The sequence below is a fragment of the Prionailurus viverrinus genome, chromosome B3 (genome assembly GCF_022837055.1).
Source record: "Prionailurus viverrinus isolate Anna chromosome B3, UM_Priviv_1.0, whole genome shotgun sequence".
Lineage (NCBI taxonomy): Eukaryota > Metazoa > Chordata > Mammalia > Carnivora > Felidae > Prionailurus > Prionailurus viverrinus.
The window spans coordinates 40,312,714-40,456,892 of NC_062566.1; the positions used below are offsets into that span (position 1 = coordinate 40,312,714).

At 40.9% G+C, this 144,179-nt stretch overlaps 1 long non-coding RNA gene across 1 annotated transcript; it reads left to right on the forward strand.

The window, feature by feature from the left end:
* Window positions 1-39,115: 39,115 nt before the first annotated feature.
* Window positions 39,116-110,022, forward strand: LOC125168858 (uncharacterized). The gene is made up of 4 exons (XR_007153325.1): window positions 39,116-39,239; window positions 39,338-39,465; window positions 55,578-55,878; window positions 109,863-110,022. It is a non-coding gene; the product is annotated as an uncharacterized LOC125168858 (long non-coding RNA).
* The last annotated feature ends 34,157 nt before the right edge of the window (window positions 110,023-144,179 follow it).

Sequence of the window (144,179 nt, forward strand, 5' to 3'; positions counted from 1 at the left end):
AGGCGCCCATAAATGACATTTCATCTGTGGAGTGCCCTGCCATGGGGGTTTTGGACGAAGGCAGTTCTAAGAGAATTGGCGGTAACCTGGCTGCCACTTGTTACTTACCTTGTGTTAAGGGGAAATTCAGTTTGGAAAATTGTGTCACATGTTCCCTCATCCTGGCTCACGGATGCTGCCAAGTGAAACGTGAGATGGTTCTACCAAAAGGAAGAGTCTTGTTTGACACGAGGAATGACATAACCGTTTCCTCCACAGACTGGCAGGGCACACCAATGGGAACTCATGGCAACCTGCTCCAGGTAGACTTTTGCTTATTTTAAGGCTAACACAGGGTGAAAAGAACATAGAAGGAAAAGTATTAAAAGTATATTATTCCAGAGTAGCAGAAATACTGATGGTGACCGATGAGTATGGTTTTATCAATTAATTATATGAGACCTATTAGTTGGCTTACACATTAGCCCTACAAAATTTCAAAAGCAAAAAAAGCCCTACCAATTTTAAAAACCAAAATATCTTCACCCAGAGCTAGGTCAAGTATGCTTTCAAATCAGTTACAGTGTTTTCCTGCTTTTAAAAACAACAACAACATTTAAACTAAAGAGGTGTATTGTGTTCCTGGTGGAGGGGGGGACGTGTCTTCTTTGCAGGGCTGGGGATGGGGGAGCTGATACATTTGCAGACTTCATTATACTGAGTACTCTGTTCAGAGGATGGTTCCATCTCTACTCCCCTGCCCCCAGTGCATGCCTTCCCGTGGTACATTACTTCCTGTAACATATACACTTCTTAATTTAATGGGTTCATTAGTCTATTATAGCTTTTCCATAGCTGGAACAGGCCAGAGCAGTGATGAATGGTTTATCAGGAAAGCAGCTCAAGGGTAGGACTCCATAGATATTGTGGCAGCACCTTAATCAGGAAATCCAAAAGAATGTTGGTGAGAGGGGAGAGGGAAGGACATTTGGATCACCAGAGAATTTCTTCCCCTGGGTCTCCTGACTCAGAAACATTAAAAAATCTAATGCAGCTTTATTCTCCATCCTCCTTTAAGCCTTAAATGTCTGCCTTTTGGGCATGGACTGTAATAGACTAGGGCTTTAGGACCAGTTTCTCTGAGAAGCAGCCGGTGTTCAAGAAGGGCCCTTGACACCATTCTGACTTAATGCTAGACACATCTGCAGCTACTTGGACAAAATTGACATTGTCTGGAGTGCAAAGCAATCGCCTAGTGCAGCATTAGGGAGCATTTACTCTTGAGCCGTGCTACCAGACAGCAAATCTTGACCTTTAGGAGTTCAGAGATTAGATTTCGTTGCTGCAGGCGTTGAAGATATTGTTAGGAATTTGTTGCTATTCAAAGCAGATTTCAGGGGTTACCTACGGGTTTAATTCATCGCATCAATCATTTTTTGGAAGGTTCTTTAAAGCCAAGATAGCTTCAAATAAAAACTAGGATTACTTTTACATTGATTGTCAGTAGTTGGTGAGGAGCAAAGGGGGAACACTCTTGAGATGCTGTTCAAGTTTTTGTATTTGTTCCTTCTCTTGCAGGTGTTCTGTGGTGTTGGAGAGAAAAGGCATGTTTCTTCAATAGGTGTGTGAGGCAGTGGCTGCGGGAATAGGCAGGAAATGAGAATAAGGATTTGACTCCCTCTGGTGTAGATTTCTCAAGCCCTTTAACACATTCACAGCACAGATCTCCTCCAGGTTATCTCAAAGTGCATCGTTTAAAAAAAGACCTGTTTAAGCCAACAGGGGTTAAATGGGGCTTATTTCGTTGAGCTAGCCTGTATAGGGACCCAATCTCCTCCTCCATTTGTGTATGCGTGTGTATCTGTGTATGCACATATGAGGAGTGTGTGTGTGTGTGTGTGTGTGTGTGTGTGTGAGTGTGTGCATATAGGCAGCTCTCTTATCTGGAGGTCAGTTTCCCAGCTCCCTCAGCCCTCTTGATCCCAGGGCTGTATAGAAAAGATTTCTGAGGGTCTCGGGAAAGGAAGTGCCACACAGTGGCTGGACTCAAGCCATATACTTTCTTGCGTTGAGCAGACTTTTATTTTATCCTTATTGATTTTTATTTGCCATCCAAGTCCTATTAAGCTCTTTTACTCAGCTCCCCAATCCATAGTCTATTAAACACCTTGAAGAAAACTTATCTCCACTGTTTTTCTTCACCTCTCCAAATATGCTTATTTCTCCAAGAGGCAGTTTGCATTGGATAATTGTATAGCCCAGATATTTTTTACAACAGGAAAGGGCTAATGATTGTTTTTCAAGGCAGGTACAATAGCAGCAAAAGAAACAAGAACTAGCACCAAGGAAGGGAGAGGATACACGTACATAGTAATGCAGGAAGAGAGCTGTCATCCCACAGCCTAATAACGGGGACCCGAGATATCAATGAAAGTTTACATGTAGGTCAGTATATTCAGTTTAAGAAGCCAGGATAATGGATAGTTACTGTAAAATATATTTTAGAAAGATCTTTATTTAACATTGTCAACATATAAAAGTTCCATCGCTGGAAAGAGGAAGCTTTATTATCAAGATAAAGCACATCTTTGGAGCAGGCTCTTTCTTGATGCTCCTGAAGCATGAGACCCTTTTGTTTCAGGTGCATCTCAGGTGAGCAGTGTGCCTTGTTGCTGATCCTCAACGTTGTGTACGTGTGCCACGCTGCAGAACTTCAATGGTGAAATACAAAGGAACCCAACTCTCATCTCTTCCTTTTAAGTGGGAGGTAGAGTTGCCAGGTCATTCTCTCTATCGTTTGCAGAAGAGTTCCTGTGTGCCAGGCATAACACCCCACAAGGAAGGCATTATTGCCCACTGGGCAGAGAGAAAAACGGAGGCTCCCAAAGTTAAATAAACAACCATCAAAGCAAATCCCTGGGGCTCAGACTCAGCTTTGTCTATTTAAAGGTGGGTGCTGCTACCGCGAGACCAGCTTGTGGCTCCCACACAAAAGAGTACGTTGAGGCACATGCGGCAGAATGGTCTCGAACAAGTTGCAGGAGATGACCAGAATAAACATTTCATTCTCAGTACCCTGGTCTTCTACTAAACCATACTTTCATCTCTCTCTGTGACATATATATTAATTCATACTTTGCCAGGTATACGTATACCTGCATGCACAACACATGCGTTGTCAAGAATGATTGCTAGTTGCCTTTGCTCTCATGGAAGCATATCTGTGTATGCATTATACAATATGGCTGAGCATTCCTACCAGGCTTCAAAAACAGCCCGGTGTAGATTCATTAATTCACCTGTATGCAAACTGTCTGCGGACAGTGATTTCCAGGGTAGCCAGAGGAGCGATTTACTTCTCAGCCAATGCTGAGATAGGGCTGAGTCTCCTAGAATTCAGGGACAAAGATGCAGTTTATTTACAAGAAATACATCCACACAGCTGCTGGAGAAGTCATTGGACCAAGCACTATAGTCAGGACATGAGAAGTGAATGAATGGATCAGTTTGGACTTGTTTGAGTCTGTTTGTTTAAAAAAAATCTTTTATTGCAAAGGCAATGAATCTTTATTGCAGAAAAGTGAGGTACCAGTAAGCAAAGAGAAATCATAAAATTCACCCACAGTTCTACTAATTAGAGATAACAAAAGCAAACATGTTGGGGTATGTTCTCCCCTTTGTAAACTGTATGTTTATGGAAAGCTCATAATGTATATTCTGTTTTGCAGCCAGCTTATTTCACTTAAAAATACTGCAGCCATATCATTGAATATTCTCCAATGTGATTTTCTTTGGCTGTGTGATAACTTAACTGAATGGGTGTCTCATCTGCGATGTTTATTTAATTTAATAACTTACCTAATGTGCCTCTGTTGAAACCACACCCAGATGATTGGGGTCTTTATATATGACTGCCTGAAACAATGTCCTCAGCCCTGTCCTCCCTCCTGTTATTGCTAACTGGTAAGTGAAATTTCCAGGCCACATTCCTTCAGGTTCTACCACCATATGAGATGATACTCAATAACGCGTGCAGACCTCTGGAACAAGCCCAGGGCCGTGGTCAGTGCTGTGACTGGGCATTCCCACTCCCCTCCATCATGCAGCAAGCAGCCCTCATGGTGTATGGCATTTCATGCAGAATATACATTTCTGCATGCTTCCTCCTGGAGTGTAACTGTCCCCACTAAATGTGAGTCATTCTAGTTCTCCGAACAGAAGTAAGGCACCACATGAGGCCCCAGAAGCTTCCGTGACTTGCCAAAGGGCACCCCAGCAGTGAGGCTCAAGGCCAGATTCTGAACCCTGACTTTTAGATTCTCAGTTCACTGGGATTTCTATTGTAATGTGATGCTGTGAGGAGAAAAAGGAAGGGAAGGAACAAAAGAGGAAGGAAGAGCAAAAGAGAAAAGCTTAAAAAAAAACAGAGGCTAAAAAAGATAGGCCCCGGTGTTCTGAGGGCATCCCCAGTCCATCCTGCATGCACCTCTCTTCCTGTCTCCCACCAGGATAACAGGAACAGAGATGAGCAGCTTTCTTGACATGGACTTCAGACTCAAGGTCTCAAAAGACAAAGCCGTTTCTCCGCGTGCTTTTCCGGTCACCAAATAATCAACTGCAGCTGCTCATGGCGTCCTCCTTTGGCCTCCCTGCCCTGTCCTCATCCTGTAGGGCAGGGAAGCGCCCTCTACAGGGGGATACCTGGCTCTGGGATAACAGCTGAAGACATTTGGCCTGAGGAGGGTGGACCCGAGCCCTGTCTTCACACATCAGAGGGGCCTGGCCTGAGCAAGAGCTGTTACACCTGAGCTCCGAGGCCTCCTAGGGCGGACACATGGCCACAGGTGAAAGGTGTAAGGGCAGCAATTTCACCCATACTCTGGAGCCATTAGACTCGGCCCCTTGGCAAGCAGAAAGCGGGAAGCGCTCTGAGTTGGGAGTTCGTTTTCTTTTCTTTTCTTTTTTTTAATGCTTATTTATTTTTGAGAAGAAGAGAGAGAGAGAGACAAAGCATGAGTGGGGGAAGGACAGAGAGAGAAGGAGACACAGAATCTGAAGCAGGCTCCAGGCTCTGAGCTGTCAGGACAGAGTCTGACACCCAGCTCAGGAACCATGAGATACGACCTGAGCTGAAGTCGGATGCTTAACAGACTGAGCCACCCAGGCACCCCTGACTAGGGAGTTCGTACCCTCACTCTCTTGTTAGCTGTGGGGCCTGTGAAAGTCACATGTGGTGTCTGACTTGTTTCCTCATCTGTAGAAAGGAGAGGGAAACCGAGGTAAGTCGTTACAGGGATACAAAATAATATGAACAGTGTGTATAGATGCATAAAATGCCAGGCGTTTATCAGAAAGTCCATAAATGTTGGCTTTCGTGTTCCCTGCAACTGGAGGTTCCATCAGAACGGGTGGTCTGTTCACCTAAAACTGAGAGTCTGAGATACTGTGATTTTGTCTGCGATGACATTGCTTACGTGTGTGGGGTGGGGGAGATATGGTAATAAGGTAAACAGAGTCCCGAGGAAAATGCAGATACTTGGGATGATTTCTCTAAATCTCTTTGGCATGTGACTGTGGTAGATTGCGTGTCCCTAAAGCAGTGGCCACATGTTGGCTGGGAAGGCCTTACCGGCCCCTCCAGAGTCCCTTCAGTGTCTGCCAAGACAACCCAGATAAATATACGGTCTAAGCGCGAATTGTTTGCTTGTGGTGGAAATTCAGCATCAACACAAGTCACTTACCTGCCCCTCACCTCAACCTCTCAGCTGCTCTCTGCTGGAAAAGTGGGAGCTGTTTTGCCCTATAATGTGGTGAATTCGTTTCATGTGGTAATACCTTAAAGATAAAAATGCGTGCTCTGTTCTTGTCTTGCCACTGGTTAATGATTCCTTGGCTAAGAGTCACAGGTTAAAAAACTATATAGAATCAGCTCACCTGCCACATCTCCTAATGTTGGATGTCCACAAGGAGAAGCAGGTACTTAGAACACATATCGTGGAGTAGCATGAGGAGAACCCAAAGCAAAGCATCCTTCCCATGAAATAATTTTTTGAAATGTTTATTTATTTATTTAGAGAGAGACAGAGCAGGAGCAGGGGAGGGGCAGGGAGAAAGAGGGAGACAGAGAATCCCAAGCAGGCTTCACATTGTCAGCACAGAGCCCAATGCAGGGCTTGAATTCACGAACTGTGAGATCAGGACCTGAACTGAAACTAAGAGTCAGATGCTTAACCGACTGAGCCACCCGGGCGCCCCTCCACCCCATGAAATTATTTTTGACCCTAGCGCAAGGGTTGGTAGTCCCTGCAAAACAGTGAACTGTCAGACTACTTTTGTTTGGCATTTAACAAAATTTTATTTGCTCTCAAATGTTCTTAAATCCGTTTGCTCTTAAATCCGTTCAATTAATTGATATGCATTTGTTGAGCAGCTTGCTAGGCCCTGGAAATACAACATTGATTCACAAGGTTCCTGCCCTTAAGAAGTTTGGAGTTTAGTTAAAGAGTTGCTCTGAAGTTCAGGGACACAGGCTGTGGTCTGCCCAGCCATGGTGGGCTGTCACATCACTGTCACCAGACTGAGGTAAAAGTCTGGCTCTCTTGGGCATGGTGCTGTAGCACCCTGGACCCCTGCTGAGCCAGGGTCCCGCTGAGAAGGTAGAAAGATAGGGTCACTCACACAGTGCATCAAAGATTAGAGAAGAGCAGGTGGTAAATCATTTCCAAGGCTTTATAAACTTCTGTAGGGTAATTCTGAAATAAGCCAAATGATACAGAACTTACTGATGACCTGAAACATTCATTTTTCTACTGCCTGTGCTTTCGTGCTAGTTTTGAAGCGTATACTCCCTACCCATTACCCTGAGTTAAAATATTTTGATCTTCTCTCGCCACTCCATCCTGAACAGTTTCTCATTTAAATTTTCCATTGTATCCTGTTTTCTTTCAGTTATCTCACTCTCCTCTAAGCTCCGTCTATCCCCACGTTTGGTCCAAAACTTCAGGGTCTCTCTTGGGAGAGACTGTTACAGTCCTCAGGAATAAGACAGTGGGGAAAGAAGGGAGACAAGTTACAATCACGAAAGCGTCTATAACGTCAAGGGCAAGGTCATGATGACTGTGATGGCAAAATCACCACAACCCCAAATCTCTATTCCTAAAAAATTCAAAAGTCTGACAAACCAAGATGTTTCTGAAATTTGTAGCAAACTCCCTGGGTGGTAAAACTGTGCCTGAACTGACATGAGTCTATTTATAGCCTTGTATTTATCTTACTTAGTATGAATATTCATACATTTCATTAAAGAAATATTAATGTGTTTAATTATGAGATGCTGCCACACACCCTGTTGGGGGTGTTATGTAATTTATGGAAAATGCCCCATATTACCTTTCTAAAATTCAAAAGATTCTGAATTCTTAAACACATTGATCTCATGGATTTCTTTTAAGGCGTTGTAGAACTATATATTTTCTTCAGTCTGCCTTATGATCTACTTTTTATCTTTTGAGACAAATTTTCTGTTATTTTCTTGAGAGTACAAAGCAGAATCTTTTCTAAAACACTTTTTGCTTCCTAGTCACATATACTTTCTCCTTGCCCCCCCCCCCCATTAGGTTAGCACCTTGGGCTTTTTTTGTAATTAAAGGAAATTAAATCCCTATGTATTTTTGTATCGTCTTAAAAAAAAACAGATTTATTGAGGCATAATTTACATATTACAAAATTCACTTGTTTTGAACCTACAATTCAATGACTTTTAGTCAATTTATAGGGTGGTTGGATCATCACAGTCCAGTCCTGGAACATTTCCATCACCCCCAAAAGAAACCTCCCGTCCATGTGTAGTCCCTTCCATTCTGACCCACAGGCAAATACTAATCTACTTTCTGTTTGTGTTGGGAGACCATGCTATACTCCAGCCACAGTGCAAACAGTCTTTTTGAGGAAACTGAGGCTCAAGTAACTAGTAAAGGATGAAGTTAGGATTTGATGCAGATCCTCCCGACTCTAGAATCCATGATCTTTCCCAGGGCTGTCAGAGGACGTGAAGAGTGACCGTTTGGTGGACAGGATCAGAAACAATGGTGGCCCAGGCATGGATGTTGGAGAGAGAAGTGACCACCAGCAGGTGGTGAACTGGATGACCTTTGGGTTCCAGCCAGTCCTGAGCTTCTGTGATCCTATAAATCCATAAAATGCTTCCAACTAAGCCAGGGACTTATTTTAATGAATAGATAAGAATGATGTGTCATGAACAGACTAATTGCATATAAAAGGAACGCTTCTGAAGTGCACAGTGTGTTCCCTTAAGCACTTTAAACGCCCCCCGGAGATGCTGTTTGCAGTGACAATTTGCATTATCAATGAAGAGGCAGTTTGTCAAGCAAAGGGGAGCATCAGCCTCACCATGATTCAAGTCACCACACATTCCAACATATTGATGTCCAAATTAATGAAAGCTTTTGATTGATTTATTTTCCCAGCTTTTAAAATTTAAAAGTGGTACTTCTGATGTAATTGTAGTGGCATGGTGCTGTTGGAGGTCCATAAGACGAGTTGATACATGAAATACTTGGTAGTGTAATTGAGGAAACATCTATCACGTTGTTGTTGTTGTTGTTACCACTACTATTATTATTAAGAGTTAACTTCCTCTTTCCATTAATAGAAGTCCATTCTCAAAGCCAGCCAGCTCCAGCCCTCCTGGCCCTCCTTTCCACACCATACCCCCTCTGTGATCCAGACTGTTACCTGCTCCTCCCACATCCCCCAGATTTCAGAGACTATGTGTTCTTTCTATACCTTCTACCTGATCAAAGCCTATGCCTAGGAAAACACTGATGATCCATTACGTATGCCTTGGTATGATATTTGGATCATTAAAATCTCCAAATAGAGATTCCAGGCCCATTGGTTTTAAACCCTGTGGCAGTTTTGGAGTAAAAGATAATTTGATCTCTGATAAAGATATTTCAGTGCACAGACAAGAATTTTGTAATCCATCAACTTTTCTGGGTACTTCTGAAATGTTACTGCACATTGTTGAAAGATACACTTGTGGCATATTGAAATTGTTAAGGGTTTATTTGAGTAAAAATCAATTGGAATGGGACAGCATCCAATCTAGAAGATAGAAAAGAAGCTCTAAGGAACTATACTAAAAGACGCTTTGAGGCAGAAGGGAGTAGGAATAAGAAAGTATTAATGGGCCAAAAAAGCAGGTTGGTTATTGGAACCTTTGCTTTAGGGGATGGCAGAGGTCTATCAGATAGATGACCTCACTAGTATTCAGTGATGGACTGGTTTAAGATTTCATTTCCGGGAGAGCTGAAACTGTAATTAAGTCAAGTCTTGGTTTGGTGACATGGGGCTTAGCATAAGCAACTCCACTCTGGGCCTGTTGTCTTGTTTTTAACAATGCTCTCTTTTGATTAGATTTTTAGCCTGAGAGATGTGATCAAAATTTAAGGCATTAGCACTACTCCCTGTTACCTCCCTGGAGCTCTTGCAGTGTTTTGCTTAATATCTGTGTGATATTCACAGGACATGATGTCTTTTTGCTGAATCTCTTTGCAGCATTCACAGATCACGGCACCATGTTCATGTTCTTTAAGTTGGCCATTCTCCTTGTTCCTTTTCTGATGTTCTAGTCTTAGGAAGACCATTTGCTTGGTGGTTAGTGGCTGCAAACATGCATTTGAAGCTTTTGAAGAGAATATAGTGTGCCAAGGAGACTACTATAATTATTATAAGCAGGATAATTCCCAATGTTTGGAGAGCACTTCAGAACCATGGCTCCCAAGACTCAATACAATCAGAATCAAATAAGTCAAAGAAAGACCCCATTGACAGAGTCACTTTCTTAAGCCAACTGGCTTATTTAGTGATCTAATATAAGTGGAGTCTCAACTTCCCCAGAAGTGTCAATCCAAGTGCAGCAAATGGTGTTGGCCATAGCGCATGCGCGCACACACACACACACACACACACACACACCACTCCGCTTAGGTAAAAAGTTGTCAAAGACTATATTATTATCAAAAACAACTCTGCCCCGAGAGTCAGGATTTTCGTCGGGCAGCTGTTACTTTAGCAGCAGCTTCTGCAATACCTTCAAGAGTTAAGAAGAGGTTCCTGATCACAGCCTCATTTGTACATATTCCTATCCAGAGCAGTCGGGGTCTGCCAAGGGAAGCAGATTTTGAATCATGAATGACTCCTGGTAATTCCCATTTGAGTCTGTGGCTCAGGAATGGAAAGGTGATAGGCAGGGAGGCCAGTAAAATTCAAGGATCTTTAGACTGCATAGGTGGTTTTTATTCTGGTTATCCTTGCATTATGTCCCTTTCTTTGTGCAGAGTCTAGATACAAGGTTGTTAACCAGAGACAGGGTTTTGAGTCCTCACACAATAGAAGGCTGAGTTTGGTCCAGAGACACTGCGGTATTAGAAATCAGGGAGAAGTTTATGAAAGGAATAACTACAGGTTACCTAGCATGATAGCAAATCCAACAGTTGTTTGTAGGTTGGATTACTATGCCCCTTGCCATGGACTGAGATATGTGAACATTGGCATTATCTGTCCAGGCCAGAGCAAGACAAAAGATGAACAAAAGAATCATAAAGACTTTCATGGTATAAGAATGAAAAGGATGATCAGAGAGGGAAGGAGGAATGGAAAGAAATGTTCTTAATCTGACATTTTTGGAGGAAGCAGTCTACCTTGGTGTCAGATACATTTGTTCCTAGTCAATTTGGTTTTAAGATCTCTCAAGCATTTGCATGGGACAGATGTTAAGTGGAGTCTTCTTTAGTAGTGAAATATACACCCAAGTTTTAGTGCCTTGTGATTTGACCACTATGTCAGTGGTCAGGAGTACTTAGTAGCATCCCTTCCATAAATCTCACCTTTGGCAAAAGCATTAGAGTAAAACAGTAACTGTCTGCAAAATGGCAAAGAGTTTTAAAAATGCCGGTAAAGACCTGCTGAGAGTTCATTATAATAGAATTGACAAGGAAATTTGGTTATTCCTATGGCATACAACATTTTAAGATAATAAGAGGAATTATGACTGATAACATTATACCAAGACAGATTTTTAATAATTTCATGCAATTTTTAGAACACTAATATTAGTAACATGCATTCATACAAACCTAAGAAGGTTTATCATCACTTATTCACTATGCTTCTCATAGAATTTAACATGCCAAATACACCTAATTAGTTTAATATCAGTCTTTTACAAGGTGAGAGACAAATCCTTTGCGATTTTCCAGGGACCCTCTGAGAAATCTCAGAGTTAGTTTGCAGTCAAAGAAACTCCATTGAGAATGTGTGGAGAAAATGTCAGAAGGTTTGAACATTTGACAGATGGGATCACAGATCATTATGAAATAATACTTTTATCTATTTAACCAAGGTGACAATAGAAGATGTTAAAGGCAGATGCAGAAAATTACAGAGTTGTGAGCAAAAGTTGACTCTTAAGATTGAGAAGACCAGGTTTTCTTGAGTAATGAAAGACCTGATAAAAACAACATGAAGAACAGTAAAGGGGCACCTGGATGGCTCCGTCGGTTAAGCATCCAACTTCAGCTCGGGCATGATCTCAGGGCTTGTGAGTTTGAGCCCTGCATCGGGCTCTGGGGTGATATCTCAGAGCCTGGAGCCTGTTTCGGATTCTGTGTCTCCCTCTCTCTGCCCCTCACCTGTTCACACTCTGTCTGTCTCTCTCTCAAAAATAAATGAACATTAAAAAAATTAAAAAAAACCCAGTAAATTATTTTGGTAAGTTTTGGACACAAAATCTTTGCTGTCCAACCAAAGAAAAACTTTTGGTTACAATTTTGTATTAAGAGCAGACCAATAACTTAAACTTTGTCTTTTTAATAGAAAACAAAATTCTAATTTTCTATCAGTGTACTTCTGATATTAAACTCATTTTTTAAAATGTAAATAAATTCATTCCGATCTTAGCCTGACCACACAAAATACTCTTTGCCCGAGATTCCTTTTCCACAAATATTCTATAACTTTTTAACCTTCATTCAGATTTTGTCCTATGTTTTCTTCTTTCTCATTCTGGAACAAGGAATCGTTTTACTGTTCTTATCTACTTTTCATACATAACTCTTTCCCTTCACTATTATTATCTCTAGGTGGTTTAATTACATATATTGATTATAATTTTTTGCCATTAGATTCTTTAATTTCTAGTGAAAACTAAGAAGTAATGGGGGACTGTTACATTAGCATTCTGTGGATTGGCAAATTTATAAAATGAGTTTATAATTTCTAGAAGCATATTCTTCCTCATAGTAAATTTTACAGTGTGGTATAAATATGTTTATTAATAGGCCCAAGTACCTTTATTTCCTCTGTAAAAGAAAGCCAAAAGTGGATAGACCTATGTTCAGTAACTAATGTTCCAATATTTTATATTATTTGGAAATGACCTAGATACTCAATGAATATCCATCATTGAACTTATATCAGTATAACTTTAAGATTCAAGTTACCAAAAAGATTTTGGAAACTATTTGTCTGTAGACATCAAGTATAATTATTGTTGAAATGTTTACTTAGAAACCTTTATCTTACATCTGTTTAAATCATTTTTTCTTAACAATTATTTTTACATGAACATTTCTTAAGATATTAAACAAATCATCATCTCAAGTTATCTTTTTTTGATGACAGATTCTATAACAGAGGTAACATGAGCTTATTTGAATTTTAGTAAACCTAGGTAGAATAAAAATAAATTTATATTTAATGCTGATAATTCTAAAGATGTATGTTTTAATTAAACTAACAAACTTAAACTTGCTTTTATTTACCAAAGATTATCCTAAATGATGTGAACTTGAAAAACATTTGGATTAGTTTCTATATTTCGGAGAGTATACTTTATATAAACACTTGTTTGTCTTTAAATAGAGCTCTTTACAAATTAATTTTGACAATACTGACCAGTGTTAGAAAAATTCCACATTTATAACCTACATATGTAGACATATATAAACATATGGACAGTTACAGATATAAAGAGAGATCTTACAGCTTTCATTTAAAATTTTAAGCTGCAAGACGGGCATTATAATGCAAAACTCACTGGTTTCTAAAGAACAGTTGTATTCATATGCGGCAGATGGCATAAATTAAGGGGTTACCTTTTTAAACTTTTTACCTGTATTTGTGGAAGAAACTTTTAAGATTTTTTGTAGGCTGAGTTTTTAAATAGCCTTTCCTCCCCCACCCCTCCCCAATAACAATTACTTGTTTCCTCGGGAAGACCAAGTAGAATACTTAACATCTCAAAAGGCACAAAGGAGGAATGCAAATTTCCAAGAAGGACTTTTGTTTCCTAAATTCAGATATTTTGCAGTATCTGCAAGCCTTTTGAGATGAATAGAGAAGGTTGGGGATTGGTTAAAAGGATAGGTGGGCTTTGAATTATTTCTAGAGCCACATTTCTATTCTTATAAAGACTAAATTTGCAAGACAAGTACAATTGTCTTTAATTCCTCAAAGAGTTGGGTTGCAACCTGAATGGTATCAAGAGGCTGTCACAACCATCCAATTACATTATCTTCAATTTCCTTTTTATATCAGAGGGGATATCTTTAATCAGAAGTTTGCTGTGTTCTAGATTTAAGGTTGTGTTTCTTTGGGGTGTTTCGCAAATCCCTCCACTAAAGGCTTCAGATGTTTTTCTTTCCTGCTAGATACATAGCTTAATTTTAGCTTAGGGGAGAAGGACTGAAAAAAAAAGTTCCTATCAGGCTCCTAATAACAGCTTCAAATTTGACCAACTTTGGACCATAGAGCTACTTAAAAAATAATAATAATCCTTTCAAATATCATCTCAGGTTAAAAAAGCAAAACTAAACAAACATCTTGTCAGGTTACAGCCAGTACAAATAGTAAATAGTCCTGGCAGTAGTGAATGAACTTGTGGATTGAAGAGGTGTCCCCAAATAGGGTACAAAAGATACTGTCCTCCCAAGATCCAGAGTGACTCCCTAAGGCAGCCAAAAGAAAGACTTGGATAATTTCCCTGACAGCTGGCAAAAGTCAGTAGAACCCCAGCTGCAAGTGGAGTACAACCCACATTTCTCCCCCGCCATATTTTGGGGGCCCCAACCTGACACTTGCCAAACCAAGTTCTCAGGACACAAGAAGAGATGAACAAGAAAGCAATAACTGTCCCTAGGAGAGAAAGGATCAACCCGATGGGTAAAATGGCTTTTTAAATGACTTTTTTCCGATGGCATTTTTTAAAAAATTTAAATTCCAATTAGTTAATATACAGTGTAGTATTAGTTTCAGGTGTACAATATGGTGATTCAGTACTTCCATACATTACTTAGTGCTCATTACAAGTGCTCTCCTTAAGCCACATCATCTATTTCACCCATCCCCCACCCACCTCCCTTCTGGTAGCCATCATTGTGTTCTCTATAGTTAAGAGTTGGTCTCTTGGTTTGCCTTTTCCTTTTTTTCCCTTTTGCTCATTTGCTTTGTTTCTTCAGTTCCACCTAGGAGTGAAATCATACTGTATTTGTTTTTCTGTCAGTAACTTATTACACTTAGCATTATACTCTCTAGCTCCATCCATGTTGTTGCAAATGGCAAGATTTCATTATTTTTTATGGCTGAATAATATTCCACATCTTCTTTACCTGTTAAACAATGGATGCTTGGGCTGCTTCTGTATCTTGGCTGTGGTAAATAATGCTGCTATAAACATAGGGATGGATGTATCCCTTTGAATTGGTGTTGTTGTATTTATTTGGGCAGATACCCAGTAGTGCTATTGCTGGATCTTAAGGTGGTTCTATTTTTAACTTTTTGAGAAACCTCCATACTGTTCTTCAGAGTCACTGCACCAGTTTGCATTCCCACCAACAGTGCAAAAGAGTTCCCCTTTCTCCCCATCCTCATCAACACTTGTTATTTCTTGTCTTTCTGATTTTAGCCATTCTGACAGGTGTGAGATGATATGTCATTGTAGTTTTGATTTTCATTTCTCTGATGATAAGTAATGTTGAGTATTCAAAGATCTAATTCTTACAGGCATTTTTGCCTGCCAGTCTGAATTTGGAAAGGAAGAGATAGCATGAAATTTTATCTTTCTCTCTCAACCAAGCACTACAGATAGAGATCTGAGAGAACTGACTTTGGTAAGAATTCTTACCCTTTGCTGGCTCCTGCCAGTTTTCCCAGGATTTTGTCTGCAGGCTCTGGATCAAGTGGGGTATCCCAGTGGGTCTCTTCCTGGTCACCAGAAACTATAGAGGAGGAAGAATAGTTCTTCCTGTATCCTTTATGGTGAGTGGCTGGCTGAGACCCCTTTTTCTCTAGGATACCTCATAAATGGGTAACTATATTTAGGTTAAAAGTTCTCCATTGTGGCCAGAGTTTTTCAACATTATCTTTGGCTAAGGTTAACCTGTTTGTTCAGCCTTAAAATAACATTTTATTCACCTGAGGCCTCACAATGGACTCCAGCTTAAGCCAGACCCATTCCAACTCCAGACCTGGTTCAGTTTCTTAGTCAGAACCAGTCTAACCCTGGAGCTAATCCTACTCCAGCTGGTTTCTGGACCCAGTATGGAAAAAGAAATGCTCAAGTAAAGTCCGAAAGCTCATACTGCAAAAGCTGTGAAGCTAGGATCCTAGAGGGACTTGCAGGTGACCTCCAGAGACAGCAGAAAACAGTGGGCTCAAGGATCCCATGTCTGTTGATTGTTGTGCCTAGGGACCCCTAACAGTTTCCTTTGGTTCCCTTTTCTGATACTAGAACTGTTAAAAGATAAACTGAGTCATGTTAAAAATTTTAAGTTTATTTGAGCAAAAACTGATTGGAATCAGGCAGCATCCAATCTCGCAGATGAAAGGGGCCCCAAAGGAGCTATACAAAATGCAAGAGTTTTATAGGGAGATGGGAGTGGGAATGAGGAAGTTATACTAGGCCAAAGAGCAGGTTGGTTATTGCAGAATTCCTTTAGAGGATGGCAAGAGTCTGTTGGACAGATTACGTCACTCGTGCAGATATCAGGCGATTCCAGATTAAGATTTCATTTCTGGGAGAGCTGAAACTGTGATTAAGTCTCCATTTGGTGACATGGGGCTGGGCTTAGCATAAGTGACTCCATTTGCGGGTTTATTGTACTTCTTTTTGACAATATGCTATAATTAAATTTTTTTAATGTTTATTTATTTTTGAAGGAGAGAGAGACAGAGTGTGAGTGGGGGAGGGGCAGAGAGGGAGAGAGACAGAATCCAAAGCAGACTCCAGGCTCTGAGCTGGCAACACAGAGCACGATGTGGGGCTTAAAGTCACAAACTGCGAGATCATGACGTGAGCCAAAGTTGGATGCTCAACCGATGAGCCACCCAGGCGCCCCAACAATATGCTATAATTAACATCTATGTATATCTTCTTGGTTGGCAAAGAGCTTTAGCCTATACTCTATCACTTAATCTTGATGCTCCTGTGAAGATGGCATTGTCAGTTATTAATTAACTTTGCAAATTATCAATGTTATCATTAATAGTTAATGTAGATAAAATAGATAAAATAGATAATAAGTGAGATGAGGTTTATAACATATTTGATATTGAGCTTTCTGACTTAGCACATTGAATAAGTTGGCTTACAGTGATCTTTAACGTCTTCACCCTTACTTATAGAGACAAGGAAAATGAGGCCAAGAGATATTAAGGAACTTGTTAAGGTTCACCCAGTTAGTTAAGAGTGGGGTGGGGATTGAAATTTTATGTCAGTTTTCTCTGGGACACACCCTCCATAACAGTTTAAGTAGCATAGTCTTGCCCAAGATAAGCTGTGTTATCCAACTATGGCACTACCAGTGAAATCCCAGACCTCAGAATCAAGGACCTGAGCTGAAGGCTTGGACTTGATAACAAATTTCCCAGACCATTGAATTCTTCGCCTCTTCCTGGTGAACCAGGAAGAAGACAGAGCTTCCTTTCACAAATGGTGGTAGAGTGGTTTCATTTAGTGGGTAGAGTGGGTATTTTACTGCTAGAATTTAATTTGTTGTATGGTAGTACCCAAAGATATTTAAATTATTAACAGCAGGGGGCACCTGGATGGCTCAGTTGGTTAAGTGTCCAACTCTTGATTTTGGCTCATATCATGATCTCATGGTTGGTGGGATCAAGCCCTGCATCAGGCTTTGTGCTGACCCCGCAGAGCCTGCTTGGGATTCTCTCTCTCCCTCACTCTCTCTGCCCCTCCCCGTGCACTCTCTCAAAAATAAACCTTTAAAACAAATAAATAAAACATTAATGACAAACTAGTAACATAGGATTTTCCCAAATGTTAACTTACATGTGTGATCTCATTGCAATTCATCCCCTCCAGTTCTCCACACAGCACTATGAGATGTCCCTACATCTGTATGTCTATGTAAGCAAAAAGTGCATTCAAACACTTCCATCTGGGCATATTTTTGTATAAGAGTGTTCATCCTGCTGGATAGTAGGGTTGTCTGAAGATGCACTTTGGGGTGCCTGAGCCATAATCCAGTGGTCAGGAGCACCAGATTGTTTCCCTTTCAACTCCCTCATTTGCAAGAGGAAGATTTTAGTAATAAAAGGCAGCTGAAATTGGTCTATGTCGGAATCAGTACCCTGAGAAACCAGGTGGTGATGAGGTGGAAAGGAAAGAGGTAGGGGAAAGGATGTGTGGTGGAAATGTGCTCCCTCTGAAAAACACAGTTTTCCAGGAAACCCTGTGATGAGTGTCTTGTTGGCAGTTGGAATGCGACTCCTGTTAAGCATTTCTTTGATGTGTCCTTTGTTTCTAGTTTTTCTGTTTTGCTAAACTGTAAAATCCTTCTCACCTCTTGCCCATTTTATTGACCATTGGTTTTGAAATTTATACATATTGTACAGAGAATTTGTGATGATTGTTTCCTTTTTCCAAATAATAATGTTAAAATGACAAACACTGCCTAAAATGAACAATGCATTCCTTCCCTGTGTGGTGGAAGCAGTTAAGCTGAGTCCGTTACCTGTGTCAGGCCTGCCCTGAAATCCCTCGTATCTTATCATCTGTAGCACAGGTATATTATCTAGACCACAAGGTGCAAAGCAAAGGCAAGACCAGATAGATATGTTTTATTTGGTTCATACAACTGAAAAAAAAATTGTTTTAAATAGTTGCCAGTTTTAAAACAAATTGGGGGCGCCTAGGTGACTCAGTCGGTTGAGCGTTCAACTTCAGCTCAGGTCATCATCTCAGACTCTGTGAGTTAGAGCCCCGCGTGAGGCTTCGTGCTGACAGTTCAGAGCCTGGAGCCCGCTTTAAATTCTGTGACTCCCCGTCTCTCTGCTCCTCCCCTGCTCATGCTCTGTCTCTCTCTGTCTCAAAAATAAATAAAAACATTTAAAAACAATCGGGATTGCTCACATAAAAATCCTTATTTCTGGCATTTTTAGAAAAACTCAGAGCTCTACATACTAGGTCCACAATTGCCCGTAGTAAAATGAGGTACTGGTCATGTAGCTCTGTCCTTTTAGAAGATACATACGCCTTCTAGGGGGCTGTGGTCCTCATCTCTTCCTGATGTCTTAAAAAAAAAAAAAGCTTGGCCCCTGTAGGCATTTGAAATTAGAATCCTAGAAAATTGGTCAATGGCTGCCACCCCCAACCCCCCCCTGAAAACCAACCACCAAACATGACCAGTTTCTAATATTTGCTATAAGAGCAAACAATGATATGTTGATATTTGGAAGAAGGCGTGCACGGTCAGCCCACATTTGCACCTGTGCATATTAATTTCTGTGCTGTGTATCCACATTGTGCTATGGGGCCGTGCATTCTCCCGTCACCCTGCCCCCACAAATCCAGGGCGGGCAGAGCATAAGCTCTGATGTGAGGCCGACCAACCTTCGGATTCTGGTTGTGCCATTCACTCTTCACATGATGCTGGACAAATGATTTGACCTGTTCTAGTCCCAGGATCATCTTCTATAAGATAAGGATACTGTGAGGGTAAAATGAACCAATGTCTATTTGCACAGACCTGACCCACTTTAACACCAAACACACGTTCCGTGTTTCTGTTCTCCCCCTTAGAGCCAATCACTAGATTGTTGGCAAGCTCACTCACTGAATCGGCAGCCAAATGGGTCAAAACAATTGCTAGAAAACACAGAACCCTCCGTGTGGGCAAATGGTGTGATGTGGGATGCCATGTAATAGAGAAAGTCTCTTCTGGAGAAGCCTGGGCATTCTGAAGGTTCAGGTACCCCCAAGTCTGGAGGATATCTCAAGGTTGTATCTTCCGTCAGAATGGACTAGAAGAGTCCTTTGTCATAGTTGTTGATGAACTGCAACTGCTTCAAAAGGAAGTATGGTGAATTTGAGATCAGATTTTAGAGTGGAGCCCAAAGGCTTCCGGTTAAGTGTGAAGGCGTATGAGAAAGAACAAAAGGGAGTGAGATATGCCAAAAGTGTGATTCATGAATTTGCATTCAATAAAAAACCCTTCCAGCCATAATTATCACATTTTTGCTAATATTGAGTTTCTAGATGTCAGACTTAATATTTGAGTAAACTAATTAAAGAATTTTTTTTTCAAGCCTTGACAAACAATCATTTTTATTGAAAGTTTTCAAATGTACTCCCCCCCCCCCAAACTGACTGATCTACAGGACCAGCACTTGGAGATAGAACCCCAGGAACCTGTCACCTCTGCTTTTCCTTTTCCCCATCCCTCCCCCCCACCCCCATTCCCATCTCTGTTTTGTGTTCTTTTGTTAAGGGCACTGTTTTTCAAGACAGTGTTAATGTGACTTTTTTATGCATTTGCCAAATAGTTCTAGGTGGAATTGCCTCTTAAGATTTCCTCTTTGGCTGTGGCACATTCACACTCAAATTGTTGTACTCAATAGGGCCATTGTCACATTATAACAGGGAAAATGCTTCATCATGTGTTATAGAGCAAGATGGAATCTTTGCTAAGGAGCTCAGGGATCAAAGCGGAGGGAAAAGATTAATTTTTATGCATCAAGTCATTATAGAGGGAGAAGGAGACATTAAGATTGCCAGAGAGGAGATTTTCTCATCTAATATCGACATAGAGAATGTGTTGGGAGGACCATTGGCTCTGTTCTCAGATTTGTTTTTACTTTTAAAGTGCTCAGATCTAGGTCATAAGCTTGTTTACACATATTTCAGCTTTTATAAAGGGCCTCCATTAAAAATAGAGATCATTTTCCCAGGATTTAGGTACATCTAAAAATATGGTGATTGTTTTTACCCCATTAAAATGCATAGCTACATTTCAGACAATTTTGAAAATAAAAGACAGGGGAAAAAAAAGACAAAGAAATCACTCTTTACCCTACTATCCTAATCTGGCAACTCCGGCAAAGTGTTTCGTGTTCGTCTTGTAAACGATGCTACTGTTTAACATGCTTGCAGACACACACGCGTGATTTTACATTGTTTCTTTTGTTCTCCTAATATTCTCGTATACATGACTTTCCACATCCTCACAGGGATTCGCTCAAGCACAAGTGCCCAGCCTGTTAGGCTCTTCTTTTATTAGACAGTTGGGTAACCTCCTTTCTTGGTTCTACTCCAAACAAATACATATTTGCACACCAGGATATTGTCATACTTTGATTTATATTCTTAGAGTGAATTCTCAAAGTGGAATATCTCAAAGTGGAATCTTAATAAATATTAAGATTTTGATGCCAACTGCAAAATTGCTTTTAAAAGAATGATGCCAGTGGAGTGCCCTTTTACCACATCAAATGTACCTTTTGAACTTTCAGAAAAAGATTCTTGTTTTTATTTTTTGCTTAAATTTTTTGGTAAATCACAAAGCATCATATATGGTAGCAGTAGTTATTGTTACTAATAATTACTCTCAATGAAGAAACACTGCAACATTTAGTGACAAAACATTGCTATGGCAGCGTGTTTAAGAGCAGTACAGAGTGGTGAAGAGTATGGGCTGGGGGATCAGGACACCTGGGCTCAAAGCTGGACTCTGCCTTACTAGCTAAGTGATCTTGGTCAGGATTTCTCAGCCCTCAGCAGTATTGACATTTGGGGCTGATGGTTTTTGGCTGTGGGTGCTGTCTTGTGCAACGTAGGATGTTTAACAACATCCTTGACCTCTGCCTCCCCCGTCCCCAGGGTGACAACCAAAAATGTCTCACAACATTGCCAAATGTTCTGGGGGTCCTTGCCTTCCCCACTTAAGAATCATTGCTTTAGGTGGATTACCAAACCTCTCAGTGCTCCATTTCTGTGAGTGTAAATAATACCTCAAGAGATTATTGGGAGGGTTAAGCAGACTTGCTCCTGGAAAACATGAAGAGGGGCTGTCACATGCCAGGTGTATAGCCAATGCTAGCCGTTACTGATATCAAATACCTGATGACTATACTTCAGCAAAACTTGTTGCTTGTTATTTTTACTATAAAAATTATATAATTTGAAAATTTTAGAAGAGTATTAGAAACTAATAAGGATTTCCTAGAACTCTAGCAGCCAGGGGCTGCTATTTCCTTTTTTTTAGTGTATTTCCTTTTTTTAATGCAGGTAGAAGAGTTCGTGGCACATTATAGTTGCTCATTAAGTATGTTCAGTGTCTATAAAAAGTGAGATCAAGCCATATACCACATATAAAGTCTTGCCTCCTGTCTATCTCCCTTACTACTGCATTGGAACTATTTGCCTATGTGTTTAGAAATTCTTTGAAAAGGTATTTGATAAGTGTATAATATCAACCGTATGGATGTACCCTAATTTCATTAACATCATAATTTTGAGTTGTATGATGAGTCCTGTAGCTCAGTTTTGAGTTGTATGATAATATGCAATTTTGAGTTGTATATGATGCCATTTTTTACGATGCTTTTTCTAATTTTTTGTTACGAAAATTTTCAAACATATATAAAAGTAGAAAGAATAGTACAATGCATACCCATATTTTAAATGGTTTTTAAATATTGTGCCATATTTTCTGTGTGTGTCTGTGTGTGTGTATGTGTGTCTGTCTACATGATACAGATATATGTATGGAATTGTTTTAATTATTTGTGGGACTGCTTAAAAATAAATTGCAAAAACCATAGGATTGCATTCTTAAAGACAAGAATGCCTCTCCTGAAAAGAGGGACCTTGTCCTACATGATCACAGTACACTCGTCACACCTAAGAAAATTAGCAGTAGTTCCCTCATATGATGTAATATCTAGTCCGTATTCAGATTTTCCCAATTGTCCCTGATGTGTTTGCATAGCTCCCTTTTTCCTGCCAGAATCCCATGAAGGATTCCACACTGCATTTGGTTTTGATTCTTTAGTCTCTTTTAGTCTAGAATAGGGCACCCACTTTTTTTTTTTAGTTTTATTTTATTAATGACTTTTTGAAGATACCAGACCAGTTGTTTTATAGAACATTCTGCCTTCTGAATTTGTCGGACTGTTTCCTTGTAATGTCATTTAACGTGTTCTCCCAGCCTCTAGGTTTCCTGTAAACTGGAAGTTAGGACTAAAGTCTTAATTAGATTTGGGTAAACAGTTTTGGCAAAGATGCTTCACAGGTGACTTCATCATCAGAAGGATACAACATAAGGTTGTCCCATGATCAATGGAGTGACGTTTGACTGCTTGATTAAGGTGATGAACACTAGATTTCTTTGCTTAGAGGTGTGTTTTTCCCTTTGCAATTAGTCCATAGTCTATGGGGTGCTTCTTTGGTATCATGACTATACTATTCCCTAACAATTCTTCACCTAATAGTTTTTTGCATCCTTAGTGATTCTTGCCCAGACTAGTTATTTTAGTGGGAGCTTCACATGGTGATTTTTCTAATTCTTCTCTTTCACCTACATTTAATAGCTGCTGGTCTTCTGGAAAGAAGAGTTTTCCCTCTTCAAAGGCAGGATGAATACTTCTCATGTTCTAAGTTTTAATTTAATGAGTAAGATAAAGGAGTTGTGTTTTTCTCTCTCTGTTTTATTTTACTATTCTTTTAGTATTGCCATGGACTCATGGATTTGTCTTGGTGTTTTGCAGTCAACTATAATAATGTTCTGATACTCAAATTTGAAAGACACCCCTTCAAGCTGACTTCCCTGTCTTTTGGCATCTCTCCATTAGTTTGTGTGTTTCCTTGCTTTTTGGCTCAGTGTGTTCCAGGCTTACGTCTACATTTTCTGCCTGTGCTCTGGAACCAGGTCTTTCTCCAAGGAGCCTTGGTTCCTTTTAGTCATGAGCAATATAAATAATCTGTTGATGAATACCTTTGTATATAAGATTGTCACCAAAATTGCTAGATTTGAAATTATTTTGACAAAGATTGTGAACTTTTTCATGCCTTTAATATACTTGCCGAATTGCTGTACAGAACGGTGGTAATAATAATATACATTCCTGCTGATATATGAGAATGTCTATCTTAATACATTCACACTGACATTGACCTTTTTATATAAGTAACTCTCCTTAATACAGTTTACAGATGTTGATAGGTTTATTAGTTCTCATGCATTTTACCTTTATCCTACTGTGATATTTATTTGAAAGTTTAAAAATATATAAAGACTTGACTCCTCTGTCTACTGTACTTGTTGCAAATAATTTTTCTAGAGTGCTCTTGGTGTTTTATGACTGTTAGATGTCTATTTCTAAGTTTAAGGTGGTTTAATATATTTACCTTTTCCTTGATGATTTCATACATTTTTCTAGTACTTAGGCATTCCTTGCCTGATCTAAGAAAAGTTAAATATTTCTCTGTATTTTCTTCCCTTATTTAAAAATCTTAAATAAGACTAAGTTTTCAATATTTACACTTAGTTTTCAAACCACATAGGATATACTTATAGCCATAGTTTGGGATGAGGATCTAACTAATGTTTTTCCCAAAAGCCAACATTCCTCATACTACAGGAGGGATAACTCATCACTTTTTCACTAATATGTGACTGTACCTTCATCATATGTGTAGTTCAGTATAGACATAGATATAGTGATGTCTATCAATTCATATTTATCTGTCAGTTTTTGCACCAGTACCATACTGTTTTTACTGTTAAAGCTTTTTTAAGTACATTAAAAAATTTTTTTTAATGTTTGTTTATTTTTGAGAGAGAGAGAGACAGAATGTGAGTGGGGGAGGCACAGAGAGAGAGGGAGACACAGAATCCAAAGCAGAGTCCAGGCTCTGAGCTGTCAGCCTAGAGTCTGACGCAGGGCTCGAACCCACGAACCATGAGATCATGACCTGAGCCGAAGTCGGACACTTAACCAACTGAGCCACCCAGGCGCCCCTTGAGTACACTTTAAAGTACAGGGCCTACTTTTATTTCACATTTTTTTTCCTCCAAGATGAACTTTGGAATAATTTTGACATTTTCAGAGAAGGGTCCATTGCACTTGAAACAGTTTCTCATTTTCCAGATAGAACTTGGGGATTTTGCAACAACACTAAACATTACTTGGGGATGAGTTAATATACAGTAACATGAAAACATTTGATGTGATGCGCCTCTGAGATGGAGCATGGTCGATGTCGGTCGAGCTTTGTAGCATTTAGGTCTTAAAAGACTCTCAAGGTAAAGACAAATGTCTCCTTTTCATGGCTTAAGACCAGTGTGGTTAGCCCAAACATAGTTTCTAATGCAACAATTGAGACCTCTGGTATAATAATTGAGATGCTTTTTATGGGAATACAGGGAAACGATGCTATGAATTTGAGCTATCCTAGAAACTTTGAGATCTGTATGACTATTGGTCATGCAGTCACTAGATTGAGACATTTCGTTTAGGGCTATGTGTTTCAATGCAAGTCCTGTTTCCTTTTAATATAGATTAAACTGTCCAAGATATATCCTACACAGAGAAAGCCATCATGGGTTAAGCTTATGAATACCAAGCTATGTAGTAGCTCAGATCCCACAGTACAATAGAGTGGTGAAAAGCATGTTCTTTGGCATCAAACGTACTTTGGTTTGGATTTTCACTTTGCCTCTTCCTAGCAGAGTGACCTTGGATAACGATGGTATACCTGCCTTGTAGAGTTGAGAAGACCAAATGAGATCCAGCGTGTAAAGTACTCAGCAGTACCTGGCGCACATAGTCAATGCTTGATCATATCAGCTATATTATCCCTAAGGCCAATACAGTCGCTCCTGCTTCAGTTATTATTATTGTCGGTTTGGTTATCGTGCAGGATGGAGATGCCTGAAAGTTCCTTGTGGACCCTTGCTCTTGGATTTCTATACAGAATCTATTATATCAGATAAAAGATTTTACCGACTGCCTTATCCCCCGATAGGCGGTGTGTTTCTGTAACAAAGAGTTGATACCAACCACCGGTGTCCTCTATGGGAAGAAGTGCAATGCCAGTATCTTCATAAAAAAGCCAAAGAAGGGAAAATGGCGTCACGTCAGAGTTCTAAAACTAAAGCAGTTAAAAACAAGAGTAAGAACAAGCATCCTCCTTCATTCTTAGACTCTTCTGAGAAGGCACTTTCAACCTAGGAGTAAGGGTAACTGAAGTGAAAGCATTGACCTACATATTTGCCTATTTTAAGTAGTACACTTTCTTGGCATTAAAAGATAATATTTCTATTCTTTCTCCTAAAAGGAAATTAGGTCTGATGACCATCCTGATAATATAGCCTTTACAACAGAGGACAGCCTTTTAAAGATTCAGCCTGTAATTTAAGTGTGACATTATAGAGATGTCTGGGCATTGGGATAATTCCTTCAGACATCTCAAAGTGGAACATAAAGGGTCATTAGTCAGCAGTTCCAATATTTTATTCATATACTGGCTGGGAAAAAACAGGAGCAAGACTGGGATTCACGATGAGGAAGGAATCATTAGGAACATCATGCATAAAAATAATCAGGTTTTTAAGTGAACGAGGGAAGTTAAACCAAGAGTTAGTGTGGCCAAGACCTTAGGCTTTCTAAGAAAAACAAATTACAGGTCTAATGGGTGAAAAACACTAAGCTGTAATCCAAGTTACAGAGAGTTTCCTATTTCTAAATCAGGTTAAATCCACAAACCAATAACAGTAAGGTAGTTAGAGTCTCTATAATTCACCACAGGTAGCTAAAGACACCAAGTAGATTCTTCTTGAATGTCTCTGTTGCCTCCTTTCCCTACCCATTGCCAATACCTTTGTTCAAGTTGTAATCATTTCTTATTTCACTCCTAACAAACACCTCAACACTAGTCTTCCTTCATCTTGGCTTATTCACACCATTCCCCTTTCCTTAGCTGTAGGGACTTTCTTTCCAAAACTCAGGCCCTGCTTTCCAAAAAAGCAGGCCCTGTCATGGTCTTCTGTGCTTTTTCATTGTTTAGGATTTGTTAGTTTTTCTATACTTATGTTATACCTCAATGTACGAGAAGGAAGTAACCATGTTGAGAGGGTCTAGGGAGCATCCAAGTGGCCAGAACTGCAATCTCTAAGATTCTGAGAACTCGTGTGATTATGTTGAGGGGCAGGAAAAGACCATTGTTGTTGACCATAATGCACGAGAAGGACAGAGAAAAGAGCACAGAAGTAGGCAGGGTACGTGTGAGAGAGTTTGTACCTTATTCTAAGTGAAATGGAACCCCTTTGGAGGGTTTTAAGGCAGGGGGAAGAACTACAGGAGAAGAACTGAGGCAGAAAGACTTTTCGGGGCTAGCATTGGAGCAGCAGAAATTGTACACATTCATTACAATGTCTTTATCCATTGAGTGACTGGTGGTCATTAAGTTGTTCCCAGTTGGGAGTTATTGAAAGTCCTGCTCCTATACATGTTCTTGTACCTGCCATTTGGGGCACAGATATATGCATTTTTGTTGCATATATACCTCAGAGTGGAATTACTGGGTCAAAGGCTGTAGCAGACACTGACATTAACATTAACTTTGTACCTTTGTTAACTTCACACACTGGAAGTTGATTACTGAAAACATACACTTCTCTCTACTGGGAGAGTTTTGTTTAGCTGTCGTTGCGTATTTGGCCCACATGAACCTTACGTGACAGAAAATTAATGCCCCCTGCTGTGGACTTACTGTTTGCATTTCCCCCAGACTTTGTATGTTGAAACCTACCCCTCAATGTGATGGTATTTGGAGGTGTGGCCTTTGGGAGGTAATTAGGTCTGAGGGTGGAGCTCCTGTGACTGGGATTACTGCCCTTATGAAAAAAAAAAAAAACAAACCACACACACACACACACACACACACACACACACACACACAAGAGAAATGATCTCTTTCCTCTCAACCATGTTAGGATATGTGAGAAGGTGTCTGCTATAAACCAGGAAGAGGGCCCTCATCAGAATCCAGCCATGCTGGCATGCTGGTCTCAGGCTTCTAGCCTCTAGCGCTGTGAGAAATAAATGATTGGGATTTAAGCCACCCAGGCTGTGGTACCTTGTCATAGCAGTCCAACTAAGACACTCGTAAAAGCAGCTCTGAATAGATAGATGATGGACTCCTTGCTCCTTATTTGGGAAAACTCTAGGCTTGTTCTGCATGGGTCTGTCAAAGTTCCCCAGCAAAACTGATACCTAGCTAACCACTGTAGTAACTGATATGATAAGTCACCTTACTGACTTTATTACCTTCCCTGTTATCACTTTCAAATTCCCTGCTGGCTTTTCCATGTCCCTTCTAGTCCTGGCTGCCTTGGTTGCTCTTGATACTTTAAAATAACTGGTTTTGTTAGTTTCTCATTTTATCCAGCCTTCCTAAGGTACAAGGGTTGGTCTGGTACACACTACTCAGATAGGACCCCTGAACATTTCTTGTTAGCTGTTTGTATTATGTAATTCAGTTCGCTTGGGAATCTTCAGTCAACAACCTGGATTGGCTATTCCATCTAGAATTGTCAACAGTGAAGGCTGAGACAAGCTGGAAATGTAAGACAAGAATTTGTCATGGTGTACACCCAAAGGAAATTGATGAAGGCCAGCCCACTCAATATTCTCTTAACACTTAAATGTGTGGAACTAGGGGCTACAGTGGCAAGCAATTAGACAACTTTTACCATAAGATGGAGTACTTTTTTCTCCACATTTTCTCTGAAGCATTGATAGGCTTTTATACCTAGTGCCTTGCATAAGTAAAAACACTGAATTTCAACATGCTGAAACCAGTTTGATTACATACATGTCTTAGCTGGACAACACCGTTTTTTAAAGAATACTCTTCCAGATCCAAGTTTTTCCCCCGATACTATATTTTCTTTCCATTGATCTTAAAGATTATATTTAATACACCATCACACTTACTTTAAACATGTCTTTCTTTCTTTCCTTTTACCTCCCTTTTCCTTCTCTTGAAATACTGGGAAACCAAACTGGGCAATTTATTATATTTCAATTTGAAATTTGGCCAAAAACAGACTGTAGTACAAAAAGAGGATCTTAAGAAGATGGTGATGTTTCTTCATTTACTTGGTTCTTAAAAATAATTTTTACAAAATATATTAAAAAGATATTTATTTTTAAAGTTTATTTATTTATTTATTTTGAGAGAGACAGCATGAGCGGGGGAAGGGCAAGAGAGAGAATCTCAAGTATGCTGCACAGCATAAGCACAGAGCCCGATGCGGGGCTGGAAACCATGAAACCGTGAGATCCTGACCTGAGCCGAAACCAATAGTCGGACGCTCAACCAACTGAGCCACCCAGGCGCTTATTACTTATTAAGCATCTCTGTGTTGGCAATTGAGAGCACAGTAGAGAACAAAGCAGACAAAAAAAAATCCTACCCTCATGAGACTTCTATTTCAGTAGGAGGGGACAGAAAAGACAAGTAAAATCTATAGTATGTCAAATGAGTGTAAGTAGTTTCTTTCCACTAATCAGGCTAGGTCTTGCCGTAAGAGGTAGATCATCCCAGTGGGGTCAATTCCAGGAGAGTTCCAGTACCCAGACCAGGTGGGGTGTTGCTCCAAGGGGCCTTCAGTTATAGAGCTGAGGAGCCCTAGAATCATCTTTGGGTGGAGTTACAAAGAGTAAAGAGAGAATAAAACCAGGGAATGGGGAGCTGAGTTAGGAGCTGAGGACCCAGAGGCAGGACAGAGTCCGGTGTAAGGAATAAGTCTTGAGGGTGGATCCGAGCCACATTCAGGAAGGATGAGCGTGGGAACAGTGAGTTCCATGGTGCAAGCATAGGGCACTCCTGGTAGGCCAAATAAGTCATGTAGGCCTGGCGAGATTGATGACCAGTACTCGCTCCTAGACCATTGACTAAGAAAGACACTTGCTAGGAGTCCTCTTCACGACACATACTTCATCTCCTAACCTCACTTGCTACTATTTCTTCTCATGGGAGATGCCACAGAAATGACTTTAAAATGTCATTTGGATTTACATTTGAACATACAGTGGGTCTACTGCCCCAGAAGCTCAAGGACTATAGCAGGATGATAATCTGAAGCCCCGACTGAGGGCCCATTGAATCTCCTGAGTCCCTCTGTGCCTGTTTAGCTCTTTCTACTACATGCTGGGGCAGACAGCATCACTTCTGCCAACCTACAGGAACTCCCCTCTTTCAGACAAGCAGAGGAAGCCACAGAAGGATGTAATCTCAAGCAGAACCCTGCAGAATGTAGCTTCTGCCTGGCTCTGCTGGAGACATCTGGACCGTCTGTTGTCCCAGTCTGAGTCTGGGGAGAGGAAGTTTTCATAGTCCTCTGTCTGTTGGTAGCTAAAAGGTCGCCTGAAACGGCCTCAATAACTGAACAGTGCTGGCTGTCAGATATGAAGCAAAGCAGGCTGAGGGCAGTCTCCCCCAACTAGCTGAAGGTGCTGGCTATTGGAAGTGAAAACCTAACACCCAAAAAGGTGTAGGTGTGTGTGTGTGTGTGTGTGTGTGTGTGTGTGTGTGTGTGTGTCTCATACATAGACACAGACTCAGAGTAAAAAAGGATCTGAGGCATTCTGGTCAGAGCTCCAACATTTTCTACTTACATTAAGTGTCTGCTTAATAATTTGATTCAGGAAGTTCTTCTAAAACAAACACACAGTTGTTTTGGTTTAAATACTTCCCTGTCATCCTCTGCAAGGGAACATGTCATGTCTTTGAGTAGAGGGGGTGATCCTATTAATGGACAACTGGGATAAACAGGTTGGTCCCGGACAAGGAAAGGTCATTGTGGTATCATCCTCTGGAGATGATTAAGAATTGGCAGTATAAATTAACAGATGAACCTGTATAAATTACCCCCAAAGTTATCCCCCCACCTTGTTTGGTAGCAGGGAAGCCCCACTTTGATTATTTCTACTGGTACTTTTCACATATGCCTCTTTCCTTATCTCTCTCTGTTGGATTGAGGGAACAGAAGGTACTAGCAGAAATAAGTTATTTCTTCATAGATCAGGCAGGCTTTACCTTGGTGATAAACTCCCTGAATGTGAGGATAAGTGAACATTCCAAGTTCATTCGTTTTTTTTTTTAATTTCAGAGAGAGAGAAAGAGAGAGCGAGCAAGCACAGGGGAGAGGGGTAGAGGGAGAGAGAGAATGTTAAGCAGACTCCACGTTCAGCATGGAGCCCAACGCAGGGCTCGATCCCACAACCCTGGGATCAAGACCTGAGCTGAAATCAAGAGTCAGACATTGAACAGATTGAGCCACCCAGGCGTCCCAGTATTCCTAGTTCATTCTTGTTCCCATTATCTGCTGTGTTAGATAGTTTCTACTAGTCATGAGTGTGCAAGCAAAAACAGAAACAACCCTATAGCTTACAAATATACATTTAACAAATGCACATAGTGAGGTCCAGCACATGCACAGCCAAAACTTTGCCCTGCAGACATTGACTCTAAAAAATTCTCCCCAGGAACATGTCTGTCTACATCAGCATCTGCTCTGCTCTGTTGGGTATTTGGATTTCATTTTGAACAGTGCCCATAAGTACCACTGCATTAGGTACTTTGTGATGGATAGAACAAGCACCCAGAGCTGGACAGTGCCAGTTGGCCAGACCTGAATACCTGAATAGCAGTCTCCACTCTTAGAATCATAGTTCAGCTCTCACAGACCTCTTCCTTTGTTTTCATTTCCAACTAAGTTGCCTTTTTTTTTTTTTTACATCTGTAGAGTGATGGCCCTGCTATACAGACCTGTCATTTAAAAATGCACTATGAAATAGTGAGTATCCATTTTATTTACAGATTTCCTGCTGAAATGTCTCTCTGGGGGCCAGGTGATTTAGCTGGCTGATACATTCAGATCCTTTGCTAGAAGTGATTAGCAAACTGGATCTATGCTTTGACTGAGATTTCTCTTACTAGTAATTTGACATCAAAGCTAATTTTTACTTCCAATTCCCGAGCACAGTGAACCTAATTTTGTAAAGGTGACCAGATACATCTGGGTGTAATGAGTTTAACCGGGAAGAGAAAATCACTTTATATGGAGATGTCAAAGTTTCCAAAAACAAGGAGAGAGGGAGATTAATTGAGATTCACATCTTGGAATGACAAAATGCAGCTGTTGTTGACATCTGTGGAGACAGCTGTTGGCACTCAACTAGACAACATTCCTTACTATGCATGGAGAGCCGTGTCTGTTCACTTCTGATGAAATAAGGGCACAGTCAGCATATGTGCTCCGTGAGCACTAAAGCACTGATTTGAGAGCCAGAGAAAAGTCACTAAACAATGTGCAAGTCCTCTTTTTCTCTCAAAACAAGATACAACTTAATGTATGCTATGACTGACCTATATCCAAAAGTATTTTGGAATCCTGCCTCATTTGCTCTTAAGATTACCCCTTACATGAAACAACCTCTCCTTCCTTCCCACCCCGCCCCCACTGTGTACTTTTGACAGATTCGTGCCCATGGCTGCAAACTCAAAGAGCATTTAATCCTTCATGAATCTGAGGATGACACCAGCTATGGTGACCAGAGTGCTTTTTTTGTTTACAGTGTACCTTCACATGGATTTTCACATTGGACTCTCATAGTACCTCATGAGGCTCCTTGTGTTGTCATCCCCTCATATGCAGATGAGGAAACTGAGACTCGGGGTGGGTAGGACAAGTTAGGTGACTTGTCCTCAGTCCCTGAGGAAGGTGGCAGAGCTGAGGTGAGGACTCAGGGCCCCAACAACCCAGACTGCCCTTCCCCCTAACACCTAAGTATTGCCTTTGCTTTTCCTACCTGGTATATCAGTATGTTGGTTTGTAATTGCCCCATGGACCTGTATGAACACATGGGAGTGATGAAATAAAAACAGGATATCTTGATACTTGCTTTACTCAGCACTACCTTATCATGTGGAGGATTGGTCTTGTAGTTCTGCCCAGAAGTGACTCCACTTATGCAAATTGGTGCAGCCACTCTGGAAAACAGTGTGGAGGTTCCTCAGAAAATTAAAAATAGACCTACCCTATGACCCAGCAATAGCACTGCTAGGAATTTACCCAAGGGATACAGGAGTACTGATGCATAGGGGCACTTGTACCCCAATGTTCATAGCAGCACTCTCAACAATAGCCAAATTATGAAAAGAGCCTAAATGTCCATCGACTGATGAATGGATAAAGAAATTGTGGTTTATATACACAATGGAGTACTACGTGGCAATGAGAAAGAATGAAATATGGCCTTTTGTAGCAACGTGGATGGAACTGGAGAGTGTGATGCTAAGTGAAATAAGCCATACAGAGAAAGACAGATACCATATGGTTTCACTCTTATGTAGATCCTAAGAAACTTAACAGAAACCCATGGGGGAAGGGAAGGAAAAAAAAAAAAAAAAGAGGTTAGAGTGGGAGAGAGCCAAAACATAAGAGACTGTTAAAAACTGAGAACAAACTGAGGGTTGATGGGGGGTGGGAGGGAGGGGAGGGTGGGTGATGGGTATTGAGGAGGGCACCTTTTGGGATGAGCACTGGGTGTTGTATGGAAACCAATTTGACAATAAATTTCATATATTTAAAAAAAAAAAAAAAGAAGTGACTCCACTTAACATGGCAGAGGAGATAGTTGCCTACATGGAAAGGTTTTACCCAGGCATCGGAAGGACCCCCCTGCTTGAAACTATCTCCCATCCACCACCCATTGCTTGGAAGTCCACCATTCTTTTGGGTGCCTCACTCTCCGGGTCTCTTCTAAAATGTGTGTGTCCCTGGGCAACGTGACACATTGGTTTAATTTGTGGTAAGATGTTACTGATTCACTCAATTCCTAGGCAGAGAGACCTAGGACAGCCTGGGGAGACGTGAGCACTAACGTGCATGAAGGGGGACAGTGAAGAAGAGGAAATACGACTGTTTCTGAAAAGATTCCATTTGGCAGTTTTGGGAGCTGAGAACCCAAGAGCCTGCACTCTAGCACCTCTCCATGCTGAGAGTGGTGAGAACCTGGCCCTGCCTCTGAGGCTACTAGGAAGGGGGAGAGGGTGGGGCCACTGACAGGAGGTGACCTGGGATCCCTAGGGTTTGAGCTCCGCAGTCTCCTGGAGGCTGGCCTTGGGCTGCATTGCACGGGGCCAGGAGCAGGTGGAGGGGACCAGAACAGTCCTGTATGCTAACCAGCACATGGAGGGTGACTTGCAGAGCCTTCAGCTGGAAGCCAGAGGCGGCAACATCCTTTTGCTGTCTGGCAAATCCCTGGGCTGCTCTTAGTACAATGACTGACAGGATCACTCTCAGTGATCAGGTGACTGAGTGTGAAAACAGGAACTTTCAGGGAACTTATCTTTCTTGTGCTAGGAAAGAAAAGGTCCTGGTAATCAGGAAGCATCTGAATTAAGGTTTAAATTGGGAATTGAGTCTTACCTTGCCCTTTTTTGTAGATTACTGCCCTGAGGTGGAGGAATCTGGAATGCCCTGCTTTAGGATTAAAGCTATGAAGCCTAGCAATGAGATGGTTTTTCTGGTTATTCTACATATGAAGTGACATATTCTGTATCTTCCATTTTTCCTTGAATTTTTTCTATTCACTGGCCAATCCAGTAATGTTGTCTGGTGATGTTTCCAGTTGTAAAACAGAATAATTTTATTATTTTTTTTTTTTTTCTGAAGGCATTTAAAAAAAATTTTTTTTTCAATATATGAAGTTTATTGTCAAATTGGTTTCCATACAACACCCAGTGCTCATCCCAAAAGGTGCCCTCCTCAATACCCATCACCCACCCTCCCCTCCCTCCCACCCCCCATCAACCCTCAGTTTGTTCTCAGTTTTTAACAGTCTCTTATGTTTTGGCTCTCTCCCACTCTAACCTCTTTTTTTTTTTCCTTCCCTTCCCCCATGGGTTTCTGTTAAGTTTCTCAGGATCCACATAAGAGTGAAACCATATGGTATCTGTCTTTCTCTGTATGGCTTATTTCACTTAGCATCACACTCTCCAGTTCCATTCATGTTGCTACAAGGGGCCATATTTCATTCTTTCTCATTGCCACGTAGTACTCCATTGTGTACATAAACCACAATTTTTTTATCCATTCATCAGTTGATGGACATTTAGGCTCTTTCCATAATTTGGCTATTGTTGAGAGTGCTGCTATAAACATTGGGGTACAAGTGCCCCTATGCATCAGTACTCCTGTATCCCTTGGGTAAATTCCTAGCAGTGCTATTGCCGGGTCATAGGGTAGGTCTATTTTTAGTTTTTTGAGGAACCTCCACACTGTTTTCCAGAGTGGCTGCACCAGTTTGCATTCCCACCAACAGTGCAAGAGGGTTCCCGTTTCTCCACATCCTCTGCAACATCTATAGTCTCCTGGTGTGTTCATTTTGGCCACTCTGGCTGGCGTGAGGTGATATCTGAGTGTGGTTTTGATTTGTATTTCCCTGATGAGGAGCAACGTTGAGCATCTTTTCATGTGCCTTAAAACAGAGTAATTTTAGTGCAAGGCAGTGTGTGATAGAAGCAAATGGCTCCAAAATAAAAGGCGAGAGCCCCTGGGAACTTGCCTTTCATACTTGACATCCCACAGTGAGAGTGTTTCTGGCCTCCTGTCACCTGCAGTCAAGCTTGTACAGGTCAGTTCAGTTGACCTAACTTGCAGGCCTCGAGCAGTCCAGTGGGTGGCCTATACGTTTCTGGCTGCCTTCCTTTTCTGCTATGAGTTTGCAGAGAGCCCTAGCTGTGCCTCCCTGGTGTTGATTTAGAAATTCTTCCCTCTGATGTTACATTCATTAGAGAGGGAGGGAAATCTTCCTGCATAAACAGCTGCTGACACTCTAGAAACAATGTAGCATCATTGTAGAGATACCAAACCTTCCTCCTCCAAACTGTAATTGCTCCTAACTGACCTACTTATCTTTGTTTTCCAAGTTAGAGAATGTCAAGCGTTCCAAGGCAATCGCCTCAATCCCCAAGACCCAAACTATTCTGTTAAGAAAGTTGATCATAGAGGTAGGATCAGTAGTTTGGGCTCATTGTCATGGATATTTGAAAGTATATGCCTTGTGAAAATCCATACCTGTGGAATGTGATTCATTGTGTGTGTGTGTGTGTGTAAATGTGTGTGTGTGTGTGTGTGCGCATACACTCAGTATCCATAGAGTTCAATGTACTAATCATCCTTCGAAATGCATTCTATGGATGTAATTCCATCCGTGGTAATAGAACTTAACATGAAAAACAAATCTATTTTAGTCTGAGTTTGCAGTTTTGAAGTCTCTCATCCAAACCACCAGGTCCACTCCAGTAGAAGGGAGAGGTTGGATGATAATGAAGGTATTAATAATAAACAGCTACTGTTGGTTGACTGTTTTCTTTGTGCTGGGACTGTGCTCTGAGCTTTTCATGTATCATTTAGTCTTCAGAACAACCCTATATGTCTTAATTGTGAAAGATATCGAAGTGGGTTCATGGGTGAGGAAAATGGAGCTCGGGGACAGTAAAAAACTTACACATAGTGTCACAGCTAGTACATGGCAGCACCAGGATTCACTTGGGTCTCTCTAGATTGAGTCAAGCTGTCTAACCGCTAAACTCGGCCCTCTCAAAAATAGCTTCTGGTGCAGTAAATAGGACAGAAGAAATGTATTTATCCCTTATGGGATGGGGCCCAAGGAGGGTGATGGTCTCCCGGTAGAATTTGACCAAGAATTTCATGGCCAGTATTAAAACAATGGCTGTGAAATTTGTTCAGTATTCCAACAGCTGGACTCCCAGTGAAGTCATTGTTCAAATATCTTCTTCCAAATTAATTGAAAGCTCTCTGAAAGAAAGCTTTTTGCTCCTACTGTTTCTTCTGACACAGCCCCAGGAGCATTGGCCAAGTGGATAGCCCATTGAGGAAACTGCACGGGACTGAGAACAGAATGTTTCTAGGATTCTCAAGGATGCCTATCTTGAATTAGGCAAAAATTATTTCACAGCTCAGCTTTATTTTTCTTAACATTCATTTTTGAGAGACAGACAAAGCGTGAGTGGGGGAAGGGCAGAGAAAGAGGGAGACCCAGAATCTGAAGCAGGTTCCAGGCTCTGGGCTGTCAGCACAGAGTCCGACACAAGGCTCTAACTCATGAACCAAGAGATCATGACCTGAGCCGAAGTCAGACACTCAACCAACTGAGCCATACAGGGGCCCCCACAGCTCAGCTTTAAAACTGGCAAGTCTTGGGGCGCCTGGGTGGCGCAGTCGGTTAAGCGTCCGACTTCAGCCAGGTCACGATCTCGCAGTCCGTGAGTTCGAGCCCCGTGTCAGGCTCTGGGCTGATGGCTCGGAGCCTGGAGCCTGCTTCCGATTCTGTGTCTCCCTCTCTCTCTGCCACTCCCCCGTTCATGCTCTGTCTCTCTCTGTCCCAAAAATAAATAAACGTTGAAAAAAAAAATTTAAAACTGGCAAGTCTGAGGGAAGGTGGCCCTGCTAGGACTGACTGGAGCCCAAGGTTGGGCTCTCTGGAGGCAGCTGGGTAATGACATCTTTGTTAATCCCTGTCCTTTCTGGCCATGTCCCATACCTGTTATCCTAGAGTGTATCATGAGCAAAACACTGAGTGAATTAATTTATCTCAGTGAATTAATTTGTCAATTATCCTGGCTAATGATGCACTTGGATGATGGGTGGGGTGCTCAGTGGAGTCTCCTTGGGTAGATTCCTGAATTTCTGCCTCCCTTCATTCTTGCAGAGTCAAACAGAGACCATCTCTAACCATCTCTCTCTCCTTTCCAATTTCCCCCCACTGCTTTCCCTGCACACTTCTGCTGCTCATTGTTTTCACTGGATGAGAGAAAATTTTAATTTGAAATGTACAAAGGAAAGGATTTTACAGTTGATGCAAGGCTCATGGCTCCATGCTCAAAAGTGACCTGGGTGAGACTGTTGCATGTTCCAGCCAGAGATACTTGAATTTCTTTAGAAATGCCTTTGCGGACCACTGGGGTACCTGTTTGGGGATTTTTCAGAGCTGTGCCTGAGGTGACTTGAAAGAAAGAATTCCTGTGTAACTCATGGGCTCAGTGTGAAGGTCAAATGACCTAATGCAGGCACAGATGAGGACAGTGCCAGGCACATAAGTGATCAGTCACTGTTAGCTGTCATTAATGTCACTGACCCTATTGTGTTGAGTTTACTGATAGAGAAACTGAGACCCAGAAATATAAAGTGACCTTCTCAAAAATCACGTAGAAAGCCAGTAGCAGGATTGGAACTGGAATCCCGGACTTACGGTTCCATTTACATGTTTTTCATAAATTCAACAACTGCTTATTATGTTCTTTTTCTGTGCTAGACCCTGGTTAAAGATACAAAGTGTGAAAGAAACGAAAAGACAGTGGAAAAACCCAGCAGGAGCTTCTTGTTTATGCAAAAGGAAAATATGACCCACATATGTCATATAGGTGACAACCAGCTGGGGTCTAAAGGTGACTTTCAAGTTATCTAGGTAGTTTTGAAATTTCCACTGAGTAAAGTCAATAGTAGTGGCTCCTGATACCAACTTTTAAAAATTTATTTTTAAATATTAAAGATTTTCAATTATTTAAACATTTGTTGCATATTTACGTAATTCTCCTCATAGTCAAGTGCTGTTTTTTTTTTTTAAGGGAGATTGCACATACTGGCAACATTCTGCCTGCCCACTCGTCACAGCAATGGTCTTTGTGGGAACTTCCCATATGTTCACCACAGCTCCTCTCATATGATCGATTTCCTTTCTCAAGATGCCCCCTGAGAGAACACTGGTGGCCAGCTTTGTGTTCTTGAGTAAGCATTCTTTCCTCCGTTCCTTCCTCCTTCTGTCCGTCCTTCCTTCCTGCCCTTCTTACCTTTTTTCTTTTCTTTCCTCCCTCTCCCCCTCCTTTCTCTCCTCCCTCCCTCTGTATCTCTGTTCCTCCCTTCCTTCCTTCCTTTCTTTCTTTCTGTGACTAAGAGCCCCATTTAATGAACCAGGACTTTGATTAATCAGAATCACCTTTGAAACAGGATTATACATTCCATCGAGCAAAACTAGCCAGATGTGGAACCAGAAATCTAAGTTTCCCTAAAATAGTAACCAGGGAACTTGGTGAGATACTGGAGAGCTTGGGGAGTTTGAATTCCACTGTCCTTTCTTTGGAGAGTGGCAGAAGTTTCCTGGCATGGGTCTCCTGTGGGGGCACCCTGTAGACAACTAGGAACGGTACCATCTTGACATTTAGAATCTGAAATTAACATGAGAAAAACATTCCAGCCACAGATGGGGGAGGGAGACTGAATTTTATAGAGAGGGAGGCGGTTGCTAGGACAGGTTGTGCCTGACTACATTTCAACATGTTTCTCTGGCTTCCTTCATTCTCTGCTGCAAGCCTGCACAGGGCTTTAGCTCTGCCTGGATTTGGAAATCCTTTTCTCCAGAGTTTGTATCCATCAGGCTGCGCTGGGATAACTAGTTTAATGAGAAAGTATTTAAAGGGAGACCAGACTTCCTTCAGTCATTCATTTGTATGTTAAGTACTTATTGGGTGTCATGAGTCAGCAGGTGTTAGAAGCAGCCCATGGCTCTCTTCAAGGGACTTCCCTGAGAAGGGAACACAGGTGAAAGGGAGGCCATAACCCCACCAGCCTGTCTGACCAAGGCGGGGGGGCATTACATTGCTTACCTGTGACATCACAAGGACATCCAGCAACCCTTGGTCCTTGCTGCTAACAACCTGATCCACCCTCCTGAAACTTGCTTACCCTTACAGTGTTTTGGGTGACAGTCACATGAGCTGACATATGTGGAAGGTGCTTTGTAAGCTGGGAAGAGGCCTGTGCGTGCAGGAAAGCATGCTCCGTTGTGTGAGTGATGGTGTCTCCTGGGTGGGAAATGGAGGGTATGATAATGACAACCTAAGGCATCCAAGCTCATTTCAGCTTCACCTGTTTATATATTTCAGGTGAAAGTGATAGATGGGTGACTGTGTGCACTTGTGGGCAGAGTTCGCAAGAGTGCAGGGAACGGGAGCTTTCAACACGGCTATGAAGACAGTGCTCGCTCTCTTCCCTGGCCCCTCAACCGTGTCAGGTTGAACCCGTAAAAATCACCTCCAGTTCTTAGAAGGAGTGGCGTTTGCTTCTTTCTATTCCTCTTGTATCTTTTAAATGGAAATCTGTGTTTTTAGGAGTAGGTGTGTCTGTTTCTGCCAATCTGCCTGTCACTATTGAGAAAAGCTTGATGAGGAGAGGAAGGAGCTGGCAGTCCCCAGAACATGACACCTGCTCCCCCGGTTCCTCTGGCCCAGGTTCTCCTTCTGACAGAGGCTCTTCATGCCAGGGCACAAATGGCAGGAAAGGACTAGCGGCTCAGGGCCTGGAGACCTTTTAGTTCCCCCAACAGGCACTGAGTGCCGACTCTGTATCACCCATTGTGCTAAAGGGTGAGGGTACCAAGAAGCAGCTCTGAGGACAGACCCGGGGAGGTAAAGCAGAATCACTGGATTCCCTGGATCCTTCATGGGATGTGGTTTCCTAAAAAGGTGACACCAGAACTGACTGTTAAGGGACAACCGGAGGAGCTGGTTGAAAGGAGCAGATGGTTAGTTTGGGTGGAGGTTCTGCGTGAACAAAGACACTAGGGAGGAAATGGGGGGTGGGGAGAGCAGAGGAAACCTACCTGGTTTGACATTTCTGCTAGCTTAAATTCAAAGCCTGGGGAGGTTGGTGAGAGACCAGGAAAGCTACCTAGAAGGGCAGGAGGAAAGTTGCAGACTCTAAGGGCTTTTAGCCAAAGGAAAGATAAACGTTGTGAACATCTAGATGAGCGGGTTCCAGTGTCCAAGACAGCAGAAAGTTTGCAAGGGCAGCAGCATGGTAAGTGTTGTTGCCATTGACCAGCACGGTAAATGGCAAATGCTGTTGCTTTGTGCCCTTTTGTTTAATTTATTTTTTAAAAATGTTTGTTTATTTTGAGTCAGAGATCGTATGCAAGAGAAGAGGGGTGGAGGCAGAGAGAGAAAGAGAGAGCGGAGAGAGGAGAGAGAGAATCCCAAGCAGGCTCCACACTGTCAGCAGAGAGCCAGATGTGGGGCTCAAACCCAAGAACTGTGAGATCATGACCTGAGGCAAAATCAAGAGTCGGATGCTTAACTGACTGAGCCACCCAGGCATCCCACTTTGTGCCCTTTTTACGTTACATGTGTAGCGTGGAATATACACAAGCAGCCTGAGAGTGAATGGTAGGGCCAGAGATTCTGGGCTAATCAGACCCAAGACTACTTGGCGTGTCCTCCAGAACACTGCCCTTTAGAGATGAATGAATGTCCCTAAGCCCCTTTCAGCCTTATGTGTATATTTGCATAATAATGAGTTTCATGTTTACTAACAGAATTCAGTAAAACTGTAATGAGTGAGAATCTTTTAAGGTAATCTTTTCTCCAGATAAAAATAAGATATATGATTACCTACAGAAAATTCAGATAATGCAGACAGGTCTGAGAAATAAATTTTAATTGTGTTATTAAATGGTAATCATTGGTAATATTTTACATAGAGCGTATATTTTTAGTTCCCATTTTTGAACTTGTCATTGTAGAGTGAATGTCTCCCACACAGAGAAGGTGGGTGTGCCAGTTGCCAACCCGTTACCTCTCAGCTTTGAATACACCTTTCTTTTCTGCTTGGTGAACCTGAGAGCTAGACCCCGTGGACATTTCTCCTTTGCCAGCTGGCTGGGTGTTAGGCTCTGTTAATACAAGGTGCTGGTGTGCCACTTTGAAGCCGAAAAGGGGTAGGTATTTCCCTTCCTGGTGCTGGGGCCAGCAGGTCTGTGTGGAAGGACTGCGTGGTGTTCATCTTAGCATCCTGCGTGGATCAGCTCCACTAGCCTGCAGCCTCCGGCAGGTTTTCCCATTACCCAGAGACCGTTGCTATGGACCAGCTCCCCTCTGCAGCCTCTGGCAAGTTTCTCCACCACCTGACTGGCTGCTCCTACAGGCTGTTTCCAGCCCACACTTCTGGCAAGGATCTTTGCCATGAGCAGACCCATTCTTACCCTTACAGAGGATGAGTTATTAGTTCCTTCCTCTCACTGCTCTCTGGAAGTGCTACTTCTGAACTCCTTAAAGTTACCTTTTACCCCTTTTTAGAAATTAATCACCTTTACTAGTTAGGACGTCTTTATATTAAATGTTTCTGTCCAAGCTCTTGATACTGTTTTTACTTACTGACTGGCCCCTAACTGATGCAGAGTGGGAAGAGGAGAGGTGTAATAAGTAATTGGGGAGAAAAGAACAGTTCCCTTTCTTTTGCCTGCAAAATTATAACACACACACACACACACACACACACACACACACGCACACACCCTTACCCAAAAGCCATTGAGAATCACTAGTTTTGTAAAATTTTTTTGTGGGCCAGGTTTTCCAGAAAGCAGACTTGAGTTGGTCTTGTGCTGTTCTTTATTAATAAGTGCAATCATAGGGAGCAAGAGTAAGGGCAGAGTGGGTAACGTAGGGAAGAAGAGAAACCCAATTTGAAGACACATTAGGAAACTGGCCGCCTCTAAGTACGGCTGATGGCTCAGCCCTGCCACATTTCCAGGAAGTGCCATAGACTGCTTTCTGCTCTCCACCAGCTTCAGGTGCACACAAGGGGCTTGGTGCGCTTTTAAGTCATTCACTGTGCATAGATGTCTTTCCTACGATACGTAATGTGGCAGTCTCTGTGTACCTCTGGTTATTTTTCTTAGAGCAAATTATTTAAAATCTATTTATTGTGTCAAGATATAGAGAATGAGGATTTTTTAACCAGAATTTTCTTGGAAATTTCAGGTAACTAGAACTCCTTACTTCCTCAGTACTCTGCTTGGTAGAATTTTGTGTTTACTATATTTTCAATAGTCAGACCTCCTTGTTGTGACATAGATGGGCCATTCATGTAATAGCATGGTTTTTTGTGCATTGGCGGGGAGGGGTGAGACGAGGTGGAACCACCAAAGATATGCATTCAAACAGAATCTTTTGCAAATTAATATACATTTAATTACAAAATCATTTTTCAATATCATAAAGTTAGAGTCTATTTACCTTTGAATTCTCAAGGTTCTTCTGAATCACTCTTGGCTATGGAGATTATGCAAATTATGCCCTCTGAGCACCCCAGCTTCACCAGATGGAATAGCCAGAAGAGAGCAGCTCAGTACCACTGTTCTTAAGCAAGTGCACACACTCGAAGTTGGTTAAAACTAGGGGCGCCTGGGTGGCGCAGTCGGTTAAGCGTCCGACTTCAGCCAGGTCACGATCTCGCAGTCCATGAGTTCAAGCCCCGCGTCAGGCTCTGGGCTGATGGCTCAGAGGCTAGAGCCTTTTTCTGATTCTGTGTCTCCCTCTCTCTCTGCCCCTCCCCCGTTCATGCTCTGTCTCTCTCTGTCCCAAAAATAAATAAACGTTGAAAAAAAAATTAAAAAAAAAAACTGGACCATGGGGCACCTGGGTGGCTTAGTGGTTGAGCGGCCGACTTCGGCTCAGGTCATGATTTCATGGTCCGTGAGTTTGAGCCCCGAGTCGGGCTCTGTGCTGACAGCTCAGAGCCTGGAGCCTGTTTCAGATTCTGTGTTTCCCTCTCTCTGACCCTCCCCCATTCATGCTCTGTCTCTCTCTGTCTCAAAAATAAATAAACATTAAAAAAAAAAATTAAAACTGGACCAGCCAAATTAGTCCTCCTCTGTAAGAGGCAAGAGCGGAACCAGGAATGGGAAATGAAGCCCAAAGCTTAGAGCCGGGTAGGCCCAGGAAGTGAGGGATGAAGGCAGTGCAACAGAGAGCCAGGCAGGAAGACTGGCGCTTTTCAGAGAAGGATAACACCTCATTCTCCTTGTTAACAGTTTCTACAACCAATGTGGGCAGAAGACCCTGTCTTAACGGCCTGGGGCAGGCAGACAGCTGACTGTGAACCACGCCCGTATTTTTTGTCTGCCAACTTTACCCCCATCTTGGGGGGGTCCAGATTTCCTTCTGGAAAACTCTCCTAACCTTTAAGAGAAAATTAGACTGTCTATCATATGGGGTATTGTATGGGGTATTTTTTCATCAAAAAATTGCTGTGAATTTCTTTCCTTGATGCATAATTTATAAAAGAGGAGACAAGAGTACACCATAACTTGGATGATTCTCTTGACTCTGGAAACTGCTGAGGCAGCACAGCATGAGATGCAGGAACCCTAGAGGCCAGAGCCCTCTGTGTGCATGTGCTTGTGGGTCAAGTATGCAAGACCACCCCACACAGACCTCAGTGGCCATTATTCTTTTAGGGCAGACACGCTTGCCTCCACTTCACTTGTTCAATATTGGATCCAACAATGTGGATCCAATATCTCCTTCAAGTTCAGCTGTTTGCTTGTCTGGCCCAGGTTTTTAGTTGATGGTGCTTCACCCAAATGGATCATAAAAACTGGTAAGAAAGAGCTCTGAGCACTCCAGTTTTATTCCTAGTCAAAAGTTGGGTTTTCCCCCTCATATCTGAATGAGTATGAGAAATTGGCATTTGCTTGCTTTCTTGGCTTTTCAGCTCGCTTGATGAATATGAATTTTTGTACATTCAGCTTGACTGCTCTGTTGGAGAAGTGAATGGAGATTCTTGGAATCAAGGCAGTTCTTCCCAGGGTTTCTAGCAGCCAATGAGCTGAGAGTTTGTGTGTTGGAGTTACAGATCCCTTTGGAAATCTGTTGAAAGCGACAAACCCTCTCTCAGAAAAATGCTCATACACATAAAACTTTGCACATAATCCTCAATACTGGTGGCCCCCTTTTGGAAACCTGTCTCTGGACCCATGTTTTAAAAGTCTCAAACTTAGGTGAGACAGATAGAAAAACAGCGCAAGGCAATGTTATGATTAGGAGTTAAAATTGAATGCTATGTATATGACTGTGTCTAAACTGTGAATGTGAGAAGGACTTCCAAGAAAGTGGCAAACACTGCAAATAGGATCTAAAAATAGGGTCCAGGAGCTGTGTGGTCCAGATGGACATGTCCTTGATCTTTGATTATCAAGGGCTCCAAGAAATGGCTGTCTTGGTACGTGCTTCCTTCCCAAACTAACATTACACATTAGGTGTCTCAATAGGCATCCGGTAAATACTTACTTTGAGATGAATTGACCTGAATTCTTCATATGGGCACCGTGTCTTTACTACCCTACAAAGCCTTACTGCCTGTGTGGCCATCATCTGGTTTGGTGAGAAACACACCAGGAAGCCAGTGAGTCAGCTTGGAGGTAGATACAGAGTTTTGTTTGTGAAATGACTCACAAGCTTCCAGAATGTACAGAAGAGCATCTATCTGAGTCCTGGATAGAGGAAAATTAAAAAAAAACTTGAAACAATTGGGTATAGTTTTGTTTGTAACAGCAAATACAAGTTCAAAGTCCAATTGAACAATGCCATCGATTTAAAACCTAGAATCACATGGGGCGCCTGGGTGGCACAGTCGGTTAAGCGTCCGACTTCAGCCAGGTCACGATCTCGCGGTCCGTGAGTTCGAGCCCCGCGTCAGGCTCTGGGCTGATGGCTCAGAGCCTGGAGCCTGCTTCCGATTCTGTGTCTCCCTCTCTCTCTACCCCTCCCCCGTTCATGCTCTGTCTCTCTCTGTCCCAAAATAAATAAACATTGAAAAAAAAAATTAAAAAAAAAAAAAATAAAACCTAGAATCACAGCATTCTTAACAAACCCATTTAACAAATAGTCACAGAGAACCTGCTGTATTCTAGATATGTACTAGATCCTGCAGATCTAGATCTTTACAAAAGGGGACACCACAGATCTGAGCTCTGTCCTTACAGAATTTAATCTAGAAGATGCAGAAACTACCACTCTAGTCATTCTGTAGATGAAGAGAGCAAGTCCCAGTAAGAGGGGGAATGATCTGTCCAGGATCACACAGCTAATTAGGAACTGAATTATGACCAGAGGCCAGGGCTTCTGGCTTTCCAAGAACATAATCCTGTAAGTAAGAATTCGATGGTGAAATTGAAGGGATTGTAATATTTTACAGTCAAGCATTTATTAAACTTCTGTATGCTGTACTGGTCCTTGGTTAAGGGCCAGAGACTCTGAAATGTATAATGAATAGTTTGACCTTCTGAGATATCGTTGCTAAAGTAAATTTGCTTGTAAAAGCCAATGATTTTAATAGGATGGATTTTTATATGGGCAAGGTACAAACAAACAAGAGCTTAGTTTAGGGGATCACAGCCAATTCTTGGAAGGAAAAATAGGAAAAAGGAAAGCAGAAGAGGGAGGAGACAAATGGCAGCGATAGAAATGACAAGCAGAAATTGAAACATGTTCTGGTGATGGAAGTGTTTTACTCAGAGGAGACTGAATTCCCCTTTGTAATGTTATAAACCACACTGGCAAAAAACCACCAGCACCCTGAGGACCCACATATGTGCACAGACAGAGCCGTCAGCATTGGAAGCTGGGAGAAACAGCATCAGGCAGTTCTGCCACTTGGGGAGGAAAGAATCCCTGACCATAAATACTTTGGTGGGATAGAATTTCTAGCACATACTGTGCCCGGGGCTTGCAGGTGGGCCTTTGAAGTCATTCCTGGGGTTTGGCAACAGTGTGGTGCCTCTCGGCAGCCTTTATTGATGTAACCATTAGAAAGTGACATGATTTGCTTACTAAGTTTCTGTGTAATTTGCATCTTAATGTCCTATCATTAGGATATAAGTACAGGCAAAGGGAATTGAGTAATTTAGAAATTTCCTCTGGGGATTTGGTCCCTCAGCACTGAACTGGGAAGGCTGCAGCCTGGAAGAGCAGGTATCTGAGCAGATTCACGCCTGGAGAAGTGCTTTGAGATGAACCCACTGATGCATTGAATCTGCAAGTCTGAGGTGCGGGAGTGGGTCGTTAGTGGCACGTGTGACGTCTGAAGTTGGCGCTCACTGAGTTCTGTTCTCAGTGTCTCCAGGAGGCCCCTGGTGCTTTTAGTTTGGTTTTTTTCTTCCCTGTGTTTTGTGCCTGCCAATGACTGTAGACAGCGCACACCTATTGCCTCCCGGCATACGCAATTCTGCTTCGGAACCATCTATCTTTGTTTTGGCTCCTTAGCAGTGGAATCGTACAAGGAAAACCCTGGGAGTCAAACAGCCCTGAATTTATTTAAATCGTTTCCCGGGTTGGGTTAACATGTCTGAATCTCAGGGAGCTTTCATCTGGAGGGTGGGTAAATTGTTAATTTGAATAATTGTTGTGCGACCTAATTGAGAGAATATACTTAAAGTATCCAACAAAGTGCATGAGTCAGCAAGTGCCTAAAAACAACACTGTCCCCTGCTTTTCTGTGAGTGCCTCATTTGGTTTCTGCACCTCTCTGACTCTCAGATGAAGCTCTGTGACTACCCAAGCATTGCATTTTCCTCTGGCTCACTCTCGAGAATGCAATTTGATTGCCTCAATTGGCTGCTTCTTGTAAATGGGCAAAAGCATCAAATGATTTGTCTGAGTCTGTTCAGGAAAGAATTTGATCCAGCCCTCCTCTTTCCTCTTGCCAGAGCTGAAAGCCCCAGCTGTGTGTACATAACATGAGGGCTGAAAGCACCGCTCGAGAGCATCTAGTCCAACCCTCTCAGATTTAAGATGAAGAGATCAAGGGTGAGGGTGAAGGGATGTGCCCAAAGCTGTGTGGCCACTTAGCTGCAGAATAAGAACAACTGATGTCCCTTGTTTTTATGGAGATTTCATCATTTTTCAAAATACTTTCAGGTATTTTGTTTGACCCTCTCTACAACTTTCAGAAGGCAAGGTATTCTCCCCATTTTACAGATGTGCAAACTGAGAGTCAAAGAGCAAGCAGTTCAAAGTCTCAAACCCAGATCTCTGAATTCTTAGTCTGGTTGTCCTTTCCAGGCCCCCACCCAGCTGCTAACACTCCTCTGATTAGCTCTAAAGAGTGTTTTCATTGTCCAAAGCTGGGATACCTTACGTGTCACTGGTCTCCCCTTTGTCAGAGAGGAAAATTCTCAGATAAATCCTTAAAGGCAAAGGGGCTCAAGAACAGAACATATAGAGAACACTGACCTCCGCCACCCCCCCCACACACACAGATATTTGCTCATTCATTCATATAGCAAGTATTTACTAAGCAGCCCACTATTCAGGGAAATGTACTAGACAATACAGGAACATGGAACTGAATCAGATACCATCTCTGCCCTCCAGGAGCTTACAGTCTAGCTAAGGAGTTTACTGTCCTTGAGCATTTATCTAACCAAGAGCCCTTCTATTTTAAATAACAAAATAAAAATAAATAAAACTTCACTGTTTGAAATGTTTGGGCCCATTTTCTAGACTTAATAACTATAGTCTAGTGATCTTAAAAATTGATAACTGAGGGTCTTTCCAAGTCCCAGGGCTGAAATTCAATCACTTATCGCTAAGACATAAGATTGCAGATCAAGAAAAGCTGGGGAATTGCATTCAATGTGGACTGAAACCCTGAAGGTTAGTTTCTAAATATGTATAGGTTTCATTGTTGTTCCACTTTCTGACTTGATTCTGGAAATGGGTAATCCATTTTGAGATTGTAATTAATTGAATGTTGGCTAATAGAGCTTCTGTTGCATATCTTTCACAAAGCAAAATGTAGAACCCATACTCATTCATTCAATAATCATGAAGTTCTATTTGCCAAATGCAGTGTGGGGTATGAATCAGGTGTTTAACCTCAGGGGAGTTTAATCTAATTGATCACAGATGGCAAATATACAACGTGAACGCTCCCGTTTCTGTTTCTGGTGCTCATGACTGACAATACCAGCTGATCACAGAACTCCTTTGATGCATGGAGATCTGGTCTCAGAGTCTTTGTCATTACAAAGCTTCAGGTCACTACTAGTGATTCAAAGCTGCTCACTTGTTGAAACCTACTTGCCACCCTCAGTGCTAAATGAACACTTTCTAACTCCTCAGAGCTGGAGAGAACATAGTGGTATATCCAGTAAGGCCAGAGCAAATGGCCAGACCAAGATAAGTATAAATCCACTTCGATTTACTCTTTTAGCCCTTCCATGTATTTCAATTATATGGAAGAGCATCTTTTGTTAAAATACTTGAAGCTTGGTTTTGATCAGTTGTATCCAAATTCAGTAATAGGGCAAATACAAAATCTCATTAACAGGTATTAACTACATAAAAACTATTGGGTGGTCACCTTAACAAAAACTAGAGGTATACATTTAGGGCTGCTTATGATCTATGAGAATTTTAGTTTTATGAGTCAGTCTCTATAAATGTCGGGCTAAATCACCTTTAGTTGTAAACATTCTGACTAAAGTGTACCAACTGGTGTGGGTGGCAGACAGGATGGATTCAAGTAAGAGTTCATGTTCCCTTTGCATCCAGAAGTTGCATTCTGGAGATCTTTTTTGTTGGGTTTTAGCTTTTGTCTCTCAAAGTGGGCAGTGTTGGTCATATCCGAGGAAATAGTTCAGACCAACCTTGACAATTAAGAATATTTTTCCACTAACTGAAAATTCTACTGGTCAAGGCAACAGAGGATGAAAAAAAGCCGGTGTTTCACACAGACCACAGACGAAGCAAACCAACCATGTGGTGCATGTCTGCGACTAACCCCATCACCATCCTGGCCTGCAGTAATGGAACCAGAGGCACCAGAACAAGGCAGTGAGACCCTCTCCAACTCTACCTGCCAGATCATCACTGTAGCATTTTGTCCAGCTGTAGGTTTCCACCTTTAAAAATCTGGAGGCTGGGGCACCTGAGTGGCTCAGTCGGTTGAGCGTCTGACTTCAGCTCAGGTCATGCTCTCATGGTCTGTGAGTTCGAGCCCCGCGTCGGGCTCTGTGCTGTCAGTTCAGAGCCTGGAGCCTGCTTCGGATTCTGTGTCTCCCTCTCTCTCTGCCCCTCCCCTGCTCATGCTCTGTCTCTCTCTCTCTGTCAAAAATAAATTAACATTTAAAAAAAAAAAGCTGGAGGCTGCTCCGGATAATAAAATACCTGCAAACCATGTCCTAAGAAAGCCTGATAAGGGACCAGAGAGGCTCCTTATGGTAGCAGATCCAGATTGGGGGGGGGGGGGGGGGTGTGGGGGGCTAAGTTTGTACAATTTTGAGAGGAGGAGGTCTTTAAGAAAAAGCATACAGGGGTGCCTGAGTGGCTCAGTCAGTTAAGTGTCCGACTCTTGGTTTTGGCTCATGTCATAATCTCACAGTTTATGGGATTGAGCCCCAGGTAGGGCTCTGTGCTGAACAGCGTGGAGCCTGCCTGGGATTCTCTCTCTCTCCCTCTCTCTCTCTCTCTCTCTGCTCTTCCCCCACTCATGCTCTCTCTGTCTCTCTCAAAATAAATCAACTTTAAAAAAAGACTACAAAATTACAAATACACAATTAGATATGAATTGGAATATTTATTTTGAATGAGGATCACAACAAATTACTGGAGCTTGGAGATTCAGGTCCCTTTTTTCTGAGAGCTCCAGAAATATTTAAGTAGAAATGCTTTCTGGTGGAACCCTGGCTTCCCCTTCCCTCCTAGGACCCTCTTGTAACTCTCAGTGCTTGCCGCATCTTGTGCTGGTGAGGGGCCCTGATGTCTGAATTTTGGGAGCTTCACAGTTAATCCACCTCTAATTGTACTTGGGGGGGTGGGGTGGGGGTGAGCCAGTGGATTCCTACTTTTCTAAAGCTGGTTTGAATTGGACACAAGGCAGTGATTCATTAAGAGCTAAAACCCATTCCAGAGACTGAACTTCCCTAACCTTTTTTTGGATAAACACCTCCTAACTCTATATGCACGCAGGTTGGGGAGGAAGCCTTTGAAGACTGATGGGGAAGATGCCACTAGCTGTGTCCACCACTTCAGGGACCATGGAGTTGCTCCTCTTGTGGTCCTGGAGACAGAAATTGGGCCCAAGTGAGTAAGTGCAGCAAGGAGAATTTGGGCAGCAGTGTAAGAACGCTGACAACCAGAAATGTCCATCCATGGAATTAGCTTCCCTGCCATGAGAGGAGGGAAAGCAGAAACGGAATCATTACCTTTCAGAGTCCTGTAGCCTGCGTCCCTTCATCAGGGGTAGAGTTTGGTCTGGAATTTGATCCCTAAGGTCCTTTAAACTCCCAGGTTCCGTGTCATTCCATTGTGGTCATCTGTTCTTTTTTCCTGCCCTATTTTTATTTATCCTTTTTCTCGGGCCCCCCTTTCCACTGTCTGCCAACGCGGTTTGCCCCACTGTGGGCTCATGCTGTCCTCCTCTCCAGCCCCTGGGTAGACCTGGGTTCTAATTCTGACCACCGTAACTAATCCATAGTGGTACCTGACTCGAGTTAGTTTGATGAGAGGGGTCTCGGGACTTTGGTGGTTCTATTAGGAATAGAAGAGCTCTGTTTCGCGGAGTTGTTGAGCCAGAAGATACAGGCCTGGGACTGCGGGTGGCCATCTTGCCCTCTTGAGAGAGATGCCCTGAAAAGGAAGCCGGGAGATGTCAAGATGAGTATTTGCTGGCACTGTTTGGGAACCCGAACTGAGCCAGGCCTGAGGTTAGACCCCCTGGCCTTTGAGCCAGCGGTTTCCCACTTTTCTCAGGCTGGTTTGAATTCAGCATGACTCAGAGATTAAGACCTAAAATCCATTCCACAGACCTAAAACTTCCCTAACCTTTTTAGATAAACACCTTCTAGCTCTTTATTTTTCCAAGGAGATTATGGCTGGTCTTGTTTATACTACTTTAGGTAGTATAAACACTTCATAGAAGGGTTGTGTTATGTGGTTTGTTAGCATTTTGAATTTTTAGCCCATTTTTGGCATTACAGTACTATTATAAATTAGGCTTCTGGTGTGCAGCTTTCACTCACATGACATTCATAATAGAGTTTCATATTTTTGGATGTAGGTGATCACACTTTCCCACCTAGAAGACTAAGGTGATGTATATGTTTACCTTTGGGAAGAAGGTGGAGAATTTTGCTATGGCAGGTATGCCTAGGCTTTTTCATCTTGGTCCCTGATACGAGATTTATGTTCCCACTCACAGAATATGACAAGCTAATAAATTAGACTTGCTGACAACCCTTCAATGAAGAAACTATTTTTCTGCAGTTAACAGTCCTTTTTAGATCTTAATAAGCTTACTTAGTGTTAATCATCTTGTCATTGGCAAAACGGTCTCCCAAAGAATGGGAACTCTAATGAAGACGAGCCATATTAAAAATGCTTTTCTTCTCAGGCACAAGTCTTTAAGTGAAACACATACATGAAATCAGCACACCATACAGGCAGTCCTTACTTTGCATGGTAGTGCCGAAGTGTAAAAATGACTGAGCAAGTCACCCTGAATAACGGTGACAAAAAATGACAGTTGTTTTCGTGACCTTTAAACTTTTTTGTCAAAACATTTAAAACCTGTCTTACTGTTGACTGCAAATGTATAAGGAGAATTAGTAAAACTAATACTTAGTGCATTGTGATTTAAAACATTAGAAACACTGCGCATCAAGCTGTTTACTTGGTAACGAACTAATCAGAAGTAGTTCAAACAGGGGCGCCTGGGGGACTCAGTTGGTTAAGCATCTGACCGGCTCAGGTTATGATCTCAAAGTTTGTGGGTTTGAGCCCCGTGTCAGGCTCTGTGCTGACACCTCGGAGCCTGGAGCCTGCTTCAGATTCTGTGTCTCCCTCTCTCTCTGCCCCTCCCCTGCTCATACTCTGTCTGTCTGTCTCTCTCTCTCTCAAAGATAGATAAACATAATTTTTGTTTTTAAGGTGAGTTCCAACAGTGCTTGCTTGCTTTTCATCATCTAATTCATGATGGAGAACAAGCATCTTTTCTGTGCCCTGGTGAGTAGTTACACTTCCTTCTAAGTTTGGGTCAGCTTCCAACATTTTATCCTTTGCACTTTTAATGGTGTGGAAAATCTCTAAGGGCCCCTTTAATGTAAAACTTTTGCTGGCATCACTTCCTCTGGGACTTCATCCTTTTCATCATAAACAAAATGGGTGGGGTGTCTGTCGAAATCCTGCCTATAAATCAAGTCTAGGATTCTGTCAGCATTGAATAAACAGACCTACTTAGGCTCCATGGAGAGTCATTTTGAAACCTGGGTCCTGGACCCAACTCAGTGTTAGAAATGATAGCGCTTTCCTGTATTTTCAATATCTCTTACTTAGATCATGCTTTCATTTTTTTAATGCTCTCATGTTCCTCATTACTCTCTGAGTTAGGGCTCGGCAGAAACAATTATCCCCACTTTAGAGAGAAAGGAAATGAGGCCCCAAATAATGAGACAGTGGCAGCAATTAGGATGTTCAGCAGCCCCATTTCCTCTTCTTGGGCACAGAGCTAAACTACGTTTCCCAGCTCCTTATAAGTAGGTGGAGCCACGTGACTAGTTCTCACCAAATGAATGTGAGGGGAGGAATGTGTCATTTATGGGTTGGAACAATTAAAAGAGGGTGAGACTTCTCCATGCCTTCCTTCCTCCCTCTTCTACAGTGACCTTGGAGACCATTTGTGAGGATAGTAGAACTACAGCAGAAAGAGCCTGGGTCCCCGAGTCACCTGTTGGAGGAAATCTGTCCATCCTGCTTTGAACTTTGGCATATGTGACAAGGCCTTGTTTGTCATGTTAAGCCACGGAGATGCTATACTTTTTATCGTAACAGTTTGCCCTGACTAATGCGGAAGCTGTTGAGTGATCCGCTCAAAGTCACACGGCTTGTCATTAACAAAGGCGGGTCATGAAAACAAGCCTCCCAGATCATGTGTGTATAAAGGTTTGACTATGCTAGTGGTCTAAGGAGTGGACAGACTTTGTGAAGAGGTGCTTCGAAGTTAGCGAGCGAAATAAATACAGGCCCTTCTTTTCTAAACCCACCCATCTAGGGCTCCTCATTGTGACTATTCTTGGTGGGTGGTGAATGTATCCTTTGTATTTGCTCCACATCAAGAGATCACTACAACTACATTGTAAATTAGCAAAGATACTTAAGGTCTGTTGGGTTTTCTCTGTCCATAGGAAGAAAGTCAGGTCTTAAAAACAAACAAACACAGAAAATGCAATACAAAGCCCAACACAATAAACTTTGTTATTATAGCCAGCCTGGCACAGTCTTCTAGATGGCGTCTCAGGGCTACTTTTAGAAAGCACTTCTACGTGGATCTTGTTCTGTTTCGTAGGGATGAAGTATGGACTCTCCGTCCTTCAGTGCAGTAGAGGAAGGAAAAGAAAGATGCCATTTCAGAAAGGAAGAGTCGTCATGAGAGTACTGCTCCTCATCGTTTTTATTTTTCAACATCAGCTCTTGGTTTATACTGGGCCTTATAAAACTAGGGAAATGAGAGAACTGATTCAACCAGGATATTAATTTCTCACAGAAGAAAAATGAGAAATTTGGAGACGCTACATTATTTAGCATGCCACAAATAGCATTAAATAAGTGATAGGTTCAGTGCAGTCAGAGGCAGCTTTCGAAAAATATCTGTCAAGGACCATGGTAGGTTGCACGATGGGAAAGTTGGTCTTTGAGAAGGTCATGTTTATTGCCTGACACTTGGCTTGCTCACCATCAGCGTGATCAAGCATAAGACAGGGCACACTCAGTATCAAGTGGTTTGTCCTCTCTAGGACCTCTTCTTAATTATCTGAAGTGTTGACAGGTCAGTAAAATTTGTTTGGAAAGTCTAGAGATGTTTTCCCAAATGTTGCAGAGTTCTTCCTCTGCCCTCTTTTGCTAGCTCTCCTTTTTTGTAGTTTCTACCTTAGAGACCAGCATCATGGTCATCAAGAGTAAGAATATTTTAAAGAGTTGTTCAAAGCACTTTCAGAAGCATTCATAACAAGTTTGCTAAGCGAACAGTCAACTTTTAATCCCTATCTCTTCAACCACTTCCCCCGCCGTTTAAAAATTTTGTATTATATATTGAATACCTACATACATATATTTGTATCGATTGTGTAAGTTATAAAGAACAACATTAGAGCGAACACCCATTTGTAAACATTACCAGTGTCCTCACAAGTCCCATAGGCCTGTTCCTACTGCCATCCACCTCCCTCCCCACAGAAGAAACTGTTATCCTCAATTTGTTCTTATTATTCCCTATGTATGTACCCCAAAATTTATATGTATGTTTCCCTAAATCATATAATTATATAGTTTGCCTTTGCACACTCTTGTATTTAGTATTTTGTAATTATATTATATTGTAATTATATTGTATAACTCTTTTGCTTCCTCTCCTCCATTCTTTTATGTACCTGAAATTCAACCTGTGGGTGCATATAGCTACTAGATTCGTTTGCATTGTATGAATTTGCCATAATTTATGTATCCATTCTACTATTGATGCATATTTGGGCAGTTTCTTTTCTTTATTTAAAGCAGTACAGCTATAAATTCTGCTATACGTGTCTCACACACAGGCAAGAGATGCCCTGGAGCAGTAGATCTGAAACTTCAGTGTGCATTTGCATTGCCTGGAGCACTACAAAAACCCGCAGACTTTATCCCCAAGGATACTGATCAAGAATCCTTCTGGGGCGCCTGGATGACTCAGTTGGTTGAGTGTCTGACTCTTGATTTTGGCTCAGGTCATGATCTCACGGTTTGCGAGATCAAGCCCCATCTCTGGCTCTGTGCTCACAACATAGAGCCTGCTTGGGATTCTCTCTTTTCTCTCTCTGTGCCCCGCCCCCCTCAAAATAAACATTAAAAAAAAAAAATAGAATCCTTCTGTGGAGGCCAGGCATCTGCATCTTTACAAACTCTCCATTGATTCTAAGACACACGATCCACTGACTTTCCCTTTGAGAACCACTGTTCGATGTACAAACCTAGGGTTAGAATGCCACATCATAGAAGATGTGTATGTGTAACTACTTTGAAATTCAAAATTGGCTTCTATAAGTGGTTATGCCTCTGAAACTCTGTAAGTTTCCATTGTTTCACATCCTTTTCACATCCATGCCAGCATCTCAACATTTTTCATGTTTGCTAATCCTGTGGGTATAAAGTGGATTTCATTGTGGTTTTTATTTATATTTCTAATTACTCATGAGATTACGCATCAACTCATATTGTTGTTTCATTTGCCATTCTTGTGTCTGTTTTTCTAAAGGACTTTAAAAAACTTGTTCCTAATTTTCTGTCAGCTTAGCGTTTTCTTCTTGATTTCTAGGACCGATTTCTCGTGTTGGCCAGAGATGGGATGGAAGAGATGGCAGAAGAGGTGAGGCATGAGGAGGACTCCCGCCACCATTGCTGGCTTTGAAGATGAAGAGGCCCACAAGCCAAAGAGTGTGGTGTGGCTTTTAGAAGCTGAGGACAACACTAGCCCAACAGCCAGCAAGGAAATGGGGGCCTCAGTCCTGTAAATGCATGGACCTAAATTCTGCCGACAGCCTGCATGAGCCAGCGATTACGTTCTCCCCCAGAGCCTTCAGGAAGGAAAGCAGTCCTGCCACCGTGGTTTTAGCCTGGTAAGACCCATGTGTACTCTGAACCTATAAAGCTGTGAGTTATTAAATTGTGTTGTTGTAAGCTGCTAAGTTTAGTTTGTGTTAATTTGTTATGACAGCAATGGAAAACGAATACAAAAAGAATGGGAGCTTTCCAGTTGGGTACAGTGTTTCATATTTATCCACCAGGTGAAGTTTCTTAATGATGCTTAGATCTACTGCACTCTTGCCAATTATCTGTCTTATGAAAAACAGAGAAAGGTACAGGTGGGATTTTTTTCAGTTTCTCTATGTAGCTCCGTCAGTTTTTGCTGTACACATTTTAAAGCTATGTTACTATATGTTATATTATTGTTATAGCTCTATAAATTGTTACAGTTATTCATAATTGTTACATTTTTAATCCTTTTTGAAAATGTTTGTCCTTTAACTGGATAGTCTTATAAATTTATCGAGATTAGTGAGATGTTTGGGTTCATTTGTCCTCCCTAATTTTAGGTTTTTCATTTGTCCTTCATATTGTGTTTATCTTTTTTCTCCTTTCTTGCCTTTCTTTTAGGTTTGATCATGTTTATCTTTCCGTCATTCTCTTTTTACTGTCACCAAAGTTGGGAATTTTATGCTCTGTTGCTATACTTTCACTGATTTCCTTAAACATATAAGTAGGTAATGTTTTCAAATACAAAGCTAATATTTTACCCTTCTCAAAACAGTATAAGGAACTTAGAACATTTCTTTTTTTTTTTACTTATTTGTGTGTTTGTTTATTTATTTATTTATGAAGGTGTGCGTGCACAGGGTAGGGGCAGAGACAGGGAGACAGAGGATCCAAAGCAGGCTCTGCCCGGACAGCACAGAGCCTGATGTGGGGCTTCAGCTAGTGAACTGAGATCCTGACGTGAGCCAAAGGCAGACACTTAACCGAATGAGCCCCTCAGGCACCCTGGAACTTAGAACATTTTAAAGTGATCATTCCCATCCTAACTTATTGGCTGTTTTCTTCCTATAAGTTAAATCTCATTTTTTAGGAGTCTCACAAATCGGATAATTGTTGTTTTATAAAGAAAATTTTCATTTACTTTTATCTATGTATTTATCAGTTTCTTTGCTTACATTTTCTCCTTGAATATCAAATTTTCATTTGGCGATCATTTTTCCTCTGCCTGAGGAATATCACTTAGAATTTCCTTTCATGCTGGTACTTTGGTAGCAAACTGATTTTGTTCCTCTGACAGTATCTTTACTCTGCTCCCGGAAGATAATTTTATTAGGTACAGAATTCTGTTTTAGCAATTCTCTTTTTCCTCTCAGAACAATAGGTCATTTCCTTGTCTCATGGATTGTGTTGTGGCTGTTGAAAAATCAGCTGCAGGCCAAGCGACGTTCCTTTGAGGATGAACTCTTTTTTCCATAGCTGGTTTTAATATCATCTCCTTTTCCTGGGTGTTTTGAGATTTTATTTTCTTGTCCACAGGTGAATTTCTCCTTATTTATCCTGCTTGAGATGTTTTGGGTCTTGGAGTTGAAGGTTGGAGTTTTTTGTCATTTCTGGAAATTTTTCATCCATTGTCTTCTAAATCTGTCTTACGTTTTCTCTCACTTCTTTCTTTAACTCTGATGATGCATATGTATTCCGTATTATTTTCATGTCATCTCAATTATTTTTGATCCACATGGCATTGTGGATAATTTCTTACCTCTGTCATTTGGCTAGTTTTCTCTTTAGCTTTATCTGTTCTGTCTACTGAGTGTTTTTATTCTAGTTATTCAGTACTTTATTTCTAGATATTCCCTTTGTTTCTTTTTCACATCTGCTATATCATTTTTAAAGTTCCATGTCCTTTATTCATATTAAATATATTAAAATATAATTATTTTTATTTTGCATCTAAAATTCCAGTATTCTCCTGATTGACATTTCTGTTAGCTGTCATCTGTAGTATCTTGCTTCTTTACTGATGATGATGATGATGATGATGATTATATCATTATTTTACTGTGAACTGAGTTTTCATGGATATCTTGAAAGCCTTGGTTCCAAGCATGTACTTCTATAGAGGGTTTAACATTTGCTTCATCCAGTTTCCTTATCCCATGTTAAACTAAATTTTTGGCCTGATCCTTATCAGAATATTCTGAAAGTGTGATTTGGGTTGCAAATCCTTGTATGGGCTTATTTGTGGTTATGAAAAGTTTTGTTCCCCCTCTTTCCATTGCCAAGGTCAGGAAATGTAATTTTCTTTTTAGTCCCCCTTTGCAGGTTTACTGTTCTAGTTCATTGTCTCTCTAATGCTATAACTCTTAAGGATCCCAGATTTATGCAGGGCTTTCCTATTAGACTGTTGATCTTGGGTAGGCTATGTTTTATCTTCTGTCTCCCTTTTCCTATACAATAGTCAAAATGGAAGCTCAAAGTCACCAGATTCCATCAGAAGCTCTCCAGAATGAAAGCTGACATCATTGCTATACAAACTCCCACTTCACTATATTTTTGTCATCTGAGGATTCCTCACTTTATTTCCAGCTCAACAGTGCATTTCTAAAGGAGGTTTTCTATAATTTATACAGGGAGATCTATTTGGGGTTTCTAGTCTACCATATCATTGGTGGGAAATTTCCTCAAAAAAAACCCACTATATTCATTTACCTACTGAAGATTTATTGCTAAGCACCCGGCATCTAAAGAATAATAAAAGCGAGTCCCTGCTTTGAAAGAGATGGCAGTCTTGGGGGCTGGCTTCTCTGGGATTTCTTCTGAGAATTAATAACGTTTTTTGCATTTGATTTATGTGAGAACACATAACCAGTTTTTTCTCAAAAGAGAGTCTAATAGCTACATAATATGAATGCATAAATGTTAGTTGAACAAATGCACAAATTAAATATTAATTGATTACTGAAACAAGCTAGTGTTAGTTGTGTCACACGAAAAGTCTTTTTTCCTGAGCCTAATGCAGCACAGGAAAGACAGAGGAGAAGCCTTGCCCAAGAGACTGTAGGGGGGCCGTGCTTGCAACCCCTGCAGCATTTCTGCTTTGTTTTGTTTCTCTCCGATAGGTTTTGCTAGTTGTCTGTGGCATAGTCCTAATGAGAACTGAGAGGCATCAGTACCTAACATATGTTGGACTGTTCCAGTTGGATCTAATCCATCATGTTCAGTAACAGCTCCTTCAGCCTCCTAATCGCTCCCCGACTCTTCACTTCTCCACCAAGTGAAGATAACATCTCATGACAGGCAGGCAACACTGTGGCAGGGGGCTGAGGGGAAGATAAACCTTAGCATTTCTGACTCCCGCATAGAAGTACAGGTGGCAGTTAATTTCCATACAATTTCTTCTCATGTGGAAACATTTTAAATTTAAGCCTTGATGATTCTGATAGATAGGAGTTGTTGGGAGGGCGTGATGAATAATTAATCTAATACAATGGTAACCAGCAAAATTAATATTTTATAGCACTGTAAAGCCATGTAGAACCATCCTGTGGCTGATGGGTAACTTGGGTTGGGCACAACTTGAAACCCTTCCTCACGGAAACAAGAGATTCTTCCTTTATCTCAAACATAATTATCCATTTAAATGTCATGGGTCAATTTATTAACACTCTATTCATTGGGGTATAACCTTTATTAGGCTTTATTGCTACCAGAAATTATATCCTACACAAATACAATAGAGATTTAAATGTTCTGGAGAATGAGCTGATGGTTCCTGCCTTTATGGTGTCGCTCAGTAATGGACCTTGACCAGCAGAAGATTTGATAAGTATAAAATATTACTGCTTGATGCTAATTTGGTTCCTTTTTAATGACTGATAATCCTTGTCGATTTAGTGTGATGGTCACAATCCAGTACTGTTTCCCACCCTGGATGTGATTGTAACGGGAGCCATTAAGTGTGTGTCTGCATAATAAAATTAGTCAGGGAACTACGTACATTGTTTCCAGGCCTTTGGATTTCCATTATAGTAGTGAGGCTTGTTGAAGTGAAAAGTCTGCCATCAGCTCCACCAAGTCCCTGGCTCTGTGGACGATATGCAAAGGACTGATGATGATTTCTGTTAAGAAGTCCTCGAAGATTCATCATATATAAATAGGAGCTGTAGATTTTGAGCTAGGAGAGATGGTCTGGTCACTGATTTGCCTAACAAAGCTTTACACAGCTCCAAAGCTTAAATACATAATCAGTCTTTCCCAGCTAAAATTTTAAAGGGAGAAGCCTGTCTCTGGTTTGGAGATTTATCGTTCCTTTGGAAGGTTGCTGTATTAGAGAAGTTGGAATTGCTTGACATCTTCGAAAATAATTTAAATGTATGATCTGATCCTACTGCCCCCTTGTAAGGATTTCTGAGGCTTGAGGGGAAGGCAGAAATAAGGACCTCATCACTATGTAAAGGCGCTGAAATAAATAAGTGCATCTGCCCCATTCCCCTTCCTGGTCCCCCAGCTTATTTGGGATCAAGTTCAGATTCCTTTCTTCTAAAGCTGCTCTGAGGTAAGTGCCTGGGAACTACCTCCCTACGCCTGGAGGCAGCCAGAGAAAAAGTAGAGACTTTGTGCCAGAGAAGGACCTGTTTTGCTTATGAATTAAGTAGCCCTCGTTTTAACCAGCAAGAAATTTCTATTCCGAATGTTCAGAAAGTCTGGACTGAGAGCTAGAAGGTAATCGAATGTAAAGGCAACATCAGGACCTTCCTAGCAGTGGACTTGTTGATGATATTATTATGTGGCATTAGCGAAAGGTTTTTTTGTTTACTAAGCCCTCTGGAGTCATTAAAACTTGGGTTATTAGAAATGAGAATACTTGTTCAGCATTAGAATATAGAGCAAGCCACCATTCATTTTTTAACACTAAGTGTTAGAGTAAACCAACAGTTCATGGTTTAAAAAAGAAAAAAATAAATTAAAAACAAACAGAAAAGATAATGTCTGTATAGTAAGTATCTGTTATCATCTCTCCTCTGCAGGGCTGCTTTTTGATTACAGAATATTAAGCAGATCAGAAAATGAGGTTTGTTCCATGAAAGATTGGAGCGCCGTGGCCCTGGCCATGGCCTTTGTCCGTCTGGAAGCTCCATTCTTCCCAGCTGTATTCCAGCCTCTTGCTCTCCCCTTTGACCAGCGTTGTCTCCCTAGACGGAGCTATGAGCTTCTGCCCCCAGCCAACGGCCTCTAGAAAGTAGCAATACTGCATGGGCTTTTGAAGAGTACTGTAGGAGGTAACCCAAGAGCAGCCTGTCCCTTCTCTGTCCCATCCAGAGACAGGTGGTGGCAGACCCATGGGGACGATGGGCATTTCTGTGGGGCTTGAAGAGTATACATTTTCCCAAAGCCAGAGTAAATTGCAAGGGTGGCCTTAGTTTCCAAAGACCATGTCATGTCTCTTAGATTTCTTGTGTTGGTGATAACAAAGGCTAGATTTTTTTTTCTTTTGAAACATAGCTCATCATTTGCCACCTTGATGTCTGCCACTATTGTTTTTTGTTTGTCTGTCTCTAGATTACAGACCCCTTCAGAAGAATGTCTTACTTTCTTCTGTGTCTTCAGCTTCTAGTACAGTACCTAATCATGGTTAAGCATGCAGTAAATATTTGTTGACTGATCAGTTGCTTTCTCCAACCTCTCTAACTGTGAAACCTGCCATCCTTAGAATCCCAGATCAAGTCCTCCATAAAGTCTTCTCAGATAATTTCATACTGTAGCAATCCCTCAGAATGCACAGCACTTAATGTATACCACGCTCTTTAGAAAGTTGGTCAGGAAATTACGTACAGATCCACAGTATTGGTGTTTTATATTGCAACTTAAAGTTTTGTGGAGGTAGATGTCTCATCTCTAACTAGCTTTCAAAATTTTTGAGAAGTCCATTAGCATTTTGTGGTGTCCCACAGTATAGTGCTCTCTTACACCAGTGCTCAGAGCATTACAAATGCCTAGCCCACTACCTCTTATATTATAAATATGCACTCATTATGTACTGATTGATGAAGGAATTGATGCTGGGAAATCTTATGAAGACACCATTCAGTATATGGCAACCATTCATTGCCCATTATGTGTATACCCACACACACATACGCATACCCTTCCTTCTAGGGGATCTGCCCCACCTTCCGTCCTCAGTGCTTCATTAGTCATTTTTCAGTGTGACTGTACCCTTCTTGGCATGGCTGACTAGGCCAGAGCAGTCACATAATTCTAGGTTAGCCCATCACTGGGCAAGTCCATGATCAAAATGATGAGTCAGAATAATCAGTTCTCTGACCATCAGTATGGGAAATGAGAGTCCAAAGTGGGTGTCAGTGGGTATTAAATCTGAAGATGTTTTCAAGAAGTCACAGCATGTAGAGAGAAGGTAGGTGGGGGGCTGGGTTAAATGGGTGATGCGCTTAATTAAGGAGGGCACTTTTCGGGATGAGCACTGGGTGTCATGTGTCAGATGTGAATCCCTGGGTTCTACTCCTGAAGCCGAGACTACACTGTATGTTACTAACTTGAATTTAAATAAAATTTAAAAAGAAGAAGTCACAGAGTGTAGAGTGGACTAGAAGAGCCATGACAGGCCGCATGCAGGCCAAAGTGATGAGAGGGCAGAAAACCCTAAGTAAGCAGCAAAAGCCAGTCAGTATGATAAGAAAAAAATGAAGCAGGGCTGTGGAAAGAAGCAGAGATGCTAAGGCAGCTGGCTACAAACAGATCCTTCAGAATCCTGTCAGTTTCAGTTTTAGTTCCAACTTAGTTCATGCATCTCTTTACTAGCACTTCCTTTGACCACCTCACCCTCATTGGTATGGCTGCCATCTAAACAAAAAACAAAAACCAAAACCAGAAACTAGGAGATGTTGGTGAGAATAGAGGAAAATTGGGACCTCGATGGCAATTCAAAATGGTACAGCCACTATGTCAGTTCCCCCCAAGTTAAATATAGAATTACTATATGATTCATCAATTCCACTTTTGGATTTGTATGTAAAAGAGGTGAGAGCAGAGAAAAAATATTCATACACCTGTGTTCATAGCAGCATTATTCACAATAGCCAAAGGTAGAAGCAGTCCAACTGTCCATCTACAGATGAATGGATCAGCAAAACGTGGCATATACGTACAATGAACATTACTCAGTTAAAAGAGAAGGAAACTGACGCAGGCTACAACCTTGAAGACATTCTGCGAGGTCACAAAAGGATGAATGCTATGTGATTCTACCTCTATGAGGTACCTAAAGTAGTTAAATTTATAGAGATGGAAAGTAGATTAGTGGTTGATAGGGGCCAGGGGAGTGATTGCTTAATGGGTATAGAGTCTTAGTTGGGAAAGAGGAGAAAATTCTGGAGATGGGTGGTGGTGATGGTTGTACAACAATGTCACTGTGCTTACTGCCACTGAACTGTATGCTTAAGGGGGTGAAGATGATAAACCTTATGGTATGTGTATTTTACCACAATTTTTTAAAGTCTTGATTTTAACTAAAAGTGCCGTTTTATAAACATGGATCATCCGTTTTCAAGACAAGGACAGAGACACACTCAAGCAAGTAATGTTGATGGCATGGGGGGATGGAGGGAGGGGATGTAGTAAGTGTCCAAGAGGAGGAGTCCAGGGCAGAAATGGTGGAGACAGGAGATGAACTCGAGGCAGCCTTAGCAGTGAAAGGTCGATGATCTTCCTTCTGGTGTCTTGCCATTACCTTCCCTCTCCTGTCCTTGGTCTCCACCTAGATGTGTTCGCTTGCCTCTTTTCTGTTGGCTTTTATTCCATCTTGAAGCTCAGCTCATTCATGGCTTCGGTTTGCTCATAATTTTGGCCCTTCATGGTCTGGAACGGCCACTGGTCTTTCCCTCCCCTAGACTGTAGAAATCGAGCATTAGAAGCACCAAGTATTTTAATTACACCTTGGTTAAAATTATAGTAGAATTCACTTGCCATTGCTCTGAATGATCCTTAATAAAGTACTTTAAGTGAGGAACTGGTTGACAAGAGATTCTGAGGATGCAAAGTACTGGGATACCCAATATCTTATGTTTAAAAATACAAGGACGAAGATTGGTCAGTATTTACATATCAATGCTCGTAAAATTTAAGCTAAATCCATACTGATTTTTAGGTTTTTTTGTCATTTTGGAAGTTTCAGTCTATATTTGTTTTAACTGAGAAGACCAAAGGACCTTCTTATAATGTTCAGAGGTTTGCTTTAGTAGTTCTGAGGAACACTGACTTGTAACCTTGAGGCTATAAATATTTGTTAGGAAAAACCACATTTATTAGAATGTTTGTTGTACAGAATTGAATTTGTTCACTTGAAGTTACAAACTATGTTTGCTCACCAAACCTGTGTAATTAACCACTGAATAAGACCTCATTCATTTAACTGTAATTAATTCAAAAAATATACATGGCTTTGCAAATTTCTCTAGAGTTAGGAACACTTTTAAAAGCATTTGCCCTTGCAAAAGTTATTTTGTGAGAAAACAAGTAACTATAGTAGACAGCCTTATGAAATGTTGTTCCCAGTGATCTTGGCTTCCCCTGTGTAGTACCCTTCCTTTGACTATGTTCTGGACCCTGTGACTTGCTTCTAATGAATACAATGTGGCAAAAGTGAAAAGCTGTTGTAATGGAATTTTTTGATATTCCAGTCCCCAGTTATTGAATCAGATACTAATCTAGGTGTTGCTGTGAAAGTATTAAATGTGATTAAAGTCCATCAGAAGTTGACTTCAAGTATAATCTGGGTAGATGAGATTCAATCAGTTGAAAGACCTTCAGCAGAGTGCTACTTCCCTGAAGAAGGACAAATTCAGCCTGTGGATTGCATCTCAGCCCACACCCAAGAGTCCAGACTGTCCAGCCTGACGTCCTGCCCTATGCCTCTTGCATAGCCAGCTCTCACAACCACATAGCCACTTGCTTATGACGAATCTCTTAACATGTATCTTCTACTGGTTCTGCTTGTCTGGTTGAACCCTGACGGACACAGATGCCACTTCAGAGATTAACTTATAAAGACTGACTTTCACCTTGCTCACATTCTGTCCATGGCCCCTCGCACATGCTTGCTCTGATGGAAAGGGCCAACGGCAAGAAACAGAGAGAGGTCTTCAGCCAAGAACCAGCAAGAAACTGAGGCCCTCAGTCCAACAGCCAGTGAAATGAATCCTGCCAACATTGAGTGAGCTGAGAAGTGGATCCTGCCCCAGATGAGCCTTGAGATGACTGTGGCCTCAGCCAACACCTTGACTGTAACCACACACTAGGCCCCAGCTAAGCCATGCCTGGGACCTGTGAGATAAAGTTGTTTATTGTTGTTTAAAGCCACTAAATTTGGGGGTAATTTGTTATGCTACAATAGATAACTAAGACAGATTGACTCCAACAAATTGATTTTAAAACACAGTGAAAAATCTCATACTTCTGGATGAATTTTAGCCACTGATGCCTTCTGATTTATTCCACATTTCCCAATTCATTATTCTATGATGGAAAAATCTAATGGGCCTAACGCACTCAAAGAGGGACCTAATAACAGACTACCTAATAGACCCAAACATAATCATTAGCTGTCTTTGGGTCAGGTGCCCATTGCTGGTCCAATTAGCTGTGGCCACGATGGAAAGTGTGGTTGGGACGCGGAGCTTTATAATTCAACCGAAAGCTGATGTTCTGTCAAAGCCGTGGGCAAGACAGTTTGTCTGGAAGAATTGATGAGCAGATCCAAAGTCATAATTTATGTGCCTAAGAGCCAGAATCACAGACTGTAAATATAACTAGTCACTGGTGATATTCAAAATATTTCATTAAGTGTATGGTAAGGGCACCAACCTTCCCAAATGATCGCTCAGCTGCTCAGAGTGGATGCCAGCCATGTGCCATCCTGGTGTTACAAATGAATATCAAGCCTAATATAACCCTCAAGTGCTTTCACATACATTTATTTTCTGGAAGTATTTAGACACCAGAAGTGCTGAAAGAGCAGAACACAGGTCTGTTGAGCAAATGAAATTTACAACATCAAAAGAAGAGACAAATATTAAATACCTGCACACACCTTGCAGGTCAGCTTTCAAACCATGACATAGTTCACTAAGACTTGAAGAGTCAGGACCAAGCTCTGAAAATTGTCTGGTGAGTCTTTGTGACAGGTCATAGAGATGACCACTTTATCATGGTCAAGATTATGTGGCTACTCATCCTTTCATAGTGTCTGTGGCATCTTCCAAAAATGGAACCCACACTGATGGACTCGATAATTCCATTGTTTAGCAAATAGCTGTGCTCTATTCATTTTATAGACAGGGACAGGGCTTTAGATTAGATTATTGTTTGGCAAATATTTACCTCCCCCTTCACCTTCAGTTTCCTGGGAAGAATATATTACCCTGACTCTTTGATGCTAAGCTTGGCTCTATGACTTGTTTTGGTTTCATAAGCAGGGTGTACTGCCCTGTCTCTTGACTTGGGCTTGGCCACCCATGTGATTTGTCAATGGGAAATGAGCTGGAGATACAAGACTTGAAACAAGTTGCATTTCACCATAGAAAGAAGGTGCCTTGGGTAACCTCTTGTTTAAGGACAGTGAGACACATGGAACAGAACTTGATCCAGCCTACAACTTCGTGATTGTCAATTTTATATAACTTGACTGGGCTAAGAGATGCTCAGACAGCTGGTATAACATTATTTCTGGGTGTGTCTTTGAGGATGTTTCTGGAAGATATTAGCATTTGAATCACTTAAACTGAGTAAAGAATATGCACCATCACCAATGTGGGCAGGTGTCCTCCAGTCCTCTGAGGACCCAAATAGAGCGAAACAGTGGAGGAAGGGTGAATTCAAACTCTCTCTTCTAGATCCAGAATGTCCACCTTCTCCTGCCCTCAATCATCAGAGCACCAGGTTCTCAGGTCTGAAGACTTGAGCTGAATTATACCACTGGCTTTCCTGGTTCTCCAGTTCTCAGACCACATATTATGGGACTTCTCAGCTCCTATAACCTCATGAGCCAATTCCCATAATAATTCTCTCATGAATCTACATATTTTCTGTCATTTCTCTTTCTCTGGAGGACCCTAATACAAGCTTAGAGCTAGATCAGTCAAAGCCCAAATGACCCACAGACATAGGAGAAATAAATGTTTTTTAATCAGTGCTTCTCCAGACAAGATTTCTGTTCGGCCTTTGCTAAGTGTATTCCTTCTGGCTGTCACAAGGTTATAATCATCTTTTTGGCCAGGATGATGTATTCAGCTGTGGCCTTGCCGTGTCACAGAGAAACTCCTCACAGATAAACAGGAGACAGTCACAAAGAAACCCCGCACCAGGCCTACCACGCACAGCAAGCTTCAAGTAACTGCTCCACAGATGTGCTCACAGAAGTTGAAGAGGCAGCTTACCAGATGTACAAAGCTGCAGATCAGAGGGGGTATAAAACAGTTAAACTTGCTTAAAGGCACAGTGTGTCACCATCTAACAGTTACGTGCATCCTAAGCCCCACTGAGGGGGAACACGCGCTGGCCTGTGCTCCTGGCTGTCGGCATGCCAGGAAGATTATAAAAATGCCACGCTGTGATATGTTGCCCTCCTGCCTGAGACGCTACTATTAAGCTGAGTATTTACTGCACCTATTCAGACAGGAGCAGCATTGCAGAGTGCTACCTGTCTGCTGGTTGGATAAATTAGGCGTGGGTGTCACAAGATTATAGCCGCCTATTGTTCTGTCTGCTGAAGGTGGGAAGAGATGAAAGTCCCTGGTCTGCCCTTGTAATGTTTCCTGTGAAATGCAGGAGGCAGCCTCTTTTCTTCCCAAGTTAATGGCCAAACAAGATCTGGGCTGACTATATTAGAGTTTGGGGCATAATTAAAAAGACAACACATGGCAAAGAGGAGGGAAAAGGCATTTATTTATAGCGGGAGCGCATAGATGGAAGGAAAGGGAGGGCAAAGCAAAGGGACCTGGGAAAATCAAATGCGCGTGCCACAGAAGGTGAGCTCCCATACTGCTGTGAGATCGGTGCTGTAATCGGAACAGAAACGCTTGGCAGTCAGTGCACAGATGATCCTCAATTTGTTCAACTCCTCTCAAAATATTTTTTAGACAAATTGTTTTGCCCTCGCATTTCCATGCTTATACGGAGCTATGAACTCTAAATTAGTGTTAACAGAAATTGACAAGCTCTGCTTTCAAAAATATCAGCCAGCCAGCCCTACAGGCTTAATTATGGAAGGAGAGAATGGTGGGTGCAAAAATCCGGTTTCAAAATTTTACCACATGCAATATAAATAAAAGATGATCTCATCCCCTAGTAACCTTACATATCAAAAAGAAAATAGGAAAGCGACGGTGCTGGCACTTAGACATATTTACCTTGCCTGAACAGTTTTGCTGTATTTTGACAAATCCAAAATTTGCAAGTTTTGGTTGTGGTGCAGAAGGGGTAGGAGCACTACTTTGTGCATCTGAGACATACGTTTAGGAAATCCCAAGAGTTAAAATAACACATACAGACGGTTTACATAGAGATGGTTTCTTCACATGTCACATCAGACTGTGGAGATTTATTCTTCAGCAGACGTCTGTTGAGTACCTACTATGTGCGAGCAATGTGTGTAAGTGCTTTTGTAAAAAGTGTCCTTTATAATGCCTTCTAGCAGGATTGGTATCCTTTGGATGTCCTGCGTTTTATGCCTATTTTTTCCTTTCTAATACCAAACCCTATGGTAGTGGGAATGGTATTATACTGGCTCTTTTTGAATGTCATGGTCTTATCAACACACAAACCAGGAACGTTCTTAGACCTCTGCCTCAATGCCTAGTTCCAGGGCCCAAACACCATTCGCCCAACTGGCTGCCATTAGAAGTTCCTCTGTGGCTCATTTATCATTTTGGACGTTGCATACTGCCACCGGATTAAGGTGACCATGTGATCTGATTTACCAAGAACATTCTCGACTTACTCCTGTTGTCCAGTGTAATTAATAAACAACCCTCCATAGCGTCCCAGTTTGGACAGTATTTTTTACCCTACATATGATGTGCTTTTATTCCTAATTAAGCTAGGAAGTGCTGGGGGCATCTGGGTGGCTCAGTTGGTTAAGGGACTGACGATGGCTCAGGTCATGGTCTTGTAGCCCGTGGGTTCAAGTCCCGCATCAGGCTCTGTGCTGACAGCTCAAGGCCTGGAGCCTGCTTCCAATTCTGTTTCCCTCTGTCACTGCCCCTCCCATGCTTACACTCTCTCTTTATCTTTGTCTTATAATAAATAGACATTAAAAATGTCGCACTCTATCTTATCTAATGTCTTATAATAAATAGACATTAAAAAAATTTTTTAAGCTAGGAAATGTTGAATGAATGTATGAATAAATGAATCTATGTAGGCATGTAGACAGAGACTTTGAGAATTGAGGCCAGCTCTTTGAAATTTGCAGGCTCAGTTTACCTCCTAAAGGATGCTGCCAAAGGGAAAATGGACTTGAACCAAAAATGACGTCTCTTTCAGATTAGCACATTTTCTTAAACTTCTTGACATTTTGATTCAGATAATTCTTCATTTGGATAGGCTGTCCTGTGCATTGTAGGATATTTACAAGTATCCCCAGCCCAGCCTCCACCTCCTAAATGCCGGTAGCACTCCTACTCCATCTGTGACAACCAAAAGCATCTCCAGACATTGTCAACTGTCCTCCAGGAGAGGACGAAATTACCCCCAGTTGAGAACCACTGGGTTAGAGATGGATACAAAAGATTTCAAATATTACTAAAGACAGCGAAGGAAAGAAAGACACACTACAGCATATGAAGCAGCATGGCATTCTATGTACACTCAATATCATGCACTTTCAAAGCCTGAAGTGCAAATTCTTATTTTAAGCTCTAAAATGCACAAAAGATATGATATCAGTGAGAACTCAAAGACAGTTCAAGTTCTGGGTTTAATATCTACTCATTTATTTTGGGGGTTCATATTTAGTAATTACTTCATTTACTTGCAGATAATAGACATGAAGTCAATCAAATCACGTTGTTTTGTTGCCTTTTACATGTCTTGCCAACCTTATAATATGGCATGATTTAGGTCCCTTCTAGACTGGACTGGAATGAGAATGGATGAATCTTTAGAATTGATCCTTTTCCCCTCCCTATTCCTCCCTCCTTTCTTCCTTCATTTCTTATTTTCTTCCATTCTTTCCTGTCTTTTCTTCCTTCCTTCTTTCTTTGATATTTATACTTTTTGTTTATTGAAATCACTTATATTTTCCATAAAATAAGTGAGTGTATGAAAAAAGTAAAGCCTGTATCCTTCCAAATGGGAAAAATGCTAAATTTATGACATCAAGTTGGATGCGGCTCATTTACTTCAATTGGTATAAAAAATGAAATTAGCAGTAGGTTGTTTCTCTTAAAGAACTTAATCTGTAAAAAGAAAAAAAATCTGTTGTTTCAAATAATACTGCAAATACTGCTTTATTCATTAATCTTCTTTCAAGTTCATACTAACCCAAGACAGATGTATATGGAAATTTAAGTAGGTTTCTTCTTTTTACTCTTGAAAATATTTTTAGATATACATGAGACTTTAGATTTTTAGCTGTCAGGATTATCTTTCATCAAGTCATATATGGTAACGATGATTCACATTGAGAATGGCCAAACGCTCCTCCCTAATTTCTTTTTTTTTTTTTTAATTTTTTAAATGTTTGTTTATTTTTGAGAGCCAGACAGAGACAACACTAGCAGGGGAGGGGCAGAGAGAGAGGGAGACAGAGTCTGAAGCAGGCTCCAGGCTCCAAGCTGTCAGCACAGAGCCCAATGTGGGGCTCAAACTCATGAGCCATGTGATCATGACCAGAGCGGAAGTCAAATGCTTACCTGACTGAGCCACCCAGGCACCCCTGTATTCCTCCGTAATTTCTATATGCTAACCCTTAAGGCAGTTTTGAAAACACTTAATTGTAGTGCATAGAGGCAGCTTAATCTTTGAATAGAGTGTGGAGTAAATAACCTCACAGTGGATATTTTCACTCTATTTCCTTCTGTGATGTTTCTGAGAAATATCTTAAGCGATATCTTTACCCACGTACTGTGCCCACACAGTCCCTAATGATGTGAAAGAATTAGTAGCTTACTTCTTAACAAAATGAATTTAGCGTCCACAGAATTTTATTGAGCTCTATTGTAGTGTTGTGTAATGGACACAGTGTATGGTTTAGAGCATGACCTCTCTTCTCCCTAAATTCACTTGTCCAACAAAAATACCAGGCATGCCACCTATGCCATTTTAAAATTTCTAGTAGCTACCTTAAAAGAGTCAAAATAAATAAGTAAAGTTAATTTTAATAATACATTTAAACCAATATATCCCAAACTCTTTATTGACATAAAAATTATTGAGATATTATTGCATTTTCTTCTTGTTCTGCATCTTCAACATCCAGTGTATATTTTACACTTTCAGCATATCTCAATTTGGATTAGTACATTTCACATGCTCAGTAAACCACATGTGGGTAGTGGCTATGGTATCGAACAGGGCGGACCTGGAGCAGTAGTCCCCAGAGTTCAGTGCCCTTAGCAGCTCAGTGGGTCTTGGGAAGAAAATCTTAAAATGCCTATATGTATGTATTTTTATCCCATCGTTAAAAAAATCTTTTCAGAAATATTTTATGCACATACAAGTAAATAGTTTTTTTTTTGTCCCTCCTTATGTTCTAAGGCTACCATAATACATATACAAAATCTGTGCCTTACTTTTCTACTTCATGTAATTGGGAGATCATTTCAAAATATGCATTGGATGTACCGAAACTTACTTAACCAGTCTGCTGCTGGTGGACTTTTGGATTGTTTCTGTCCTTTGCTAATACAAAGCAGATACAAAGGTATTGAAATGCCGTAGGTCGTTTCACCTGTGTATGAGTAACTCTGTTTTAAAAAAATTAGAAATAGAATTGCTGGGTATATGGATTTTGATGGAATTTACCACATGTCTCACAATAGAGATTATATGCATGCTAGCCTACTTCCCTTCAACTTTGTCAACTCAGTCTGTTACTGAGCTTTCTGATCTTTGCCAAATTATAGGAAAAAAAAATATTTCAATGTAGTTTTGTTTTATATTGCTCTTAAGAATGATGTCTTGCTCCCTGCAAACCCAAATGTATATCAATTTCTGGACCTTCAATTCTGTGCCATTTCTATTTATATGATACATTATTTAAATCATTAGAATATTATGAGAGATTTTCTTATTCCTTTGGGCTAGTTCCTTCTTCTTATACTATTTTTTTTTAGATTTTCCCTAGCTAACCTTGCTAATAAATATATTTTCTAGAAAAGATAAACTCAATTATTGTATTTACTGGGATCAGGTTAAATGTGTAGGCTAACAAAATAAGAAACCCATTTTGGGGGGTTATTTAATGCTCTTTGTCCTGTACTCAAAATTCAAAAATTTTTAGAATTATTTTTTAATGTTTATTTATCTTTGAGAGAGACAGAGCATGAGTGGGGCAGGGGCAGAGAAAGAGGGAGACACAGAAGCCAAAGCAGGCTCCAGGTCTGAGCTGTCAGCACAGAGCAGGCTCCAGGCTCTGAGCTCTCAGCACAGGGCCCAACTCTGGGCTACAACTCACAAAGCATGAGATCATGACCTGAGCCCAAGTCAGACCCTTAACTGACCAAGCCACCCAGGCACCCCTGTCCTGTATTCAGTCTTGTCTAACATTAAGATGATTAACGTGTGTGTGTGTGTGTGTGTGTGTGTGTGTGTGTGTGTGTGTGTGTACATTTGCCTGGTATATTTTACTCATCTTTTGTTTTCAACCTTTCTGAATCCCTTTGCTTTGGGGACATCTCTTATGTATGACATAAAGTTTAGATTTGCTTTGTGATCCATTCTCAAAGTCACTTTCTTTTACTAGGTGAAGTGAATCCATTTATATTTACTGGTATGACAGATAAGTTTCATGTCCTATTTTTTATATTGTGTTCTCTATTTTATAGTTTTGTGAAAATCTTCTGACATATGTTTTATTTCCTTACCTATTTTTGCATGATAAATAGGTAAGTTTTATATTTTTACAAGCGGTTACCCTTAAATTTTACATTTATATGATAATGAGCCCTCAGAGTTCTTTAGGCATTATAACTTATTCAGAGCATAAAAAATTACATGTATTCCTTTCTTGCCATTTCTCTTTTCTACCACTCATCTTTTAAGAATTATTTCATCTTTTTTTGTGTTCTTCCTTTTTGTACAATATAGGCAAGTTGTACTCTTGCCTATATTAACTGATTTGTTAATATTAAAATCTGTTAACTACAAGTTTTTGTGTATGAATTTGCTTAGCCTTTATTTTCCAGCTTCTTCTGCCCTTACTCTCCCAACTTATGTTACTTATATCGTGTCTGCATTTTTAGGGCTCAGAATATTTACATTCTACTCTGTAATTGGAACCACACATTTATTTTAGTGCTAATACATTCAGTGCTCGTGTTGATCCCTTTTCTATTTTATCTCAATTGGCTGAAGTTTGTCCTCTAAGCTAGTCCTTCAGAAGGACTGATGGGAACAATAGTCACTGAATTCTTGCATATTCAAAAGTATTTGCCTATTGTCTTTCTACCCAGATAACATCTTTAGGTTACACATTCTTTTCTTGAGGCTGCCATAGGTGTTATTCCCCTGACTTAGAAGTCAGTCTAGCATTGACTGCTTCTATGGAGAAGTCATAGGCCAGCACACCCTTTTTCCTTTTATTTTTTTTTTAATTTTTTTTTTCAACGTTTATTTATTTTTGGGACAGAGAGAGACAGAGCATGAATGGGGGAGGGGCAGAGAGAGAGGGAGACACAGAATCGAAAACAGGCTCCAGGCTCTGAGCCATCAGCCCAGAGCCTGACACGGGGCTCGAACTCACGGACCGTGAGATCGTGACCTGGCTGAAGTCGGACGCTTAACCGACTGCGCCACCCAGGGGCCCCACCCTTTTTCCTTTTAGAGACGACTCTTTGGAGCATTTTGGTGGCTCAGTCAGTTAGGCATCCAACTTTGGCTCATGTCATGATCTCATGGTCTGTGGGTTTGAGCCCCATGTTGGGCTCTGTGGTGATAGCTCAGAATCGGGAGCCTTCTTCAGATTCTGTGTCTCCCTCTCTTGCTCTGCCCCTTTCCTGCTTGTGCTCTATCTATCTCTCAAGAATAAGTAAACATTAAAAAATTTTTAATTAAAAAAATAATAAATGACTCTTTGCCCAACTGTCTAAGGAATGTTGTTGCTATTGTGTTGTCTTGAAGTCCAATGACTTTATTAGGATATGTCTCAGTGTTGGCTGTTCTGAGTCCATTTTCCCCAGAATATGGTGTGTCCTTTCTGGTGTGGATACAAATTTCTTTTATTTCAGGTTAATTTTCTCAAATTATGTTAAGTATTTTGATAACAATGCTTTGTTCTTCAGCAACCCCAATTATACATATGTGGACTCTCCTTTGCCTACCTTCTCCATGTCTTCCTTTTTATCCTTAAGCTCTTTCTTCACTTTTACTCATTTGTCTTCCTTCCTTCCTTCCTTCCTTCCTTCCTCTGCCTCCACTTTCCTTTTCTATCCCACTGTGTTTTTAGCAGTGTCCAGTCTCCCTGGTGCTTCTTCCAATTCCCCTTTTATTTCTGTGGAGTTTTAATTTCCTTTGATTCTAATTTCCTTCAACCTTTTTCCTAAGCTCTGCCAGATCCCATTTCACCTTCCCCTCTCTTGCCTCTTGCTCTCTTCTCTGACTCTTAAATCACTGATTTGTGTTCTTCCTTTATAGAATCAGTTGTTTCACCAAGCTTCTGAGATTTTTTGGCAAAAACTTTGGTCATACTTTTCATCCACCCTGTGGCAGTATCTTCTGGTGCTTATCTGCGACTTGTTTCATTGCTTTCCTCGCCTCCGTTAATCCTCTGATTGTTTCTTTTTGACTTTTCATCTCTGCAATATGGGTATTTCCTCAAGTAGGTACTTGTAAAAGTTCACACTGGGGAAGGGCCAAAGCCAATTGGAACATTTTTTATGTTGCAGAGTTTTGTGTGTAAGATTGTTTTCTTGAGTCAGTGGGGTTTAGCACCTATGAAGTTTTTCCAAAGTAAAGTTACTTTTCTCCCCCTCTGGCAGGGATAAACTGCTTCCTACAAGTATAACTTGTCTCTGTGATTTCTCTTGTAGCCTCATTTTTTTCTTCTTCTGGAATAAAACCAAGTATAAGGGTGCTCCTCCTGCCAGCATATACACTCACTTTTTGCTGTTTCATATGAGATAATAGGTTTTCCATCTCAGGGTAAACCTCCACCTTTCAAAAGTGTGGGTTTACTTTTTCTTTTTCCGAGATTTGTGCTGCAGTATCCTCTTTCTTAATGTATTCCTAAATAATCTCCACTACCCTTCCACTTATTTTGTAGTTTGAGGTTCTAGCTATTTCTTAGTTTTGTTAGAAACGGAGTATATCTTTTTCCTCTTCATTTTCCTTCTTGCTTTTGAATAATTTACATACATACACCCAAAGTCTCTTCCATCCTTTCAAAATTACTCTTATTTGTATATAACTTTTAAGGCCCACAGTATATTAAAACATGTATAACATACAAATGTGTTAGGTTGCATGCTTCCTGCATATTTTTGCTGATGAGATAACTGACCAACAAAGCTTAAAGAATACTGAAGTCAAGAAAATCCTGTGTGTAACAAATGCTATTATAAAGGTAGATATGTTTAGCTATTGGTCCAGAGAAGTAACATTTTCCTCTTCTGTAAGTCTGCATAAATATCACACACTATGTGGGCAGTATGTGTTGAGGACTAATATCTCCTAGAAACATAATAATGGTAACACACTGGTGATAGATGTACAGTTTGATAGTATAATATTTTGTAAAGCATTTTCACATACATTGTTTCATTGGATCCTCCAAGTAACCCACTGGATGTGATATTATTATTGCCTATTTATAAATTTAGAACCCGAAGCCCATGGGGTTTAAGTGACTGGTTTAAGGTCACATAGCAGAATGTCAAACCCTGGTCACTGGAATACTTAACTACAGCCTGAGATTTAGGGAGTGATAATGTCCCCTTGGTAGGATATGGACCCATGTTAAAAACAAGTCCCATCGGGGGCACCTGGGTGGTTCAGTAGGTTAAGCGTCCAACTTCATCCCAGGTCATGATCCCATGGTCTGTGGGTTCGAGCCCTCCATCAAGCTCGGTGCGGACAGCTCAGAGCCTGGAGCCTGCTTTGGATTCTGCACCTCCTTCTCTCTCTGCCCCTCCTCCACTCGCACTCTGTCTCTCCCTCTCTCAAAAGTAAATAAACATTAAAAAATAAAAATGTCCATTAAAAAAAACCAAGTCCCGTTGTTTAATAAGCTGCCATGTCACAAAACTCTCCTAATCAAAATACGTTAATCCTGAATTCCTTTTTATTTAATGAGGTAAAAGTAGATGAAGATGTCAGTTTCTTCAAGTGCTTGAGGGAATCATTCCAAAATCTGTTAGATTGGCTCCGTAACACAAGAAGAAGAGGAGCTATATTCATTCTTCAGTTTATTGGATCATTGCACCCATTCAAGGCAGGTAACTAAAACCAAAAAGGATTTCAGACCGAGAGCTGGAAAACAGTGGAATACTCTTTGTAAACTTACACATTTTATTTTCAACTTATTCAGGTTTCAGATGACCAGGGACTTGGTATCAGGTCAATTACTATTTGAGAGTACATCAAATAATCATCAGGTAAAATGTCATAATAGCTTCATTCTTTGGAAATAAACTGCCTCTTCCATAATTTATTCTGATGCTTTATAGCCAGATGAATGCAATCAAATAATTGAAACTTTTATCACTTCTAAATGTAGCTTAGGCATAGCCAAGTGTATGGTCTTTTATTGATTTATTAGTGTAGTCAGTGTGTGTGTGTGTGTGTGTAGATTAGCAATGCTCAAAGATCTCAAAAGATGTATAAACAATATTTTGAGTTTGTCATCATCTGCCAACCACAACCAATTTTTTTTCACAGATTTATGAGCTCATAACTATTTGATAAGATTGTTTTTAACATAATGAAAAAAACTCATGTCACAGATAGCTGAGAGATTTTTCCCATAGACATTTAAAAAATAATACTGAAAGTTGGGGAATGGTAAAATTTAGTCTTTGGAAGAACTGGCAGTTCCTCCTTGACAAATATTCTTGTCTAGAAGTGTTCACATTTTACTGTTAAAACATGAGTTGCAAAGCTACAAAAATAAAGGAAGGAATAAAGGAAGGAAGGTAGGGAAGAATGGAGGAAAGGAATCATATTTCACTCAAAAGTATATATTTATGTATTTGGAATTTCATGTGAATCTTAAAGTTGAGAAGAGGCGCTTTTTTATATGAAATCATCATACTGCTTTCTGCACCTAATTCTACAGGCCTTAAAAACGCCTAATTAAAACCTAACTGTATTTTGTAGTTAATTCAGTTGACAGTTAACCCTAGGGAATATTTCGACAGTTAATTATATACATTGACAATTTTTAGATGGTGGATATAAATCTTTAGTGATACAGCTATAAAATCCCACCCGAGCAACCAAATTTTTGTTCATACAAAGGTCCAGATTAATCTTAGTCAGTAGTAAGAAATGTAATTGAGCTAGTTTGATAAGTAATTATTTCCATAGTGCTTCAAAGAGCTTGTCACTTTTATGAATTGTTTTTCTGCTGCAGTGCAATCTGCAAAAGGATGTATATTTCTAAGGAGTACACACTGGTGAATGAATAAGATCTCTCCCTCTTTTGCACACACACACATACACGATTTGAAGTTAAATTTGCACTCTCTTGCAAATGTTACTCCATTGCATGTGCTTCATAAACAACTACCCTGAGCCCAAGAACTTGCTACATTAAAAGTCTGATCGAAACTCCTACCAAAAGAATTTACAGCCTAATTGGGAGACAAAGCTTTGAAGATACAAACTAATCAGCGAAGTAAGAACTGAATCAGGAACTAAAATACTAGGGCTTTGGGGCAGAGCATCTGAGTTCTTACAGTTCAAGGAGGAAGTGGGTCTGTGGGGTTAGAGGAAGTAGATGCGTGAGTGGTGGCCCTGTGGTGTGCTGAGACCTGCAGTGGCTTTAGGTGTCTTGTGGAAGCCAAGGAAGGATTACATTAGAGACAGGGAGATGACTTCAGAGGTGTCTCCCACCCAGGACCTGAACTGAAGGAGTTGTAGGGGAGGGGTTAGCAGATCACCATGATGCTGCATATTCAGAGACAAAGGAATTAAAAAAAAAAAAACAAAACTGGTATTGAGTGGGGTGCCTGGGTGACTCAGTTGGTTAAGCTTCTGCCTCTTGGTTTCAGCTCAGGTCATGATCTCCCAGTTCAGTGGGGTTTGAGGCTGGCATCGGGCTCTGCACTGACAGTGTGGAGCCTGCTTGGGATTCTCTCTCTCTGCCCCTCCCTCACTCGTGGTGTCTCTGTCTCTCTCAAAATAAATAAATAAACTTTAAACTGGTGTTGAACAATTGTATTTGGAAGGCACCATCAGAGATTCTAAGTGGTTGCTTTCTTAAAAGTCATAGAAAGTTACTCTCTGCCACCACCTACTCTGTAGGGTCTGTGGTCGCGAAGCCAAATTGACAAATATTTATGGAGCGAGACTCTGTGCTCAGCCCTGGGAAGATTCCATTTCTGTGCCACACGCACTGTACCCTTGCCACGTGGAATGGAGATCAGAAGCTCCCTGCACCAGTAAGCGCCCTGCGATATGCAAAGCAGTCATTTTTTGTAGACAGTGTGGGAGAGCAGAAAAAAATTACTGTGTTTTCCATTACCCGCTGGATTCCCATCCATCCACCCCTTACCAGTGAATTAAGTGTAAATAAATAAATACAACCAAGTTCACTGGTAACCTTTAGTGCCTTCCATTAATCAGAGTAATAAGGGTCTTTTCTGGGGTCTTCACTGATGCTGTAAAAAGAAAAATGGTGACATGAGGTCAGTTTAACCCCAGCCCTGTGACACTTTGTCAATACTGTATTGGCAATTCAGTTACGGTGAAAAATAAGGGCATTATTTAGTTGTTAGGAGTTAGTAAATAGATTATTTATTATGTTGTCTGTCATCAATCAGAACCCCAAGCCAACAAGATACCAGCTGCCTGAATAATTTTCCTGCAAAGGCCTGAAACAGTCGGCTTGGGCTCCCTCCCTCTCTTTTCCCTCTCCCATTCCCTCCCTCCCTCTCTCCCTCTGAGTGTGTGTGTGTGTGTGTGTGTGTGTGTGTGTGTGTGTGTTAGAAAATGTTATAATATTTGAGGTTGATGGATGTGGGAATTTATTAACAGGAAATGAAAACTGACAGGTATTTAACTTTTAATGTGAAATAATCTACTATAACATAAAAAACTCAAAATAATACTAACTGTTTTAATTGTCCATGGTAATTAAACTGTCACTGTGGTAATTAAAAAGATAGGTGGATACTAAGTTATTGACACAAGCTCTTCAAATAAAGTGGGTTAATTTTAAAACTAAATTTAACTTAAATTGAATGATTGCCTGCGTCTCTCTTACTGTGTGTGTGTGTGTGTGTGTGTGTGTGTGTGTGTGTGTGTGTCAGCATCAAAATCTGTTTTTATCAGGGTTTACCAGGAATAAACCCCAAGTAACTGAGTCAGCATGTGTTAAAATGCCTACCAATAAAAATTCCTGGTAATAAAGTCTCACTTTTTCTGAAAAGATTATTTATTTAGTGAGAGAACTACAGGTTAGCTCTTTGGGAAATAGGTGTATATATGTGTGTGTTCAGCTCATGTCACATATTTAAGTAAATTCTAGATGAATTCAAGTGAAAAATCTTTAATTAAACAGTTTTAAAGATATTTCTATATGAGGGGCACCTGGGTGGCTTAGTCAGTTAAGCGTCCAACTTCGGCTCAGGTCATGATTTCACGGTTTGCTGGTTGGAGCCCCACATAGGGCTCTGTGGTGACAGCTCAGAGCCTGGAGCCTGCTTCGGATTCAGTCTCCCTCTCTCTCTGCCCCACCCCCGCTTGCACTCTGTCTCTCTCCTTCTCTCAAAAATGAATAAACATTTAGAGAAATTTTATATATCAAATCTCTTGAAGAAAACGAATATGTCTGTACCTGAAATTCCATAAAAATCCTATAATCTTCCATTCTCAGTCTCTCCTTGTCTGGTTTTGGTACAAAGATATATAAGCTTTGGGTGGCTCAATTGGTTAAGCACCCACCTTTGGCTTGGGTCATGATCTCGCGGTTTGTAAGTTTGAGCCCTTCATTGGGCTCTGTTTTGACAGCGTGAAGCCTGGAGCCTGCTTTGGACTCTGTGTTTCCCTCTCTTTCTACCCCTTCCCTGCTCACGCTCTGTCTCTCTCTCTTCTCTGTTTCTCAAAAATAAATAAACATTAAAAAAGAAAGAGCAGTTTCTCTATTTTTGTCAGAAAAATAAGTCTTATGTTGGGAAGTATTTCCTCTTTCTGTATTTCTAGAACAGTTGGTTGAATATTGGTTTGGTCTATTAGAACTCAACTAGTGTTTTCTTTATGTGAAGATTTTTAATGATTGTTTTCATTTCTTTTATTAAGGGACAATTGAAGCTACTTCTTCCTGAATCAGTTTTTCTAAGTTGTATTTTTCTGGGAGTTTGTCCATTATGTCTAGTGGTTTAATTCAACTGGCATAAAATTATTTGTAGTATTCCTTAATTATCTTTAAAATTTCACCTGTATATATTGTTATCTTTCCCTTTTCTTCCATATAGTGATTATTTCTATTTTCTTTTCTTGATCAGTGTTACCGAAAATGTCTTTGATTTGTTTTTTAAGAGAGCAACTTTTGGTTCTTTTATGCTATCATTTGGTTTTTTCATTGGTTACTGCTTTGACCTTTGCTATGTCCTTCTATTTACATTTTTTGGTTTATTCTGTTCTACCTTTTAAACCTTTTTAATTAGGCATCATTTGTTAAATTCTTTTCTACCACAGTCACTTAAATGTATAAAATACCTCTTTCACTGTATCCTAGTGAAAGTTTTGACATGTATAATTTTCACAGTGCATGTAATAGACGCTTCTTTTAAAAGCCACCAACCTGACCACTTCAGACCCCTTGAAAATGTAGGCAAGTCTTCCCCTGATGTGTTTGGCGGCTTGGGAAAGGGTAAAACTGGGATGTCTATATTTCCATATCTAAATGCGTAAAAGCTATAAATCAAGTCTACACACTGTGCATAAAACATGTTCTATCCCCCGACTTTGAAAAATAGACATCCACCCAACAAAGTAGAAGATTTTGTGTAAAATTACGGTTTTTATGTCACTTAAAGTTGGCAAAATTGTAATAACAACTGAAGGTAATTATTTTTTAAATGTTTATTTTGAGAGAGAAAGAGGGTGAGAGAGCACATGCAAGTGGGGGAGGGAAAGAAGGAAAGGGAGAGAGAGAATCCCAAGCAGGCTCTGTGACCAGCACGGAGCCTGGGGTCGATCTCATGACTGTGAGGTCATGACCTGAGCTGAAATCCAGAGTCAGACACCCAGTCGACTGAGCCCCCCAGGCGCCCCTGAAGTTAACTATCATTGCATCTCTCCAGGTGTTCATTTGATTAGGTAGTGAATGTTGACTGAGGAATGAAATAAAAACCACCATAATTCATAACTGATTATATACTTATTTGATTAGATTTACTTTTTTGCCTTCATTTCCGAAAAGTCACTTCTTCTTTTTTTTTTTTTTCAACGTTTATTTATTTTTGGGACAGAGAGAGACAGAGCATGAACGGGGGAGGGGCAGAGAGAGAGGGAGACACAGAATCGGAAACAGGCTCCAGGCTCTGAGCCATCAGCCCAGAGCCCGACGCGGGGCTCGAACTCCCGGACCGAGAGATCGTGACCTGGCTGAAGTCGGACGCTTAACCGACTGCGCCACCCAGGCGCCCCAAGTCACTTATTCTTTTAAATTTCTTGATCAGTTTATTTTTTTAAGTTTTTATTTAAATTCCAGTTAAGTAGCCTGCAGTGCAGTAGTAGTTTCTGGTGCACAGTATAGTGATTCAGCACTTCCATAAATCACCCAGAGCTCATCACAGGTGTTCTCCTTAATCTCCATCACCTATTTCACCCATCCCCCTACCTACCTCCGTTCTGATAACCATCAGGTTATTCTGTATGGTTAAGAGTCTGTTTCTTGGTTTGTCTCTCTCTATCCCTGTCTGTTTTTTCCCCATTGCTCATTTGCTTTGTTTCTTAAATTCCACATGAGTGAAATCGTTTGAAATTTGTCTTTCAGAAAAATCGCTTGTTATATTATAATCAAGACACTTACATAATTTGTTTTCCACTAACATTAATGATCTAAAAAATTTAAAAGTAAGGGTTCCTGGGTGCCTCAGTCGGTTGAGCATCTGACCCTTGATCTCGGGGTTGGTGAGATGGAGCCCCATGTTGGGATTCTCTTTTTCTCTGCCCCTCCCCTGCTCTCTCTGTCCCTCAAAATAAATTTTAAAACTTTAATAAATAAATAAGTAAATAAATAGGTTGCCGTTGCACTCAAAGTATACATGTAAATATTTGCCCACCAAAATATACAGTTCAGAACTATTTCAGGAAACTGAAACTTTATAGTGTAAATTTTAGAATTTTTAATTATTGTTATATATGTGTTTAAGATCATTTGAAACCTAGTCCTTGATGTCTCTCTAGTTTTTCATATAACGAATCAGTAGGTATCACACATTGCATGTGCTGTATTAAGCCTCCAAATCTGTGAATGAAACAGTAATACGACTTGTTTAATACTGGAAATTTTTCTGTACCATCATGTGCAGCTGTTGCAAATACTGCGTTAATTTGTGAGTCCCTCTACAACCACACACTGGACACAAAGACAAAAAATGGACACTTGAGACTACGGTGCAATATTTATTGTGTGAGGACCTTTTGCACTCACTCAAAAGGAAAGGATTTAACAAGCAGATTAACTTACTTTTTCTTTTACCTAAAGTCTTCTGTCCCCTCGAATCCTCTCTGCCTTCTAAAGCAGTATCCATCTCCAACAACCCAAACCTCACCACAGTTAGACTTTATCACCCTTTGTTTAGATGCTATCCTGAACAAGTCTGGAGCCTTAATGGAGTTAGTCATGAGAGTGGTTGTATAGCATATGATGATGCTGTGTCGGCACTTGGTGTGTGTTTTTATGATGTGAGAACTTTCTCTAACACATGGGCCCACAGGAGGTCCTCTCTTGCCCAGCTCTCAGGGTAGTGCCAGGTCGGCTTTCCCATCCTGGCTGGCCCAAGGCTGCATAACCATCTACAACACAGTTGTGTTCAGGTAACCATCCTCCTTCTTGTTGCTAGCCACTATAGCCCTATCCTACCCTTTTTCTATTTGAAAAGGAGGGATCTTTAGAGTCTTCCTGTACCTCTTGTAAAACTAGCAATATGTCCAAGAGTGTGTCCTTTCTAGGATATAATTCTAGAACCCCTGTACTGTTCAGTAGCCAAAGGTTTCCTTTGAGTGCCAAGCTGGCCATCATTCCAGAATGGAAGTCTCCCCAGTCCAATATGGTGATATTTTCTATGCCATCATATCCTCCTATAATGATTGCAAGTTCTTGGAGGCCAGGGCACACACGATGCCTGGCACACTATACATTCTTAATAAATATTTATTGAAATACCATTGCCAAGAAGTCAGAAAAGAAAGGGGCTCCATGGATAGGTTTTATTTGATAAAAGCAAAATTTTCTGTATGTGAAGAAAATTCCCAGTAGCCTTAGGACAATAATTACAGCAAATATTACAGAGAGCTGGCATCTTTAGTTTGAACAGAGTTCACACAAATCGACGAGAGAAAAATGAAAACTGATATGGTAAATGGGCAAAATACCTCAAAGACAATTCTCAAAGGAGAAAATATAGCTAGAATTAAACTGTAATGAACACAATACCTTGGAACCAATTTGGCTTTCAAAAGCCTCAAAGTATTCACTTTATTTGACCTAATAATTCCACTGCTGAACATCTAAGAGAATTGTAAATTTTGGAAGAGAAAGTTTTATTTATCTAACTCAAGCATAGTAGGGCCTTTCTTTTTTCCTCACAAGATGTTCTTTGGCCCCTTTGCTGGGGCTAGAGTGGGAGGAGAGTCAGGACCCAGAATCCAGGCATTCAGAGTCAACAACAAGGTTACTAGAACATTCCAGAACACTAGATGTTTACCAACGATTGAGTTTCATGCAGCCTGCTGGCAGTGAGTAACACTGCGTCCCCGTGGCAGCCATCAACACCAGAGCCTGATGGAAGCACAAAAAGAGATTTTCAAGTAATCACAGGGCTGGAGTGCAAAAGGCTTTCATTCTGACTATATACAAATGGGAAGTTTTGCTCACAATCAGTAGCATTTCAATTCAGAAATAGCTACTCCTGTAGAATGTTATCTCCAAGTGGCCTTGAGTACCTTGGGAATGTGGGGCTTCAATTCAAGTGGAACGGCTTCAAAAGTGTATTAGCAGAAGGATGGGAACATCTCAGTTTACCCAGCCAGCTGCCCAGGCCTCTTTATGGACCATAAGCTCTCTGCCCAGGTAGCCCCTCGTTGGTGTTAATTAATACAAATGATTTTCCTTGGAACCATGGTGGCACAGAACGTAGAAACTGACAGTGGTCCCTAGCTGTCCATCAAGAAGCACTAATGCACCTTGTTGCCACCTGCCATTAGGAGAGTTTTTTACCACCACCAGGCTCCTTGTTGTTTCTCTGCAGAATGCACTCAGCCGGATCAGCCTGTAATACACTAACGTGATTTCAACTAAACAACAGAGCAGAATACCAGAGGAGGAGGGTACTTGGAGCTGAAAAGAAAGGGAATGAAATCACTATCATTACCTCCCTAAACTTCAACAGCTATGAAAGAGCCCTCTTCCTGACAAGTCCAGATCCCTAATTTCAGACAGTGTAATGGCAGCTAGCTTTGCAGACCAGAAGCAGAAACACTTGTCTGCTGATGAGATCTCTTTCCTCTCCCATTAAATGGTGGAGATGAGCCCCGGATCAGTCCCAGCCCAAGGTTTGAGCCTCTGACCTCATAGTCAGTTCAATCCTTAAGCAGTGGTTTGTAGATTCCATTTAGAATCATACTGAAAATTCATAATAACTCTGGACTCACATTCTGGACTATCATTGGAGCACAAGGACCCCAGAAACCCAACCATGGAGCCCCTTAAACCGTGAGCTAGTCCTCTCTGCACTCTTGCCCCCCCACTCCCCATTTCTGGGTCTGTAACATGCTCCTTGATGAAGCCTGGGGCTCTCGTCTGCTGACCTAGGAAGCAGCATTTCAACCTTTCCCAGCAGAGTTCTGGGGGGCCCGTGGGGAGAGTATCCTTGTCACGCTGTCTGTAGTCGTTCGTGGTAAAGAATCTGCTCTACAGAGACCCTTCCCAGTCTGACTTCCCTCTCTGCGGAGTTATGTATATAGTTCTCTAATGATGTCAAAAAGCCATTTGGTGCTAAGGAAAAACAAAAACAATTATGGTAAGAAATTAGGAGCAAAATTACATAAGGCTTTTTTAAAAAAAAAATTGGTATTCTAGCTGCATTTTTCAACTAAGAGTCATAAAATCATTTCCCAAGCCAGAAGTATCATTATCCTCATTTCACAGGTGGAAAACCGGGAATTACAGAGAGGTTAATGGCTGTGTCTAAAAGCACACAGCACGCCCTCGTCAGAAGGAACTGGAATTACAGGTATCGTCAAGGGTTCATACTGTTCTGCGATAACCCAAACTTTATGAACAAGTTTGGCTTGGCCCTAATTGGCATTCAATTTTAAAAAATGTCTTTCATTAAAAAATATAATTTGAGGAACTGGGTAATTGACTCACATTTGATTAAGGCAGAGTCTATTGGATTAACATGATTAATAGATAAAATTATAATCAAACAGAAAGCAGTACAAAAGGTGACTAAGTCATGGATCACATTAAGATACTAAATTTTTAAAAGATGGATATGCTGGGTTTTTTTTTACATTAGTAATATTCATTTCACAGTGGATCTCACACTGTTCAGCTATGGTCGGTAGTGTAATTAGAAGGAAGTTTGTGTTCAGGATTAAAAGAAGAAGTACTTGGGAGGTGTTTTGATTTCACAGTAAGGAAAACCCCAGCTGCCCTCTTTCTGACTCTCCCCAAATCATGTGGTACAGTAGCCATTTCTCAAACTGATAGTGAAGTAGGCCACCCCAGTGGTTATCTCTGCTCAGAACTAAATATAGTTCATGCCACATCATACTCCAAAGCCCCTTTTAGGAACTGTAACATTCACCAGCCTATACTGGGATAACATATTCTACGGGTTTTTTTTTCTATAAATGCGAAATTATTTCCCATAGAAGCTAAGTTCATTGATATGAAAGTATTCTAGCATTAGCCACTTCCAGGTGGCCAGGCGAGGAAGTCAAATAAATGCTCGGGCATTTTATGTCCATCTTAATTTTTTTTTTTGCCCCAGAAATGCAAATTGCTGTGGTATAAGTGGAAGTGAATGTGAATATAACATTCTTTTCACCACCAAGAATTTGTCTGTTTCAGACAGACTGGGTGGTGGCAGGCCCCTTCCCAACACTTCCACATCTGCCTCAGCTGGGAGGGTGGAAGGAATAGGGAGAAATTTCAGCCATTCCATAATCTTCATCAGTGTCTCAAAAGCCAAGTCATATAACATACAATATCAACAAAAAGTGGCCTCTGAGGCAAGCACAGCTCCAGAGCAGTCTCCTGGCTGCCACCCCACTGGCTTCCGGATTTTCCTGGAGAAAAAAATCTGGGAGCACCACCACTGGACCTGTTCTTACCATGGTGTTACTTCTAGGAAGCATGCTCTGGTCAGGCAAATGTCTAAGAATACGGGACCGAAAGGGGGCAGTTGAACAATCCAAAGTCGGCTTTCTTTGGAAAGACAAAACGTTTAAGGATCAAATCACATTTTCTGTTGATAAGGATTTGGAGAAACAAGTAATCTCATATACAACTTGTCAGAGTATATAACAGAAGTAAGTTTGCTAGCACCTGTAAAGTATTACTATCCCCTTTGACCAAATCATTCCATAGACACCTGTTCACAGTGATATGGATTCAGGGCTGTTTACTATAGCATTTTTTGCATAGCAAAATATTGGAAACAACCTAATCATTTATAGGTAGGAAAATGGTTAAATAAATGACGGTTTAGTTATACTTCGAATACATCTCTTTTTTAACAAGTAGATTAAAGCATAATGTCAAGGAAAGATTTTCATGATGTATGCTTGTAATGTTTATTTATTTTTGCATGAGAGAAAGAGACAGACAGAGTGTGAGTGGGGGAAGGGCAGAGAGAATGGGAGACAAAGAATCCAAAGCAGGCTCCAGGTTCTGAGCTTTCAGCACAGAGCCCCATGGGGGGCTCAAACTCACACCGTGAGATCATGACCTGGGTTGAAATCAAGAACCGGATGTTTAACTGAGCCACCCAGGCACCCCCCCCCCCAACTCCCATGACATATTTCTAAGTGAAAAAAGCAAGTGGTAGAAATGTATACTCATATAATATGATCCTATTTACGTGTTTTTAAACAGTTGGTGTGTATTCCATGGTTTTAAATGGATAGAAAATAATCAGAATGGACACATCTCCAACTGTTAACAGGTGCCCTCTGGAGAGAAGAAATGAGCTAGGAGAGGGAGAGAGGTGAGGGGATGGAGGAGGTATTTCATTTTCCACTCAATATACTTCAGTAATCTATTCTGATAAGTACATGGTGTTTTATCATTAACAAAAAAAAAGCTTGTCATTGGCATCTCCTCACGAGGCACTAGGTAGCTTTCCACCACAGTTACCGCTCTGCAGTTCCCTGGCTCACATGCACGGATGATCTGCTTCCTACTTCTGATTGGGTTCTCTGTCAATCTGCCTGAAATACAAATATAAAGAGAGAATTATGAAAGGAGCTAGATACAAACAGGACTTAACCTAAAAAGGTAGACGCATAAGGGTAATAGCAGACCTGTCCACTGAAACCTGGCAGGCCAGAAGGGAGTGGCAGGAAATATTCAATGTGCTGAATAGGAAAAATAGGCAGCCAAGAATCTATCCGGCGAGGCTGTCATTCAGGACAGAAGGAGAGAGAAAAGTTTCCCCAGACCAACAAAAACTGAAGGAGGTCATGACCCCTAAATCAGCCCTACAAGAGATCCTAAGGGAGACTCTGCAAGTGGAATATTGCAAAGACTACAAAGGACCGGAGACGTCACCACAAGCATGAAACCTACAGATGACACAGTAACACTAAATCCATATATTTCACTGAATGCTGAACGTAAATGGAGTAGATGCTCTGTCAAATTGCCTGCGTTGTCTCAATATGTATATTCTGTCAACGCACATGCTGTCTGATTGAACACAGGTATCCTTTTGATGGTCTTCCAACTTGTATCGATTCTGCCTACACCACAGAGGGTGGTACTTATCTCTAAGGACCATAACCCCAAGGATGGTGGCATAGTCAATGGAGAGGTTGTGCAGTATGCAGACTGCTTCTCTGAGGCCAGACTTTTACTTTTTTTATATATTTTTTTTATTTTTTAGAGAGAGTGAGCACAAGCAGGGAAGAGGGGCAGAGAGAGAGAGAGAGAGAGAGAGAACATTAAGCAGTCTCCATGCTCAGTGAAGAGGCTGATGTGGGGCTCATTCCCTTGGGTCATGACCTGAGCCCAAAGAGTGGGATGCTCAACCAACTGAACCACCCAGGCGCCCCTCTGAGGGCCAGACTTTTAGAGATACATGTATTAATTTAAATAGAAGATGTCTTGCAAGACATACGAGCAGAACCTGGTCAGGCTGAATGGTAAGATGTGGGAAAAACGTAGGGAGAATGTTGTCCATGTTTTTACTCTGGAGTCCAGAATCGTAGATTATATCATAGAGTCTTTGGGATTGTTTTCAGACACTGCCTTAAATCCTCTCCGGAACCATGGTAGGGACATATACAAACAAATAAATAAACAAATAGCACTTATTGAATACTTATTATGTGCCAAGTAATGTTCTGAGTGTTTTTCACACAATGTTTTCCTTTAAGCCACCCAAAAACATATTCATTAGAAATCGTGTCTGCAGTGATTTATCATATACTTTCCATATAGGAGCCATGTGGGCCTTTTCATTAAGCTTCTGCAACAGGCGAGGCAAAGGGAAGTAGCAGGAGAGAAAGAATAACCCTCTAAGAACCTCTAAAACCGGGTGGAGGATGTGCTTACAAACGCTCAGGACACTCCAGCTTGAGAGTCAAGCCTTGATGTTCTTAACCGCCAGAAATACTAAAGAAATAGCTTTGTTTCTACTTTCTTTCAGGTGGCTTTTTCTGTCCAGGCTGTAATTGGAAGACCTCACTGAAGGGATAACTGGTCGAACAGGGCAAATAAAGAACAAAACGTTCACTTCTCTCTCTCTCTCTCTCTCTCTCTCTCTCTCTCTCTCTCTCTCTTTTTGCTTGTAGACCAGGTCCTCATGGGTACTGTTTTCTACAATTCCCTTAAAAGCCTGGAAGAATAAAAACAAAAATTTATAACATCTTTCAATTGCATAATTAGGTTTCACTGCTATAGGAAGCCCATCTTTATTTGTGACACAGTCAAGTCTAAAATGCATTCCAGGTGTCTGACCTTGCCCACGGAGCATGTCAGAAGGTTGGGGCTCCGGGGTGCTTGGGTGGCTCAGTCAGTTAAGTGTCCAACTTTGGTTCAGGTCATGATCTCACAGTTCATGAGTTCGAGCCCCATGTCGGGCTCTGTGCTGACAGCTCAGAGCCTGGAGCCTGCTTTGAAACCTGTGTGTCCCTCTTTCTCTGCCCCTCCCCCACTCACGCTCTGTCTGTCTCTGTCTCTCTCTCAAAAATAAATAAACATTAAAAAATTAAAAAAAAAAAAAAAGGTTGGGGCTCTGATTTGGTCAAGGGTTCTGAGACCATGAGCTGGTAGTGGGTGAGAAGCGCACTTCTGAGAGACAATGTCCAAATGTAAGTGTCATTCATGTACCAAACACATAGTGCAAACAAAGTATGGGTCTAAAGGAGGTGGGTGGAAAGGCATCAAGAGACACTCAGAACCAGCCCAAGAGACTTAAGAGCAGTTCATCTCCCCTCTGGAGAGATTCAGATTCATATGTTTCCGAAGATGGGTGCTAAGGGCTTGTTGTAGAGCCTGTTGGGTGGGATGGAAGCTGTTAGAAGCACTAACAACTGTTTCACCTGTGGGGAACCAGGTCTCACTGTGCACCGGGAAGGAACTCCATAAATACTTAGGCAAATGGTTTAACTTTTGTTCAAGAAAAATGACCTCTCTTAAATGGTTATTGAAGCAATTTGCAGCTGACTGTTTCAGATACAAGCTGTCAGGAAAGCTGGATGTCAGACTGCTTCTGTTGTCATTTAGGCTGAGAGAGAGTTTACCTTGCCTGTCATGCATGCGCGCGCGTGCGCGCGCACACACACACACACACACACACACACACAAGCATATTGTTCTAATAAAGAACACACAGTAGGAAAACAGGAAAGGAATCGGCGTGGTCCCAAAACACCCAGTTCCCTCTGTTTGTTCACTGAATTCACTGGACAAAAATAGCAACATCGTATTTGCTACTAATCCAGATAGAAAATTAATTTCAACCTAACAGTTTACAGTGCTTGGCACTGTAGTGTGGACAGCAGGAATGCATAAGTTGTCTTTAATGTTGGGAGATTCACAGTCTTGTGTGAAACATGACATCTAGACATATCAATCAGGTAACTTCTCAAGACAGGAATAAACTTTCCTAAATACCAAATTACTTTGCCATAACTTATATTTCCATCGTTCCCTCAAGCGGCCAATTTCATGGCCTAAGAGATGTCAGAGGTCTTAACTGCTACTTTTTGGAAGAGTTTGGCACACAGTATCAAGCCCTTATTGATTCGATTGATACGGTTCCAGATCACCAGGGCCCATTAGGGCAGACATGGAGGAAGGAGTAGAATAGATAAAAAGGTTCTATGTAAATGCAAGGATCTTCACAGCATAAGGAGAAGCCTGATGTGAGAAGCTGGTTACAAGAAAGAGATTTATTCCGCAAAAGTGCTTATCTTCATTTAATGTTGACTACCCAGGAGGTATGGTCGTCCTCACATCTGCTCTAGGGTGTAAAAGGAAAGACATTTCTATTTATTAGGTTTGAGAAGATTTTAAGGGGCTGGGCAGGTTGGTTATTGTTTTAAAGGAATGAAGTCAAGTGTAGACAACTTTAAAACATCGCTGCTACATCCATGCGTCTAATTGAGACACTTGTAGGTCGTCAGGCTCTAGAGTATAACAATTTGTCAGCATAGGACACAGAGTGGACCAATTTAATAATTGCTGCAGGGGTTAGAATTTCTACAGCCTTTGATCAGATTTTTTTTTTAGGTCAGTAACATTTAGAGGTAGATAAAAATATCAAGTAATTGGTAAGAAACTAGATGGTTTGTGGCTAATTTGCAAAAGGAGAGATTACGTTATTTGAATTTTACCCACTTAATGAAAAAGTCTTGAGATTTTTAGGAAGAGCACATTAATGTTGATAACCTGGTGTGCAGCCCAGTCTCCAGTGGGCAAACATCTGCCATCTTTCCTGACACTCCCTCTTGCTCACTGGGGCCTCTACATCCGCTATGACTTTTGTGTCCTACCTGATAATAAGATTATGTGTGACACCATTGCTCCTTTACTAGCTCCTTTTACGAAAATGGAAAATGAAGCCATCTTTTCTTTCTTTAGAATGGGGCAGGATAAAGAAAATTGAAATCTAAGGGAGCCTGGGTGGCTCAGTTGGTCGAGCATCCAACTCTTGGTTTTAACTCAGGTTGGGATCGAGCCCGGTGTTGGACTCCATGCTGAACACGGAGCCCACTTGGGATTCTCTCCCTCTCTTCCTCTGCCCCTTTCCCCTGCTCTCACACACACTCACTCTCGGAAGGAAGGAAGGAAGGAAGGAAGGAAGGAAGGAAGGAAGGAAGGAAAGAGAAAGAAAGAAAGAAAGAAAGAAAGAAAGAAAGAAAGAAAGAAAGAAAGAAAAAGAAAGAAAATTGAGGTCTGATATATAATCACTAAAATGCCTATCTGTTATTTTAAGAGAGTTGCTATGCAAATCTGAGAGGTAGAAGGGAACAGCAAAGGTGTTAGGTGTTATTACTTGAGGGCACTGTTCCCTCTCCAGCCCAGACAGTGTTTCTGGAAGAGCCTTCACAGATCTAGTTAATCTCTTCTGAATATGTTTCTGGGCCTATGACCTTTAAAAATCAGGCACCAGCCCTGAAGGCAATAGTTCAGCAGAAGGGCAGCCACACCGTGGTGGCCTACCTTGAGTTTGTGCTTCTCCAGAAGCATTCAGACTTGTTCCAGTGACCCCCAATCCATCACCAGATAACCTGCTCTCTTCCTGTTGTGTTTAGAAACTGGAGAGGGAGGTATTCCAGCACCAATACTCCAATACTCTTTGGAGCATTTCCTTCCACTTTAAAAAGACTGATTTCTTTTTTGACCTAGTGTATGAGTCTGCTTCAACAACAGACATTTATTTCTCACAGTTCTGGAAACTCCAAGTCCAAGATCAAGATTCAGTTTCTGGTGAAACCTTTTCTTGGCTGTGTTCTTGTCGTGTCATTTCCTCAGCATGCGCTCGGGGAGAGGGAGAGTACGAGATTTCTGCAGTGTTTTCTTGTAAGGACACTAATCCTATCCTAAGAGCCCCCACCTCTGTGACCTCATTTAACCTTAAGTCCTTCCAGAGAGTCCCCATCTCCAAATACAGCCATGCTGGGGGTCAGGACTTCGCAAGCATTCAGTCCATAACACGGAAGGTACCTCTCATTTTGTCTTCTTTTTCCCACTCATCACACATAATCTTGCTGCAGCACACTCTTCAGAAACACCTTTCCACCTGTTTCAGCTGTATCATTCTCATCTATGCTCCTTGCTAAAAGTTTGGGTCACTTCAGGGAGGTAGAGTGAAGAAAATGTAAAATCACTGAGGTAGAATCCTATTAAATTTTAGTGCATTCTCTCTCAGTATTTTTCAGTGCATTTCTTTATTTTACTTATAGAATCTATATTTACAGAATGGATTACATAAATTTAATACCAGCCTCTATCTCTTAACATTGTATCCTAAGTATTTCTCCACTGTTGTTAAAAATTATTTGACCACGTGTCTTAACAACTGCCTAATATTTTATGAGAGGACAGTACCAGGATTTATTTAATCAACTCATAGTGTTAAATTAAAAAAAAAAATCAACTCATAGTGTTGAACATTGGAGTTGTCTCCAGGTTTTCACTATTGTAAATAATATTTTAAGTAACATGGCTTGCAAACATTTGTCTGTGTTTCATATTTATTTTAGGCTGGGTTGCTGGTAGATCAAATAACAGAAATATTTAATGCCCTTATACGTATTGCCAAATTGTTTGACAGAATCTCAACAATGATTATTCATCATTTTAACAAATACTATTTGAAAAATAAATAAAAAATAAAAATACTATTTGAAAATAGAAATAAGCACAGATCAAAGAACTTTATTCAGTCACCTAAAATAGCTATTGTTAAAATTTCAAAAAATAAATAGAATTATATTGTTTTAAATCTTATTTTTTTCATTATAGTAGTTTTGATTTTGTTCATGACATTGTTACTCTTCCATACTATTTTTTTTAATGTTTATTTATTTTTGAGAGACACAAACAGAGTGTGAGTGGGGGAGAGGCAGAGAGAGAGGGAGACAGAATCTGAAGCAGGCTCCAGGCCCTGAGCTGTCAGCAAGAGCCCAACACAGGGCTTGAACCCACGAACTGTGAGATCATGACCTGAGCCAAAGTCACATGCCCAACCTATTGAGCCACCCAGGTGCCCCTCTAATATAGTGTTGTTTTTTTTTTTTTATTTTTTTTAATGTTTATTTTTGAGAGAGACAGAGACAGAATGCGAGTGGGTTGGGGCAGAGAGAGAGGGAGACACAGAATCTGAAGCAGGCTCCAGGCTGTAAGCTATCAGCACAGAATCCAACGCAGGGCTTGAACTCACGAGCTGTGAGATTATAACCTGAGCCGAAGCCGGACACTCAACCAACCGAGCCGCCCAGGCACCCCTCTTCCAGAATGTTTTAAAGGCTGTCTTGTGTTCTGTTGTGTGCACACATCATAAGTTAATTAGCCAGTTCCCCATTTTCTAATTTTTGTTTATTAGAAATAAGACAGAACTGGGGCGCCTGGGTGGCGCAGTCGGTTAAGCGTCCGACTTCAGCCAGGTCACGATCTTGCGGTCCGTGAGTTCGAGCCCCGCGTCGGGCTCTGGGCTGACGGCTCAGAGCCTGGAGCCTGTTTCCGATTCTGTGTCTCCCTCTCTCTCTGCCCCTCCCCCGTTCATGCTCTGTCTCTCTCTGTCCCAAAAATAAATAAACGTTGAAAAAAAAAAAAAAAAAGAAATAAGACAGAACTAAACATTCTTAGGTAAGACTTTAAGTACATCCCAGATGCAGAGTTTTGTAGCAAAATGTTAGGGCTTAACGATAAATTGTACTCTCAAAGTTTGTGCTGATACATATTTTCATCAACCATGTAAGAGCAGTACCTTCATTGGTAGGGAGCATAACATGTAATCATTTTACATCTAATAAGTGGAAAATCAGATTTCAGTTAAATGTCTATCTCTATTTAGAAGTAAGGTTGAATATTTTCCATCTGCTTACTGGCCAGTTTTAATTTTTTATTAATTACCTATTAGTGTTCTTTGACCATTTGCTATTGGAAATAACCATCATTCTCTTGTTGGTTTGTAGTATCTTACTATATTTTCAAGCAGCGTTTCTTAAACTATGTTCCACAGAGAATTCGTGTTCCATGAAATGATAATAAATGTTCTGCTAAAATTGAAAAAGAAAGTTGATACTGGAGATATTGTTTATGAAACAATGTTTTTTTAATTTTAATTAAACAATTATTTTTAGGTGTGTATGTAAGAAAACTATTGAACAAATAAAATAGTGGTTATTATTTGATATCTGTTTTGGGGATATAATCAGTTATACCTGAGAATGTCAGGAAGTGGCACGAGAAAATACCTAGTATATATATATATATATACATCCAGTGTTGTCACTGATCATTCCATGGTCATGAGAACATCATGTATCTTAAAATATCAGTGTATATTTGTGATATATTTAATGTTATATAGCAATTACGGATCAAATTTTAACTCGTTTTGCATCAATTAATTTGCCTTTGAGACTACCCATTCTTTTTCTTTTTAAATTTTTAAAGGTTTTTTTTAAAGTTTATTTCTTTATTTTGAGAGAGACAGAGAGAGTGTGAGTGGGGGAGAGTCAGAGAGAGAGAATCCCAAGCAGACTCTGCACTCGTAGACACTGAACTCACACCTACAAAACTGTGAAATCATGACTTGAACTGAAAGCAAGAGTCGGACGCTTAACCAGACAGTCCACCCAGGTGCCCCAAGAGACTACTTGTTCTTGTGTGCTTCTTACTGTCATTTGTCAAAAGAGCCTTTGCTGGTCTCATTTATACTTACAGCTAAAGTTTAGAAATAAGATTGTTGAGATTGCCTCCCAAAATTACCTTAGTTGTTTTTTGTTTGTTTGTTTGTTTGTTTGTTTTTACTGTAATTGCAGTAATTTCATTGATTTATTTGGAAAGAGCTTACCTTTGTACAAAGTGAAACTTTCCCATTCAGGAACCTGAATTTTTTCTCCAATTTTTCAAGTCTTACACTTTTCTTTTTCTTTTTTTATAACTAGGAGGTTCTCAGCTAATATGGTTGGGCTTTCTTGTACCATCTTGTCTTATTCTTTTGTGTTTCTTTGACATTCCATGTAATAATGGTGTTTTTTCTGTATGCTTGTCTCTGTAACTACATTGTTGAATTTTCTAAAAATGTTTGAGCCTGTTTCTTTGTCAGTATCAATCATCAAAATATGTTTACCTCTTCCTATAAAATTTGTATAATTTCCCATACTATTACCTCCTTTCTCTCCTTCTGTCTTACTTCTTTTCTTGGTATGAGCAGAGATTTTTATATCCAGGCTGATTATTACTACATTTACATTGTGATGCTTTTGAAGACTGCTTTTTAACATTTGCATTGTCTCTGTTTTTCTACCATTTCTTCTGTACTGAGCCTTATATATTCTTGAGTTCTTTATTTTGATTCACTTATTTACTTGTATTTTTTTATTTTTTGTTCAAGTTTATTTATTTATTTTTGAGAGTGAGGGAGAGTGTAAGCAGGGAAGGGGCAGCGCAAGATGGAGAGAGAGAATCCCAAGCAGGCTCTGTGCTGTCAGTGTGGAGCCTGATGTGGGGCTCAATTCCATGAACCATGAGGTCATGACCTCAACGGAAATCAAGAGTCGTGCACCTAACTGACTGAGCCACCCAGGCATCCTGACATATTTTTACTTTTAAAAGAAAGATATGCTTTTGGTGGTTTCAACATATCTGCATTTCTGATTATATCTTTCTGAGGCTTCTATACTTGAAATCAGATTTTCAGGTCCCATTCCTTTCTTTTCAACCCTCTGGTAGCTTTTGCTCTATTGTCTTCTCAAATTTAGTGTTGCAGTAAAGAAATTTGACATTTCATTTTACTTTGTAAATACTTAGAGGAATCCTTCCCCCCCCCCCCCCACAATACAATAAAACCTGTCTAGGCGTGAGTTTTCTCACTAATTTGCCAGCCACTCACTTAACCCTTTGGCTCTGAATATTCAAGCCTTTCATCAGCTGGTAGAACTTTTGATTATTACTTCTCTTCTGTCTGCTTGGTCTTCTCCTTCTAGAATTTCTAGTATACATATTTTGAATTTTTGCTGCCTGTCTTCAAAGTTTATCTCTTCTCATAAATCTTCTCTAAGTCAGGAGAGAACATTAATAGCGATCAATTTCCTATAAGTACCTGTAGTTTGCTTCTTCTGCTTCAGTGCTTGTATTTTTCACCTCTACAACATCTTTTTTGAGCTGCATTTTCTGCACAGTGCTCTATTCATGTCCTCTCTAGCTTTGTACGTTCAAATTCCTCCTACATCTTGATGAGAACACTTATTTGAAATCTTACACAGTTTTATCTGTTGGTTCAGTAATAAGAGACAATTTGATTGCTGAGATTTGTCCCCTTCTCTTGAATTGCTCTGTCTTTTCAAAGGTTTTCCACAAGATATGTGCTGGTCTGCTTGTATGAGTTCAGATGAGTCTGAAAATTGTTGAGACCCTATTCAAACATTTTAGTCCAAAGAAGTGGAGAAAGGAAAAGTTTAAATGTGCTGTCATTTTCTTACGTGTAGAAGCCAATGGAAAATAATGAACGAGCTATTATAGCAGAAGTAGTTACAGCAGAGAGCATCACCTCTGTGCTTGTGAGTTTTGTTCACATCTTCGTTATGAAAGCCCAGATGACTCCAGGCAGTGTACCAAGTCCAAGATTGTTCTCATAAAGAACAGCTGTAGCAAGTGCCCTATATGAACTTAGCTTATCTAGTCACATCAAATGTAATAATGACAAAAGCTAGCGTTTTCTAGTGCTTATAATATGCCAGCCACTGCTCTGATCTATCTAAGTATAAATTGAGTGTAAATACTGCAGAAAGATTCTAATTATTCGTGGTCTCCTCTTCTAGGAGGTTTCCCAGAAAAATTGCCAAGAATGAGATTAGATCCTGCAGCCAACCCATGATAGTTAAAGTGACCATATAATTTATCATCTAAACTGAGACACTTTTGAAAGCAAAAAGGGAGATTAATAACCACACAACAAGGACACACTGGTACTGTCCCAAGTAAGCTGGAATATATGGTTACTGAAATCATAGCATGCACTTGCTTCTGGATTTTGTTGTTCTCAGATTCAATACGTGCTCAAATTGCCCTCTTAAGCAGGAGGTCCCCAACCACCATTTTTAGTAACTGCTTAATAATCCATGTGTTTACCATTGTTTATTCATTTCCTTATTGATGGGCAATTAGACTGCTTCCAATTTGCATCTATTAAATATAATACTGAAATGAACATCTTTATGCATAAACTGTATTTTTTATTTAGATTTTTCCTTTGGATTAAGGGTCTGAATTAAAATTATGTAGTAAGTGCTTTTTTCTTTCTCTTCCTCTGTATCTTTCTCTTTTTTTCCCCCCTTTCCTTTCTCTTTTTTTTTTTTTTTTTTTTTTTTTAGGGACAGAGAGAGACAGAGCATGAATGGGGGAGGGGCAGAGAGAGAGGGAGACACAGAATCGGAAACAGGCTCCAGGCTCTGAGCCATCAGCCCAGAGCCCGATGCGGGGCTCGAACTCCCGGACCGCGAGATCGTGACCTGGTAAACGACTGCGTCACCCAGGCGCCCCGATCTCTTTCCTTTTTCTAAAAGTCCTTAGAGAAACGGGTTATAATATCTTACTGGTTCCCTCATTAGTTAATAAGTTAACTGAAATCTTTGGTACATATTCACTTGGTATTTGTATCAGAGGCATGACTGTATTTCTTTTTAATTATCCTTTAACAGTTTGGAATTCAGCCACCAGGACGGAATCCTCTGTCCCTGTCAGAGTCAAGTTAACTGCATTGCCACAGAGCTACACCTATTAGGAGGAGGTGGAGGGTAGGGGTGAGGGGTGGATTAAGACCCGGCACATCTTTTCTTGGCTTCCAGAGATAAATCTCAAGTGGTAATAGAACTTGAACTTTTCTGCCTCTGTGTTTCTATAGAGTTTCCCCCCCTTCTCTCTCCCCACTGATTTTATATTTTCGTTTTGTTTCTGGTTCACACATGAGGAATAAGTTATGGTGGCAGCAATAATTAGTGAAATCTGGTTTCCTTATCTGACTATTTGGTAAAAGAGGTAAATGGATTAATGGACTATAGAGGTCTGCTCTCTAATGGGTGAAAAAATAGAAAATCTAGGTTGTTAGTCTTTTTTGTTTGCTCATTTGTCTATTTTGAGCTCAAACCAATTAGAATTTCATGCTCATCAGGAGAGTGAACAGTTCTTTGATATTTGGACCTGTGAGTTTTTGTGTGGCTATCTTACTATTAACCTTTGAATAAAATTGTAGAACTGAAGACGTACACTCTCCACATGTATGTGTGTCTATGTGTCTACAATTCAGAAAGTTTTTTACCTTTCATAAAGTGAATACAAAACGTTTTCCTATCTCTGTAATAATCTAGATTATAAAGTCTCTTGAAGAGAACTTAAGAGAACTCTGTTCTGATTGGCTATTATTATTTATTAGCGATAAATAAGATCCTACAAATCAAATATTCCTAAAATTTCCTGAAAAATAAGTAAATTGAACTCCAAATATATTAAGTCTGCTAAACATAAAAGCTATTACATGGAGCAAAGAATAGTAGGTGGGATGAGGGAAACCCTGGAGGCTGAGAGAGGGACAGTAAAGGTGTCCTGTGGGGATGAAGGGTAGCGGCGGTGACTGGCAATTACTTACACACAAGTGGGTTAACCAGATAAGTAAATATACTGACAGTAATGTAAGTCCAGTTTCCCATTGTCAAAGAAGGGAGTTACTGAAAAGAAGAAAACTACAAGAAACCATGTGGTGTCAGATTCAAATTGAAAGTATCAGTTTGTATTCATGGTTGAATAGGTAGATATAAATATCTCTCTCCATATCCTATTTATTTCTAGATATATATAGATATTCATCCTCTAGCTCTGGATACTGAAGAGGCCTGAGTGTCATGGCTCCCAGTGTCACTGTGCAATGAACACATCTAGCTTCCAGATTTTCGTTTCTAAATATGATTCTCCGCTAAAGGGACCCAGGGAGTCTTGGAAAAATAGAAGATTCCTGTGCTGGTGCAGGCAAAGTATGATGAGCGTAAAACATCCTGTCCCAGAAAGAGAAAAAGTCCTCAGAGAATAATAGGGACATGTCAAAACAATATAAAAACCAACTTGAAGGAGTTCCCACTAGCTAAATCTTGGACAACTTGAGCAGCAAAACAAATAATGAGGTAACAGATGAAAACCCATTGAATAAAAGAGGAACAAATACATACTAATCTAAACAAACACATGATATAAATAAATAAATAGTGAGGTAAAGGATGTTTATATCATTTCCAAGTAACTTCTTATCTAACAGATATTAGTTGCAAAGGGAAAAAGAATTTACAGTAGAGAAATTTGGTAAATAACACATCAATGAAGTGATTGCAGGTAATATAACCAGTAATGAGACTAATCAAAATTATGTGCCACCTGAGAGGATTCAATGAGAAGAACACGCCATCACTTCTCTGATATTCTTACCAAAGTCATATAACCTGAATCAAATTATAAAGGAACATCAGACTAACCCAAACTAATAACAAGTCTGTAGTCTTAAAAAGTGGCATGACCATGAAAAACAAGGGCAGAAGGAGGAACTGTTTCTTACTGAAGGAAACTAAAGAGCCACGACAGCTGAAAGCAACACGTAATTCCGAATTGGATATTTTTACTGTAAAGACATTATTGAAACAATGAGCAAAAGTTGAATAGAGTGTGAAGACAAGAGAAGAGGATAGTGATGCATCCATGTTAATTTCCTAATTTTTAGGTTGTATTCTGGTTATGGAGGAGAATGTATTCATTTGTAGGAAATTCACTCTGAAATATTCAAGGATGACAAGGGTATCTTAGCAGCAGCTTACTCTCAAACGGTACAGGAGAAGTTCTCCAGTTCCAATTTTTGAAAGTTTGATATTGTTTCAAACTAACAGAAAAAAGAAGAAATATTTTACATGATGAAAAGGTGTGAGCATTTTAATGATTCTTGATACACGTTGCTAAGTTGCTTTTCAAAGGGGTTGTACCTCATCTTATATCTCTGCCATTCCATTTTTTCCTATTAGATTTTTGTCAGGTAAGCGAGGCGCTAACGGCATTCAAAGACCTTATTTTCAGTCCTACCTGTCACACTTTCATAACAGAAGTGCTGATTTTCATGAACTCACTTATTATCTCCATGTGGGAGTAATCACTCATTGTATCATTAGCTGATAATGACTAGATGAGTTGATTGAGCTGTAAATGACTATGGTTAGCGATTGCAGCTCTAGCTGATTAGATAAATATGCCACATATTTCATTTTGATCATATCAATTTCAGTATCATTTGACTGAAATGTCTTCCTTCAACCTAAAGTTCTCATTAAGGCATGGTAATTTCTCTGAAATATGACTATATGCATGACTTCTATCAGCCAAAACCAATAGTTACAAAAAAGGAAGGTTATTTTACATTTTAGCGACTGCCTAGCTATATGATTTTATGCAACTCCCAAAATCTAAAGATCCTTGTTAGAAAGTGAATAATGTCTTTATTGCATTCAGAGTAGTATACATGTGTGGTAGGGCAGGGAGACCTGGGCTTCATTAATTGAGGACCTTGTCTAGTTTAAGAATCTTGGTGAAGAGATTTGAGGGTTTCCTCCCCAGTAATTCCTACATAATGGCTCTCTTTGGCACCTGGTGTCAGGCATTATTTAGACTTTGTAGCCAAGTGCTTCACAAACTGCAAAGTGCACACAAACCTCGTTAACTTGTAGATCGGGATAGTGGGTCTGAGGTGGGGCCTGAGGGTCTGCATTTCTAACAAGATCTCAGGAGATACCGATGCTACTGTGCAAACCACACTCACGGCATATGCAGGGGCCTGGCAGACAGCTTGCTCACACCATTTTGTCAAGAACGGACGTCAGCAGTTGTGTGTGAGGAGTGGCACGGCACACTGGCAGATCTGCTCCTCTCTGGACCATGACAGATGACCACAGCAAGCCATTGTATTGGGCCAAGATTGTGTCCTTCAGAAAACAAACAAAAATTTGACTGTGGTGCCCATGTGGTGCCATGGTCTTTATTGGAATGTGGCCCAGATCTCTCTCTCTCTTTTTTTTCTCTCCTAACATTCCTTGTACGACCCCAGGGAAAACAAGTCCTTGTCACTCCCCAGAAAGGAAAGAGAAAGGGAAGATGATGAGTTCTCATGAGCTGCCTTGGATCCCTCCAGGTGAACAGGAATCGTCTGGTCTGGTGAGTCACAGATTCAGATTGACAAGAGGTTTAATTTCAAATTCATTCAGTCATTTCTCTATGTTGAGATAAGGGAAGAGGCCCCTGTACAAGTTTCTGAGTCTTAGCGAGCCTTTTTCACGAATGGCATGAGTTCAGAATTTTTAGGGATGGACTTTGCTCTGTGATAAACAGATATGTTAACATTTCAGAGGCATAATTAGTCAGCATTTTCTACTTCAGGTAGTCTCTTAACCCTGGGAGACGAGGTAATACCATCCCCATCATATTGATCTGGAAATTGAGGCTCTAAGAGGTTAATTAACATGCCAAGTCACCTGTCTAATAAGTGGTAGAAGTGGGATTTGAACTCTGCCTATATGATTTCGAAGTTCAATGCCCTTCTAGTATGCCAGCCTTCCCTAAGAGTATTTATATAAAATAAGTACATTATTCTAGTTTAAATCAGTGGCAAATTGGTATATGCTGGGATTTTATTGCTTGACCAAGATTATGCAGCTATTAATTGAAGAAATTGAACTATTGAAATTGAACTATTAATTGAAGAAAGAATTCAAACCCAGGTCTAATCAACTGCACAGGCTTTGCATGACATCCACTTCCTCTAATGATCCAAGAGCCATGCTGCTAACAGCAGTAACCTGAATATCACATCGTATTCTACAGCACTTTAAAATTCTCATATTTTTTGGGTCCCCCAGTATTCTTGAGAGATGAGTAGGGCAGACTTCCCTTGCAGTTCACAAGTTAGGAAACCAACCTGATGAAAGTTAAACCCAAGGACTCACAACCAGGATGTAGTAGCTCTAAAATCTAGGTCTTCGGCAGCAAATTTCATAAGTCCACAGCCTTCACTGTCATCAAAAGACTTCAGTATGTTTCTGGAGCATTTTTAAATGGATATATCCCCAGTTCTGCACAGAGATTTATTTCCATTTTCAAGCAGTTATTTAGAAGCTAGTCAAGGCTGTGAGCTGGTTTTAGACTCCTAAAATGGTGGTAGCTGTCTTAATAGGAATTTATTGACTACCTACAATGCAAAATACAGTACAATAAAAATAAAAATGATATGAACCTTGCCTTCAAGGAGCTTACAGTATGGTAGATATGCATGGACGCAGGCATAACTGACTTTAATAAGCCAAAAAAATTCATTTGAGTCTATATACAAAGAAGTAACTGCAAAGTGAGGCAAGAATATAAGGAATATAAATATCCCTTCTGACGTAAACAGAGATTTTTCCAAAGACATACAGATGCCTAACAAATACATGAGAAGATGCTCAACATTACTCACCATCAGGGAAATCAAATCAAAACCACAATGAGATACCACCTCACACCTGTCAGAATGGCTAAAATTAACAACACAGGAAACAACAGATGTGGGCAAGGATATGGAGAAAGGGAACTCTCTTACACTGTTGGTGGGAGTGCTGCACTCTAATGGTACAGCCACTCTGAAAAACAGAATGGAGTTTCCTCAAATAGTTAAAAATAGAGGGGTGCCTGGGTGGCTCAGTCGGCTGAGTGTCCGACTTTGGCTCATGTCATGATCTCACTGTTCGTGAGCTCGAGCCCCACATCAAGCTTCTTTGCTGACAGCTCGGAGCCTGCTTCTGATTCTGTGTCTCCCTCTCTTTCTGCCCCTCCTCCGCTCATTCTCTCTCTTTCTCTCTCTCAAAAATAAAAAGAAACATTAAAAAAAATTTAAAAAAATAGAATTACCCTATGACCTAGCAATTGCTCTAGTGGGTATTTACTCAAGGGACACAAAAATACTGATTCAAAGGGGCACACACACCCCAATGTTTACAGCAGCATTATCAACAATAGCCAAATCATGAAAAGATCCCAAATGTCCATTGACTGATGAATGGATAAAGAAGATGTGGTGTGTGTACACACACCACACACACACACACACACACACACACACACACACACACACACACAATGGAATACTACTCAGCCATCAAAAAGAATGAAATCTTGCCATTTGCGACAACGTGGATAGAGCTAGAGTGTATTATGCTAAGCGAAATAAGTCAGAGAAAGGTAAATACCATATGATTTCATTCATACGTGGAATTTAAGAAGCAAAACAGATGAACATAGGGAAAGGGAAAAAAAGAGGGAGGGAAATAAACCATAAGAGACTCTTAACTATAGAGAACAAACGGAGGGTTGATGGAGGGAGGTTGGCAGGGGATGGGTTATATGGGTAATCCGAGTTAAGGAGGGCACTTGTTGTAATGAGCACTGGGTGTTATCTCTAAGTGATGAATCACTAAATTCTACACCTGAAGTCAATTTACCACATATATTAACTAACTAGAATTTAAATTTTAAAAATTTAAATTAAAAAAAAACCCTTCTGGAAAGAGGAGACCTTTGCTGGTGAATTTTCCATAAAGGACAAGTTCCATTATTTTGGCTTACAGTAATTTGGTTCTTTATTTCTCCATTCTGTGTCCAAGAGCCCACATAAACCAGTTAGAAACGCTTTGGAATAATACCCTTGATAAGTAATTAGTATTACCTCTACTCGGCATAGTCTCCAATAGCTCTGTTGGACTGCTCTACTCTGTATTTTGAAAAATAAGAAAAAAAAAACTCTTCCCCAAACATGCTGAATTCTCATCCTGCTCCCAGGCTTTGCATGTACTTTTACCTCTAGAACACTGTTCCCTTCAATTCTTTACCTGGACAACTCTTACTCATTATTTGGGTCTCAGCTTAGCCTCGTGCACACTGAGAAACTTCTAGTTCTCCAAGTCTGGAGTAAAGCACATCGTAGTCAGTAGGGGCTAGCTTGTGCTGCAATAACAAACATCCTCCAAATCTCAGTGGCTTAAACAAATAAAGGTTTATTTCTGATGCACACTGTATGTCTATTGCACATTAACCAGGGGCTCTGCTCCATATCATCCTCCCTTGGGGTTCCAGCCCAGTGGATCCTCTACCGTCTGGAATACTTACTGCTGGTCATGATGGAGGAAAAAGCCTTTCCACCTAGATGTGACTTGCATTGCTTCCACTCATATTTCATTAGCCAAAGTAAGCCATGCCTAACTTTAAAGAAGTGAAGAAATGCAATCCTAGCATGTGTCAGAAAGAAGCCCCAGGATCTCAGTCAGTATCACTAATAGCCAGGACACAACTCTTCCAGCTTGTTCCCAAGATCCCAGTACTTACCTCAATTGCAGTACCTATTACACTAGACTGCAATTAGCAGATTATAGTCAGTATGCCCTCACTAGACTCCGAGCTTCTTAAGGACAGGCACTCAACCTTATTCTTATATGCAATCCCTGCCGGTGTGTGACACATACATACATTCACTGCAAAAGCTTGAATGAAGAAGACAGTGTCATCTTTAAAAAAAAAAATTGCATGTCTGTATCTTTAAATTTATAATTTCAAAACAATTACAACTCAAAATGCTATTTATGTCTTGTGTTCCTTAGGAAAGATATACATATAGCCTTGAGCTACAATTCTGACTTTGCTTTTGAATGCAAATATTTTAACAAGTATAACACACAGAAGCTTGAACTATCAATTATTCCTAGCAGCATATGTAAAACATCTTGTTTATCCCAGAGATGCTAAATTAGACTGAAGAAGAAAAAACCCTACCTTTAAAAATACATCTCTTAGAGTTTGTATTTAACTTGTCTTAGAATCAGAAGTTAGAGCTCTTTAATTTTTAAAAAAGAAAAGTAATATTTATTTAGTTTTCTTAGTTATGCATGGATTTTGATGAATAAACATGACAAGTAAATGCAAAAGATAAATTATCCATCATGAGTTTCTATGTTTATAGTTAGATATTAATTTTGCTATATACTTCAGGGCTTTAAAAGAGATCTATTAAATTTCTACCCAAACAAATTGGTTTAGGAAATAACCCACCAATTTGTTGTTGAATTCAACCACAGTGGTAAAATCTTTAAAACATCTGGCTACTAACAAGCAGCTTGAATAAATTAAATGTTTCCAGAAAGCCAGTGTGTATATCAACATAACCATAAGGTGCTTTTGGAGAAAACCCACAATGTGTAAACTTGTAATAAAAACTGCGGCCCACTGAAATGTCACATTTCCTTATCTACAAATTTGTTTTCAGAGGAATCCTATCATTTCTTAACTGCAAGAACTGGGTTTAGCAGTTACTAGATTTAGCATGAAGCGTGTGCTTCCCGAGTGTAGCTTCTTTAATTTTGAAAGCTTTCTCTCACATTAGCCCTAAGGAAAATCTATAGAGTGTTTTATGTTGGCCTAGTATGTTTATATCATTATCACATTTTTGTGTTGACCATTTTCCTTTTCTGAGGTAGATGGCTCTCGGATACTCTCAGCCCCACATGACATGGCTGTTTTCCTACTGCAGTTCCTCCTTCCGCTGATTTCTTTCTTCTTGGCTCACTTTCCAGTAGTCACATTGTACTAGGGAAATTTTCATTTCTTAGCAACTGGGATTGAGTCCGCTCTCCTCTGGTTTGAGCAAGGACATCCATCTTCTCCAACAAGGCCTTCTATCTGTGGAATGCTTTCCTTTTCCCGATGACAAAAACCCAACTTGGTAACTTGTGGAATATATCTGGATGTCTATTTAGGAGAGAGAGGAGTTTCAGTAAGCAGATGTTTATTTTTAAGGTTGTATCACCTTGCTTCTTAAGTTAAAAACGTCTATGGGACTTGATTGATGACATTAAAAAGTAACCAAATTGGACATTCTTCTTTAAGACCCCTGAAGTGTGATATGGATAATATTAGCTCTCCGTGAAAATCTATAGTGTGACTGGAACCAGGTGAAATAGTGAAATAGATGTTGATCTTGCTATTCCTTTCTCAGTATTCCGTCTCTTAACAAATATTTACTGAGCACTTATTATATGTCAGGCCCTATGCTTGTAGTTAGTATTAAAATGGCGAGCCAAACCAAGCCTAGACTGTAATAGGAAAGGTATACTTTAATCAAATAATCATGTCAAGGAATGCATAGTGACAAACTGAGATGAGCACATTGAAGGCTGGTAACCATTCTTTGAAGGTGGGTAATGTCAAAGGTACTTTACTTGGGAGAGAGGAAGAGGTTAGGGGAGCCTTGCCTGAGAAGATAACCCTTGATCTGAGATCTGCTAGATGAAAAGATATGGGTGGGGGCCTTGGAGCAAGAAACAATACAGTTAAAGTACATAGGACAAGTTTAGGTTGGGGACAGGGGCTGAAGGTGTAAGATGAAGCTAGAAAGGTAGCAAGGCCCAAACCACACCCTGTAAAACATGCTGACGATTTTGGTCCTCATCACAAGGGCAATTGAGAGTCACTGACATATTTTGAATCAAATGATGACCAGATTCATGTTCTGAAAAAATTACCCTGATTTCATTATGGAGATTAATAAGAAACCAGAGTGTATAGGGAGAAGGGTGGGAAGTGTGGACAAGAGGTGGTGGTGGCTTAGGTTTAGTATAGCTGCAGTGGCAAAGATGGAAAGTGGGCACATTTAGATTAAACCGAGAAGATATGGTGATGGATGGCTGTAGGGGGGAAGAAAGAGAAAAGGGCCAAGGACCAATTGAAGGTTTCTGGCTTAGCCAGCATTTTCAGATGCTGGCATAAATCACCTAATTAGGAAATATGAGAGGACCCAGTTTGAGTGTGGGACAGAACATGCTGAATTCGAGATGTCTTTGAGATAGCCACGTAAAGGTGCTGAGTAGGTTTGGGGCTCACAGGAGAGGTCACGGCTGGAGACTTAAATTGGAAAGTCACTAGCAATTACCACAGTGGAAATGTATGGAGTGAGGTAAGGGGAAAGGACAGAAGAACTAGGAGAGACCAGGAGGAGCTTGTCTATGGTGACTGGGTAGAGACAAATAAGCCTGCATAGGAGACTTGAAATGGGAGAGCCAGAAGCTAGGAGGAAAACCAGGGAAGGATCTCAGCTTTAAGGGGGAAAAGTGTTTTAAGAAGAAGAGAATGATCAATAGCGTCAGTTTCTGCTTAGAGGTCAAGAGAACCTAGACTCAAGCATACGCATTGGATTTCACAGCAGAGCAAAGGATGGCAAAGGTTGGAGTATGTTTAAATATCAATGGGAAGGAGCTGCCCGAGAGGGAAGGGCCACATGACTCCCATTGTGACTCTCTCCAGCATCATCCCAGTGACCTAACTGTTCTGGGATTATTCTGCACAGTGTTAGACAATTCAGAGCATCTCCCGAACTGCATTTTGTATGGAATCTGGGAGTGGTGATATTGCTGCCTCATGCAGGATTGTTAGGAATATTAAATAATAGGTGAACAGAGGCTCTATCCTATAAAATCAAATTAAGAGGTTACCAATGATGATTTCCCCTCAATTTCTGGTTCAGCCAAAGTTTATCTTTTCTACGTCCTTTTCCTTCGGGTCCTGCTAGATAATTAACACCCCCAGTTTTCTTATCTGTTTCTGATAATGACTTACTGGGCTACTGCTGACCAGCAGGCAGAAATCATTGTGAACAAGGGGCTTTTTCTTTTTTCTATGGTATACCTGAAATCATATCCAGTGGGCAACTGCCTTTTCGACCCACTCAACACTGATGATTAAATAATAGAAAGAATGTCATGTTTCCCCTCTCCACCCCTTCCGCCAAAGCTAGCCACCCAACCTCGTGAGGATTTCAGACAGTTTTTTTTTTTAAAACCAAAGGAGTCATTTAGAAAAATAAGGCAAGAATGCCATCTTGGGGTTTCTGCTGACAGCACAGGCTACCTAAGCAGCAGATGGGGAAAAAGTATATTCCTAGACGTTGTTCAATGCCACTACAGCAATGTACTTTGATCCTCCAGGACTTTTTCTGGTTGACTAAATTTAACGATTGGACTCCTATAATTAAACAATGTAAAAATTTAAAATCAGACTAATTCATGACCTTTGGGTTTGGGGCTTCCCCTATTTGGCTTCTAGCAAGATCATGCTGAGCTTTTGTCTACCTGTCAGTGGTCTTATCTATTTATGATCTGCTTGACAGGATGACTGAGAGTTTGAGGGCATCATTTGATAGCTTTCTTTCTCACCCATCTTTTCTCCTTCTCGCAGGATATATGAAAAGAAAGTGGTAACAGAATTTTTCAGATTTTTGTTTATTATTTTATTTGGGGAGGCATAGGGCTTATGGCTTATAGAACTAACTCCTAAGGTTCGATACATGTGACTATAAAATAATAGGATTCCTTGTTGAAGATGAACTTTATTCCTTCATAGAACACCTTTATAATCTTGTATTTGCATGATATTGCCCTCATAGTTTCATTTTTTTAAGTTAGTGGAGAAGGCAGTATACTATGGTCGGCATCCTTCATTAATCTTTCTACATCTCACCCTAATTTACTAAAGAGAATTCAATGCGATCAAAGTTGCAAAGAAAATCCACTAGCAAATCATTTGGAAACCAATTTTGTATGCTCCCTTGCTTTCCAAGTTCTTCCTGTTTAAAGGGAAATTTTGCTTTTGAATGAGGTTGTCTATGGAATTCTATGCATAAGAGATGCAATACAGGGTGACAGAGGGACCTTTATGAGACATAAACACTTGTTTTCATTCTGTCTTCTGCCATAGTTGCTTATATGACTTTCTCCGCCGCCACCCCCCCGCCCCCACCCCAGGAGGTTTTTTAACAGTTCCTTAAAATAAGGGTTCATGCAATCATCTGTCTGGCATGGGGCTAGAGATCAGCAGACATTGGTTGAATCCAGGAATGTGTTTCTAAAAGGTGTGATTTACCCTTTGCCCTCCCTTTCCCTTCAGGTTTCAGTAAATACTCCCCCACACGTTTGGAAGTGGATTTTGTAATGAGCCTGTGAGACGTGGAGGTGAGGATGCAAAAGAAGTTGAGCATCAGTCAAGGCAAGTGCTAATTGCTTGTTCCTTGGTCTCTCCTACTACAGAGAACACTATGACAGTTATTTAAAAACAAAGGAAGAAAGAGAAATTATGAGGGTTTTTTTTGACCAAAGATGAAAGGGACAAAGGATGTAGAGAAGTAAGGGGGGGAGGAAACTTGTTCAAAGTCACCTGGTGAGTGCCCAGTAGTGGAGTGGGACTGCATGTTGACTTTGGGCTCTTGTGAGCTGTGGCCTTGGGTAAGTAACTCCAACTTGGTAATCCTCTGATTCCTTATCTGTAAAATAGGATTAATAACAGGAGTCTCTTCATGAGTTTATGACCAGGGTTAAACGAGCTAATGAGTGTGAAGTGCCTGGCCAATGACCACTGTTCCATTAAAGTAGCAGCCGCTGCTAGTAAATTCTAAAGGCCAAAAGGCCAGTCACCTCAGCTCTGGGGCTCTTTTCCTTGGGCATCAACCACTACAAGCCCATACTGCCTTGGAAGAAGTGCGCCCCCTTCCGAACATGTATGTATGTTACTCCTGGATGGGGAAAGAATGGCAACATGTAAATACAGTTGTTGAGATATACAGGTGACCCTTGAACAATGTGGGGATGAGGGGCACTGACCCCCTGCACAATCGAAAATATATATAGCTTTTGACTTCCCCAAAATTCAACTAGTAATAGCCTACTGTTGACCGGAAGCCTTAATGATAACATAAATAGTCAATTAGCACTTATTTTGTATGTTACATGTATTATCTAGTGAATTTTACAGCAAATTAAGCTAGAAAAAAAATGTTGAGAAAATCCATCTGCAGTTCTATACTGTATTTATCAAAAACCAAAAATCCACATGTAAATGGAACCACACCGTTCAAACCCGTGTTGTTCAAGAGTCAGCTATACTAAAATCTCTATTAAGCAAGAACTGCTAGGTTGACTTGCAAACTTCAACAGGAGATAAATGATGTAAGCAAAGGCTAGACCCCTTTAGCACAATAGGGAATGTAGGTTAAGGCAGTTTCAAGAGTCTACTAATTATGAGAAGAAAAATCAATGAGAAAGAATTGAAAAGGGGACTGGTCACTGATAGGAGTGTGCCCGGGGAAGAAACAAAAGTCCCAGGAGAAAGCAATAAGTTCAAGGAGAGAGAGAAAGAGCTCATTGCATATGATATCATCACAACCTGTTGTGATGTGCAACAGAGAGAACCACCCTTCCTGGCAGTCAGGGGAGCTGAGAAACTCACTTAACTGATACACAAAGGAAGAGAAAAGAGAGATCAGAAGCTTGAGCATTTCAGTCTTTGGAAATAAAACCTCTAAACCCACGAGTGATAGGAATAGAAATTTAACCTCAGGGTTTATGTCATAAAATGTTCTCTGTAGACTTTTTTAAAAAAATTTTTTTAAGTTTATTTTTGAAAGAATGAGACAGAGCATGAGTGGGGGAGGAACAGAGAGAGAGGGAAACACAGAATCTAAAGCAGGCTCCAAGCTCTGAGCTGTCAGCACAGAACCCAACGTGGGGCTCAAACCCACAAACTGTGAGATCATGACCTGAGCTGAAGTTGGATGCTTAACCTGCTGAGCCCCCCAGGCACTCCTCTATAGACTTCTGTTTTGGAGTGATGTTGATTCCAATTTCTCTTTCTTGAAAATATGTTTCAAGTAGATACAGCTTGATCTCACTTGCTTAACCCTCATTAAAAAATATCTGAAGTTATTTATTAATATTTAAAAAGTTAAAAAAATATTTAGTGATAAAAAATTATCAGTCACTCTGATACATTGTGGATGGTGCTCCAAGGCCAATGGAGGGCAGGGTGTCAATGTATATCAAAACTACAAATGCATGTGATTTCTGATGCCACATTTCCTCTTCCAGAAAATTTATTCTATAGATACACTTGCCCGCATAAATGTGACACTCGTATAAAATTGTTTATTGCGATATACATACAATGGAATTCTATACAACTATAAAAATGAATGATAAATTTATATATATGTTGGAATGAAAAGATCTCAAAGATATATTAAGAGAAAAGAGCAAGATGCATAAGATATACATAGTATGCTATCATGTAAAAATATTATTAAAACAGGAAGAAAAATATGTGCATGTGTATTGGCCTGAATGTACATAAAAATTGGAAGAATAAATAAGAAACCAGTAACTGGTCATTCATGAGGAGACTCAGCTGTGGGACAAGAGACAGAAGCTTGAATTGTGTGACTATATTTCATATCAAAAAAATCAAATTACAAAAGTCATATTTTATGAAAAACTTAATAACATCCACTTAATGCCAAAGAAAAACTTCCACACCAACGATGTAGTATCAAATAGCAGTGTATTGGAAAATACCCTCCAAAAAGTGTATAAAGAATTTAAGACAAGTCGCCAAGTTCACATCAGACCCTTTGCGTTGAAAAGGATTCTAGAAAACAGTCTCTATTTCTTAAGTCATATTCCATACCAAATAAATACAGGCTTCAACAAGTTGGTTTGCTTCCCTGTGACCCAGGGTCTCTGATGTTGTACTATCAGTGGCCATACTAGTTTGTAATTAAAATTTGAACCAAGATGAATGTCTCCGGGGGACGTTATGAATAGTAAAATGGCAGGCTGCAGAAACCTGGGCACCACAGCCGAGGCCGCATGGCAGGCGAGTCCGAGAACACCTGAAGTGAAGTACAAGAGGTGTTCAGTACACGGGACGTCACGCCGTAGGAGCTCAATAAACATTTGTTCGCTGAGAAGACCCCAGGTGACCAGATCACAGCATCGCAGAGGCGGAGGAGGACTTGGAAGTGAAGTCAGCCCGTCTGACCTCCCTCCTGTTGCAGGCTTTCTTTCCAAAGGAGCCTGGCAGATGCTTCCTGAAAGGGGGAGTGAATTCACCGCTTGTAGGGAGTCCTTTTCATGTTTTAAGTATTTCCACCTACTGGGACGTTTTCCTCACAAGAACAGAAGTCTGTCCTGCTGGGACTTCTACCACCAGTTCCAGTGTGGCCCTCAGCGGTATAACGCAGCCACTTGCTTGGCCACATAGCACCTGTGTGTGAGGTCGTGGGTGAAGGCAGTGTTGAAACAGGAAGATGAGAGCCTTTGTTTTCACATCCTCCAACTTCGCTCTGGGGTAGCTGGCAGCATGCCCCGAGGTTGGGCTTAACCTACCCACTGCCCCAACCTACCCCATGCATAAGTTCCCACGATCTGTCCCTTTAAGGAGGGAATTGACTTCTATCCGGCTGGATGGAGAAGCCTTAACCTCTCAGAAAAGCAACTCTTGACGTATGTCAGAAGGGACGCCTTCTGTCCATCATCCTGTGATGAGCACCCTGTTCCAGGATAATCACCCCAATTACCCCTCCTGACTGGCACATCCTTGAGAAGCTGAAGATAGCCGGAAGCAGCAACCCCACACCATCTCTCAGGTGTTTGAAGACAGTGACCAGGTATCTTCCAAAACATTCCAGCTCCTCCTATCATTTCCCCGTAACAAGATGGCACTTTGCCATTCTGGCTACTTTCTTCTCGAGACTTCCCAGGTTATCAAGTATAAACTTGAACTCTCTTAAAATGCTGAGTCCACCCTGAAAACAGTACTCCCTGTGGGGCCTGACCAGCTCTGGGCCCTGTGAGGCTCTGATTCACACCTGTCTATGAACATTTGCTCATGTGAAATGAACAGGGAGGGGAAATCCTACGTGTGGTTAATTTTGGAAAACTTAAAAGAATGAAAGAAATTGTAGAGAGAAGCAAACAAATAAACATGTTATTTATTAATACAAACAAGTTCCTTAAACAATTGTGTGTTAACATTTAATTAAAAAGGGCGGGGGGTGGGGAAACATGGTCTACTTCATGGAGGTTGGGGTTTCTTATTCTCATGTTACATCCTCAGATTTCCCTGGTTGGGAGTCGGAGAAAGTCATCCAAACTGCTGAGTCGCTGCCCTTCAAGTTTATGATCAATCCCCTAGAGGGACGCTTAGTTCACCTGGAAGTCCTAGCAGTCCATTCACTTTCCTGATCTCATCAACTGTTTCCTAGATCCTATATTCTATCTCCTCCACCTTCTAAAACCTTCTCCCCATGCCCACTCCCAGCCGATGCCTTGCTTACCATTTCAATAAAAACATAGAAGTGCTTAGAAGAGAACATCTACCGATTCCCCCCTCACCACATCTGTGCCCGCATCTGCCGACTTCCTTCCTGTTACTATATGTAGTGGTTTAAAAATATATTCACAAATTCTTTGACGTTCAAGGAATTTTCAAAAAGTTGAGTCTAAATTTTTTCCTGTTGGCTGGGACTTTATGACTCATTTCTAATAAACAGAATGTGGAGACACTGAGGGTGTATAGCTTCCAAACTAGATTATAAAATCATTGAGGCTTCTACCCTGTTCTTTCTTGGATCACTGCCATGTTGTGAGTCTACTCAGGCAGCCAGCCCTATGGAGAGGTCCATCTGGTGAAGAACTGAGGCTTCCTGTCCACAACCGGCATGAACTTGCCAGTCATCTGAGTAAGTCATCTTGGAAGCGGCTCTTCAGCCCCCAGTGAAAGCTTCCCATGGCTACAGTCTTGGTCAACATCTTGACTGCAACCTCATGAGACACTTGAGCCTGAACCATCCAGCCTAGATGCTGTTAAGTGCCTAACCAGAGCAAACTGTGTGAGATAATAAATGTGGGTTTTCATGTTTTTTAAGCCACTAAATTTTGGGACAGTTTGTTATACAGCAGTAGATAACTCACACACTATGGATGCACTGTCCATCCTGCTGTCCTAGGTCAACTCTTCCTTTGTGCACTAAGTCCCATCCCTTCTCACTAACTCAAAAATATTGTTCAGGCAAAGTGTCACCTTTCACTCCTGCATCACCAATACTTTCTTCTTTTTTCTAATTTTGAATTATTATTTATTTTTGAGAGAAAGACACAGAGTGTGAGCAGGGGATTGGCAGACAGAGAAGGAGACACAGAATCTGAGGCAGGCTCCAGGCTCTGAGCTGTCAGCACAGAGCCTGACGCAGGACTTGAACCCACGAACCGTGAGATCATAACCTGAGCCAAAGTTGGATGCTTAACCAACTGAGCCACCCAAGTCCCCACTGATATTTCCTTCTGTAGTAGAGCATTCTCATCAGCATGCCAACATGTTATAAGATCTCCCATCTAACTGCAAACACACACACCTCTTGGTCTCACAACCCCTTCTAGCTACAGCCCAATTTCTTGGTTTCCCTTTATACCAAAATTCCTCAGAAGAGAGTGTATAGTCTCTGTCTCTGTTTTCTTTCTTTTCATCCTGTGCTGAACCCCCTCAGATCACTTCTTCCACTCCACAGAACAAGCTCTTGTCAGGGTATCCCATGATCTCAGTACTAATATCCACTGGTTCCATTGGGTTGACCCCTCCGCAGCCTTAAACACCATTAAAACATGTGTTTCAGTTTCTCTCTGGTGCTCTTCTCTCTTTTGGTCCTCCTCCTAGTCTTCAGATCTGATCAGTCCTCCTAAGGTTTCTCAGGTGGTTCTTCCTTACCTTCTTGACCCCGTGGGTAGAGTGCTCCAGGGCTCAGTCCTTGGGTCAGTTTTCTTTTTCAAGAAATATGTCCTGGGGCGCCTGGGTGGCGCAGTCGGTTAAGCGTCCGACTTCAGCCAGGTCACGATCTCGCGGTCCGTGAGTTCGAGCCCCGCGTCGGGCTCTGGGCTGATGGCTCGGAGCCTGGAGCCTGTTTCCGATTCTGTCTCTCTCTCTCTCTCTCTCTCTCTCTCTCTCTCTCTGCCCCTCCCCCGTTCATGCTCTGTCTCTCTCTGTCCCAAAAATAAATAAAAATAGTTCTTTAAAAAAAAAAAAAGAAAGAAGTCCTTATTATCTCTACCCCCTCTGATTACTGCTTGGGGCACCTGGGTGGCTCAGTCAGTCAAGCATCCGACTTAGTTTCAGCTCAGGTCATGATCTCATGGTTCGTGAGTTTGAGCCCCGAGTCTGGCTCTGTGCTGACAGTGCAGGGCCTGCTTGGGATTCTGTCTCCCTCTCTCTCTGCCTCTCTCCTGCACTCACTCTCTCTCTCAAATAAATAAACTTAAAAATATTTCTTATCCCCACCCCCTCTGATCGCAGCTTGCTTCTGTATTGCCACGACTCCTGCTTGATGTGAGGCTCAGGATTCTGGGAACACTCAACACCTGCTTTAACCAACTGGCAGCACTTTGTGCTATGACTCCACCAATTCAGGTGAAAGTAATTCACTAATTTAAAAAAATCAGTGAAACCAGTTATTTTGATATACTAAGACCAAAGTCACAATAGGTGTGGACTTGATTTTATTACTCTTCAACTGGTTGAGTTGAAGTTAGATAGACTACTTTAGACCAGGATTTCAGGGGAGGTGGGGAGAGGCTGTGCTATGCAGTGTGAGTTGTTTAGCAGCATCCCTGACCTCTCCCCACTAGATGCCAGTAGCCAGCCCCACCCCAGCTATGATAGTCAAAATGTTTCCAGACATTGCCAAATGTCCCCTCGGGTACTAAACTCACTTTCTTGGATGTATTATATGCTCTGCATGCACGTAGGCAGAGAGGTTGAGGAATTTATTCAGCATTGATCTAGGGGGGAAAAGGCTAACATAGACAGAGCCTTCCTAGGCTATGGTGAATTAAGGCTTGTAATTTCCATGTTTATGTTGGGAAGGGGGCACTGCTGCAAAGATCAATCAACTGGCAGGTATTCAGAAAGACTACTGGAAATGGGGGACTAAAGAAAGACAAAACTAATAAGGCCCTATCCAGATCAGCAGTACTTTATACATATCTGTATTATTATACTAGGATACTGTTGTGAATTTGTTTATTCCCATTTCCCTAAAATGCTAGGAGCAAATTGAGGGCAAAGACCAGCCTGTAGCACAGTCCCTAGTGCCTCATTGGTGTTCAGTAATTTTTAATTGAAACTACTTGAGGCCCAACATACAGGGTTAAGATCACCCACTCTTTCTTCCACTCATGGAGCTTCCACTCCCACTCTCTGACTGCATGGGGCTCCACTCTTTAAAATTGCCTTCTGCTTTCATTTTAGCCAGATTCATGTCTTAAATATATCCTAAGTATGCCCCAAGTTAGCTGGACAAGGGGTCATCCATAACCCTGCAAGGAACTTGGCTCTTGAGACAGTGACCTTCTACAGGGGGAGATACTAGCAAACCCCTTTCACCCACCATCAGCACTCATGACAGTTGATAGAGAAACCTACTGGCTTACCAAACAGTTTTTAAAGGATGGCTGGTGGGTGAGGCAGGGGTTCTGTTGCTGAGCGCGAAAGGGGCAACTAACATGTCTCTCCATTCAGCTTACCCAAAAGAATTATAGCCCATTAGGGCCAGAAAGAACTGTGGAGAGTGTGTTGTCTAGCCCTTCTTCCTACAGAGAACAGCTTCCAGTGCCCAGGAAGAAGTGACTGGTCCAAGGCCAAACAGAATTTTAGCAACACATCTCTGACCCCAGCACTAGCTTCCCAATTCCCAGTTCTGTGCCGTTGCCACCTCACTGTGCTGTTCTGGTGTTCTGGTGGCAAACACAGAAAGTTTAAGAGACACCCCTTCCCCCCGCCCCGTCACTGAAGGACAGACTCAACAGAGCAGCAGAACTCTGCTCCACCTCAGCCACCCCAGCCCCACCCCCCAACCTTGACTCACAGTGTGGAGGCTCTTTGCATCCTTGGACAGTTTCTACTTGCATCCGCATCAATTAAACCTTGATCTCATTTATTATCTCAGGAAATGGTCTCAAGGTCACAGGGCTGGAAATTTAATTATGGTAGCAGTATATTAAGTGGCACATTTAAAGATGCTGAATTGTAGTAATTAATTTTTTGGATGGTGGTCTCGGAGGAATGGGTTTTCTCCACACTGGGTGTTCGGCATCCATCATGGCCATTGAGCTTGGCAGCTGTCTTTTAGCTTTAAACTGCCTCATTATTCATCTTTTATGACTAGCCTTTAAAAACACTAGGCACCGATATCCCCTTTTATTGTAATATATGTGTGCAGTGGGAACGGAGCCATACTTCACCTTTGCTATAAAACATGAACCAAGGGTGCCAGCAGCTACCTGAGCTGGCCTCTAAATTGAGACAACAATTACCCTTCGCTGACATCTAGTGTCAAGGCATGAGATATAGCCAGAGCGCTGAATCCATTGGCCTGGAAAACTTATGCTTCCCCAGTGATAAAGCCTGTCTCGCCCACGAGGCTCCAGCCTCAGCTGTAAGATGGGAAACAGAGGGATGAACTTGGCACTGGCTATTGACTTTGCCAGGGCGCTAGGTTATCAAATGGGGCACCTGTCTGCCAAGGCCTTAAAGAGCTTGTAATGTTTAATGAAGGGACGGCCATTAAATGTGTTTGGTTCCAATATTAGGCTCGATGAGCCTGGGTGGTACTTAAAAGAGAGGTGGGGAAATATGAATTAAATTAGAGAGATTCATTAAAGAAATTGGCCTGGAGCCCAAGAATGACTGGTTGTCAGACACAGCTTCCAGTAGCGAGGTGCCCATCCAGTGAGGAAAACTCAAACTAGTTTTAGGTTTTAAATTCTGGAATACCAGCTTGTTTAAACACTGGTCTGCCGGTGCTTATGGAGAAAGAGATAGCCACAAAATAAAATACTTTATAGACTAGAGTATGGATAGGATGCTTATAGATAGGTATATTTTTCCCTTCTGGAACATCTGTGGCCTTTGCCTCCTTCAGTGGAAGAGCACAGTATTTGTTCATATTTAAAACTGAGATCCCAATTTCTCTGTCCTATCCTCTTTTCAAGGGTTTCTCAATCTGGGCACTATTGAAATTTTGGACTGGATAATTCTTCCTTGTGCATAATGGGTGGGGGTGCCCTGTATAGTGTGGGATGCGTAGCAGCATCTCTGGCCTCTACCTGCCCGCCCCTCCCCACCATGACAGTAGTCCTCCCTTGCTGTAATTGTGACAACTAAAAATGTCTCCAGACATTGCTGGCTATCCCCAGAAAGCAAAACAGCCCTGGTTGGGAACCACAAGTCTGTTCTCACCTCAGGAAGTTGGCTCAAACCCCTAAACTGATCTATCTAATGGCTTTTCAAAGACTGGACTATGCACTGGTGGCCCGGCACATCTGAGTTGCCCTTGGAGCTGGCCTGATGACCATTCATGCCTGATTTTGACCACGACTTTGTTTTTTGGCTTGGATGTTGGACCTCGGCCTGGTGAACTCTAACCTGACTTTGGCCACAGTCTTGAGTCTTTACTATGAGCATCACTTGATCTCCTGACCTTATTTTGGTAATACTCGTCCCACAACAGAGTCCTAATATCACCTGAAGTATCTCTACCTCAGTCTGTCAAACCACATATATTTCCTGGGGAATCCACAAGAAACTGGACAATGAAAAGAACTGCCACCACAGGATCTATATTCTAGTGGTGAGAAATAGCTAATAAGTACATTAATAAATAAGCTATATCCAGATGATGACAAGCGCAATGAAGAAAATTAACCAGGTAATTGGATAGAGTGGAGGGGAGAGGACGGGCTGTTCTGGAGATGGTCAGTGAAGACCTTGCTGAAGAAGTGAAGACAGCCAAGATGTAAACAGTGAGAGGAAGATGGCCCTGAATGCAGTGTTCTTTCCATTACAGCAGGCTATATTTTAATAACAAAATTAATAAGACTGTAGCATATGCAGAGTAAAGTGCATAAATCTTAAGTGTACATCTCAATGAATTCTCCCTCTCTCTCTCTGTCACACACACACGCACACACACCACACACATACACATATGCGCACTTGTGTGACCACAACCCAGATCAAGAACTAAAATCTTTCCATCATTCCAGGTTTATTCCTGCCTTTCCCTGTTAATAAACCTCTCCAGAGAAAACTCTTCTTTGATCACCCTCGATTCATTTTCGCCAGCAGGCTGCATTTTATTTTATTTTATTTTATTTTATTTTATTTTATTTTGCCTTTTTCTAAGAGAGCCAATCAGTAACTTCTCACAAATTTTTGTAAGCCTCCAGTTACTTGTAAAACTGAAGGAGGCCACTGTAATTCCTCCAGGAAACTATAGGGACCAGTGGTAATGGGACCCACATCCTCAAGCCCCTGTCATATTAATCCAGCCCTGGCGGATTCTGTGATACCCAGAAGGGAAGAGAGACATGAGGGGAAGCAGAGTCTCTGAGCTGGCATCCCTACCCCCATCCTTGTTGTTTGCTGAGCAAACATTCTTGCCAGAGAGAACAGCAGGGAAACACTGGGCTCTGTCAGCCCCCCGTTAATCAATGAGGCCATAACAAATCACAGGATGAAGTCCATGACACGTCAATTACACTAAAATCTGAGGGCATCTACGGGAATTGGTAATCAGGCGCAGGACTTTCGGGGTCACCTCCATCCAGCCCGGGGAGACTTGGATGCTCTGATATTTACTGATCCAGCTATGGGGTGCCATGGCTTGGAGGCAGCCAAGTGGCCACAGTGTAAGAAATGCTTCCCGTGGGCGGTGGTCTTAGTGGAGATTCTAAGGTCTAAATGGGCTGTGCCTGCTATATGCTTCTCCAAGCCAGGTCTAGATGAAGGTTTTTTCACAGAACTTCGTTATCATGAAGAGAAATGATTGACCAACTAGAAATTTAGGCAACGGAGTTGACCACTAGGTGTCTCAGTTTCTTCTGCTGTCTAGATTATACCCCCTCATAAAAACATTGTCTTTTGAGAGTAGTGTGTGTGTGTGTGTGTGTGTGTGTGTGTGTGTGTGTGTGTGTGAATAGCCAGGAAAGGTGTATATTTATGGATGATTATATGTGTATACGTTGGTATTGATTCAACCTTCACTCCATAACATTAAATGTGCCCACTATGCATCAGGGCTTCATTTCTCTCAAGGAGATTAACAGTGAAAAAAAGACAGGTTCAGATGGAAGTGAGAAACCCACATGGAAGCATCCAACAAAAGCTACCTACATTGTAGTCCACCAATCTGTGAGTGCTCCAAAGAGAAGGCTGGCCTTGCATCATTCTTTGAATCCTGTGAGGCAGCTGGCAACTGAGAAGTGGGGCAGTCAGATTTCTTAGGCTTGTCTGGGCCAGCCTTGTGTGGGGTGGAGTGGAGTGCCTCAGTCCTTCTCCCCTCCTATTCGCCTTCCCCTTTCCCATTGCCCACTGCTCCCTGAATGTGAAAATGGCCCAGAGGAAAAGGACGTAAATGGGAAGAGTCGTGGAAATGGCGGGGGAAAGTTAAAAATTGGCTGAATTCAGAACCAGTGGGACTGGTTTTGTCAGAGCCACACACAAGACTAAGCACTTGCTCAAAGTGACACATCCCATTAATGAGCCAATACTAGCTTTCTGGTCTTCCAGTTCCAAGCTATTGCTTACTAATAGGAGGTGGCTTACTAAGTCAGAATTCTCAGTTATAAGCAACAGAGACTAATTTCGTCTGGTAAAGGAGAAAAGGAGTTTTTAGAAAAGGTATTGCCAGGGGTTCCTGGCTGGCTCGGTCAGCAGAGCACACAACTCTTGATCTCTGGGTTGTAAGTTTGAGCCCCATGTTGAGAGTAGAGATTACTTAAAAATAAAATCTTGAAGAAAAAGCATCTTGTCAGGCAAACATTATCAAACAGATAACTAAAATCATAAGATGAAAAGTTTTTCAAGAAGAAGATATTCACAGGAGATAAAGTAGGTTTCTTATTACCAGATTATTTGCAAAAGGAAAAGACATACATTTACGATGGGGAGATCTGGCAGTGATCACCCTAACCAAGTGATCAAATTTAGTATCACAGATAGTGGAACACTCTATCAGTGATACATACAGCCTTGCCGGTGAAACACACTTGCCAAAAAATGTCAACTTGAATTCAGTCAGGACTCTAACTCTTAACTCTGGATTTATAGGCAATACAAGAAGAGAGAGGAATAAAATAAACACCACAAAGAGGAAACTGTTTGACAAATCAGGACCGTAGGAAGCTCCATGACACAACTGATATCGCCCTTCAAAAAAGTCAACATCATGAATACATTTTTAAAAGTTAGAAGTACTTTAGACCAAAAGAGACTAAAGACATATAATCACCAATTACAATACTGAACCTAGATTGGATCCTGTTTTGGAAAAACAGTCATTATAAAAGATATTCTTAGGCTGGAGGAATTTGAATATAGACTGTATTCCAGATGGCATTATGAAATTAGTAGGAATTTTCTTAGGTTTGATAACAGTATTGTGGTTCTTTGGGAACTTATGCTTTGGAGATGTGCTCTGCAAGCGTTTAGGAGCAAAGTGTCAGAAGGTCAACAACTTTGAAGTGGACAACTTTCAAGTGGTCCAGCAAAAGTGAGAGCAAAAGATATATACATACACGGAGAAAGGGATAAAGCAAATATAGTTAAAGGTGACTGGTTGTTGAAGCTAGGTGGAAGTAATTCAGTTCTCCAGAGAGGGCTGGGGAAGGATACCAGTGGTGGGAGGTGGGGGGCGGCAGTGTAAGGCCAAGCTTCCCAAAGTCCCAAATCACCTACCACAGCTGGCCAGGTGAGGGCTCACCATTGCTGATGGCGCCTCCCTCACCACCAGAGGGCCCCGTTTGTATCTGCCCCCAGTGCTCCCTCTGTGCCAGGAATTTACCCTGAAAAGCCCCTTGGGTAAATCCCCTGTTGCCTCTGCCAAGCCAAAAGCCGATCACCTGTGCCACCCACCACACCAGCAGCTATGGAAATTCTACCCACAGGAGTTTTCTCAGGTGGCTCAGATGAGTCCGTCCTACAGGTGCATCTGATTGGTGGAGCCTTGTTCTCAGGCCTGCATCCTTGTTGCAAGGTAAGCTGGGAACTGCCAGATTGATGCTTCTCTTGGTGAGGCTAACCAAAGATGATGGGCAGCATTCCATCTGATAGGTGTTGTCTGCACAGAGGGATAATGCACATAAAATAGCTGAAGGTCCAGGCTGTATCCTAGTACTTAGCTTGCATGGCTGCAGCATACTTCCAGGTAAGAATAATTTCGACTTACCTTTTTAATCTTTGCCAGTTTCATATATAGCATTTCTTTAACGTTGAGTCCTGGGTATAGGAGTTTATTTATGGACCAAATCTGTGGTTTATTTATTTGGGCACATTGCCTTGTTTGATCATAAGTTACTCTGTTGGTTGTTTTCTGTTAAAATGCCGAGAGGCCTTCAGCCATGGATTGTCCATTAATTATAATGTATTATGATGATTATTGTTCACAATGGATCAAAAATATACTCTCTCACCAGAATGCATAATCAAGACACTACATACAGGAAATTTTTAAAAGCCTTTGTGTTTCATCCATTGAAGATCTAAGGAAATGACGGTGAGGCTATTCTGGCAGTTGGTGATAGATTCAAATACAACTGAATTCATATTTACCATGACCTAATATTAATATCCATTAACGCATTTTATGTTGATAAATTCAGAAAGGGGATTCACGGTGCTCTCTCAGAGACTGCTGGGAAGTAGCTTCAACCCCTTCATTTGTCATCATTATAGGGAATAGCTCTGGTCCACAGCTTATCATTTGTTTATGGTAGTAAGGACAGCAAAGAAGGCATACCGGGTGGCACATTAAGGCTGCCGGTGCTCTCCCCCACTCCCTGTCTCAGGGGTTGGCAATGTCATACATCCAAATCCTCAAGCCACAAACCTAGAAGGTATCCCTGATACCTTCCTGCCTTTCCACACCCCAACACCCAATCCATCCCCAACCCTGGTGATTTTAACTTTTAAATATCTCTTGGGGAGCCTGGGTTGCTCAGTCGGTTAAGCGTCCCTGCGGCTCAGGTCGTGATCTCATGGTCCATGAGTTCAAGCCTGGCGTCGTTGGGCTGTGTGCTGACAGCTCAGAGCCTGGGGCCTGCTTCAGATTCTGTGTCTCCCTCTCTCCCTCCCCCTCCCCCGCTCGTGCTCTGTCTCTCTGTCTCTCTCAAAAATAAATAAACATTTTAAAAAAACGTTTAAGTATCTCTCAAATCCACTCACTAGTCTCCAGTCCCTTCCATATCAATCCTTCCTGAGCTACCATTATTCCCCCTGCAGTGCAACAACAGCCTTCAAACTGGCCTCCGTCCTCTGCTCTTCATCTGTGCTCTGAGGGACCTTTTAAAATGCAAATCAGGGTGTGTATTTCTCTGCTCTCATCTCCCCACCCCCTAAAACCTAAGAATTGTTTCGGTGGTCTCCAATTGCCTGTCCAATACAAACCAAAATCTTGAGCACTTTGCCAGCCGTAGCCCCTCCCTACCTCCTCGGCGTCCCACCGTCATCTGGCATACCTCTCTTCCTCGTGCCCTGGGCTCCAGCTACACCAGCCTCATCCCTGTATTTCTTATGCTGCAAGCTCCTTCTCCCCTCCAGACCTGCACATGTGGTGTTCCCTCTGCTTGAGATTTGTCCCTTCCGTACCCGAAGCCACTCCTGGATCATGCTGTCCACAGACCAGATCTGTTCTGCATTCCCATAGCACCCGCTGTCCTCCCTCTTTTGCATCCACCATTGAAATGACACATACATTGGTGATTGTTCGATGACTTTTATTGTCCCCGCTACACTGGGGGCACCTTGAAGTCTGGGACAATGCTTCCGTCTCTTTGGACCCACACCTCACGGCACAAAGCCTAAGCATTTAAGGCGCTGAGTACGTATTTCTTGAGTAAGAGACTCTGAACAAATGAATGAGTGTGAGTGACCACATTCTGGTCAGAGAGGAGTGGGAAAGCCCAGAAAACATTTAGATGGCACTGTGGGTTGAACATTGTCTTTGAACCAGGATTTAGAAATAAGGCCATGGATGCTGGCTGGTCTCATGTCTTCCCCCCAGGTGCGAGGCGGGGCTGGTCCATTCAGATACAGATAATTCCAGAGATTTGGAAGGTATTTGAAAGCAATAAAAGCTGACTCACAGGCCTGGGTGAGATCTCGATCCAGACTCAGGTTCCCCTGATTGAAATTCCCATGGCCATCTCCCCTGAATTGCATTCAACTTTCCTAAATGAGATTTTATGGGAACTGATTGTGATTAGATAAATGGGTGACTCCACTAATGTATAATACAATTTTCCATTACAGCGTATGTACAATAATTTACATTTCTTGTTTCATGGTGTGATATTTATGTGACATATTCTGGATGAGACCCGCCTGCTGTTTACATAATGATCTTGATTTTCTCTTAGAGAAGATCTGGCTTTCAATTTTCTTTTTGTGCTGCAAGGTATTGTCATCCAAGATAAACATTGTATGTAATAGGATGTGCAGGTGAGAAACATCAATAAAGTAATAATCTAGATGGGTTTTAATAATTCTTATTTATGCCACTGGATTAGGTAATAGAATGGTTCACCTTTCATAAAAGGTTGGAATAAAAATGTCCCTAAAATTACAGTAAATTTTTTGTGATCTGCTTACTGTGATCTGTTCTGTGGCCAAGTGCCACTGAATAGCAAAAATGAATGTTTCGTCGAATATATTTGACCATCAATAACATAACATTCATCGCCAGAACATTTTCCGATGTTGAAGCAATATCAAGGGAAAATATCTTTTTTTCTGACCTCTAAGTCTGCATGAAACAAATGCTTCTATGCATTTAACCCCAATTATTATTCTTCCCCTCCTAGTTAGACGTGGTTGACAGACAAGGGAGAAAATAACTCCCAATCAAATGCCTTTTCATAAAAACTCTTCATAAAATAGAGAAGGACAGGACAAAGGAGACACCTGAAATGAGCCTAATGTAGGGTTCAAGATCCAAGCAAGTATCGGGATGTATGGTCTTTTTTTTACTAATGTTTATTTATTTTTGAAAGAGAGAGAGACAGAGTGTGAGGGGGGAGAGGCAGAGAGAGAGGGAAGCAGGCTCCAGGCTCCAAGCCGTCAGCACAGAACCCAACACAGGGCTCAAACCCATGAACTGCAAGATCACGACCTGAATCAAAGTCAAACGCTTACCTGACTGCGCCACCCAGGCGCCCCTGGATATATCGTCTTGAACCCACAGGGCCACATGTGGGGACAAAGAGAAGGCCAAGCAGGTACCCTGCACCCCTCCCCCTGCTTCAGCGAGAGCAGCTCTCCTTTTGCCCATGTTATGTATTGGTGCTCCCAGTAAGAGTTCATGCAGAAAGGAGAACTGGCTATTTTTAAAACTTAAAAATGAAAAGAACAAAGACACTTAATAGTTAAAAGAACACTGTTCTAGAAGCCAGCTCTCTCAGCCCCATTTCCTCGTTTACAAAATGAAGAGTTGGTATGTAATGGTTTCTAGCATTCCCCTATTCCATGGTATGTGCTGTTTTATATTCCAGGCCAAAACGCTAGTGTAGATGTGGCTATTATTTGGTATAACAATCTAATTATGCCATGTTATCAAACAGCATGCTTACCTCCCTTTTAACATAACAAGGAAGTAAAACATTCAGGCGTGGAACCAGCAGTATATCAACTGAGAGCTGGTCTCAGATATAAAATGCTCACTTTAACATGGGTCACTGGAAAGTAGTCAAATAGCCCTCACAGATTCTAGACTACAAGGTAAAATGCTGCACATTCCTCGAGACTTGTCTGCATTCAGATGAGCCCAACACTAGCTTGAGTTGCAAATAAACCTATAATTTTACTGTAATTTAAAAAAATCTTTATGATTTTAGTGTTTTTTTAATTTTTTTAATGTTTTTATTTTTGAGAGAGAGAGAGAGCACTAACGGGGGAGGGACAGAGAGAGAGGGAGACACAGAATCTGAAGCAGGCTCCAGGGTCTGATCTGTTAGCACAGAGCCTGACACAGGGCTCGAACCCAGAACCGCGAGATCACAACCTGAGTAGAGTTAGGCACTCAACCGACTGAGCCACCCAGGCGCCCCTGGATAGTGTGTTTTTAGTTACAACTTATTCTAGCACTGAGCACTTTGTTGAGTTTCTCCTCCTTGCTGCCAAAAGAAAAAAAAATAATAAATGAATATGGCAAAATATAAAATCAAATACTATACAGCCATTAAAATGACATGAATGTGTATTTGTTGGCATGAAAAAATCTCCAAAATATAGTAAGTGAAAAAGGCAAAATACAAATCAACATATATAATATTATTTCATTGTGGGGGAAAAAATCACATGTATTCATATACACACAGGAAAAAGTTTTGAAGGATGGCCTTAGTTATCCCTGGATCACAGGATTATAAGCCATCATTACCTTCTTCTTTGTTACCCTCCTGTGTTCTGAAGTATTTTTTAACATTGAAGTGGGGGGGGGGGGGTGGTAAGTTTGGAAAAAAGAAAACCTCACTAATTTCTTACCCCATATGTTATTCAGAAAAATGTACAAATGACAGCTCTTAAGAAGTAGTGGGTGATCAGGGTGCCTGGGTGGCTCATTCGGTTAAGCATCCAATTCTTGATTTGTGCTCAGCTCATGATCTCATGGTTCATGGGATAGAGCTCCACATCAGGCTCTATGCTGGCAGCATGGAGCCTGCTTAGGATTCTCTCTCTCTCTCTCTCTCTCTCTCTCTCTCTCTCTCTCTCTCTCTTTTTCTCTCTCTCTCTCATTCCCTCTCTCTTTCTCCTTCTCTTTATTAAAAAAAAAAAAAAAGAAAGAAATGGTGGATGATTGAGAATCAGCAGACTTTCTCTATAAAGAGCCAGATAGTAAATACTTTAAGCTCATGGGCCATGCGTAGATTTTATAATCATTTGACTTTGTCGTGCTAGTACAAAAGCATCCATAGATGGTAGATAAATGAGTACACTTGACATGGTCACAGTAAAACTTGACAGAAACAGGAGGCAGGCTGTGAGTCTACAACCCCCAGTGTAGTAGAAGCATTGGTGAAGCAGATAGATGAAGGCTTAAGCCCTCACTCCCTTGCCTCGAGCTGTGTAACCCTGTAAGACTTGCTTTCCTTGTACGCAAAAAGGAAATAATAATACCTCCCTTGAAGATTTGTGTAAGAACTCTCACCCAACAGTACACATAGTTAAGTGGTGGTTTCCTGCCTGCCTTCTTTTTATAGCACAACTGGGGGAAAAAATTAAGCACATTAAATAAAGTGAGATTTTTTTTAGTAAACTAATTCTTTTTTAAATTTTTTTAAGGTTTATTTATTTTGAGAGAGACAGAGACAGCATGAGTGGGGGGTGGGGTGGGAAAGGGGAGAGGGAGAGGAAGAGAGAGAGAGAGAGAGAGAGAGAGAGAGAGGGAATCCTAAGCAGGCTCAGCCCCGTCAGCACGAAGCCTAACACAGGGCTCAAACTCACGAAACCGTGAGATCATGACGTGAGCTGAAATCAGGAGTCAGATGCTTAACAGGCACCCCTCATAAACTAATCCTAACACCAGCATTTACCCACAACAGAACTATTTTACAGCTAAAAGCAAAATTCGTAGGGCAAGCTGTGAAATAGGGTAAAGAGTGGCAAAGTGACCTGTTTGGAGGCCTTTACTTTCCACTTCACTGGCAATGACTACAGAATGCTTGGAGCACACACCTCACATGTAACTTAAAATAAACACAATATATCTCGTAAGGTTCATGTTGGGGAAGAGTCGTGCAGAATCAGAGGCATTGAACGCTGGCTCCCATCTGTTCACACAGGTTGACCCACACACCTCCTCTATGAAAAACATGTAAGGGCATCATCATGTATTCATGCTAACAGTCATTGAATCTTCTTTGAGTCTTTGAGTCATTGAGTTTTCTTTTCTCTCCTTGATGTTCGTAACGATGCCTATTGTCCTGCACCTCATTCCTAGTAATGGAAAGTGGGAGGTATGATCAGAACATATCAACGTCTCATTTATTTACCTTCCAAAGAAATAGTTCTTACTTGTGAGTTTTCAAAACTCTTTGACCACCCAGAGTACTTCCATTAGTTTCTGTCTCTGTGTCTAAGAAACATGGCTTCTGGTAGTTTTTTTGTTTGTTTGTTTTCTACTCAGGGTCTCTGCTGATTGAAGACGGTTGATTGGATTTAAAATGTTTCAGAGACTCAAAAGAAAAAGAAACAACAAGTTTTAGTGGTACTTTACATCCTCGTGACCCCACTGGGCCAAAATTGTGTTTCATGAAAGCCAGAGAAATAAAACAATGAGACCCAAAAGAAATCTCCCTTCAGAACTGGATTTTAGTCCCAACAAGGGGGTCGTGATTAGCAGTTTCCTCCTAGCAAAACCTTTAAAACATGAAAAAAAAAATGTGATGTTGATACCAAAACACATATTCCATACAGCGTAACACAATGGTGGCTGTTAGCAGTCGGAGAGAGAAGCGCGTTGTGACTCTGGTGCTTAGTAATTACACAAGAGAACACCAGGATCACAGTGATGCTTGTTTCATCACTAACCTCACACAGAGCTGTGGTAAAGGAGGAACTTTCACAGCACTTGCCTGAGAGTGTTCCCTTTCCCTAAGACAAAGGGAAGGAATCAGAGAGAGGTGGTGATTAATATAGGTGTCAGGGACAGTTCTCATGCTCTGTATTTAGATACATTGCTTCAATCGAATATTCCAATCCAAAATACAGTCATCTGTGCTTATTCCTTTTTGTTTGCAGAGAAATGAAGTCTATAATAGGCTGCTTTCAGGAGCCAAAGTACAGTGGCCTGAATGCTGCACAAGTTCCGGGCTGGGGGGCGGAGTGGTGGGGGGAAGGCTGGAATCCAGCACCAGCTCCTAATTACCAAGAACGAGCTGTGAGAGCTGGCTGCGGCTGTGGGAGCTTGTCAAGTTCACATGATCCCAGATAGAGACTTCACTAGAAAACCTGGGTTTCTCCGGAAATCAAAACCCAGAATGGGAATAGTTGAAGATGAAAGCATTGCATTGAAAGGCAATATTGTATAGTAACCCACCATACCATAAATATTTACCAGATGTTTGGGGAACCAGATGACCTCTAGAAATTTATACTCTAGAGCAACAGCTAATATGATGGATGACACATAGTTTCAATGAGAGGATGGAGGTGATAGAAAATAACTCATTGGGCAGGGCGTGGTGATGCTAGGAGAGGAGGGACAGGCAAAGAGAATGGTGAAGGAAGGCTTTTTAAAGGAGGAAATGGGGGCGTCTGGGTGGCTCAGTCAGTTAAGTGGCCAACTCTTCAGCTCAGGTCATGATCTCACAGTTTGTGGGATCAAGCCCTGTGTTGGGCTCTGTGCTGACAGCATGGAGTCTGCTTGGGATTCTCTCTCTCCCTCTCTCTCTGCCCCTGCCCCCCCCCAAAATAAACATTTAAAAAGAACTATTTAAAGGAGGAATTGTTTGAGCTGGACTTAGCAGAGTTCACCAACTAGACAAAGAGAAATGAGCATTTCATGTAGAAGGACCAGCATGAGCAAAGTTTGGAGACATGGAACTTGCCGGATTTGGGGAAGAGCAAATAATTTCGTGTATCTGGAATGCACAGGCTGACTGGAGATAAGACTGAGGAACTGAAGGAGTAGAAAGAAGGCATTGTAAGAGGTCTCTGTACTTGGCCAAGGAGTCTGAATGAAGTCCAGTAGGCAGTGAGGTTGACCAAAGCTCACTTGTAGTTTTAAAAGATAACTTCACACAGGTTGGGTCAGGAGGTGGTCTTCATTGTATGCAAACTTTGAGGGAATTGGAGAAGACTATAGTAAATCTGTATTTATTTTTTTTAATAAATAAATTGTACCAAATACGGTTCTAAGTGTATTTGTACACATCAACTCATTTAATGCTTGTAACAACCCTGTGAAGTAGGTACTAATATTCTCCTTATTTTACAGATGAGGGAACTGAGGCACAGAGAGGTTAAGTAACCCGCCTGAGGTCACACAGCAATAAGTGTCAGAGGCACTTAGAAAAACCCCAAGAGGAAGGCTGGCTCCAGTGTTTGTGCTCCATTCAGCTAAGTTACCTGTCTTGTGCGCTGGGCTCTGTATGCAGCTCGTGGTAAGTCTTCCGTGGATGTCGCCACTGACCTAAGCTCCCACTGCTCTCGCATCTCTTATTAATGGGCTGCCTTTTAGTATCGTTCCATCATCTATCCACCTTGGAGCACCTGCCAGAGGTCATGGAGGGGAATAAGGACCCCCACTTTGCATTTTTTCTCTTCCGTGGGTATTCACCTCCCATTTACGCTGTGTGAAATGGTCTCAACAAGGCAGATCCAGGGGCTTAGTGAAGAAATTTATATATACACGTTTTTGTATTTATCTCTGGGTTTTAGTCATGGATATATTTTTTTAATTTTGCGAGCTACCCTTTGAAAACCCTTTCAACTACTATTAACACTTTTGACACGAGTCTGTAAAATTGATTCAGACAGTTTGCCAAAGCTGCCGGTCTTAATTAATGACTTACTATAACCTCCTGTTTTATTAGATCTATATTTCTAGTATATTGGCACATATTAATGACTGACCCGTGAATAAACTGACAGTTTTAAAATGATATGGGATAACTTGTTTTCTTATGGAGAATTCACTTTTGCCTTGAACTTATAGTAAAATGATTATTAGTTCAGTAAATTATGACTTTAGTGTTGTTATGATCACCTTAGCAGTAGAAAGACTGCCTGGATTTCATTTCTTGATGAAATTCTACTTTGGATGAGTCTCTGGTTGATCTCATGCTCTAGCACATAGAACTGCTAGCTTCATAGTCGTAAACTTTTCAAGCAGAAAAGCACTCACTGGGGGTCTGCTAGTATGTATACATACATGTGCAAAATTATTTCGAATTTTCTTTAATTTGTGCTAAAATACATAAAGAACATTTTAGAGTCAGATAGTTATTAAAGTAAACAATGTGAATCTCAACAACAAGAACAACAACAAGGAGCTGGTTGTCTGTGTAATTTGAAACAATTTGTATTGTGCCCACAAAAGGGGGCACCAGATACGCCAGGTTTTATATTTGTGTATTTTGCAAAGTCTGTTTGATATGTGGTAGTAGAGGCAAAGAGTACTGAGTTGCTGCAGAATTACAATGTGTTCTTCCCCAACACACTGCCTTTTTTGAGAGATAATCTTTGAAACGAATGTGACAACTCAAATACTCATGAGCATACTATATAGAGCTGAAAGTTTTTCACTTGAAATTAACGCAGACACTGTGATCCAGGCCTACAGTAAATAAGTCAAATTCATAGGGATTACATTGTATTTGAGGGTTATTCCCAAAGACCTAGCTTAATTCCAGGCTGATTTTCTCCAGAGCTGACAAAGGATAGCTGGATTGTTTCCTAGTCAGAGTGGCGCCACCACGTGGTAATAGCATAAACTCTTTTACCAGTCAGTCAACCAGGAGGCTTCAAAATTACGAGATATTTGACACTTTTTAAATTTAGGAATATTGCATGATTCAAAACTGCATAAGGAGAGAGGCAACTTATATTTCTATATTATGTGATTTCAAACTAGCGTATTGCAAATTCACATAAAATGGTCGTGTTGTGTTTTTGTATCGTCCTATGCAGAGTGATTAAGAGAATGCACTTTGGAGCTAATTAGTCAGGATTGCATTCCAGCGCTGCTACTTACTCTCTGCATACCTTGGGCAGGTTACTCAGTCCTCCCAAGTCCCAGTTTTCTCACTGTAAGATGGGGACAGTACTAGTGTCTATCCTAATGGGTCATTTTGCACATTGAGTTATCTTAAAACACTTAGAACAATGCCTGGCAAAGACTAAGTCATCTAGAAGGGTTTTTTGTGGTCGTTGTTATTGCTTTTCTATTAGTATGATTAAGCATAAAGAGCCTTTGATAAGTGGTCTGATGCACCTTTCTAAGTCTATTCAGGGTGCAGCCTAAACCAACTCATGAGAGATCTGACATCAGTGACCATGGTAAGGGAATAGATCGCAGCTACTCTTTGCGGTTTAAAGATTAATATCACACGGTGAGGGGATTGTTTTCAAACAAATCAAAATAACATCAAGGTCTTGTGTCAGATTACACTATTTAAATGCATGATTATAAATGACTGAACTTCAACATTTTAACAAAATGTATTCCTCTAGACAGGTGCTTCTTAAACTTTAATGTACATGCAAAGAACCAGAACTCTTGTCCAAATGCAGATTCTAGTTTAGTAGATCTGAGCAATTCCTTTTTTTTTTTCTTTTTTTAGTTTTACTTATTTATTTTGAGAGAGAGAGAGGGAGAGCGAGGGGCAGAGAGAGAGAGAGAGAGAGATAGAGAATCCCAAGCAGGCTTCACGTGCCAGCAAGGGCCTGATGCAGGACTCGAACTCACGAACCCTGAGATCATGACCTGAGCTGAAATCAAGATTCAGACGCTTAACCGACTGAGCCACCCAGTGCCCCATCTGAGTAGTTTCTGAGATTTTCGCATTTTTTTTTGCAAGCTCCCAGATGATACTGATGCTGTTGCCTTGCAAAGCACACTTGGAGTAACAATGCTCAAAATCACCGAAAGCCATTTCTACTGCTGCTTTATTATCTTCCCTTGTTACTCAGGAAAACATGGTAGTTTAATTATAAGTCAGAGAAGAGCCATAGGAACCAAGATAATATCTTACTGTAGTCTTCACTTTCTCTAGACCACTTAACTATCTTTCGTGGTAGCAATGAGTGCAAACGAAAGGGAAGGATGAGTACTAAAAAGAACTGGGGTAAGTGCGTAAAGACCAAGTTTTCTCCCAGGTAGTGAGCTCTACCATGCCAGAAGTACCAGTGAATTGCAAATGGTGAAGCTCACATGTGTATAGAGCTTCCTCCTGTGTGAAAAGCAGAAGGGGCAGTACAGCGTCGGCTGAAGGGTGAAGCAGGCCACACAGGCGTAAGCCTCTCGAGACATCTGTAATCGGCCTCTCTACCTCCTCAAAAGGAAGCTAAGGGTTTTATTGTTTGCAAAACAACGCCAAAAACATTGTAAACTTTAACAAATCTTTGGAAATCTGAATAAGCGTATACCAAATCAATTAGCTGCGACCCAGGCAAACCAGATACACTTTTATTGTCAGAATCAGAGAGTCGAAAATTACAGTTCAAAAAACACAGTATCACGAAAAAGACTTGAGAATCTGAGCACTTCGTGGGAAACCCATCCTAAGGATGTGACAACATCAACTCCCACCGAATACAGCTTAAATAATTTCAGGAAGCTCAAAAAATATCTGGAAGAGCATCTGTGTGCTTAGTTTTTACAGATGCAATATTTCACATTCAGTAAAACTCACATCTTAGCCAAAGAAAATATTATAAATAGATGTACGTGGAAAAAACTAGGAAGATGTATGACAAAATGGTGAAAATAGTTAACTGATGGGTGATTTTTCTTTTCTTTTTGCTTACCGGTACTTTGCTCATATTCTATAACCCGTGCATATCATTTTCGTACAATGGGGGAAAAAACAAAATTTACTTTAAAAAAGAAAACCACCTCCTGAATGTGGATAAAGTACGGTAAAAGTTGGCTATTTAGCAATTGAAACCTTCATACGATCCAGGTATCCCCTGCTTTTCAAAAATCCACACCACACCACTTCACGTTTTTGCAGGACCTACATTAGGACCTGCGTTCACTAATGAAAAGGAATCCAGACAGGATTTCACTTTTACGAAACAAGGAGGAAAGCGAAAATAGCGTTCTGTGCTTGTTTTGCCCCCAGCCTTTACGGGTGCACTCGAAGCAGCAAGAGTGGTGCCACCCAGCGCCTTTCTTGGGAACTACACTCAGCGTCTCTGCATTAGGCCGCCATGATTTTCACCCGTGTCAAAACCATGTGCTTTATCTCGATTTATTTTGTGCATCTGTTAGCAAGAGGTGTCCTAACATATCAGAAAAACCTAGAAGAGGTCATTTGGGGGATCTGACAATGCTTAAAAGTTTTTCCATATAAGTTAATGCTAATTGCCTCTTTATGCCATTTTGGCTTACAAAAGGTTTCATAGGACCGTTCTACGTTCATATAGCAAGGGAAACCTGTATAACTACAGCTTGTGACACACATTCCTGCTCTTATTGCTAATGGATGAATTTCTGAAATATAATTTGGATCATTTTTAGAAAACAAATACCAATATCCAAAATAGGGCCATAGCATATTGAGAATTTCCCCTGCTAGTAATTAATTCCGTGTGTTGTTTGGGTTCTAAATTACTCTGGGGAAAATCTGAAGTTAGAGAAAAATCCCATTTTTGTTAATGTCAGGGTTCTTGTGGCACCTGACGATGGTACCATTTCAAGTGCACCTGGACCTTCAAAACTGAATTTCATAACTTTTTTTACTGTAGAAACATTTCCAAGGAGCACTTGTGAGAAAACTGCTTTAAACTGGAATCCTTCCGCTCTGGTACAATCATGCAAACAGCCAGCAGAATTTATTTAACCTTCAGCCAACTGCTCAACCAACTTGAAATTATTGATAGCCCATCAGCAATGATCAAGATGGAGAGGCTAAATGAAGAGGTGCTTTTTTTGTGTGTGTGCTTTTTTTTTTTTTTTTTTTTTTTTTTTTTTTTTTTTTTTACAAGAGAACCATTGAGCTGGTAACAGGACTTGAAATGCCCTGTCAGCTCAGCTCGCATGGTCAGGGAGCTCAGCTGCTGGAGGGAAATAAAACTGTTCAGTTACGGCCGCCCTCCAATCAGTCACAGGGGTAATGGTGTTTGGCTTCAGTCAGGTTGTATGTCAGCAAATATACATCTCTTAGACAGCCCCTAAGAGTGCCTTAAGATCATGCTTATTGTTTTATATAGATAGGGGTCGGATGCTGATAGATGGTGGTCATAGGCCACCGAAATAAATTTTACCATGTTTAGCAGGTAAAGTTAATCTCAATACTGGAGAATGAGAGGGCCATTTTGATAGAATATTCATCCCATTGACAGTGATGGGACATTTTTCCTCTGTTAATGCATGGCGCAGATCATATGAAAGTAGATATCCTCTGCTCCCTGCTCCTCAGCCCCCCCTGTGTGAAGTCCACGTGCAGAAAAGGGACCTCAGGTACAATCTGGGAGATTTACTAAGGTTGAACTTTAAAGACCGAGTTTATTTGAAGGAGCTCTCTGGGGAACCGAATGTACGTACCATAGCACTACCCTACTGTGGTCAGAGTGACACAGGAATCAGATACAGATTTAAAGAAACACTGGCTGTTATAGTGAGTTATTTATGCCCTATCTTTAGTCCAAAAAAGGGTCGGAGGCAGCATCATGTGGCACAAGGGTAGCCACCCCCTTCCAAACCTATCAAACATTAGCAGTCAGTCAGAGTACTGTTTTACCACTGAGCCCAGATGAATCTCAGAATCTTAACCCAGTGTTTCAGACACTCAGGTTAACACGAGTTTGCCACCCTCTCACTAACTCTTTAAAATCTGGCAGTCTGCCTCCAAACATTGAAAGAAATATAGTGAGTCTTCTAAGAGTCTCCTGAAGGGCAATCAGAGGGCAGCTCCCGTACGAGAGCCTGTGCTAAACAGAATACGATGGGGTCCTTCAGAGACAGTCTGTTTGTCTGCAAAAGATTTTCTTGGGAATGATAAATGAGGCCCAGCAGAAACGGGACACTGTGCTATTTGCTGGAGAAATGAGAAAACTTTTTCAAAGGATTGGATCGTCTTACCCCAGGGCCAAGAGTCAGTGAGACTCCTAGATCCGAGTCAGTGTGCCTACGAGAGCCTGTCAGAGCCCATCTTCTTTAGAAACTCTTAGAAAGTTTGAAGGCAGAGAAGGGAAAGAAGTATTAGGATGTTAACCTCGGACGGACTCCATGCTTGTGTTGTGGCAGATACACAACCCACTCACAGTGACTTCCGCCCTGTAGGATCTGCTGCAGACGAGGGACTTGCCTCAGCTCCCCGGCCTACCACGTTGTTTATCACACTGCCTTCCTCAGACGTTATGACTGAGAGCTTGCTTGGAAATGAAAAAAATGAATGAAATTCTCATTTTCTTAATTTCCTGAGAGTAGGTCTTTGTTAACCTTCTTGTTGTCCACTTTCTTTATTATTATTATTATTATTATTATTGTTTTGACATTTATTTATTTTTGGGAGACAGAGATAGAGCACGAGTGGGGGAGGTTGTCAGCACAGAGCCTGACACGGGGCTCGAACTCATGAACTGTGAGATCATAACCTGAGCCAAAGTCACATGCTTAACTGACTGAGCCACCCAGGCGCCCCAGTGTTCTCTGTTTTCTTGAGGGTAGGGTGTTGCTCATGTAGCTCAAGGTCTCAGGAGACACACACGCCCAGTTTAGTAAAACCCATGAACTCATCCTTTAGTACCTACCTTTCAAAGAAAAGCCCTAAATAAGGCTGCCATCTGGATTTCTAAGCATAGTCTACCTTAAAAAGGCCAGTCTCTGCATCTAGGCCAAAGTATGTATTTATACTAAGTTTGTGTTCCCCAAAAAAAAAAAAAAAAAAAAAAAAAAAAAAAGAAAAGAAAGTGACTAGACTGTTCCAGAATTTGAAAAAAAAATCAATTTTTAATATTTTGATTCACAAGTATTCTGCAAGCCCAAGTTCTTTTGAATAACAAAAATGTGCTGTACGGTGTTCCAGTAAAAATGTACCATAGGATATAAAGGAAAGGCCATTCTGAATTAGTCTCAACTATAGACTTTTTTTAAAATGCCCTTTAAAAATATTTTTTAAATAATGAAAATTAATCCTTAATGAAGTCCTGCCAAACAGAAGTCCTAGAGGGCCTTCCTTTGATGAATAAATTAAGGATTTTTAATTCATTAATTTAATGGCTTCCTTGAGGAAGGAATTGGCATCTAACGCAACCTTATGTCACTTGCAGTGCTCGGCAGGCTGTCTTGAACAAGGGTGACAGTCAGGAACTAGCTGCTGAGTAGATGAATGTGCATGTAAGGGATTGGAAAATGATTTGCTCTCTTGAGTAAATATCTCTTTCTGTATTTTTTCATTTTACAGGGTAATTGCCACTTTAGCCAGTGCAAAGTTCAGTTTTAGTCCAATCCATGAAAGGGTGATTATAAATCCCATACAAGTGGGATCCAAATTCATATAGTTTTATTTGACTTTAAAATGAGGCACTAAAGGGGCACCTGGGTGGCTCTTGATTTCGGTTCAGGTCATGAGCTCACAGTTCATGGGATCGAGCCCCACATTCATTGTGGAGCCTGCTTGGGATTCTCTCTCTCCCTCTTTCTCTGGCCCTCCCCAACTTGTTCTTTTTCTCTCTCTCAGTCTCTCCCGTTCCCCAAAAATAAATATTTTAAAAAATAAAATAGAATGTGGCACTAAAAATTAAGAGTCTTAAAAATACTCTTGCCTTTCACCCAGTATGCCCTTCTAGGAATAGTAAATAATAATGAATTGTGTAAAATTCTGATAAAAGAACTTGGAAGCAACCTAAATGTCCACATATACGTTTGGTGGAGTAATATTTAGCTTTTAAAAATAGTCTTATATGGCCGCCTGGGTGGCTAAGTTGGTTAAGTGTCCCACTCTTGAGCTTAGCTCAGGTCATGATCTCACGGTGTGTGTTTGAGCCCCACATTGGGCTCTGTGCTGATAGTGTGCAGAGCCTGCTTGGGATTCTCTGTCTCCCTCTCTCTGCCCCTGACCTGCTTATGCTTTCTCCCTCTCAAAACAAATAAATAAACATTGTTTAAAAAAAAGTGTTATAGATAACTATTTGTGTCTTGGAAAGATAATAATTATATATTATTTCGTTTTCTTTTTTAACCCAAGGGTGACCCAGCAGGGGTTGAGAGATTGGCTACATAGAGGCAGTTTAAGCAATGGATTAAAGGAACCAGGTTTCTTGCTGTCAGAGAAGAGAGTTACAAATATAAAAAGAGAGAAGGTTAGAATTAACCCTGCAGTGTTATACTGAAATTGGAGATTCTGATGTAGACACATGGTATTCTGTATGCATAAATATAAAATCAAATATATATGTATTATATATGTATATATGTATATTTACTGACTTTGTCCACTCTTAAAAACAAGGGGGGGGGTGCCTGGGGACATCAACATTCTAGTAAAAGAGTATCAACATTCTGGTTACAGTAAGCACACAACTGCTGAGATCTTGGTGTCTATACCACTCTCCATTAAAAAGAACCAGGGCTCCTTGGAGAAATGGCTAATCCCAAGGCTGGAGGAAGGAAAATACACAAGAAGCCTGGAATATCTTGTTCCAGAAAGGAAGACAGTGCCCAAAGAACAATGGGAACATGTTAGGACATGTAAGTTAGCTTGTAGGAGCTCCCACTGGCTAAATTTGGGATAATATAATTGTCAGAATGATTAATAATACTAATAGATTATACCCCCACTGAAAACAGTAGAAATCCTGGGGTGCCTGAGTAGCTCAGTCGGTTAAGCTTTGGACTTTGGCTCAGGTCATTATCTTGCAGTTTGTGAGTCTGAGCCCCCATCAGGCTCTCGGCTGTCAGTACAGAGCCCTCTTATAATCCTCTGTCCCCTCTCTCTCTCTGCCCCTGCCCCACTGGTTCGTTCTCTCTCTCTCTCTCTCTCTCTCTCTCAAAATAAATAAATAAACTTTACTTTAAACGAAATAAAACAGTAGAAATCCATGGATCCACGCTGATATAAATAAATGAATGAACACACAAAAGAAGAAAAGTCTATTCCTTACAGTAGAGTGTCAACTAACAAATGTAGAAAAAATAACAGACTTAGAAAATCACCATTTGGTAACTATCATAGTAATAATACATTTAATTAAGAAACTAATAAAAGAGAATTAGTTGATGAATGGGATACATACACCCATTCTCAGAGTATCTCCACCTAAAATATTTATGAATTACAAAGGAAAAATAAGAATTCCCTAGTGGAAAAACCTGGCAAATACCATCTTACTCAAGTAACAAAAGTCAACACCACCACTAGTTGACAACTCGTGTGCCGTCTTATAAGATGCTAAAGAGCCCAACAGCCCTTTGAGATATGCCTGCCAAAGACTCATAAGCTGAATATCTAAATCATGACATCAGACGAAGCCAAATCAAGGGACAGTTGACAAAACAGCTAATAATCATAACTAATAATAAGGTTAACAGGGCGCCTGGATGCCTCAATCAGTTAGGCATCCAACTTCGGCTCAGGTCATGGTTTCATGGTTTGTCAGTTTGATCCCTGCATCGGGCTCTGTGCTGACAGCTCAGAGCCAGGAGCCTGCTTCAGATTCTATGTCTCCTTCTCTTTCTGCCCCTACCCCACTTGTTCTCTGTCTCTCTTAAAAATAAATATGTTTAAAAAAAATTTTTTAATAATAATAAGATTAACAACTGTAATCTTCAAATGCATCAAGATCATCAAAGTCAAGTTAGGACTGGAGTTGTCTCAGAATGGAGACTACAAAGACATGAAAAGAGCAACATCTGTTTCTGGATGGGATCTTTTTGTGTAAAGAATATTTATTGGTACTTAAGTGGGATCCTTGGATGATGGGTTTAGGGAGTTCTTTGTTCTGTAGTTCCAAAATTTCCCTATGTTGTAAAGCATTTCAAAATAAAAAAATGTGGGTATAAAACAATAACTATGATTCTATTTTGTAGAAGCTGTGTATCATAATATACATGATACATAGAAAGGTCAGAGAATATACATCAAAATGTACCAAAAAATATGGTTATCTCTTGAGTAATGGGACTTGTTTGCTTAAATTTTTTTTATTGATGTTTTTGCTCATCTATATTTTCTAATTGTTAATTAATATGTATTCTCTTTGCAATGCAAAAATTTATTTTTGTTTTTTAATTTGTATTCATGCACTTCGGTAGTTTCCAGCCTTAAACAGGAAAGATTACATTACAAGGCATAATTGCTTCATCTATAATTCAATTAACCTCTACAATATATAATATACTTGCAAGTCATTGCAAGATTGCCTTCCATTTCTAAAATGTGGAAAATAGTCATATTTTGGAAACGTTATTTATCTTTTCTCTTTATTACTTGTTGCTCATTGATCATAGTCCTGAAAAATAATCTTACTGTAATTGAATCACTGCTTTTCTCATTATTACAATACAAATTTAAAAATCAATTAGCTCTGCTAATTACTACTTATCTGGATATAAAAAATACTGAAGTAACTGTCTTTAGCTGTTGTGAGTTTCAGCATCTTTTTATTGCTTTTCTTAATTCACTTGGGATCATGTTATGATTATAAACTTCATTTTAAAGAATAATTAGAAATACTAACTAGACTGAATAATTAGTAGTGTTGCCATAGTACACAATATCTGTTATTTAGCAAACTCATACTAAAACAATTTGTGATTCTTGTTAAATTATACTAATTGAAATGAAATGTATTCAGCATTCTTATCACTTGCAAAGGCAAAACACTTATATATTGGCCTGGACTCTCAGAGCAAGAACCTTCAAAATGAATTTCAAATTCTGTCCATAAAGTTAGATTCTTTATTAGATTCCAGTGGGTAAATTTGTACTTATGGACATTGTTCACTTAATTTATAGAACACAGCATTGAAAATGTACAGGGTATACTTTTTTGCACGAAAGCTTTGAAAAACATCCCCTGGGTCAGTTTAACTGAAAAGAAAATGAATAGTGGGCCTTTGTGGTCTGTTCACACCTGGATGTACACATACATCTCCAATTAACTGAAACAAGAATTCCCAGATGTTTCCAGCAGAAAGGATATTTTTAATCATGTCATAGTGTTTTGGCAGGTATTTTCTTTTTTTTTTTCTTTTTTTTTTTAAACGTTTTATTTTATTTTTGAGACAGAGAGAGACAGAGCATGAACGGGGGAGGGTCAGAGAGAGAGGGAGACACAGAATCTGAAACAGGCTCCAGGCTCTGAGCCATCAGCACAGAGCCTGATGCGGGGCTTGAACTCACGAACCGCGAGATCATGACCTGAGCCAAAGTCGGATGCTTAACTGACTGAGCCACCCAGGCGCCCCTGCCAGGTATTTTCATTTATTTTATTTTATTTTATTTTTGGGGGGGGGGGGGAGTGAAGATGATTTTTTTTACAAATATAATTTATTGTCAAGTTGGCTTCCAAACAACACCCAGTGCTCATCCCCAACAAGTCCCCTCCTCAATGCCCATCACCCACTTTCCCCTCTCCCTCACTCCCTCCCACCCACCCTCAGTTTGTTCTCTGTGTTTAAGAGTTTCTTGTGGTTTGGCAGGTATTTTTAACTATGCCAGTCAGAATGTTATGTCACGAATCCAGACATGTTAACGGCAAACCCAAGTCAGAGACACAGAATTCTAATATTAACTTTAACACCCCTCCTGCATAGGTCTCTACACCACACACTACCTTACTTACCACATCTATAATTCAGAGTCAATATTACTTTGTGCAGTGGCAGAACCATTTGAGCTTGGCCTATAAAAATTAAATTAGGGACACCTGGGTGGCTCAGTTGGTTAAACATCTGACTCTTGATTTCAGCTCAGGTCATGATCCCCAGGTTGTGGGATCAAACCCTATGTCAGGCTCTGTGCTGAACGTGGAGCCTGCTTGGGATTCTCTCTCTCTCTCTCTCTCTCTCTCTCTCTCTCTCTCTCTCTCCCTCCCTCCCTCCCTCCCTCCCTCCCTCCCTCTGCCTCTCTCTATCTCTAAAATTAAAAAAAAATTAAATCATATAACATATATAACCTCATACCCCACCAAACTGCAGTTACTTTTACTTTTACTGTAGCTACTCCTCAGACCAAAGTCTCAATCAGAGAAAGATGCAAGGCGAATAAAACTGTTCTTACAAACACCCAGGATAGTAGCAAATTAGATAGTTAATTTAAAGATTGCATTTAAATTTAGGATTATTTTAGCTACACATACAGAAAACCTAACTGAAAATGGCACAAACAAAGATCATTTACTAAGGTAGTAACTTTAGAGGGGCTGCAGGCAAGGTTAATTCCATACCTCAACAGTGACATCAATGACTCAGGCTCTTTCTGTCTTAATGCTCATTGATCTTCAGTATATTAGCTGTCATCCTCAGGCTTATCCCCTCATTGTAGCAAGGTGGCTGCTGCCGCCCCACACATCAAGTTGGCAACTATGTCTGAAAGCAGAAAGGGCAGTGTTCTTTTCATCAGGGAAAAACACTTCATAGAACTTCACCAGCAGACTTTCCGCTTGGGTCCATTGACCAAGACTTATTGGATCACGTGCCAATGCCCTAGCCGGAAGGAACCTGGAAAGTACCTTTCGGACATTTCAGCCTCTGAAATGAGAATCAGCTTTCCCAGCAAGAAAGAAATACAAGAAGATGGAAAAGCTGTTGAGTGGACAACCGATAGGGTCTACTATCCTGAGTGTCCTGGCCAAAGTCTTGCTTTTTCTTTTCTTTACTTTTTAAAAAATATTTGGACATTTTATATAGCTTCAAGTATAAGTAAACCTGTCAGTTGCAATTCATGTGCTTCTGAATATGGTGCATTTATGAGACCTTGTTTTTACTTAACTTCACAGTTTCCAAGGGCTGACCAGAGATAGGTGTATTCCAGTACTTCTGTGCTGATAACATCCTGCATTTATACCTGGCTCCTATTTTTTATGATGATAACTAGCAGTTGTATAACAGAGTTAGAAAAGCCACTTATTCATATATCTTTCAGGCCTTACTCTCCATATAAAGACTGTGTCCATTTACTTAAAATGAGCACAGACAGTGGGGAGGCCCTAGATCTGGCACTCCAGAAAGCCAGAGACTAGACAGGTAAGCATTCAGTCTCTGGAAACACTGTCAACAAATAGCTGGGCCTCAGCCACCGACCTACAGCTCAGAACAGAGCGCCAGTCTCTGAGGGGAGGAAGACCAAGGACAGGATGAGGCTTCAGTCCAAAGGGGAACTTCTCTAATAGGAGGCTAATAGATGAGGACTTGTGAATCAGGACCAAGGCAGAAATCTACAAATGAGACCTAAGCCTCAGGGGTAATACTATAAACCCAGCAGGTTCTAAGTAAATTTTGAGATAAATGAATGGATGAATTTTGATGACTGAATGAGATACCAGACTTGTAGCAGAGGTGATTTGATACTAAGCCATTGCATGTTGATCTGGAACCTAGTATTATTCTTAGGAACTGGGGACTGTTTGCATCTATAATTACGGATCAGATGCGCCATTTGGGAATGAAAGGAGGAATGAGGCCAATTGGGGTTTTCATTAATTCAAAGTTTGCTGAGAATA